The sequence below is a fragment of the Neoarius graeffei genome, chromosome 4 (assembly GCF_027579695.1).
Source record: "Neoarius graeffei isolate fNeoGra1 chromosome 4, fNeoGra1.pri, whole genome shotgun sequence".
NCBI lineage: Eukaryota > Metazoa > Chordata > Actinopteri > Siluriformes > Ariidae > Neoarius > Neoarius graeffei.
In genome coordinates, this window is record NC_083572.1 from 82,086,690 (window position 1) to 82,230,868 (window position 144,179).

The 144,179-nt window shown below is 42.3% G+C and overlaps 4 protein-coding genes across 7 annotated transcripts in view; 1 reads left to right on the forward strand and 3 right to left on the reverse strand.

The window, feature by feature from the left end:
- Positions 1 to 2,565, reverse strand: part of evi5b (ecotropic viral integration site 5b) — a 183,098-nt gene extending 180,533 nt beyond the window's left edge. For all 3 annotated transcript variants that reach the window (XM_060919831.1, XM_060919827.1, XM_060919826.1), the window contains exon 1: positions 2,503 to 2,565. In XM_060919831.1, coding sequence (XP_060775814.1) covers positions 2,503 to 2,505 — 3 coding nt within the window. In that variant the 5' untranslated portion in view covers positions 2,506 to 2,565. The remainder of the gene's footprint in view (positions 1 to 2,502) is intronic.
- A 10,506-nt stretch (positions 2,566 to 13,071) lies between these two features.
- rpl5b (ribosomal protein L5b) lies at positions 13,072 to 35,552 on the forward strand. Its single transcript, XM_060919836.1, has 8 exons — positions 13,072 to 13,180; positions 13,628 to 13,697; positions 13,791 to 13,906; positions 24,636 to 24,770; positions 30,448 to 30,650; positions 31,032 to 31,209; positions 31,338 to 31,426; positions 35,399 to 35,552. The coding sequence occupies exons 1-8, from the start codon at positions 13,178 to 13,180 to the stop codon at positions 35,493 to 35,495; spliced, it is 891 nt and encodes a 296-aa protein (XP_060775819.1). The 5' UTR covers positions 13,072 to 13,177; the 3' UTR covers positions 35,496 to 35,552.
- dipk1ab (divergent protein kinase domain 1Ab) lies at positions 35,399 to 113,963 on the reverse strand. 2 transcript variants are annotated; one of them, XM_060919834.1, is made up of 6 exons: positions 113,921 to 113,963; positions 113,729 to 113,812; positions 45,636 to 45,770; positions 45,343 to 45,450; positions 42,975 to 43,151; positions 35,399 to 38,142 (listed from the first exon to the last, which is right to left on the reverse strand). In XM_060919834.1, the coding sequence occupies exons 2-6, from the start codon at positions 113,780 to 113,782 to the stop codon at positions 37,327 to 37,329; spliced, it is 1,290 nt and encodes a 429-aa protein (XP_060775817.1). In that variant the 5' UTR covers positions 113,783 to 113,812; positions 113,921 to 113,963; the 3' UTR covers positions 35,399 to 37,326. The 2 variants fall into 2 exon arrangements, with proteins under 2 accessions (XP_060775817.1, XP_060775818.1); XM_060919835.1 differs by lacking the exons at positions 113,729 to 113,812; positions 113,921 to 113,963 and adding an exon at positions 103,436 to 103,784.
- Positions 113,964 to 121,678: 7,715 nt separating this feature from the next.
- The window catches only part of zbtb11 (zinc finger and BTB domain containing 11), a 25,282-nt gene continuing 2,781 nt past the window's right edge, over positions 121,679 to 144,179 (reverse strand). The window contains exons 2-10 of the mRNA XM_060919837.1: positions 142,735 to 142,958; positions 142,249 to 142,480; positions 141,123 to 142,117; positions 138,605 to 138,901; positions 134,759 to 135,155; positions 134,397 to 134,514; positions 134,117 to 134,275; positions 123,241 to 123,416; positions 121,679 to 122,561 (exon numbers count right to left, since the gene is read on the reverse strand). Coding sequence (XP_060775820.1) covers positions 122,035 to 122,561; positions 123,241 to 123,416; positions 134,117 to 134,275; positions 134,397 to 134,514; positions 134,759 to 135,155; positions 138,605 to 138,901; positions 141,123 to 142,117; positions 142,249 to 142,480; positions 142,735 to 142,958 — 3,125 coding nt within the window. The 3' untranslated portion in view covers positions 121,679 to 122,034. The remainder of the gene's footprint in view (positions 122,562 to 123,240; positions 123,417 to 134,116; positions 134,276 to 134,396; positions 134,515 to 134,758; positions 135,156 to 138,604; positions 138,902 to 141,122; positions 142,118 to 142,248; positions 142,481 to 142,734; positions 142,959 to 144,179) is intronic.

A 144,179-nucleotide genomic window follows, 5' to 3' on the forward strand; every position in this document is an offset into this window, starting at 1 on the left:
CTCCACCAAGTTTTAAATGCCCAAGACACACCAATGATGGACTGTTAATGTCATCACTGGTGACCTGTGGCCCTTGCTGGCTGTGGGATGAAGAACTTTTTCAGCAGTTTGTGCTACAGAAGCTCTTCTGTAAGATTGGACCATATGGGCTCTTCATGCCCCATGCAAATCAATGAGCCTTTGACACCTATAACCCTGTCTCCGGTTCACCGGTTGTCTTTCCTTGCATAGCCACTGCATACTGAGAACACCCCACAAGTTGTGCCATTTTGGAGATGCTTAGACCCAGTCATTTAGCCATCACAATTTGGTCCTTTTCAACGTCACTCAGATCCTTACACTTGTCCGTTTTTCCTGCTTCCAGCACATCAACTTCAAGAACTGGCTGTTCTCTTGCTGCCTAATATATCCCACCCCTTGACAGGTGTCACTGTAACAACATAATCAATGTTATTCATTTCACCTATCAGTGTAGACATGCACAGATCTTGAACTTTCTTTGGGTTGAAGGTTGGGTTTACTTAAATAAAAAAAAAATTTAACTTCAATACAATATAAAACTTTCATTAATACAGTATTATACATTGCTGTGGTCCTTATCTTTGCCTCACGCATAGTATTTCTCACTTTTCACATCCCAGTTCCATTAATGCACATCTTGCTATAATAGGTATAAACGTCAACAATGAATCAGGTGTGACATGTTACACTAAATCAATTTATTATCACTGCAACCTCACAGCTCTATGGTCCCCCTTTTGATCCTGAGCTCGGGTTACAGCCTATGAGGAGTTTTACATGTTCTTCCCATGTCTGTGTGTGTTTTCTCTGGGTTCTTTGGTTTTATCCCACCTCCAAAAACATACCAGTGGGTGAGTTAGTGACACTAAATTTTTACCTTTTCTTTTTTTTATCTTTTAAGCTCATTTAAAAATGTGGGTATTTTTTTCATTCATTCAGTTTCAGTAACTGCTTTATTCTGTTCAGGGTTGCAGTGGATCTGGAGCATATCATGAGAACACTGGGTGTGAAGCAAGAAAGGACACCACGTACATGTTTATTCTCACTTAGGGGAAATTTAGAACAAGGAAACAATCCACCGACTGGCATGTTTTTGGACAGTGGGAAGAAACCAGAGAACCTGGAGGAAACCCATGTTGATATGAAGAGAAAATGTGAAACTCCACACATACAGTGGCTTAAAATTACAAAAATTTAAGCATCCGCATAAGAGAAATCAGAACAACTGAGAAAAAGGAAAGAGTTCCTCAAATGAAAATGGTTATGCTAATTTTACTAAAAATGGACAAAAGTATATTGACAGAGATTAATAAGAGTAACATAATCTAACTTTTATATAGAATTTTCTAGAAATTACATAGAAAATGAGCTTTAGATCAATAAATCCTTTAAATGTTATGCTTCATGTTTTAATCTAAGTCCTGTTAGTGGGAAGCCATGGCCAAATGTTTAGAGGAAACAGCTTTGGGACCAAAAGGGCACTGGTTCAATTCCCTGAACCAGCAGGAGTGGGTCAAATGCCCTCGAGCAAGGCACCTAAACCCCCAACCGCTCTGGCAAGTGTGGTAACGTACCTTGTGTCTGATTAGCCAAAGAAAAACTGATGATGTAGTTATCAGTTTGGGCAAGAAACTTGCCCTAGTTAGAAAACATTTGGTGTTACAGTACAGTTTCAGGCTCTGCTTAGATCAGTGAGCAGCACAGTTTGGTAATTTTCTTTGCTCTAACTCAGCTATTAAACTTACATATTAATTGATGTCCTGCATCAAGTCTTAAAGACAGGAAATGACTCAACTATGCTGCAGTGTGGAACGAGACAATCACAGCCTGGCTCCTCCACACGACACACATAACAAGGAACCATGCAGTGTGTTTCACGAACACTTGCTTCACATTCAGCGAGGATGCACTTCAGAAGTTGTCCTTCATCAGCCTCAGCTTCAGCATCAGCTCTATGTCATACTTAACAGTTGTGTTGAGCCTGGGTTTGATTTATTTATTTTTTTAAAGCTTTGACCTCAGTACTACATTGAACTGACATTCAAAAATATTGCTATTATCCTTCTTTATACCTCATGCTTTACACTCTGGACCAAATATCAGCATGTAGTACAGCATGTTGACCATTTATATTGAAGCATTTTACAAAGTGTATCAAGACCAGGTTGTAAATAATAGAAAAATGGAATTAGAAAGTTGCTCTGTTTAAGGCATCAGAGTCTGTATACTAAGGTGATGAATACATAGTAGGGTACTAAGGTGAATCTTATATCCTAAACGATTAAGCATTACACCGCTGTAAGTAGTATTAAACACTACATAGAGTGGAATGTCACAGGAAAAACATTTCAAGTAAATCCTGAGACAGCCTGACTGCGTTTAGGCATGTTTCCTGTTATTTAGTTTCTGGACTAAAATCATAATAGTTCTACTTCATCTCATTTTTCAGAACTAGTAATAAAAATGAATAAAACAGCTTACCATCAGAAGGGAAACACTCCTGTAGATCTGTAGATCTTACAAGTCTGAGCACAGCGACAGTTCTAATTTAGTGGTGGTGACATAGGAAACCAACTTTTCTGGTTTTTCGTGGAAGTGTTGACGTTGATCTAATGGTAGTTATGATGTTAGACACACCCATGCTTTTCTAAAGAGGAATTAGTGACGTAGCCTTATGATACCGTGTTCTCATTTTGGTGGTTGCTATTTCAAGCTCAGAAATAGCTAAAGAGGAAGAGTTGTATGCATATCTGTCTATTCGAGGCTATATGCTTGGGTGTATAATGATTACGTAACCAAGATAAGCCAAGGATTAAAAAAATAACCAGAGAAAAACTACAACCCCAAATCAGAAAAATATGGGACTGTGTGTTGAAATTAAAACTGAAAACATCCATCCATTATCCATAACCACTTATCCTGTGCAGGGTCGCAGGCAAGCTGGAGCCTATCCCAGCTGACAAGGCCGAGAGACAGGGTACACCCTGGACAAGTCACCAGATCATCACAGGGCTGACACACAGAGACAAACAACCATTTATACTCATGTTCACACCTACGGTCAATTTGGAACCACCAGTTAGCCTAACCTGCATGTCTTTGGACTGTGGGGGAAACCGTAGCAAACCCACGCAGACATGGGGAGAACATGCAAACTCCGCACAGAAAGGCCCTCATCAGTCACTGGGCTCGAACCCAGAACCTTCTTGCTGTGAGGCAACAGTGCTAACCACTACACCGCTGTGCCGCCCAAAACTGAAAACATTGATTTGTAAATAATCTCTCATCTCATTATCTCTAGCCGCTTTATCCTTCTACAGGGTCGCAGGCAAGCTGGAGCCTATCCCAGCTGACTACGGGCGAAAGGCGGGGTACACCCTGGACAAGTCACCAGGTCATCACAGGGCTGACACATAGACACAGACAACCATTCACACTCACACCTATGGTCAATTTAGAGTCGCCAGTTAACTTAACCTGCATGTCTTTGGACTGTGGGGGAAACCGGAGCACCCGGAGGAAACCCACGCGGACACGGGGAGAACATGCAAACTCCGCACAGAAAGGCCCTCACCAGCCACGGGGCTCGAACCCAGACCTTCTTGCTGTGAGGCGACAGCGTTAACCACTACACCACCATGCTGCCCAAAACTGAAAACATTGATTTGTAAATAATCTTTGACCTTTATTGCACACAACATAGTACGACACCATATTATTTGATGTTTTACCTCATGAATTTTAATGTTTTGGGGTTTTGTTTTGTTTTTTTCAAAATAAACCCATTTCAATTTTGATTCTTGTAACACAAAAAAAAGTTGGGACAGTAAAGCATTTACCACGTTATAATGCTGCCATTCCTTCTCACAACACTTAAAAGATGTTTAGGGACTGAAGACACCAAGTGATGAAGCGTTTCAGGTGTTATTTTGCCCCATTCTTCCTGCAAACAGGTATTAAGGTGTGCAAGGCAGCATATGTTTCTCCAAAATCTCAGTGTACTTTTCTGCATTAATGCTGCCATCACAGAAGTGTAAGTTACAGTACCTTTGCCAAGGACACAGACACAACCCCATACCATGACAGACCCTGAACTTGTTGCTGGTAACAGTCTGGATGGTCCTTTTCGTTTATGGCCCAGAGCACACAGTGTCCATTTCTTCTATTAAGAAAAAAAAAGATCCAGAACACTGATTCATCTGACCACAATACATGTTTCCACTGTGTGATGGTCCATCCCAGATGCCTCCGAGCCCAGAGCGTTTGACGGTGCTTCTGGACAGAGTTAACATAAGGCTTCCTTTGTTGCACAGTCACTTTTTAACTGGCATTTGTGGATGTACTTCTGTATTGCAGTGCTTAACAAAGGTTTGCAATTCTCAGCCCATCTTTGCTCCTCAAAGACTAGGCCTTTCCTGGATACTGATTTTGTACTAAATCATGATTACAATCATCTGTTGACATCATCTGTTTCAAATCACATCATTATTTAATTGTTTACCTCCTTACTCGCCCTAAATTGCCCCCGTCCCAACTTTTGTTGGAATGTGTTGCAGGCCTGAAACACAGGAATAGATGTATATTAACAAATGAAATGAAGTTGACCAGAAAAAACATGAAATATCTTGGGTTCATACTGTCTGCAATGAAATACAAGTCAAAGTAAAGAAATCACTGCTTTCTTTATTTATTTGCATTTTCCATACCATCCCAACTTTTTCTGATTTGGGGTTATTGATCAAAATTACAATCTTCTATTTTAATATATTTGTCCATGCAAAAAATGGGTTCCCACAGATGTCTAATCTCAGTGTAGTATAAGAGATTTTGAGGAATTGCGCACAATACTGTTCAGGTCCTAATATTAGAATAACGGGCGGCACGGTGGTGTAGTGGTTAGCACGGTCGCCTCACAGCAAGAAGGTTCTGGGTTTGAACCCAGCGGCCGGCAAGGGCTTTTCTGTGTGGAGTTTGCATGTTCTCCCCGTGTCTGCGTGGGTTTCCTCCGGGTGCTCCAGTTTCCCCCACACTCCAAAGACATGCGGTTAGGTTAATATGGGACGGCCTTGGGCTGAGGTGCCCTTGAGCGAGGCACCAAACTCCCAACTGCTCCCCAGGTGCTGTTAGCGTGGCTGCCCATTGCTCTGGGTATATGTGTGTGCTCACTGCTTCAGATGGGTTAAATACAGAGAGGAAATTTCACAAGTGTGTGATGAATAAAGTTGTGCTTTCTTTCTTTTTTCTTTCTTTAATGAAGCATTGATCTAGCTGCTGATAAATATTTTCCACCCAGACTATATAATATTTATAATACACTGTTCTTCTGCAAATGTCATTAATTCTTAGTTTTCATTTTCATGTGTAATTCTGGAACATTAGCCCCTATTTAAGAATAATTATTAATATTTAATTACTATAATTATTATTTAAGGCGCTGCCGTGAACAACATTAACTTTTTTTTTTTTAATTGTTGTCTTTTTGTTGGTGGTGTAAGTGGTTAGCACTGTGGCCTCCCAACAAGAAGGTTCTGGGTTCAAGCCCAGTGGCCGACGGGGGCCTTTCTGTGTGGAGTTCGCATGTTCTCCTCGTGTCTGTGTGGGTTTCCTCTGGGTGCTCCGGTTTCCCCCACAGTCCAAAGACATGCAGGTTAGGTTAATTGGTGGCTCTAAATTGTCCATAGGGGTGAGTGTGAATGGTTGAGAGGAGAAAACCTCTATAATAATCCAGTAGAAGGCAACGGGAAACCACTACTGTAATGTTCCCTAGATACTTTGATGGCTGAAGCTGTCAGAGTGGCCACATCACTGTAGTGATATGGCTGTCTCTTTGTTTTGCTGTTATGTTTGTTCTTTCCCTTCATGAGAGCTCTGTTTTGCTCCTTTGTCTACATCTCTTTGTCATATGTTCCCTGTTCTGTTCCCTCAGTCACACCTTAGATCAGGAGCGTCAAACTCAAATTCTTTGCCAGGGCCACCTCAGTATTTTGTGAGCCTTTAAAGGGCCATAATCTACAACTATTCATTTTTAAACATGTTTTCTAAAAGTAGTATAGGACATTTCTGGAAAAGAGAAGTGCAGACATAAACTATTCAACTGTATCAACTATTAGGTTATATTTGTTAGACTGATTACTGATTAGAGCTTTATATATATATATATATATATATATATATATATATATATATATATATATATATATATATAAAATCTCATCTCTCATCTCATTATCTCTAGCCGCTGTATCCTGTTCTACAGGGTCGCAGGCAAGCTGGAGCCTATCCCAGCTGACTACGGGTGAAAGGTGGGGTACACCCTGGACAAGTCACCAGGTCATCACAGGGCTGATACATAGACACAGACAACCATTCACACTCACATTCACACCTACGCTCAATTTAGAGTCACCAGTTAACCTAACCTGCATGTCTTTGGACTGTGGGGGAAACCGGAGCACCCGGAGGAAACCCATGCGGACACTGGGAGAACATGCAAACTCCACACAGAAAGGCCCTCGTCGGCCACTGGGCTCGAACCCGGACCTTCTTGCTGTGAGGCAACAGCGCTAACCACTACACCACCCATATATATATATATATATATATATATATATATATATATATATATATATATATAACATGGAATTACCTGTGCTAATAACATACTGTACATGTCCTTCATCTCTCATCACACTTGTCTTTGTGCTCCATCAAATTTTATTGATTTTTTTCTACTATATAAGCCTGTTTCTACAGTGGTTGATCCATTTCAGGAGTTAGAATCAATCAATGAATCACACTAAAGTCCAACACTTAGACTCATAGGGTGTAAGGAGTTCATTTGGGACTTGAACCCCTCTGAAATATTTTTTTTGTCAGTTCTAAATGCTTACTTGTGAAGGTTAACATAACACACATTCAGTGTTGCTGATTATCCATGTAAAATAATATGTTTGCACAGTATTTACTTTGTAATAATCTGTAATGATCATCTTTAGAAAAGAAGAGTAGATCTTTTTTATTTTATTTATTTTTATTTGACATGAATTTCTGTCTAAATGTATCAGAATGTCTGAAAATATTCCAAAAGAAATTTATTTTTTTTAAATGTTACATTTGGCAACCCACAGGCATTTAGTTTGACACACATACATTAGATTGTACACTATATGGCCACAAGTATGTGGACACCGGACCATCACACTCACATGTGCATATTGAACATCCTATTACACAACTATGAACAATGATATGGATTTGCTCCTTCCTTTGCTGCTGTAACATCCTCCACTCTCCTGGGAAGGCTTTCTACTAGATATCAGAACATGGATATTGGATGGTTGTGGGGATTTGTGTTCATCAGCCATAACAGCGTTAGTGAGGTCAGGCTCTGATGTCAGGTGAGGAGGTCTGGTGCTTAGTGAGTGTTCCAGTTCATCGCAAAGGTGTTGAGTGGGGTTGAGGTCAGGATTCTGTGGAGGCCGTTTGAGTTCTTCCACTCCAACCTTGGCAAGCCATGAATTCATATAGCTCATTTTGTGCACGGGGCATTACCATGCTGGAATGGGTTTGATCATCTTCATTCCAGTGATGGGAGAATGTAAGGTTATGGCCTAATGGTTAAAGAAGCAGCTTTGGGACCAAAAGGTCACTGGTCCAATTCCTTGGGCCAGCAGGAATGGCTGAAGTGCCCTTGAGCAAGGCACCTAATCCTCAACTGCTCCCCAGGCAGCTCTGTTGTATGTTGCTCTGGATAAAAACATCTGCTGAACGCCTGGAATGTAAGGTTACAGCATAAAAAAACCTTCTGTACAATTCCGTGGCAACAGTTTGGGGAAGAATCACATATGGGTAAGGTGTGCACAAACTTCTGACCTTTTAGTGTATCTGGTGTTGGCTTTTTGAGGATGGTAATAACCCTTGCTATTGGTACATGAGCAGATGCTATGTAGTCGTGATGATGGGGAGGAGGTCTCGAGGTTAGAGAAACAGCTTTGGGAGCAAAAGGTCATTGGTTTGATTTCCTGGACCAGCAAGAATGGCTGAAATGTCCTTGAACAAGCTACCTAATCCCCAACTGCTCCCTAGTAAGGGTCCTGTTGTATGTTGCTCTGGATAAGAGTGTCTGCTAACTGCCTGTAATGTAGAGGGATGGTCTGGAGCATCCAGCAGGTAGGTGGTATAATTGCCGAACAAGATAATCTGCTGCAAAAACAGGAGAAAATGTATTATAGATAATAATGTAGTGTAGGAAGGAAATGAAAGCGTCTTTTTTTTCTTTTGTGAAACCTCCTGTGGAGGACGGCCCCATATGGACAGTCGAAAGTCACACTTGGAAGATTCTCTGCACACTTACAGTAATGCTTTTATGGCTGAGGACTACAATTGACTTGCTAACTTTAGGACTGCAGCTTTGCACTCAAGTTTCCATCAATTAAAAAGTTATAACGTCAACGAAATTGACTTCATGTTAAAACTGTTAATGTTATAGTCATGTTGTCTATTGTTGCCCAAATGAGGATGGATTCCCTTTTGAGTCTGGGTCCTCTCGAGGTTTCTTCCTCATGTCATCTGAGGGAGTTTTTCCTTGCCACCGTCGCCACAGGCTTGCTCACTGGGGATAGATTAGGAATAAAATTGAAGAGTTACAACATTGACGAAACTGACAAAGTTAAAACTGTTAATGTTATAATCATGTTGTCTGTTGTCACCCAGATGAGGATGGGTTCCCTTTTGAGTCTGGCTCCTCTCAAGGTTTCTTCCTCATGTCAGCTGAGGGAGTTTTTCCTTGCCACCGTCGCCACAGGCTCGCTCATTGGGGATAGATTAGGGATAGAATTAGCTCAGGTTTAAAGTCATTCAAATTCTTTAAAGCATATACGCAGAGCCATGGCCTCACTTTCGTTTATAAATGCCTTGAGACCTTAAGAATGGCACAGGAATAATTTTAAGTGTTAACAATAAATCTAATATAGTCATTTTTATGATTAAAGTGATTCATATAGGTAGCGGTCTGAGTGAATGACCTTGACGTCCGTAACGTCACAGCAGGAAGTCTATCGGTCTCATCTCCATTTCCGCTATACTAAAACACAGAGCTGACTGCAACTCCGATCCTCCATTTTGAGCTAATTTATCACCATGCAACGTAGATGTGTTGCTGGCCGGTGCAGCAACATGACAGAAGGTGGATTTACGTTGCATTCATAGCCCAAGAATGTTCAAACTGCAAAGATTTGGACGCATTTTGCCAGAAGTTCACGGACACATTGGGCACCTACGAAGTGTTCTCTCCTCTGCTCTGCACATTTTACTGAGGACTCGTACGAAACCTCTGATCTGTTGAGGAGCGTTGGCTATAAGCCTGTATTGAAAGAGGGTGCAGTACCAACAATTAAAGAAAAAGAAAACTACAAGAAAAGGAAAGTATTTATTTTATTTTATTTTTTTAAAAGGAAAGTGAGTTCAGTTGCACCAGTCCTCCCGGAGTGAGCCAAGGGTTGTTGCTAAAACCCGGGACGGAACAGGACGTGACATATCGCTCGGGCAGTGACTTCCCTGTAGTTGTTGCTAAAACCGGTGACATCCCGGTCCGTCCTGGGTTTTAGTAATTGCCTGAGCCGAGCAGTAATGGCGGAATACACCGTATGAAGAAAAGTGAATGAGTGGAGCAGCCGTCTTATTATTAAACTGGATATTGCTGCCATCTCGCCCTTACGTAGAAGAAGCGAATGAACGGAGAACCGAACGAACAACTGAAAGTCAGATTGTTTCAAAAACAATCAGCTGCAAGATCGGCCTTCAAGAAGCGAGAACACAGACTGGTAAGCTCCGACTCTCATTTGGATACAAAAACACGTTGTTTACCTGCATTTAGATTAATACATGTAACTTGTATTGTGTGTTTAAGTTACCGGTATAAGATTATTTAATTTGCTTCAGAATGTGATTGTCTCAGTTCATCTGATTATTTAATTAGCCTTTTATCAGTGAAAATGCATGTATGTACGATACATGTATGTTGCACAAGTTATAACACCTATCCTGTTGTAATGAGAGTCAACCCACAATCAGTGAAGTCAAATCAGTCTTAGTTGAGCAAGTCGGTAATGGTATTTCTTATTTTCACCATAAATTTTTATTTATATGACTTTGGTCTGAGGGCGGTACAGTGGTGTAGTGGTTAGCACTGTTGCCTCACAGCAAGAAGGTCCTGGGTTCGAGCCCAGTGGGTGACGAGGGCCTTTCTGTGTGGAGTTTGTATGTTCTCCCCATGTCTATGTGGGTTTCTCCGGGTGCTTCAGTTTCCCCAACAGTCCAAAGACATGCAGGTTAGGCTAATTGGTGGCTCTAAATTGACCGTAGGTGTGAATGTGAGTGTGAATGGTTGTTTGTCTCTATGTGTCAGCCCTGTGATGATCTGGCGACTTGTCCAGGGTGTACCCTGCCTCTCACCCACAGTCAGCTGGGATAGGCTCCAGCTTGCCTGTGACCCTGCACAGGATAAGCGGTTACGGATAATGGAAGAAGAAGAAACCTTTATTTTTCACATGCACACTTCAAGCACAGTGAAATTCATCCTCTGTATTTAACCCATCTGAAGCAGTGAGCACACACACCCAGAGCAGTGGGCAGCCACACTAGAGCGGCCGGGGAGCAGTCAGGGGTCAGGTACCTTGCTCAAGGGCACTTCAGCCCAAGGCCGCCCCAGTTTAACCTAACTGCATGTCTTTGGACTGTGGGGGAAACCAGAGCACCCGGAGGAAACCCACGCAGAACATGCAAACTCCACACAGAAAGGCCCTCGCTGGCTTCGAACCTGGAACCTTCTTGCTGTGAGGTGACAGTGCTAACCACTACACCACCGTGCCACCAAATGCTGATGGATGGACTTTGGTCTGTAGCTGTAAAAGGCCTCGACCTTAAAGTGCATATCACGGGTAAATTCAGGAGCAAGATCAATGTAATTCTCCTATTTTATATTAAACTTTGGTCAAATATCTGTAACATTCTGCATTCTCTGCAATTTTTTTTTTACCTTGTGCAATACCAGAAAAATTCAGTTGAAATCGAGCCATTTGAGGCGAATTGGTCCGCCTCTGAAAAAACTTGGCATTTGGATTTCCCGGCAAACATTGATTTTCGTGACGTCATCTGTGGGACGCCTCCCTCTGAATCCTACATCAGCACTGGTTTGTTTATGAGAACACGACCTGGTGGTTTTCTGCAAATTTCTTCAATGTTATCGCGTAATTGGGCGGCACGGTGGTGTAGTGGTTAGCGCTGTCGCCTCACAGCAAGAAGGTCCGGGTTCGAGCCCAGTGGCCGGCGAGGGCCTTTCTGTGCGGAGTTTGCATGTTCTCCCCGTGTCCGCGTGGGTTTCCTCCGGGTGCTCCGGTTTCCCCCACAGTCCAAAGACATGCAGGTTAGGTTAACTGATGACTCTAAATTGACCGTAGGTGTGAATGAGAGTGTGAATGGTTGTCTGTGTCTATGTATCAGCCCTGCGATGACCTGGCAACTTGTCCAGGGTGTACCCCGCCTTTCGCCCATAGTCAGCTGGGATAGACTCCAGCTTGCCTGCGACCCTATAATGAGATGAGATGAGATGTATCGTAGGAGGGTGTAGCAACACCAATCATGACAGGATTAGTACTCGTCATTTTCCAAAAGACCGGACAGTGAGAGAGAAATGGGAGCGCTTGGTCTACACAGGCTGTGCACTGAAACCGTAAAGCTCGTGCAGCCTGCTGGCGCTTCCGCAGATGACGTCACGAATCTGGCTCCAGACTCCTTTGGGATTTTTCCAGACGTGTTTTGTTATTTTATTTTTTTCTGCTGTAGACAGATGGCCTTGTGCAAAATTATCCTTCTGGATGAGTGTGTAAAGGGACATACTTTCATATAAAAAACCCAGGAAATTGGTCCAGAATATGCACTTTAACCGGTTCCTGCTGTGACATCATGCACTCAGGGCTGGCTGGCTCAGCGGGGCGGCTCAAATGCCAACTTTGCGGTCGATTTTAACTCATCTTATCATCTCTAGCCACTTTCTCCTTCTACAGGGTTGCAGGCAAGCTGGAGCATATCCCAGCTGACTACGGGCAAAAGGCGGGGTACACCCTGGACAAGTCACCAGGTCATCACAGGGCTGACACATAGACACAGACAACCATTCACACTCACATTCACACCTACGGTCAATTTAGAGTCACCAGTTAACCTAACCTGCATGTCTTTGGACTGTGGGGGAAACCAGAGCACCCGGATGAAACCCACGCGGACACGGGGAGAACATGCAAACTCCACACAGAAAGGACCTCGCCGGCCACGGGGCTCGAACCCAGACCTTCTTGCTGTGAGGCGACAGTGCTAACCACTACACCACCGTGCCACCCCTGATTTTAACTCTCAAAAATATCTCATCTCATCTCATTATCTCTAGCCGCTTTATCCTTCTACAGGGTCGCAGGCAAGCTGGAGCCTATCCCAGCTGACTACGGGTGAAAGGCAGGGTACACCCTGGACAAGTTGCCAGGTCATCACAGGGCTGACACATAGACACAGACAACCATTCACACCTACGGTCAATTTAGAGTCACCAGTTAACCTAACCTGCATGTCTTTGGACTGTGGGGGAAACCAGAGCACCCGGAGGAAACCCACGCGGACACGGGGAGAACATGCAAACTCCACACAGAAAGGCCCTCGCCGGCCACGGGGCTCGAACCCAGGACCTTCTTGCTGTGAGGCGACAGTGCTAACCACTACACCACCGTGCCGCCCCTGATTTTAACTCTCAAAAATATATTTTTTAAAATTCCCATTTATGCAGCATACAAGAGTCAAGGATGGAGATACTATCCACTCAGAAATTTATTAAAAAATAAAGGCTCTGGGTATCTGCTTTAAAGCTGCTTTGTGACAATGTAACTTAAACTTGACTTGACTTGAAACCTGAACAGTATTTCTCCAGCCCAATAGGTGGCGATGTATGACATTGGTATTGAATGAACTCTCCTTTCGCTTTCTCCGACCCTGCGCGTAGGGTATTTACTGCGCATGCGCAGGTCACGCTTCCTTTTTCCAGTGCAGCGGAGTCAATCCCAAACGGTATTTGACTCCTGGCTCCGGCTTCGGAGACTGAAAAGTCTGCAAAATGGTCAGTAAAAACACTCAATACCCTCCTCAAAAGATTCATCAGTTGTCGTATGCTTGTCCTAGAGCTTCTTGTTGTGAGAAAATGTCAAAAACATGGCGGATGGTGTTAGATTTTGTTTTTCTTCGAACCCCGGGGTTTCTTTCCTAACGTGGCCTGATGTGGCAGGTTTCCAGCCTTTTCAGAGCTGAGAAATACAACTCAGTGCTTAGTGCTGCATGCTAGTTTACAAACTGCACTTGTAATATACATATATTAGACAGAAATGTATGTATACATCATGGGGTTAGTTATGCAGAACAGCAGTTTCTGTCCCTGAAGGCTGTATGCTAACCCTGCTAACTCCTGTCCGCTGTGTTGTTGCTGTTGCTGCCATGTTAGAAGTTTTTAGCGGTGTGTAATGTTTTTCTGGAGATGCTCTGTATTCATATCGGGCTCATTTCTTCACAGGGATTTGTGAAAGTAGTGAAGAACAAGGCCTATTTCAAGAGGTACCAGGTGAAGTTCAGGAGGAGGAGAGGTGAGGGAGAGCTGGACACTGGCTCTGGATTGATGTTCGCAAAGAAACTTCAAAATCTTGTGTACGAATAACTCGCTTTGATTTTCTTTACAGAGGGAAAAACTGACTACTTTGCCCGCAAACGACTGGTTATCCAAGACAAGAACAAATACAACACACCCAAGTACAGGATGATCGTCCGCTTCTCCAACAGGGACATCGTCTGTCAGGTGAGTGTGTTTGTGTGTGAAGCCAGTATCTCACCGGGCTGCGAGAGAGTTTCAAAAGCGTCTTGAAACATTCGTGGGGCTTCTCAGTTTTCTCACATGAGTCGCAAAGTGTCGCTCCTTCGTCGCTGAAATTTTGAACATGTTTGAAAAATTCGTGTGACACAATTTCTCTCAAAAACAGCCATAAATGCGTTGCTGGTGTCACAAAGCTGTCGTGAACCCTTCTCAAGTCGGTTTCCGTGAGACAGGAAGTGCAAGTGTATTTCACTGGGCTGCGACAGCTTTTAACAAATCGCGAACGTCATTCGCGAGAGTTTCAAAAGCGTCTTGAAACATGCGCGGGGCTTCTCAATTTCCTCGCATGAGTCGCAAAGTGTCGCTCCTTCATCGCTGAAATTTTGAACGTGTTCGAAAAATTTGTGCAACACTGTTTCTCTCAAAATAGCTGCAAATGCGTCGCTGGTATCACAAAGCCGTCGTGAACCCTTCTCAAGTCGGTTTCCATGAGACAGGAAGTGCGAGTGTATCTCACTGGGCTGTGACAGCTTGTGACAAATTGTGAATGTCATTCGTGAGAGAGTTTCAAAAGCGTTGAAACATTTGCAGGGCTTCTTGATTTCCTCGCATGAGTCGCAAAGTGTCGCTCCTTCATCACTGAAATTTTGAACGTTTGAAAAATTTGCGTGACGCAATTTCTCTCAAATAGCTGTAAATGCGTTGCTGGTATCACAAAGCTGTTGTGAACCCTTCTCAAGTCGGTTTCCGTGAGACAGGAAGTGCAAGTGTATCTCACTGGGCTGCAACAGCTTGTGACAAATCGCGAACGTCATTGACGAGAGTGTTTCAAAAGCATTTTGAAACATTCACGGGGCTTCTCAATTTCCTCGCATGAGTCGCAAAGTGTCGCTCCTTCGTCGCTGAAATTTTGAACATGTTTGAAAAATTCGCGTGACACAATTTCTCTCAAAAATAGCCGCAAATGTGTCGCTGGTGTCGCAAAGCTGTCGTGAACCCTTCTCAAGTCAGTTTCCGTGAGACAGGAAGTGCGAGTGTATCTCACTGGGCTGCGACAGCCTGCGACTAGTTGGAGACACAATTGCGATAAAATCTGTGAATATCAATTTAGTGTGATTCCAAGTGAAAATTGTCGCTAATTTGCGTATTTTATCGCAATTGTTGTGTCTCCAGGCTGTTGCAGCCCAGTGAGATACTACCCTAAGGTATTGTGAACGTCATTCATGAGTGTTTCAAGACGCTTTTGAAACAATTCTTGGGGCTTCTCAATTTCCTCGCATGAGTCGCAAAGTGTCGCTCCTTCATCGCTGAAATTTTGAACATGTTCAAAAAATTCGCGTGACACAATTTCTCTCAAAAATAGCCGTAAATGTGTCGCTGGTGTCGCAAAGCCGTCACAAACCCTTCTCAAGTCAGTTTCCATGAGACAGGAAGTGCGAGTGTATCTCACTGGGCTGTGACAACCTGTGACTAGTTAGAGACACAATTGCGATAAAATCTGCGAATATCAATTCAGTGTGATTCTAAGTGAAAATTGTCACTAATTCGCGTATTTTATCGCAACTGTTGTGTCTCCAACTCGTTGCAGGCTGTCGCAGCCCAGTGAGTTACTACCCTAAGGTCCTGCTGAGAGTCTGTCAACCTGGTCAGGGTTTTATTCTTGGTCATGCGTGGCGTTCGGTCACTGTGGAAACGTCATGTATAGACAGTTTGCACTTGTCACGAATCTCTCATGATGCTCTCCGATTTTGTGTCCGCCATCTTTGCGGGCTGGTGACCGAGGAGAGTACGTTGGTAAGCTGTAATTTTGTACGGATATGGCGGAGTGTGAATTACACAGGCATCGTGAATTACCTGGTGTTAACTTTGTCACTGGGAAGCAGATGAAGGCATACAAAAGTTTAGCGCAAGTTTATTGTAAGGATTCCTGATGTGGGTAAATGTTACACAAACCAAAAAAAAAAACACCCCAACCTAATTATTGATGTCTTCTAAGGCAACATTTTACCAAGCTCAACTCCCTACATTGTATTGGGGCTTTGTGCTATGCATTTGTAACTGCAATATAAATTGGAGTAGTGCTTACATGTATGTCACATCTTATATTTGTCTATGGTTCACATAAACAGTAGAAATATAAGCTTAGCCTTTACGAAGTGATCTGCACATACCCGTACATGTTTGTAGCTGGTCTCTTGTGTCCGATCTGTTCAGATTTGCAAGCCGTTGTCTGTCATCTATGGGTTAGAGCTTCCATTTAGAGTCTTTCTTGCATTTTACTAGTGGGTAAACTAAATCTTAGAATTGTTTGAGCAGCCGATAACTGCTCAAATTTGCGGCATTTTGTATTGTTACTTGTTGCTACACGTGTGTTATTCCACAAAGATGGTGGACACGACTAAATCAGAAAGGGACATGTGACGTCATGTGAAAACGGTCTATACGTGGTGTTGAGTTAGATGTGGTCAGGAGGAATTTTATGATGCTTCATGCTGGGATCAGGTTTTATTTTATTTTTTCATGATGGTCAGTGCCAGATTAGGCAATCATAGTGTCATAAATTCTTGGTTATTAGACTGGCAGCACTACAAGTTTGACCCCAACAAATCATCGTTCGTGTCTGTGTTTTGAGGTGTGTGTCTAGAAACTATCATGGTTCCAGAAGGAACGTTAAAGTGTATGCAATGCCTCTAAGCCCCACTTTTTTTTTCCTTGTACAAAGCAACGATCATTATGTTGATTGACCGTGTGTTTTCGAGCCATAGCTGATCCAAAAGGCCATCAATTACCGGAAAAATCAATAAAATCTGCAGAGTTTCACAGAATCTGCCGAGACTGATCTGGAAGATCCCGAATGGGTGCGTGATGTCACACGTGTAACAAAGATCCAGGTATCAATTTCATTCATGTACGCAGCAGTGGTTAAATCAGTCTCGATATTGAATCACGTTTTGGAGAGAATTCTGAGAGTGATTGGGATCCTTATATGTCGGATGAAGGGGCAGGTGGTCATCAAGGATATTCCGGAGTAAATGGTTATCTTTTCAAGCCCCCAAGATGTGAAACTGCCAGTTCACTCAGTTCATGACAGTCCCACTCACTGCCAGAGAGAATTTGAAACACAGGTTGGTTTGTGGATTTTTATTCTAAGCTGTCCACTGCAAAATATAGGGAAAATATTTACAATAAATCTCAATAAATGTAATCTTTAAAGTGTACACTTATTCAGTGTGTCGGGGAAAGGTAGGAGACGGATGCAAGTGCAGAAGTACGTTTTATTAATAAGTGACAAACGGGCAAACAATCCAAAACTGTAGGCAAGATCATAAACGAGAAACAAGCAACGGGTCGGGCGAGGCACAGAGCATCACAGGCGCAGACCAAAAACTGAAACTAGGAACAGGGATCGGAAAGCCAGGAGATCAGCATGGAGAAAAAAGGCTCGGCAAAGTGTACAAACATCACGTAATACTTCGCGCCATGTGCGCGTTGACAGTCCTTTTATAGGCACACTGATGCGTCTTAATCACGTGCAGGTTTGTATAATTAACAGCGCGTGCGCGAGCATCGGCTTGGTGTGTGTACAGTCTAGATGTGCCAGAGTGTCCTTCTGGTGCGCGCGCCAAAGCACTCAGGACTGCCGCAGTGTAATTATTGAAAGAAAATATGAAGTGGGCAATAATGGGGGAATTGATGAACTGTCAATGTCAGATCAAATGTCCTTTATTAAATAAATGGGTTTTTTTTTTTTGCTCCAATAATTCTGATTGTGATTCTGTCTTGATTTGGGTAGATGCAGTGGCATGGTGCAGCAGCTGGAAAATTTAATTAGGTTTGTACAAATCATGTACATGTGCTAATATTATTTTATAGTAGAAATATGCAAATATTGGTGTCCATCATTTCGCGCCTTGACTAACACCAGTGTAAATATTCTAATCAGTCTCGATTATTAGTGGTTAATTGATAATTTAAAAAATAAATAAATGCATATTTACATGGGCTGTCATCAACTTGTCCACAGCGCTCCCCTTCTTGACGGTGTGTGTAAGTTTAGTTTGCACAAACCTCACCCACTGTTGCTTTAGTGTAATTTCTTGGAAATTCGTGAACTGAATATCCTATTGTATATGAATTTGAACATCCAAACACAACGCAGCACTTTCCCATCGTTATTTTTGTAAGATTCCAGCAACAATATCCAATTTCAGCGAGTAAACAAGCACGGAGTCAGGTGACCCGGACAGCCGGTGTTCCATGTGTGACGTCGTGAGGTTATCCCTGGGGCAAGACTGCCTTTTTCTGGGATCCGGAAGCCATGATTTATCGATAGTTTTGTGCTTGATGATAAAATAAATTTATTATTTTTTTCTCCCTGCTTTAATAATTCATTTTGGTCTTTACTAGTGATATTCATTTTAAAGCATTACAATAAGGCATTGCGTACACTTCAGTGGATTTTGTGAAGTTTGTTGCTCTTCTGCTGTCACACTATAGAGGCTTTGCACTGTCACCTGACCCCGATAGTAATGGTAACTATGCTGCCATGACAGGAGGCACGCTTGTAGTGCTTCATTCAGACGAGTTAGTTGTTATTGATTTGGTATGGGAAGGTTTTGCTGCGTTTTTAGATGTGCAAGTTGTTCTGAATGAAACGGACATGGAATTTTTTTTTTTATTCATCAAAATTATATAAATTGTATACTTGTGTATAAGAATGAGCACCTCGATGCACTTGGTGTGCTTGCAAGCCATTTTTCCCTTCCACGTTTTTAGAAACTTCTTATATAAAAAAATTTATATATTTTGCTTGGCCGCAATTGTGCTGTATTTCTTTTTTCGTGTATATACACTCGGTACAGCCTGGACTTCACTGATGGTCTATTTGTTTTTTTTTGTTTTTTAAAAGTCTAACACATTTAGCCTGTTTACACAGCTAAAGTTTTACAAATAATTTTAAAAACAGCGGTTGCTGGTGCTGAATTGGCTCATGTTCAACCAACCAGCGTACACTTGTCACTCTTGTGCTGGGAGAGTACTTGCCTTGAAATAGGAGCTCAAAAAGTCCCTCAAAATGGCGTTCTAAGAACTATGATCACTTGGTTCCTGCAGTTTGGACACATGGGGGGGCGGGTACATCCTCCAAATCATCTAAGAACTATGAGAAAGTTCCTCTGGGTCCTAAACGGCAAGTGTTTGGGCCTGGTGCTGGAAATTTGTCAGCCAAGACAAAATCAAATTGAATGTGTGTAGTTTGATCCCAGTATAAGCCACAGTGCTTTTTGACTCTTGAATCAGAAGGTGTTTAGCTTTCTGTAACACTAGTTCTGACAGTAGTGCTGACTGTAATTCAAAACACATGTTACATTAACATGCTCTTTCCAGTATGTCAGTGTTTTGTCTAGAAACTCTTCATGGATGGGGACTGGTATACCAGACCCTGCAGCTCATCTGAGCCTAATGGGAGGGAATTACAAGTGTTATTTGACGTGGGGTCTAATTGGTGATGTAACATTTTATGGAAGGAGTTTCCAGCATCAGTCAATATAGTTTTCACATGACGTCACAGAGTCGGGGATTCCCTAGTGGCGGCCATCTTGGGGGTCCAGTTTACCGTACAGGTCACTGAGCACGCATTGTAACGCGCGAGTACAAAGTCTTCAAAAGAACCCAAGCAGGCTATTTAAAGCTAGCAATGGTGCACACCTGTTGTATTCACGGCTGTCGTAATAGGTCAGATGATGAAGTCAAGCGGAGCTTTTATGGAATTCCCACTGTACGGGAGCACGAAGGCGAGCAAACAAACAGCATACAAAGGAGAAATCTATGGCTTGCAAGAATCAACTGCAAGGATTATCAGCCTTCCAAACACAGCAAAGTCTGCTCTGATCATTTTATAAGTGGTAAGTTGTTTAAATAAACAATCAATTGTGTTTAAGTTTGTTTTTGGAAACCAAAACATCATGTGAACAATCTCTGGAGAATGCCTAACTAGAACTGCTGAGTGTACGTTTACATTGTAATGTACACTTAATATCGCTCGTTTGTCACGTTTCTATTTGAAACTTGTCACTTCACTCACGCAAGGGTCATTTTTGAAAAACATTTTAGGTCTATTCTGTATGATTTGATTTGTGTTTGGGATGCAAACAGCGCGCCTTTTGGCGGATGCCGCCTGAATCGCATAGATCCGATTTTTTTTGGGGGGGGCGTTGGAGTGTCTGATTATAATTTCAAAGTAAATTCTGTATTAAAATTACTAAATAAGCAAATCCGTTACAGTCCATGAAACAGAAAGTAAAAGGATGAGAAAAAACAGTTTAAATCGGAAAGCTGCGCACATTTGCGCAGCCCGAGCGGTGTGCAGGACTGCTAAAAAAGCTTTCCGATTTAAACTGTTTTTTTCTCATCCTTATACTTCCTATGTTTCATGGACTGTAACAGATTTGCTTATTTAGTCATTTTAATACAGAATTTACTTTGAAATTATAATCAGACACTCCAACGCCCCCCCCCCCCCCCCCCCCCCCCCCAAAAAAAAAAACGGATCTGCGCGATTCAGGCGGCATCCGCCAAAAGGCGCGCTGTGAATATATAAAGTTGTATATATCAGACAGCCTTTAAAGTTTGAAGTCAGTTTCAGGCTTTGGCAGCCCTGCATAGTCACTTGAAAATGCATCTTTGTCCACTTCGTAGGGGTCAATTTCCCCAATCAAGGCCAGTTTGGCTGCATACCGTTGTTGAGATGTCGTCTAATGTATCTATATACTTCTGTTTGCTTGATTTTGCCGACATTGATCTTTATTTTAGAAAACTGACTATATAACTTCATAAATTCGTCCAAGATAACGTAGCCGGTAGTGGCGATGGTCCATTTTGTTTGCCCCGCAAGATGGTGGCTGGGGGGCCTTCCCCGGAATGCCGTGACGTCAGTGAAAACTATCTATAAGGTGCAAGTGAGGCTGGTGAGGGAATGCCTGTTTCAAGCTTTCATAAAAATAACAGGAGTAAACTTTGTTTTGCGGATATTCCACAGCATTAAATGTACACTATATGGGAAAAGTATTACGTTCTTGTTTATTTAAGAATTTTGAGGAGGAGTAAAACACTTTGGGATATGGTGTTATTGGAAAATCACCTTTGCATCAGGCTGCATCACATCACTCTTGTTGACTTGTTTTCCTGTAACTGCAGGCCTTCAAATTTTATTACTTGCTTGAATAAACGTTGCAGGTAAAAATAGCACATTGTGATTACACGCCTTGTGGGTTGGGAATAGGATTTGGGATCGGTTTCACAAACTGGTAAACTTGCAACGTGTTTTCATTACTTTTGACGAATGCACACGACGCACAATCGGAGGCTCTGAGATGTCAGTGATTTTTAAAGAACAGAATTTGTAGTCTAGCACGATTAACAAGGTTGTCTCAGCCCTGCTCAGGCCCTGTGCAGCTTGTTGCAGAAACGTGTACTGGGGTTTTGTTTTTTTGTTTGTTTTTTTTGGGTAGGACTCCATAATTGATAACTGGGTGTAAGTGGTTAGCATGGTCGCCTCACAGCAAAAAGGTTCTGGGTTCAAGCTCAGCGGGGGCCTTTCTGTGTGGAGTTTGCATGTTCTCCCCGTTTCCTTTGGGCGCTCCGGTTTCCCCCACAGTTCAAAGACACGTGGTTAGGTTAATATGGGACGGCCTTGGGCTGAAGTGCCCTTGAGCGAGGCACCTAACCCCCAACTGCTCCCCGGGCGCTGTTAGCATGGCTGCCCACTGCTCTGGGTATGTGTGTGCGCTCATTGCTCACGTGTGTTCACTGCTTCAGGTGGGTTAAATGCAGAGAGGAATTTCACAAGTGTGTGATGAGTAAAGTTCTTCTTGATCATTATGTTCAGGATTTTGGCTTCCTCTAGTTAGCAATACATTACAGTATCTATAATCTTGTACACGTATATTATGTATGTATGTATGTAGGTGAGCATAGCTAAAGTTGGCTAATATGTTAGCGTTGGAGGTGTTTGAGCCACGTGTTAAAACTCGTGCTTTGCATCCGTGTATTCTGTTTTGGTTTTATACCATGCAGGTTTGTGTGGGTTTACTGCGTGTGTTTCATTGCAGCGTTTAAAAGATGCACTTGATTTAATGCCTAGAGTAATCTGGTTTTGATTTAGAGGTTCAGGTACCTGCCCGTATACGGCCTTCAAATGTACATTAATATCAGTAATGTGCAATAAAATTAATTTGATCCTAAATTTGAGAATTGACTCTAGTTTTAGCCAGATGATCATTTTACTCCTCGTCATGATTGCTTGTTATATAACAACCTTTCTCAACAGGAAGTTGTTCAGCAGTTGGGTATTTGGCAGACATGATGCATGTTGGTGGTGTTTGTTTTATGTGGCTGGGGCAGATGTTTGAATCAGGCACTGGTACTTTCTGCAGTCAGTGTCTGGAAGTGTGGTGGGTTTTTTTTAAATTAATTTTTTTTTTTCTCCCCTCCCTCGGAAGAGTTGGGATTCACTCCTTAAATGCCTCATATGGGGGGGGGTATTTTGGGGGTAAGCATGGGGCAAATGAGAAGATATCAGATTTGGCGCAAAAAAAAAGCAAAAGCTTTTAGCTCATACTTTTTGTTCAAGACTCTTCCTGAGCAACTTTTTACAGATCTTAATTTTGCTTCTTTAAGCATTTCAAAGAAGGGCATGCCTTTTTTTTTTTTTTTTTTTTTTTTTCCCCCCCCTAAATTTCACGAGTTGGCTAAACTTTTAATACAGGCTTTCATCTAAACCGGGGAACAGGGGCGCTGCGCCCTCTTGCTCTCGGTGTGCGCCCTCTTACCGAAATGCCGATTGAACCCCAAGTCACACTTGGGGCATGCACTTATATGCTACTGCACAACATGCAATCTTTCTCAAAACGATCTTTTCTCCGTGAAAACATCCCAGCAACACCACATGACAATGTGTCTGATCATCAAATACGTTATAATTACTCCAAAAATATTCCAATCATAGTAGATACACCGCCAGACAGTGCAAAAACAATCCGAATTGGCGTTTTTTCCAGACTGAGGCGCCGTGTTTAGTTGTTTACTTGTCGCGGCTGCTCTCGTGAGATTTGACATAGGTTACATACAAGGTCAGCTGACTTGTAGAGCGAGATTTCTCGAGACTGAATGACCTTTCACCCAGCGGCGCGGGAGCTTTTGACAGAAATAGTTCGTGAGTTGTTTTTGTTGACACTTGGGCATTTAAAGATGTCATCCCGCGGCACGAAGCGGAAGAAAGCCAAAGACTGTCCGGGGCAGAAGATGATTACTACTTTCTTTTTCAGTGTTGACAGACCATTTGTTACAATTTCCCTCTCAGAATGTCTCATTGTAACCCCAATTTTTCAAAGGCTTCGCACGACGGAGGGGGGGACGGACAAGCGGCGCACCCCTCCTCGCTCCCTCGCCATGGTGAGCGCCCTCATACTACATTTTTCTAGAAAAAACCCTGTAATAGGCTAATTCAGTTTTCAATTAGGATTTAAGTTGTTTTAAAAGCAGCCTTCTCATATCCATCGAACTGTAAAAACATTAACTGTAGCATTGTGATTTTATTTAATTGGTCTCTGGGTTATTTTAACCTCTTTGTTGAGCAAGTGCCGAATTAACACTGGCATTATGTAACATGTAAATTGTGAATCATAGGCCAAACATAGCAACCTGTTTCTCCATTGTTCTTTACAAATACATCAGTAGTTATCAGTGAGCTAACCTGAAACTTGTCTTTGCTCAGTTTCGTATCCGATGTCTCTTTTTCCGAATGTGCCATTTCAAATGATGTGCATTTCGAGCAGTAGTCAAGGTTTTATCCCCCGCTGGCCAAAAGGCCCGAAGGGGGATTGTTGTGGCGATGTCTGTCTGTCCGTCCGTCCTAGGAAAGGGTACTCGCATTCTGAAATCAACTCCATTTTTGGAGGAATTTCACTAAACTTGATGAGGCATTGCTATACGTCGGTACTACACGTTGTAATTTTGTTAAATTTGGTCACGTTTTACCAGAGTTACAGCCCTTGATTAACAAAATTATAATCTGACAGTTTCATGAGTGTGAGAGAGGAGTTGATTTCGGAAGGAAAACAATTTTTATCCCCCGCTGGCTGAAAGGCCCGAAGGGGGATTGTTATGGCAATGTCCGTCTGTCCATCCTGGGAAGGGTACTCGCCTTCTGAAATCAACTCCTCTCACAGTTTTTGGAGGAATTTCACAAAACTTGACAGGATTCTGTGTGTTGGTGATGCGCATATTGCAGTTTCATTCAGTTCAGTTGCATTTTACCAGAGTTACAGCCCTTGATTACCAAACTTGTACTTTGACAATTTCATGAAGGTGTATTAACCACGTATAGCATAGATATAGTTGCCAGCGGGGGATATTGTGCTCTCGGAGCACTCTTGTTAACCCATGTACCTTACATTGTATAAGATCAACAACTATGCTGGGGTGTGGGTCCCTCCGCACAGAAATTCTAGCAAGACAAACTACATGAACTGTTTCCCCCTGCCTTTGAGCTATCATTGCTGCATGCTGAAGGGTCCCATCGTACAGAGGGCGAGAGAGATTGGCTGTATAACTACAACCTGTGGACACAGAACATTGAACTGTCTACAGTGTTAGGACGCCTTCAATTTTTGGTGCTGTGTACATATGAATTATTTTGAATTTGTTTTTGTTGCAGATCGCTTATGCCAAGATCGAAGGAGACATGATTGTGTGTGCAGCATACTCTCATGAGCTCCCCAAGTATGGAGTCACTGTGGGTCTGACAAACTACGCAGCAGCCTACTGCACTGGACTGCTCCTCGCCCGCAGGGTAAGATCCCCATGCACTGCTTACTACTCTTACAGTTAATTAGGCTTCTATCCTTTGTCCTTCAGATGTTGACCTTTAAACAGTATAAAACGGACCCACACAGATGTTTGCCTTAAAGGAGAACTGAAGGCAGACTTTTTTAATCAAAATTCTATTTCTCATTTTATTAACTATCGGAATGCATTTCTGTTTGAAATATGCTCTGTAATACATCAGTCCGTATGTCAAAGCAATAGCCGTAAATGAGATTCGCTGAGACCTGCGCGAGACTTCGTAGGACGGAAGTAAAACGTACAGCGGAAATCTAAGTCACCAACATCTGCCAACACTGTCAAAAGACATTTGCACCCTCTCTCGAATGCTGACGTAATCAAGCTGGAAGTTTTCCGTGTCCGAAATCGCTCCATACTCACTATCACTATATTTAATTTTTTTATACTTTATTTTATAATGTGACTCTCTTCGTGCAATAATTTATAATGCGCAATACCTCACTCCATAATGTGAAACACAACATGCATGCCTCAGGACTGTGCACCTTCCCCCCCTCCCTTTTTTTTTCCTCTCTACACACTGTTTGCACTGTTATTGGAGTTGCTTTTAATCTCCTTGTACATGGGTATAGTGACAATAAAGGACACAGGGACGCCATTTTGTAGTGCTGTCTGAAACCTTAGTGAGGATGTGGGAAATGCGCTCAGTATAATATGTATTTATTACAAAAATACATGCATGTATTTATTACTTTGAAAACCCACCAGCTGCCTGATCTGGCACGTTTTAATTGTGCGACAGTAATGACGTAAATACAAGCGCGACGGACTCGTCCTTATCCTGTTGTCTTTCCAACTCTTCTTTACTCCACGCTGGTTCGAAGTCGTATGGAATAATCTCTAGGGGTGTTCACACGGCAACTTTTACTCTGGTGTAGCACCGGGGCTGCCCCGGTAGAGCGTTCATACGGTACAAAGTTATACCGGTGTAGCCCCTGAAAGCTGCTTAAACCGGTGCAAATCTAACCCTGCTCGGGAGGTGGTTTAAGAAATTTACTCCGGAGTAAATGCTAGTTTGCGGGGCAGCACCGATTTATAAAATGGGATGTCTGAACGCTACAGGGGTAGACTCGCTATGCGTGAGGAGAGTTGATTACATACGGGCATTGTGTAATTTGCATCCTGGTATTTTGCGCTTCCAAAATGGCGAATATCAACAACAGAACTGCGTGTCTTCCAGTGTTGCCAGATTGGGCGGTTTTAAGTGCATTTTGGCAGATTTGAACATATTTTGGGCTGGAAAACATCAGCAGTATCTGGCAACGCTGGTGTCTTCATCCACGTTGTTTTCCCGGTGCTTGGTGATGCCATGACAACCGGGAAAAGGAAGTACATTTTCAAGCATGCGCACATTTCATTTCCGCATTACAGGGATGGCAATTTTCCGCCGAATGGTGGAAATCCGCTGTTTTGAATTTCAATTTTCTCATTTTTGTGGAACGTCTAAATCCATAGAGAAGTTTTAGGGGGGGGTTAGGTACCTAACTTTTATTGCTGCTACCGAGATTAGTGTCAAATCGTATCGAAACCACATGTCTCGCGAACAACGGAAGCTTCTATATCAAGTGTAACAATGAACAAGAGGGCTCTGATTGGTCCACTCTACATCCGCTGTACACGCACTTCCGCTTCCCTACTTTCCCGGTTTGGTTTGTTTTCACGACCGGCATTTTTAAAAACACGAGCGAAGATGGAGCAGCATGAAGAGCGGTTGATTGAGGAAGTACGGACATCTGTACGACTCCAGTTCTAGTCATTATAAAAAAAAAAAGTTCTAGTCATTATAAGTAACCGGAGGATAAACACTCCACTAACCACACCCACCAACTACTCCTAGCGACTTCGCGCCCCCTTGCGTTGTGCCGGTGAATAACATTAGATACTTACTTATTTTTATCATGTATTTTTCACACAATATACATGTAAAATGGCTAGAAAATAGGTAGAAGAGGCTAAAAAGGCTAAAGCTTCAGGGGGGCTCTGCCCCCCCTGAACCCCCCGTTCGGAGTTCATCTCATCTCATTATCTCTAGCCACTTTATCCTTCTACAGGGTCGCAGGCAAGCTGGAGCCTATCCCAGCTGACTATGGGCGAAAGGCGGGGTACACCCTGGACAAGTCGCCAGGTCATCGCAGGGCTGACACATAGACACAGACAACCATTCACATTCACACCTACGCTCAATTTAGAGTCACCAGTTAACCTAACCTGCATGTCTTTGGACTGTGGGGGAAACCAGAGCACCCGGAGGAAACCCACGCGGACACGGGGAGAACATGCAAACTCCGCACAGAAAGGCCCTTGCCGGCCCCGGGGCTCGAACCCAGGACCTTCTTGCTGTGAGGCGACAGCGCTAACCACTACACCACCGTGCCGCCCCGTTCGGAGTTTCAGCTGAAATAAAATTTTCCTGTTGCCATCCCTGGCATTATTACTATCGTATAGCACGGTTGCAAAAACTGCCGTGTGAACGCAAGTGGGGCTGCACCGGTGCTAACACGCTTCTCTCTAGTAAGCAGGTTTGTGACGTGTGAACGCTCCACAAAATTTACACCGGTGTAAGATATATCGCAACAAAATGCATCGGTGCAGCATCGATGCAAATATGTGCCGTGTGAACACCCCTTCTGTCACGTACGTGAGGGAGGCGGATGTATGTGCAGAAGTATACAGTTTAATAAAGTGCGGAATATATATATACAGTGAGACAGTGTATACACAGGCAAACAATCCAAAACGGCAGGCTAGATCAAAAACGAGAATACAGGCAAAAGGGTCGTCAAGGCGCAAACGGTACATCAAAGGCTAAGCAAGGACAAGAACGAGAAACGGGCGCAAGGATCGTGAAACAGGAAATCAAGACGACTGGTAGAAAGGCTTGGTAATGCGTACATGCGTATCGTAATACTTTGCGATGCAAACGCATCAGCACAGTCCTTAAATAGGCAAACACACTTCCTTAATTGAGCTCAGGTGCGCCTGGTTCACGGCGCGCCTTCAGGTGCACGCGCCGCAGCGCGCAGGACTGACACTCCATCACTGATGAAGCTGGCAAATCTCAAAATTAATCTAAAATGGAATGATCTGGCAATCTGGCTGCTGTGTAAACAGTTTTCAAAATGGCGGCGTTGACACTTCACATTTGAAGTCTCGCACAAGTCTTGTGAAGATCACATGGATAAGCGACGCCTGCCGCGGACCAAACGAACTATGTTCAATATGGCTAAAAACCGAAAAGGCTGATAAGTGTAATATAATATGCCACTACGAGTCACGATACAAGGTTAATAAAACCAAAAACGTAATTGAATACCACGTTAATTAAGAAATAAAGCAAGTTTAAAAATGACTTCAGTTCCCCTTTAAGTCCCATTACACAGATGTACAGTGTGCTAATGTCCCAGTTGCCACAGCAGTATTCTTAGAATTTTGACTTAAGCTCTTCACATCTAAAACCTTTCTACTTAGTTGAGTTTGTGTACAAAGGTGTGTGAACTAGGAATGGTAGTAACAAGGTATTACTGTGTACTGGGGTATTTAGAAATCCAGACGGCATGATTTTCAGTGGTCAAAAGTAGTTGCTCTTTTTGTTAAACTGATCCGGTGATGTAGTGCACAGCACATGCCAGAGGTCAGACTACTAGTGAGAAAGATGGCGATCGGTTCACTACATTTCCCGTCAACCCTAAAGGGTGATTTGTTGTGTTGTGCAACACCGTGGGAGTGATGTGATTTGTTGAAATAAACCAAGGATGATCTTTTTAACTCAAGGTGCTGTCACCATGTTTCTCTCGCATTCAACTTCCTCACTGGTGACCTTGTTGAGACTTGGATGATTCTGGAGTTTGCAGTGCATGATGAGCGTAGTTTCGCTCAGATTGGGTCACTCTGCGCTATAGGTCTCCTGCCTAATCACTTGGCGAAATAGGACTAGATACAGAATCATGAAAATATTGGGCCATTATTAAAAAATGTTCTGTTTCCGGTCCACCGGCCGGGTGAGTGCCGTTTGTGCGGTTGAATTTTTTTTTTTTTTAACGCCGGTTTTTCGACTTTTTTTTTTTTCGGGTTCGTAAATCTAAAATCGAACTTGACATTTACGCATTCCCGGGGCTTTCCACTAAGGCTCATACTAGCCAGCCATGACAAATAAGTAGCCAGCCGGGGGGAGTAAACACAAAATAAACTCCTGTGCACGCAGTTCCCAGGATTAAATGTATTTTCCACAGACCATTTATTTATTCACTTTACTCAAATACAAAGTAAAATGGCAGTAAATCTTTTTCTTTTCTTGCGTATTGCATCATGAGGCGTTCCTGGCTTGTAAATCTCTTATTTTCGGTGCATGACACATTCACGCAGCTGAGCATGCTATGAATTAACAACGACAACGGTCTGCAGTGGGGCGACACAAACACTCGGCGAACATTTCTCCATTTGTGTATGAAAATACACTCCAACTACTCAGTTTGGTTTCATTTACAACCAACGGTGTCTTTTGATGCCAGCACGTAACCGAACGAGAGAAGACTGGTTTACCGGAGACAAAATAAGCGTCATCTCCGCTTCTGTTCCCTCCGACACACTACTGCCTCCGCCGAGTGCACACGCACTCTGAACTGAATCAGCTCTGCGCATGCGCCGTGCGGCACAAAAAACCGGCAGCCACCATGAAGGAAGGAGATCCGGGGTTTTAAATTTTGCTTAAGTGTGAAATCGCAAAATGGTATTCTAGCGAACAACAAAATAGTAAAGATTCAGAAAAACAAATCATTCAGTGATCATTTTAATAGTGTAATTTCATCCGAACTCGGCCTAACGGTCGATTATAGAACTACAAAAAGTCCGTGTGTCGGACATTTTAAGTACCTTTGTAAAAGTTTTGCAAATGTTGCAGTCAGCATTTAAAATGCTAACTTAAAGTTTTTGTACAAGTTTCAGTTTATTAAACTGTCATTTTATTAAATGTCTGCTTTTGTAATAAAGTACTAAAAGAAAAAGCAAACAGCATTGCGATTTTCTTATCCATCCATATATATTAAAAAAAAAATCCCTCCCTCCCGACTGAATTTTTTTGCTCACCCGGTGGACAGGAAACGGATTTTTTTTTTTAAGGATGGCCTTGCTACGTTTTGATGACGTCTTCCAAATACAAAAGTAGTTTATTAGCCACGTGATTCTATTCATCTGCCCCACACATGCGGTCTGTTCAGCCGACTGATGCATCTGCAGCATCAGGGCCTCCAGCAAGATATGCTGAATCTATGGAAGAAGGGTGCTTATTTTCTGTCTCTTCCATATTCTATGGGCCATAAGTACTATATGCTGCAGCGACCTCTCTCTCTCTTGCCAGCAGCTCATCTTTCACTAGTGTGAACAGGACATGGCTTCCCTCACTGCTTATCCAGGACACGTACAAACTTGGTCTTGTGTACCAGCACAAGTGATTCTCCCCCCCGTGTCCAATCTGATTGGATCCATTCTGCAATTATCAAATCGCTTGACTTGTCAAGCAGTGATGTGTATTGCTCTTAGTCAATATAAGCGAACCTGTACAAGTTCTTCAAACTATTGGTGACTAAAAACGACCAACCTTGCTGCTCCCCCGTCTCCCTCTCCCTCAGCTGCTGAACAAATTTGGCTTGGATAAGGTGTATGAGGGCCAGGTGGAGATCACCGGAGACGAGTTCAATGTGGAGAGCATTGATGGACAGCCCAGCGCCTTTACCTGCTACCTGGATGCCGGCCTCGCCAGAACCACCACTGGCAACAAAGTGTTCGGAGCCCTGAAGGGAGCCGTAGACGGAGGACTGTCCATCCCTCACAGGTACGTGCTCTCTAACACACTCCTGTGACTTTGGGGTTTTTAGAACATGGTGTAATTCACAAGGCTCTTTTCTGAGACCTACTGCTGCTTGATGATGATGATTCCTTTCAAACTGAGCAAATTGTTGATGTAACTAGTTTCAAGACGGGACTGAAAGCAGCTTAAGGCGAAGGAAAGTTTATTCATTTTATGTGGTTTGAAATGACCTCGCACAATCATTTAAATGGAGCCATATGTGAGGTCTTGTTAGTTTTAGCAGAACGGCTCTGATGCTTAGACCTGCCTTTTTAAAGTCCTGTCCTTTTGCCCACTGAATAGCAATCAGTAAATACTGGCTTTGGTTCCTGTATCGGCTGTAACGTGTCTCCCTTTTCCTCCTAGCACTAAGCGATTCCCTGGCTATGATTCTGAAAGCAAAGAGTTCAACGCTGAGGTCCACCGCAAACACATTCTGGGCCTGAACGTGTCCGAGTACATGAGGCTCCTGATGGAGGAGGATGAGGAAGCTTACAAGAAACAGTTTGCTCGCTTCATCAAGAACGGCGTCACCGCTGACAGCGTAACTGTTTTTTCTTAAATTATAGCTGTAGTTGATATTCTTAAACACATCTTACTTTTCATAAACTTGAATATCGGGGATTTTAGCAAGGGAAAGTATTTAAAAAACATTTTTCCTTACTCTCCAAGATGGAGGAAATGTACAAGAAGGCCCATGCAGCCATCCGTGAAAACCCAGTGCATGAAAAGAAGCCCAAGAGGGAGGTCAAGAAGAAGAGGTGTGTACAGTTTGTTTGTTTATTTATTTATTTTTTGTACCTTATTGTTTTGGAACATTTGTATTGTAGACTTAGTAATTTGAGAGCGTTGCAGATCATCAGCTGCCATAGGACACTTTGATGGCGTATTCACACCTACGTTGTTTGATCCGGACCAAACAAACCAAATTTCCCTTGGTCCGGACCTTTTGGGTTGGTCTGAATACAAACCACCGAACTCTGGTCCGGACCAAACAAGCGGACCGAGACCGAGCTGCAAGGTCGGACTCGGTCCGGACCAAAGGAACCCTGGTGCGGATCTTTTGGAGGTGTGAAAGCAGACCGGACCTAATCCGACAGTTTTGCTTTTTTGTACCTCGGGAGCTTCTGTCGTTTGTCGAGCATTATGGGAAACAGAGTCTTGACACTCCACCGCAAAGTGCAAACACTGTTTCGGTTGTCAAGGGAACCTTACAAAGAGTCGTTCAGTCATTCAGACCAGTGGTAGGCTAGACTACAGAGTACAAAAAATGAGTAGGGGGCAAACGTGGGCCGAGGAAGAAACGCGTACCCTTGTGGATATCTGGGCAGATGTCCACATCTCTGAGCTTTTGGAGAGAACACACAAAAATGCTGACGTGTTTGCTGTATTCAGTGAGAAAGTGAAGGAGAAGGGGTTCACGCGCTCCCCAGAACAGCGCTTTGTGCGCGTGTCGTCTCTGACCAATAGCTGAACGACCTCAGGGCGCGTGGCTTTGTTGACAGATTTTGGTCCGCTTACTAAAATGTACAGTGTGAAAGCGAACCGCACCAAAATGAAAAAATAAAAAAAACCATTTGGTTCGGACCAAAGCAAGTGAACTATCGAACTATCCTGGTCTGAATACACCCCAAGAGTGCTGTCGATTCTTTATTTGTACACTTTTTTACATTTTAGAATGATGTCCATACAGGATGTCTGTGGATTATTAAAATGATGGGGGTGGTGTAATTTACACCACAGAGGTCTTAAATTTAATTTTAGCAATTTATTTGAAATATTTCAAGCTCACTTGAGAGGCTGCTATACTGATTGGCTACAGTTTTCTGTCCCTGCAACAAAGTGTGGTTGATTTCTGTTAACTAACAAATGCTATATACACATCAAAAATACATCAACCACTGACAGGCATGTCAGTATTCCTAACTTTACACAAAGTAAGTCTGCCTTGCTCCCCCTTATACTTCCTTCTCAAACTGCTAGTCAGAGTTTTAATCTTTTGATTTAAAGTGTATGTAATATTCATTTTTAAGGCATATGTCATTAGTAATGACCAAAATGAATAAAGCGGGGGGAAATAAATGTTATTTACCAGCTGGGAGGTCCATATCGTGAAATACCATGACCGAGGTCTTGTATTCAAGGCCGAGGTCACGGTATTTCACCATACGGACCGACCTTAAGCTGGTAAATAATATATTAATTTTTTTTCTTTACCAAATTCTAACAGAAAACGAGAGTGCCTGAAAGGGAAGGGAGAGCCGAGCCGTCATTTTGAATCCTCATTCACGGCTGTAATGCAAATTGCTTTCTCCTCAGTATACAAGTGCACTTCCATGGAAGGAAAAAACTACATTTTGCCGCCTATGTAGTCCCCTATTTATACAAATAGGAGTCATTCAGGATTTAGCCATGGTTTTGCTCGGTGTTGGCAAATTACAGGTTTTAGCTTTCTCCTAAAATGTTTTATTTCTTCGCTTTCGCTGTGAACACTTGTTATCGCTATCCATGCTGTAAAATTAATGCCATTTTCCTGAGAAATGCTGGCAAAAATTTATAAGATTTTGATAATCTTATAAATAAATCTTATAAAAAAAAAAAGATAAAAGTTGACAAAAAATGCTACGTTTGTTGTGAACGAGCGAGTCGCCAGAGGTCCGTACCGTAGTATATGGACCTGCTCGCCAGCCAATCAGAGCGCGGGATTTGGACTGCAAAAAAAAATGTATATAAATTTTGTCACGCACAAAACACTTTAAATCGCAGCTTCTGGATCCCAGAAAAAGGCAGCCTTGCCTCAGGGCTAATCTCGCATGATGTCACACGTGGAACCCCAGTTATCTAGGTCGTTCTGGTTCATGTGACTCCGTGCTTGTTTACTCACTGAAATTGGATAGTGTTGTAGGAATCTTACAAAAATAACGGTGTGAAAAAGTGCTGTGTTGTGTTTGGATGTTCAGATCAATATACAACAGGACATTCAGTTCACAAATTTCCAAGAAAAAAAAATAATCTAAAGCAGCAGTGGTTGAGGTTTGTGCAAACAAAGCGGGCAGATTGTGTCGCCTACTGATAAAGCGGATTCATCAATTGTCCGCCACCACAACGACCACATGGGAATTATTGGAGCAAAAAAGAAACCCATTTATTTACTAAATGACATTTGATCTGACATTTGGACAGTTTGTCGATTCTCCTATTAACACACACCGTGCACCAGACGCAGGATCATGAGCAACATTTATATGCTCGAAACATCCGATCTTCTGTCTGACGCACTTTAACAGGAAGAAAAATGCGTGCACGCAATCATTTAATTATTAACTTAAACATCTTAAATGCTCAGATTGCAATATTGCAAGTTAATTAAAAAAATTTTTTTTAAGTTCTGTTCAGGAAAACATGATGAAAGGTAACCACTGCATTCTGCACATCTATTTATCCATCTCCCGTGCACGCTACAGAGGAAGACTGTCGTTAACTGGCAGTTTCTCGTCTTGGGGGCTCAGAGAACCATTTACGCCGGAATATCCTTGATAATCACCTGCCCCTTCATCTGACACATAAGAATCCAAATCGCTATCAGAATTCTCTCCAAAACACGATTCAGTATCGAGACTGGTCTAACCACTGCTGTGCACAGGAACGAAATTGGTACCTGGATTGTTACATGCGTGATGTCACGCATCCCTTTGGGATCTTCCGGTTCAGTCTCGGCTGATTTGATTGATTTTTCTGTTAATTTATGGCCTTTTGGATCAGCTATGGCTCGAAAACACACAGCCAAGCAACGTAATGATTGTTGCTTTGTACAAGGAAAATGAAGTGGGGTTTAGAGGCATTATATTCACTTTAAATGAACCTACTTGTATTTGAGTTTTGTGTAATTGAGTCAGTGTTGTATGGTACTGTTGCATGTGTTATGTTGGATATCAGCAGTCATGCAGGGCTTTTTAATGAAATTAACCATTTGACTTTTTTCTTAATTTGAGTGAAATGAGCTGTTGTGCAGGTGAAGGTAGACGTCTAGATGTTTAATAATTCTCCTTGGTCACCAGACCATTTTTTTTATAGCATTATGACGACTTGTTGGCCTTTGACCTATCAGAACTACTTTTTTTTTTTTTTTGGTTTGCATGTTTTGATATTTAGCATGTATGAAACTAAATCAGTTGTTTGTTGTGTTTAGTGTAGCAGCATGCTGGGAGTTTATGGTAATTTAAATCCTGTGTTGGTTTTGTTGTTCAGTGTTAAGGTTGTGTTTATGCCTAGGTTATTTACAAGCATTTGGTCTGCTCTCCTATTGAGTGAGATCTTGGTGTCTAGTTTGCAGAGTAAACATGAGAAGTTGTAGTTTATGTATTATGATTTATTTGAGCATTGAAGAAATTGATTACTCATTGATGGGTTTTTAGACATCGTATAAGCATGTACAATCTTGGACGTGAGAAACAGGTCCACGTTTTTATACTTTTGGAACAACCATCACCTTCCCTGTTTTCAGCTGGGAAGAGTTTAGCTTTGAAAAGTTCCTCAAATGTGTTAAAACAAACAAAAAAAACCCAAAAAACCTTTGCTCTACCTTTCCTGAAAAGGGGGGAGAGGAAATCAACAAATCTTTCTGCTTTAATCACAGTGCAGGTATTTGGTCCTTGCTTCCAGACTGGTGCTGTGCATGTAGCACACAATTGGTGTCAATGGTTTGGTTTTGCTAACTTGAGTTTCTCTGACAGATGGAACCGTGCCAAGCTCACACTGGCCCAGAGGAAAGACCGCGTTGCTCAGAAGAAAGCCAGCTTTCTCCGCGCTCAGGCTGCAGAGGAGGATTAAAACCGCCTCACTATATGATTTTGCAGAATTTTGTTCTAATAAATCTATGAGAAAAGACTCCTTTTGTTTTGTACTGTATTAAAAGCAAACTTTTACCACTCAAGATCTGGCAATGTGTCAAATTGACATCTGCATTCCTGGAAATTTAGAATTTTTTTTGGGATGAAAGGTATGGAGATTTGGTTAAAGACCTTACAGTGCTCTCCACATTTATTGGCACCCCTTGTAAGGGTGGTTTCCACTGTTTGAAGTATCTTCATCTCACATGGGGGGGGGGTTAACTGATTTATTCAGAGAAAATCAAGAAATAAAACCAATTACTGTACAAGTCAATACTTCGTACAACCTCCCTTTGCCACTGAACCAGCACTCAGGTGGATTTATTCTAACCCTTTGTTTACAAATCTTCACAAAAATTACAGTGCCCTTTAGATGGGGTGCTAAACTTTTAAAACCTAATAGGTTTAGAACAATCCCATAATTCCCTGTGGAGAAGTTTTACAGGTCTGAAAATTTGCATTGTATTTGTATGGTTGTTAAAAGGCACAAAAAAACCCCTGTATTGTTGACCTACTAGTAAAGCCATGCCATTTAAGAATGGAGTGGTTGGTCGGGGGTTGAGGGAACTACAACTTATTAGGTGAAATATTTGGCCAAGTAGTGAGTTAAGAACTGAATTAACAGTAATTTGTCTTTATTTATGCTTCTTCAAACACATTTTTGGAAGAATACAGTGTTTTGTACAAGTTACAGGCAGTGACAATATGCAATTACTCCTGATTAAAAATATCGACCGGGAAGGCATTGTTTAGAAAATGTTTTAATCCCCTCCAGCTTTATTTTGTCTGCTTGTAATCCCTGATCTTTCCAACTAAAATCAGAACCATATTCCTACACATGCAAGTTTTGCAAATGATCACATGCTTCTAACTTGCATAAATATTGTACCTCATTCATGAAAGTAAAAATAGGTTACATTTTAACCTGCTTTCTACATGTAGCCAACTGGGATTGCTGAAAAAAATTTATTTTGCAACATTGCCTCTCTACAAAATTATATCTGGAATAAGTTTTCTTATAAAGCTTTCAAAATATCTCATCCCCATATAATACAGAAACTGGGAAGTTGCAATTTGATCGCATCACTGGCAGGATGTCTGTCTGCTGACCTGTTGTGTGCCTTCTACAGCAAGATTAGATGGGTACGAGAGTTCACAATTGTGCATTTGCTCTGGTGAATCACTGGCTTAATCTTTCAAACCTATTTTCCCCTCACATTGGTCTTCCCTACTGGATAATGAAAGCTAACACATGAAGACAACCGCTGTTATCGTCTCCACCTGCTGCTTATGCAACATGGACGGAATTATCATTCTTCCCACCCAGAGAGCATGACCAGTTATGGTCCTCTGGCCATGAATAGCTGCGGCATCATGACTTGATAAATCTCTTGAAGAAAAGGTTGAAACTGCAGATAGTTGTTCCACTTGGGAGCTGGTTCATTCATCTTTAGTAAGTGCTTTATGGAAATGGGTCGCTCTTCCATCACAGGGCAAAGTTCACATGTAGGGCAATTTAGCATAGCCAATCCACCTAGCAGCAGATTTTTTTTTTGGAGGTAGGAGGAAACCCACAAGGGCCCAGGGAGAACTCTCCACAGAGAAGAACTTGACTTCAGGATCAACCCTGGAGATGTGAGGCAGCAATGATGCCCACAATACCATCATACCTCGCTTGGGAGTTCAGAGTGTATCTAAGAAAAGTTTGGATTAGAAGGCTCAGAAACCTTTGTAGATGGATTCCTATCTAGACAACTACAGTAACTTTGCTTTCATTTGGAGTCCTTGGTGTGCGAAATCTTCTTCCACAGCAGTGTTTTCAGGTTGTTCAAGATGAGCGAGTGTTCCATCTCCATTTGTTCAGTGGCTCCTCTCAAGGCCATGCATGCATATAGCTGCTTTTCTAATTCTTCCTTCACGTCCAGTGGTGCTCCACGGAGCAGATAGTCCTTCAGTGCACCACACACTTTAGCCAGGTTCGGCTGCGTCACCTCAGTGGTGCAGCGGTGCTTTGTGAGGTCACAGGTGGTGTGGCAGTCTACTCCATATAGACAGTCGGTGTCGACTTCACACCGCCTCTCGCGCATAATTTTCTGGAAAGCAGCTTCAGGAACGATGCGTCTGGCATCCAGCACCTTCAGGTCATGGCGCTCAGTGTAGCCAAAGCACGCTGCGTTCACTTCACACATAAGGAAGCTGCCAAATGGCCCATGGAAGATGTCTTCCACCAGTTCCAAGAGGCCGATTGCAATTTTGGCCTTGCGAGGCCATGATGGTGCCACCCACTGATCCATGCTCCTGCGCAGGCCTGCTGGAAGCCATAACTCCACTACCCAGGGCAGGCTGAGGCCATAGAGTGGTGCATACGGCACCTTCTCCACTACATACAAGTCTCCGCAGAAGCCCAACAGCCTGGGAGTGTGTTCCCGTCCCTGAAGAACCACCGCCATCAAAAACTCATTCAGCTGCAGCAGAGCCCAGGCTGAGCGTGCTTCTGCCAGAGATATCTCACCATCCTTGTTGGCATCAGCGACACCAAGCACGAGCACCACCAAGTCGTGCAGGTTGGCCTGATCGCCCACCTTCTCCTAAAGGTAGGGTAACAGGTGCACTGTTAAGTGTGAATATTGATAATTGTAGAGAAAAAACAAAACAGTTTCATGAACACACTACTGAGCTGTGATACTAGATCACAGGTTCCCAACCCTGGTCCTAGAACACCCCCTGTCCTGTACAATTTAAATGTTTTCCTTGCTCCCAACACCTAATCCAACTAACCAAGGGTGGGTTTCCCAAAAGCCTCAATGCCAAGAGCATCTTAACTAGGAGTGTTCATTTTAAGCTACTCGCGTGACCATTTAACGATGATCTTTGTGCTACGATGCTTTTGGGAAACTCAGCACAGCTAATTAACAACCCCTCCTGAGGACAAGGTGTACTCCAGCACCAGGGTTGGGGAAACCATGCTAGATGGTAACGTGCCCTGTGTATATACACAAACACACTAGATAATAAGCCTTCTCAACTCAAGTCATGAGGATCCTCTACCCCCCTGCACAGTTTGAAGTGTTCACTACTCCCAACATGCCTGATCTAACTGCTCACAAATCAAGTTCTCCTTGCGTAGGTATGGGAGCGGTGACCGTAGGAAAATCTTCCCAGGACCAGAGTTGAGAACTGGTTTCTGTACATTTTGCTCATTCTATTTTCACTTAAGAAATGTGAAAATGAAAAACGAATCGCGTTTCGATTTTCATTTCAAAATCCAACAATGAAAAAACAAGTCATGTTTCGTCCTCCGTTCGGCCACTGCGTATATAAAATAAAAAAAAATAAAAAAAAATAAAAAAAGGACTTGATTTTGTCAGCCCTGTGATGACCTGGCGACTTGTCCAGGGTGTACCCCGCCTTTCGCCTGGAGTCAGCTGGGATAGGCTCCAGCTTGCCTGCGACCCTGTAGAAGGATAAAGCGGCTAGAGATAATGAGATGAGATGAGAGGACTTGATTTTCGTTTTCTCCTTCGTAAAACAGAAAAATAAGAGAAAAAAAAAATAGCCAGGTGTTTTTTTTTTCGTTTTCTGAAACCGGAAGCCATGGTCCGCCCACATGCACGAGCAGCTATGTTCCAATAATTAAAAACACCTGGCTGATGGGACTGGCAGCTGAAAACACATGGAGCGGTACGCCGTTTTCCAAAACAGAGTGTCACTCAAGGATATCTCATCTCATTATCTCTAGCCACTTTATCCTTCTACAGGGTCGCAGGCAAGCTGGAGCCTATCCCAGCTGACTACGGGCGAAAGGCGGGGTACACCCTGGACAAGTCGCCAGGTCATCACAGGGCTGACACATAGACACAGACAACCATTCACACTCACATTCACACCTACGCTCAATTTAGAGTCACCAGTTAACCTAACCTGCATGTCTTTGGACTGTGGGGGAAACCGGAGCACCCGGAGGAAACCCACGCGGACACGGGGAGAACATGCAAACTCCACACAGAAAGGCCCTCACCGGCCACGGGGCTCGAACCCAGGACCTTCTTGCTGTGAGGCGACAGCGCTAACCACTACACCACCGTGCCGCCCCCACTCAAGGATATGAGTGCAGAAAAACCAGGTTGCATATTTCAGGTGAAACTTGCTTAAAAAGTTTTACTAAAATCAATGCAGTTGTTGCAGCCGCTGTTATCTCGTAGAACGTTCAAAGCCATCATTAGCGAACAGCAAGTTCATTCCTCCCCAGGCTCTGTAAGCTATTGCTGTAACATCTGGGTCATTTAGCTGTAGATGGGACACACACAAACCCCACATCTGTTTTCAGAAAATGAAAAAAGGGGCCATTTGCTGTTTTCACGCTATTTTAGTTTCTATTTTACAAAGGATAAAACAAAAATCAAGTCCTTTTTAAATTTTCTAAATGCTTTGCTTTTTCTTATTTCTGTAAGGAAAATAGAATGGCCAAAACATACACAGACCAGAACCCCTGCGCTTGGGAATAATGTGACAAAGTTTAATCAGTTATTAATTGTAGTAGAAAGTGAAAACCATTCAGAATACTTCACGATTCAGCCTCACATTCTGTTCACGACTTGGCAATGGATGTCCTGCTAACATGGGCAGTCTCTTTCGATTTTATAGCGACAGAACTAATGAAATATGCAGTACAGTTATATATTATTGATGGTCTGCCTGGCGCTTTTATCCAAAGAGACTTATACTTGAGACAGGATAGAATGTTCCCAGGGTTCTAACTAGACCAAAATATCAGCGTAGTGGCACCAGGCATAATAGCCGGGGGGTTCGGAGGCCGCCATAGGCCCTCCTGAGAGCTCACGGGTTGTACATGTTCGGAGATGCATTCTAGTGCATTTCCTGGCACTTGCAGGCCTCCCTGAAAGTCACTCTTTTTTGGTAATATTAATGAGGTTTTGTGTGTGTTTGTTTTTTTGCCAAAAGTTGCTGATTGTTTTTGAAGACTTATTATAATTAATATTCAACAATTTTATGGAATAAGAATAAAACAACCAGTTGATGTTCACCAAGTGTCCCCTTTATTTTCAGCTTCAGCCATTCAATTACAATACATGACTATCCAGCAGTACCGTAGTCGAGTCACTAAACCTCGAGTCCAAGTCCAGTCTCAAGTCCCCAGCATTCAAGTCCGAGTCAAGTCATGGTCATTAAAAAAATATATATATTTGAGTCGAGTCCAACACTCCAACTGCACCATTTGACGGTGGCTGTTTCAGCGCTATTAAACATGAGTTTGTTCCTGAACATGACGTATGAACAGGTGAATGTGCGTTCTCTTTGTCAGGGAGGGAGTGCGAAGTATTCTGTCAGAGATGGTTGAGAGATGGATGTGAGTGCAGAAGGTGTGTTTATTAATGCAAGTGAAGACGGTAAACAATCCAGAATGGCAGGCAAAATTGTAAAATAGTGAAACGGACAATAGGTCAAGCGAGGTGCAAACAGGCTATCGTAGACTCAGCAGAATCAAAGACGAGAAACAGGAAATCAGGGAACCAAACAAGGAAACAAGGCTCAGTAACTTGTTAGCAATGCAACACAATACTTTCCAAAGTAAGTGTTTTCACAGTTTTTATATAGGTTTGCGCCTTAATCCTGTGTAGGCGCGAGTCGTTTACAGCGCACACACGAGTCCGCTTGGCAAGTGTGCTGTCCAGAGTGTGCCCGAGAGTCTATCTGATGCACGTGCGAAGGTGCACAAGTGTGACACTCTTGCACAAAAATTAACGTAGATATAAATATCTTAGGGCGGCACGGTGGTGTAGTGGTTAGCGCTGGCGCCTCACAGCAAGAAGGTTCCGAGTTCGAACCCAGCGGCCGACGAGGGCCTTTCTGTGCAGAGTTTGCATGTTCTCCCCGTGTCCGCGTGGGTTTCCTCCGGGTGCTCCGGTTTCCCCCACAGTCCAAAGACATGCAGGTTAGGTTAACTGGTGACTCTAAATTGACCGTAGGTGTGAATGTGAGTGTGAATGGTTGTCTGTGTCTATGTGTCAGCCCTGTGATGACCTGGCGACTTGTCCAGGGTGTACCCCGCCTCTCGCCCGTAGTCAGCTGGGATAGGCTCCAGCTTGCCTGCGACCCTGTAGAACAGGATAAAGCGGCTAGAGATAATGAGATGAGATGAGATAAATATCTTAGGGCGGCATGGTGGTGTAGTGGTTAGCACTGGCACCTCACAGCAAGAAGGTTCCGAGTTCGAACCCAGCGGCCGACGAGGGCCTTTCTGTGTGGAGTTTGCATGTTCTTGCCATGTCTGCACGGGTTTCCTCCCACAGTCCAAAGACATGCAGGTTAGGTTAATTGGTGGCTCTAAATTGTCTGTAGGTGTGAATGGTTGTGTGTGTCAGCCCTGCAATGAGCTGGTAACTTGTCCAGGGTGTACCCTGCCTCTCGCCCATGGTCAGCTGGGATAGGCTCCAGCTTGCCCCCTGCGACCTCGCACGGGATAAGTGGTTACAGATAAAACAAACAAAAAATCCGAGTCCTCGTCTCCAATTTACGAGTCCAAGTCATCAGTGCTCAAGTCCAAGTTGAGTCACAAGTCCTTAAAATTAGGGCATGAGTCGGATGCAAGTCTGAGTCCTGGACTCGAGTACTACAAGCCTGCTATCCAGATCTAACTCGGGGACTGGCAGGCATTACGTACATGGCACGCAAGTGCTTCTTAACACAGTTGGCACTTTACTGCGAACACAGCATAAGGAAGGAGGTAAACTGGACTAGCATGATCAGTGATGATGTCCACACGGAACTACTCGAGCAACTATGCGCTGGGCACTTACATAAACGGTGAGTGGAGTATGTCCAAATGTAGAATAGAACATTTGCATGGCGGCACGCTGTCACCCCTGCGTGGGGACGATAAGAGAAAATTAAACAAAGACCACATTTTCAAGATTGACAAGTCTTTTTATTAGTGTAGCGGCAACTTTTACAGGCATGTTAGCAATATTGTGGGCGTAGCGGTAAGGAAACATTCCGTCTATGCTGAAAAGGCCTAGTTAGAACCCTGGTTCCATATTTAATAAGCTTGATTTCATTGTCTTGAATTCCCCACCCACAAATATATCTCATCACAGCTACCAACGTAGGAGGGTAAGTGCTATCATGTGCTTCTACCGAGACGCACATGAAGCCACCATGTTTTTTTTTTCCAAACTATTGCTCAGGCAACGCTAAAGAGCAGCTAAATACACCAAGAGGAGAGCACCAACACATGGGCTCAGAGACGCCTTTGACTGGCTAATGTCTCTCTGATTGACAAAGGAGATACAGTATTAATGCCAGCCTTCCCATGCAGCGAGCAATGTTAATTATGCTCTTTTGGACTCTCTGGGAGTACTTGCGATTCCGCAGTTAGAATTTTAAAGTACTTTGCTCTCACCTTTAGATGGCTCAGGACCATCTCCCTGAACTTCTCCACAGATGTGCCTTTAGTGGGCCTATTAAAGGCTACCGACTCTCTGCGTGGTTCCAGCTCGCCTTCCAGGTCATAGTGAGGAACATCCTCCATGTGGCACTTAATGATGCCCTCCAAATCTCCCCAGCTACCGGAGTACACCTGAAATGTACACACAATAAATAAATCTCATCTCATTATCTCTAGCCGCTTTATCCTTCTACAGGGTCGCAGGCAAGCTGGAGCCTATCACAGCTGACTACGGGCGAAACGCGGGGTACATCCTGGACAAGTCGCCAGGTCATCACAGGGCTACAATAAATAAATGACCAAGTATAATATTTTTGTCTCATTTGTGTAACTGGGTTCTCTTTATCTACTTTTAGGACTTGTGTGAAATTCTGATGATGTTTTAGGTCATATTTATGCAGAAATATAGAAAATTTTAAAGGGTTCACAAACTTTCAAGCACCACTGTATATTCACACTCCGAGGCAATTTAGTAAAACCAATCCACCTACCGGCCTGTTTATAGACAGTGGAAGGAAACCAGAGAACCCGGTGCAAACCCACGCATCACCCATAAAGTCTTAAGTAAAAAATATTAACTTACTTGTCCACAAACTGCTCTCCTTCTCCCCACTGTTTTCAGCTGCCGGTTTCCTTCCTTTTTTTTCCCTTCTCTTTTTAACATACTGGCTTATTCACAGTTTTATGGGATGTGTAGGACAGCAAAGGAATTTTGCCAGATGAAGGCAAAATCAGAAGGCTGTATCCATCAGTTATCCATAACCGCTTATCCTGTACAGGGTCCCGGGCAAGCTGGAGCCTATCCCAGCTGACTACGGGCGAAAGGCGGGGTACACCCTGGACAAGTCGCCAGGTCATCACAGGGCTGACACATAGACACAGACAACCATTCACACTCACATTCACACCTACGGTCAATTTAGAGTCACCAGTTAACCTAACCTGCATGTCTTTGGACTGTGGGGGAAACCGGAGCACCCGGAGGAAACCCACGCGGACACGGGGAGAACATGCAAACTCCACACAGAAAGGCCCTCGCCGTCCACGGGGCTCGAACCCAGGACCTTCTTGCTGTGAGGCGACAATGCCACCCAGGCTGTATACAGTTTAAGTATAAATACGCAAGTAATTATAGGAAGTTGCGCGCTCCGATTGGTTGAGACATCCGGATTATTTCTTGATAATCACCTCAAGCGACTCGGCAAAACGGCAGCCAGTTGGTTCGTCACCGTAACTGAGGAAGAATTACAAATTATGAAAGAAAATGCTGCTCCTGAAAGCACTAAAGATGCTACGAATTTTGGTCTAAAACTATTCACCGGTAAGGTGGAATTGTGATTTATTTTATCCATTTCAAAACAAAAAGTATTTTATGAGAGGAGTTGGCATGGATAAAAGTGACAAGACTGCACACTTTACCATGTATGCTGCTTTTGAAGTTTGAAATAAATTATTTTTTAAATAAAATCACCTGTGTGTTTTTATACTAAAACAATTAACCACCGGGTGGCACGGTGGTGTAGTGGTTAGCGCTGTCGCCTCACAGCAAGAAGGTCCTGGGTTCGAGCCCCGGGGCCGGCGAGGGCCTTTCTGTGCGGAGTTTGCATGTTCTCCCCGTGTCCGTGTGGGTTTCCTCCGGGTGCTCCGGTTTCCCCCACAGTCCAAAGACATGCAGGTTAGGTTAACTGGTGACTCTAAATTGACCGTAGGTGTGAATGTGAGTGTGAATGGTTGTCTGTGTGTCAGCCCTGTGATGACCTGGTGACTTGTCCAGGGTGTACCCCGCCTTTCGCCCGTAGTCAGCTGGGATGGGCTCCAGCTTGCCTGCGACCCTGTAGAACAGGATAAAGCGGCTAGAGATAATGGATGGAATTAACCACCTCAGGCTCAGTGAATATCGGTGAATAATAACCTTGACGTCGGTGAATAACTGTTAAATATCCAAATATCTGGATCAGAATAAAATGATGCATCGGTGCCTTCCTGCTTTTAAATGCAGCCTTTCTAAGGCAGTAATAATTAAGTTTACAACGTATCAGTTGAACGATTCAAACTACAAGCACAAAGTAAACTTAAAGTGAACGTGTGCAAGTAGTAATTAGATTACACATACATGTGCACTATTGCACATACAATCCAAACTTTATTCCACCTGTAGTAGTCCATACTTTTTATGGTCACCTCTCTTTATCCTTTATATTACATTTTTATATTTTCTTTTTCGACTTCTATGCAAAGTAAATTCCATTTTAATGTAACTTCTGTTTTTGTGTCACTGGACATTGTTGTGTGCATGACCACTAACATTTGAATAGATTCTGACCTGGTTACTGGGTTTGGCAGACAGACATTTCCCAAAATACAGCGTCTCTTTCTCACACAAGCTGCTGCAGGCTGTACCATCGATCACCCCCTTCTGGAACTTATCACACTGAAATAAACACACACATCACTTCACATCAGAGCAACGCCACCGCTCTGCCTCGGTGCTGTATTTTCTGACAGGTTAAATTGTGTACAGTTGTGTTCCAGCAGATGGCTCCGTTGTCACAATGATCGCCTCTAGGAGGAACTCTTATATACTGGCCTTGGAGGTGAAATTGGGGCTGAACTCACAATAGTGTTTTTGCACTCATGTCCACGGCACAGCTCTGTATAGGAGGAGTACTCGACATAAACCACCCAGCTTCCTACAAACACAGCCAGCCAGGAAAAGAACAGGTACTTCATGTGCAAGTAGGAGAACCGAGTCTGGGCACAAAACAGAAAGAACAGAGATAGTCATATTAAACTGCAAATGTTCAATGAGGATGGTAAAGAAGAAAAAAAAAATCCAACTGTAAATGACTTGCATGTCAATCTTTTACAGTGGTGCTTGAAAGTTTGTGAACCCTTTAGAATTTTCTATATTTCTGCATAAATAGGACCTAAAACATCATCAGATTTTCACACAAGTCCTAAAAGTAGATAAAGAGAACCCAGTTAAACAAATAAGACAAAAAATATTATACTGTGTCATTTATTTATTTGAGGAAAATGATCCAATATTACATATCTGTGAGTGGCAAAAGTATGTGAACCTCTAGGATTAGCAGTTAATTTGAAGGTGAAATTAGAGTCAGGTGTTTTCAATCAATGGGATGACAATCAGGTGTGAGTGGGCACCCTGTTTTATTTAAAGAACAGGGATCTATCAAAGTCTGATCTTCACAACACATGCTTGTGGAAGTGTATCATGGCACGAACAAAGGAGATTTCTGAGGACCTCAGAAAAAGCATTGTTGATGCTCATCAGGCTGGAAAAGGTTACAAAACCCATCTCTAAAAAGAGTTCGGACTCCACCAATCCACAGTCAGACAGATTGTGTACAAATGGAGGAAATTCAAGACCATTGTTACCCTCCCCAAGAGTGGTTGACCAACAAAGATCACTCCAAAAGCAAGGCGTGTAATAGTCGGCGAGGTCACAAAGGACCCCAGGGTAACTTCTAAGCAACTGAAGGCCTCTCTCACATTGGCTAATGTTCACGAGTCCACCATCAAGAGAACACTGAACTATAATGGTGTGCATGGCAGGGTTGCAAGGAGAAAGCCACTGCTCTCCAAAAACAACATTACTGCTCGTCTGGAGTTTGCTAAAGATCACGTGGACAAGCCAGAAGGCTATTGGAAAAATGTTTTGTGGATGGAGGAGACCAAAATAGAACTTTTTGGTTTAAATGAGAAGCGTTATGTTTGGAGAAAGGAAAACACTGCATTCCAGCATAAGAACCTTATCCCATCTGTGAAACACGGTGGTGGTAGTATCATGGTTTGGGCCCGTTTTGCTGCATCTGGGCCAGGACGGCTTGCCATCATTGATGGAACAATGAATTCTGAATTATACCAGCGAATTCTAAAGGAAAATGTCAGGACATCTGTCCATGAACTGATGCTCAAGAGAAGGTGGGTCATGCAGCAAGATAACGACCCTAAGCACACAAGTCGTTCTACCAAAGAATGGTTAAAGAAGAATAAAGTTAATGTTTTGGAATGGCCAAGTCAAAGTCCTGACCTTAATCCAATCAAAATGCTGTGGAAGGACCTGAAGCGAGCAGTTCATGTGAGGAAACCCACCAACATCCCAGAGTTGAAGCTGTTCTTATGGAGGAATGGGCTAAAATTCCTCCAAGCCGGTGTACAGGACTGATCAACAGTTACCGGAAACGTTTAGTTGCAGTTATTGTTGCACAAGGGGGTCACACCAGATACTGACAGCAAAGGTTCACATACTTTTGCCCCTCACAGATATGTAATATTGGATCATTTTCCTCAATAAATTAATGACCAAGTATAATATTTTTGTCTCATTTGTTTAACTGGGTTCTCTTTATCTACTTTTAGGACTTGTGTGAAAATCTGATGATGTTTTAGGTCATATTTATGCAGAAATATAGAAAATTATAAAAAGGTTCACAAACTTTCAAGCACCACTGTATAAATCAACGCATGATTTTCAGTGGCATCCATTCTTCATTTTGTAATGTAATGACGTTGGAGTTGACTTTCGTTTAAACTTCTTTCGTTGAAATGTTGGTTTTCTTTCACTGTGGCTACCAGTTTCCTAAATTAACCACAATGCCCTTTAAATACATGCCAGTGAGATTATACATGACTTGCTCCCCTGTCTCTCACCACCTCGTCTGTACGCTCTGCTCAAACAGATAAAGTTCCAAAGCTTCAACCTTTCAGTTAATACCATCAACACCATCATCATGCTCATCATCTCATAATTTGCCACCAAGCAGAGCTGAGCTTGCTGCAATTCAGTGAAAATGTGTCAGACAGTAACTCTGAGATCAGCGTTTTCTGTCTCCACAATTTCTACAGTGAATGTCATTAATATGATGTGTAACGTTGCTGGAAAATTATGAGAGTAAAAAAAGAAGCTCTAGCAAAAACTGACTGCTATCACAAGTTTTGAAAATTATTTTTAAAAAATAAAAATAAAATCACCATTGTACTTTAATTGTGATTGCCAGACAACTTGTTATATGAATAACAAAAATACAGCACCAGAATCACTATACACAATCAGAAATATTTCAAGATTTAAAAAAAAAAAAAAAAAAAAAGACCCACAATCCTCCCCACAATTTAATTCAGGTTTCAGGGTGAACTTTTGCTTTAAAAAGTCCGTTCACTATTATTCTATCCACATTCACTGGATATGAGCAATCGCGAGCTGTGATTGGCTACTCTACTACTAGGCTATATCAGCTCATATACTGTGAGTAGAGAAAAACAAAATGGCGGAGTGTGTTGCTGAACCAACTGAGGGCGAAATAAACTCGAAAAAAAAATACAAAAAAATCCACTCCAAAATATGGAATGAAAAGTTTTTATTTTTCAATAATAATAATAATAATAATAATAAATAATAACAACAACAATAATAATAATTATTATTATTATTACCCCGCCTTTCGCCCATAGTCAGCTGGGATAGGCTCCAGCTTGCCTGCGACCCTGTAGAACAGGATAAAGCAGCTAAAGATAACGAGATGAGATGAGAACTTAATTAGCTGCATAAAGACACATACAGCATGTAGATAGTTAAATGCATAAATAATCAAGATATAATTGGGGGGAAGATAATTTTATATAGTCATATACTTGGGTACATTATTGCTATAGATAGAGAAAAAAAAAGACGACATTTTTAAATTCCAAGTCAATTTCTTAGGAAAAATTTTTTTTAAACAATTATGCAAAGAACAGCAGGTGCCCTGTACCCTACTGAAAGAAGGAAAACAGAGCCGAGATTCATTTGTTATTCTTTGACATCAAGTCCAGATTTGATTGTAAGGAAACCTGACAGATATGAAGTGTTAATCTGCTGTAAGCAGTGAGCCCGCAGTTTAACACTGCAATTTCATTTCTGTACTCTGTGCATCAAGAAGAAATGTTTTAGAGAGCGGAATGTGCACGAGAAGCTGGCGAGACAAAGCAGTGAACATTTAGATGCACATTCACCTGAAGACATCTCAGTCTTCAGTGACCTGACACATTCTTATCTGAAAAACCAGATCTGACGTTATCTCTTCTCCAGAACTGACAGGCAGAAAGAGAGCCTTGTAGTGCAGCACAATAGCTTCCAGCACTGATGACTATTATTAAGTATGTGCTGAAAGACAGCGAGTAAGAGAGAGCAGCTCCATTTATTTTCCTGACAGCAATCGAGACGCTTGGAGGAGTAAGAAGTAGGTCTCTGCCTGTTATTGTCTTAATCTGCAACACCTAGGAGTTCTGTCTGCACTATAAAACAGTTCTTGACGTAAAAGTAGCGATCTCGCCTGCAGCGATCGCAGGAAAAGTGAACAACCTAATAAAGGTGGTCGTGTCTTTTCCGACAGCATATTGAATCGACTGGATGACCGACACAGAACAAGTCATAATGAGGAGGTGAGACAGTTGAGCTGTTACCAACAGATGCGAAGGTGAGAACACTCAACAGGATGTGAAAGCAGAAGGCTGTATTCTTATTATAGTGCACCATATGCCACAGAAATCCAGGGCCTCAGTGATGCTAGCATTATTGCAATATTTATAAAGGGGAATAAATTATTAACATCAATGCCTTTCTGAACGGACACCGCTTTTCAGAAAGCTGCGAATATTAAAACCTGCCCTGTGCAATAAGGGAAAGCTGCACAATAAAGTACTTAAGATTGTAGTAGAATACACTCTCCGGCCACTTTAATAGGAACTTGTTCTTGATTCCAAGTTTCCTGTTCTTGGCTGCAGGAGTGGAACCCAATGTGGTCTTCTGCTGTTGCATGTTGAGATGCTTTTCTGCTCATCACAGTTGTAAAAAGTGATTATATATGAGTTACTATAGCCTTCCTGGCAGCTCGAACCAATCTAGCCATTTTCCTCTGACCTCTCTTATCAACAAGGCGTTTCCACCTACAGAACGGTCGCGCAATGTTTTTTGTTTTTCGCACCATTCTGTGTAAACTCTAGAGCAGTGGCGGCTGCTGCTTTTTAAAACAGGGGAAGCCCATTTTACGCATTCATCGTAAAACCTGTAGGCCGGATATCAAAGCATAGAAAGGTGTGCCCCATTAGCATAGTGAACTAGACAACCCTACCTAGTGGCAGAAAGTATTTTTGCTTGTACATTTCATGTTATAGTCTGGCTTGCCAGGCTAGTGCCTCATTATCCTTAATCAAAAATATCAAACATCCAAAAATCACTGGCTATTCAACGAAGAGCCTTGAACATCATACCCTGATATGCAACACAGAGTCTTTAACACAACACCCAGCTGTGCAACACATCCTTGAACATCTTCTGCAACACAGTCTGGCTGGAAATTCATAACCAGGTAGGCTATGCAACACACAGAACCTTGAATATTATACCCAGGTATAACCTATAAACACAGAGCCCACCATTCTCTTAACATTACTGAACAATATACACACTTCAGATTCATGAACATGAACACTATTTATACACAAATTCTGCCCTCCGCTCCTTTTCCAGAAAATGGTCTGTGACCCTGTCATACCAGCTGGTTGTGCTTTCCAGAGACTTCACCAATTTCTGTTAGCAGCTAGCACTGCAGATCCCAATAAGGCTCAAGCTAGCCTACAACCAGATTGAACTACAAATGAAATAAACGAGTGAATTCACGAATGATCAAACTGATAGAATGGATGAAAGTTAACGGAGCACAACGAGTAATGTTTACATTTATTTACAGAGTAATGTACAGAGACATCAATGAGAAGAAACGTTTATATGAAAAGAAATTCGGACAGCACTTTGGCACACGACTACACTTTCTCGACATCCGCTAGGGACTGACTGATCATACTTCCGTGTTCCTCGCCGAAGTACCGCCCTCCTCATGTCTTTCAAACACTACCTCCAATAATCCTTCATCAGCCCGGCTTCTTGTCCCTCCCACTGTCTCGTTTAGTCCCAGAGAAGCCCGGCTTCCCTGGAAGTGACGATTTTGTTGATTTTAACCAATAACAACTAGCCGAAATTGGCTGTTCAGAGCCGTCTCGTAGACTGCAACGGATACCCGGCTGCCAGTCAGTGCTGCCAGATACTGCTGACGTTTTCCATCCCAAAATATGTTCAAAACCCGCCAAAATGCACTTAAAACCGCCCAATCTGGCAACACTGCTGCCAGTCCATAGAGCCCATTGAAATAAGAAAGGTTACAGCCTGGCAGCAAAAGTGATTCTCGTAGCGAACTGCAAGTTCGTCAGACATCACTCAAATAAGTTACAGGATAGTTATGAACATAAATACAATCTTGGGCATATATTATGTTATGCAAGTTATTGTTTTAATGAGAATTCAACGTCGTAGACGCCGCAGTTTGGGGAGAGAATTTTAGGGGAAGCTCGGCTTCCCTTGTTGTCTCTGAGAAATCGCCCCTGCTCTAGAGACTGTTGTGTGTGAAAACCCCAGGAGATCAGCATTTTCTGAAATACTCAAACCAGTCCGTCAATCTGGCACCAACACCCATGCCATAGTGAAAGTCACACTTTGAGATCACAATTTTTCCCCGTTCTGATGTTTGAAGGGAACATTAACTGAAGATTTGTATCTGGATGATTTTATGCATTGTGCTGTTGTCAAAGGATTGGCTGATTAGAGAAGTTCATAAAACAGCAGATGGATGAGCATACATAATTATTTATTTAAAAAAAAAAACACAATGAAATGGGATCCATTCCGGGGTGTATTCCTGCCTCCGTGTCAGTGCTCCTGGAATAGCATCCAGATACACCATGACACTGAACCAGTGGTACAGAGGTTACTGAAAATGAATGAAAAGTTGCTCCTAATATCTTCAGCATGCAGTTGGTTAAGACGAAACTAGATAGAACTCGACGCCAACGGTGTCGATGGGGATGCCTCCGTCCGGCAGACTACACACCTTATTAAGTTGTGATTTGGGGATGGACATTTGACCTCACAGTAATCTTGACCTGGTGAAATTACTCGTAGTAGCCTTGGAGATGCTGTGTTCACAAGGTTTTCGAACAGACATTTGACCTCACAGTGACCTTGACCTTAGACCTTTTGATCTCAAAATCTAATGAGTTCATGTTTGTCCCAAAGCACACAAATGGTGAAAGTTTGGTGAAATTCCTTTCATTAGCCTTTGAGATATTACGTTCACAAGGTTTCGGGACGGACGCCCCGAAAACATAATGCCTCCTGCACCTTATGGCATTTAAAAAAAAAAAAAAAGATAATTGGTCTAATGGTTTCCATTAAACATTTGGTTATTCTTGCTTCAGTTACAGGTGTTATTTTAGGTCTTTCTTTTATAGGACAGATTGGAAGATGATCCAGGACAAACACAGGTCATCAAAACCCACATACAAGATTTGTCCAGAAAAAACAAACAAACAAAAACCCCACAACCCTTTTCAGACTTCGCAACTCACAACGACTTCCAACAAATGAAGAAATTCTCATGAGCAAATGTAACGACAGAACAAAACAAGTATGGTGGAAAACAGTTTGCTTACTTTACACATACTGCAACATTCAGGTTGTTTTCACGAGACATCAGCGTTCTACCCACGCTACAGGCTGCTGAGTCATAAATACTGAACATGTTTTTAAACTGGACTGTGAATAGATCAGAGGTGTTAAAATTTCACATCACAGGATAATGATAATCTCAGAAGATATTTATGGAGGACTAGCCTAAAATCAAGACATTTATGTTTTGTGATTTTCCTCTACTGTGGCCCAGTCAATATTTTGTGGTTTAAAAGAATAATTTTCCAGTTTAGGCAGCACGGTGTTGCAGTGGTTAGCACAGTCACCTCACAGCAACAAGATTCTGGGTTCGAACCCGCTGGTCGACTGGGGCCTTCCTGGGTGGAGTTTAAATGTTCTCCCTGTGCGGGTTTCCTCTGGGTGCTCTGATTTTCTCCCTACAGTCCAAAGACATGCGGATTAGGTCAACTGTCCACTCTAAAAATTGCCCATAGGTGTGAATGTGAATGGTTGTTTGTCTGTGTTAGCCCTGTGATAGACTGGCAACCTGCCTAAGGTGTATCCCGCCTCTCACCCGAAATCAGCTGAGATTGGCTCCAGCTCCAGCTTGACAAATGAGCCATATAGATAACGGATGGATGTTCCAGTTTTGTCTAAATAACCATCAATGCTGTAAATCAGTGTTTTCTTGTTTATGGCCTTTATGACTGCCTTTTTTGTTCAAGTTCAGATTCATTAGAGATGTTAATATCAAAGAAGTCTGAAAACCATCAAACACGGAGGCGTCGTGGCTCAGGTGGATAAGGCGCCATACCATGAATCCGGGGACCCGGGTTCGATTCCGACCCGAGGTCATTTCCCGATCCCTTCCCGTCTCTCTCTCCCGCTCATCTCCTGTCTCTACACTGTCCTATCCAATAAAAGGTGAAAAAAGCCCAAAAAATATCTTTAAAAAAAGAAAACCATCAAACACGTTTCAAATAACGAGTCACCTGTTAAAAGAATAAGTTCCTTTCAAAGTCCCTCCTGTGCTGGGACCTAGTCTTCCCAGACCATCTCCTGTCCTAGTACTAACCAGACACTTAAGGTACATTGGGTGGCACCAATCTCAATTTCTATAGCTTTTGGCCTCCACAGTGGGAGGGGGCTAGTCCTCTGGTAACTGCGAGAGTTTGACTCCCAACTTGCATCTGTATTGCGCCATGCCTCGCCAGATGGTAGTCGGTACTATTTATGATCTTTGGCATGACCCGACCGTCAGCAGAACTCGCAAATCTCCTGGTCAAGAGGGACACACTAACCACTAGGCCAGTAGTTCTCAAACCGAGGGGCACGTGGACACTGAGTAGGACGCGTGGTCACAGACCGCTCAGTGGCAAATGCAAGGGGCTGGTTTACAGTTGCACCAACAAATCATGAACGTCTTCGTCTTTTGTCCAGCCAATGAAAACGGAGAGTTATTATCTGAAATCTCAGCAAGGAACTTTTATAGACACACCTCAAGTACATAAGAGATCACAGACATCGGAAACACCACTGTGCAATCGAGTCGAGCTCATACCATTGCAGCTTTCATATCCATCGCAAGACACTTGCAGCTAAAAAAAAAAATGCAGACACACTTCCAATCTGTGCTTCAACAGGCAGTTCAGATGATAAAATTACATTAAGGTCACGTCCATTGAACACTCCGTTATTCAGGGTCCTCTGTCAGAAAATGGGTTCTGGGCATGAACAGCTGCTCTTGCACACAGAGGGAGAGTGTTACAGCGCTTGTATGAGCTGCGAGAGGAGGTGAAGTTGTTTTTGACCAAAAGCAATTCGGAACTGGCCAAGAACCTCCATGATTCCCTGTGGCCAGCTTCCTTGTCATATTTGGGCGACATATTTGACAGACTGAATAGTTTTTTGAATCCGTCTTTGCAAGGCCGAGATTCCAACGTGTTGGTCCTTGCTGATAGAGTGGATGCTTTCATCCAAAAACTTGTCCTCTGGCATGACCACATAATTGTTGGAAATTGGGACATGTTCCCTGTCCTCACAGACTTCATCACTGAGGCACATGGCAGTGATTTCGCCTCCATTTTTCAAATCAGCTGCAGATCACCTGTCTGGGCTTAAGCAGGAGTTAGTTTCTTATTTCAAGGAGGACTACCAGTCATTTTCATGGGTTTGGGACCCATTTGTTTGCACCGCAAATGATTTGTCACTGCAAATGCAAGAGCAGCTTATTGAGCTGAAGAGTGACAGCAGGCTGAAGCACCTTTTTAGCACCTGTTCTCTTACATCCTTCTGGGTAACACTGATGCAGGAGGACCCCCAGCTCTGGGACGTTGCTTTAAAAAATTCTCCTACCTTTCACGTCATCATACTTGTGTGAGGCAGGCTTTTCAAAACTGACCGCGCTCAAAACTAAGTACCACAATTGCGCACAGATTGAGGATGACCCGAGGCTGTGTTTAGCTAAAATTGAGCCGAGAATTCCAGAAATTTGCCAAACAAAGCAGGCTCATGTGACACACAGACATTCGTCAACACTACATCTGGTAGAGTTTGTTTGTTAGCAACTTTGCAGAAAAAACAAAACAAACAAAAAAAACCCCATACAGATGGATTTTCATGAAAATTTTACTAGATACGTGTCTTGGCCCAATGAAGAATTTAAAATTTTGGAGGTGATCCAGAACCGTGTCTGGATCCAGAAATTTTTAAAAGGATACAGGGCAAAATTGAACATTTTCAGTCTTGGACTGTTGTCGTCTAACATTGTAATAATACAATAATACACAATTAAAAAAACAGCCCAATAATAATAATAATAATAATAATAATAATAATGTATATGCAGATTGCATATGTTTGAGAACCCCTGCAATAAATCAGTGTTTTCTTGTTTATGGCCTTTATGACTGCCTTTTTTGTTCAAGTTCAGATTCATTAGAAATGTTAATATCAAAGAAGTCTGAAATCATCATTAAACCACAGGCACTCCGTATCAAAGACCACCAGTTTTCCTGTAGGACAAATCCATTAGAAAACCATCAAGCACATTTTGAATAACGAATCACCTGTTAAAAGAATAAGTTCCTTTCAAAGTCCCTCCTGTGCTGGGACCTGGTCTTCCCAGGCCACCTCCTGTCCTAGTACTAACCAGACCCTTAAGGTACATTGGGTGGCACCAATCTCCATTTCTATAGCCCTTGGCCTCCACAATGGGAAGGGGCTAGTCCTCTGGTAACTGCGAGAGTTTGACTCCTAACTCGCATTTGTACTGTGCCATAACTCGCCAGATGGTAGTAGGTACCATTTTTACAATGGTCTTTGGTATGACCCGACCGTCAGCAGAACTCGCAATCTCCTGTTCAAGAGGGACGCACTAACCACTAGGTCAACTCATGGTCATAAGGTCCTTTAGGCTGTAAAATAATCTTGGTGGTGCAGTGGGTACACAGCAAATTCCTCAGTGTTGAATTAACACTTTCAGAGTTAATTTGTGTCCAGTTGGACCTATATAAACACTCTGGGTGTTAATTCAACACTGGGGATTTTGCTGTGTAGCAGTGCTATTGCACAGCTCCATGGTTTGATCCTGAGCCCATGTTACTGTCTGCGTGGAGTTTCTTTACAACGTGCATTATACAATCCCAAATCAGAAAAAAGTTGGGACTGCGTGTTGAAATTAAAATTAAAACTGAAAACAGTGATTTGTAAATCATTTTTTGATCTGTATTGCACTCAAACAATACAACAGCACATTATTTGATGTTTTACCTCATGAACTTTGTTTTTTCAAAAGTAAAACCATTTCAATTTTGATTCTTGCAACACATTTCAAAAAAGTTGGGATGGTAAAGCATTTACGACTTTTTAATGTTGCCGTTCCTTCTCATAACACTTACAGTAAAAGACATTTAGGGACTGAAGACACCAAGTGATGAAGCGTTTCAGGTGTTATTTTGTCCCATTCTTCCTGCAAACAGGTCTTAAGGTGTGCAACAGTACAGGGTCGTCACGGTTATATTTTTAATTTCCAAGTTTGCCACACATTCTCTATTGTGGACAGAGGGGACAGGCACCCTCTTCTTCCACAGCCATGCCTTTGTAACATGTCCAGAATGTGGTTTTGAACTGTCTTGTTGAAATCTCCCTGGAAAAGATGTCGTCTTGAAGGCAGCATACATTGCTCCAAAACCTCAATCTATTTTTCTGCATTAATGCTGCCATCACAGAAGTGCAAGTTACCTTTGCCAAGGGCACTGACAACCCCATACCATGACCGACCCTGGCTTTTGGACTTGTTTACATACCTGAGGTAATTTTAAAAGCACTTACTTATGAAAGAATAAACCATAAATGCACAGCACAGTTGATTCTACACCCTGCTATTTGTTTTAAGCTCTTTGAATCAAAGTCCAGGGCAAACATTTGTTATTACAGCTGCATTAAAACGTTCGCTCACAAACCCCATCCTGGTAACAGTCTGGATGGTCCTTTTCATTTTTGGTCCAGAGCACACAGTGGCCATTTCTTTAAAAAAAAAAAAAAAAAACCCTGGAATACTGATTTGTTGGACCACAAAACCCATTTCCACTGTGTGATGGTCCATCCCACATGCCTCTGAGCCCAGAGAAGTTGACGCTGCTTGTGGACACAATTAGCATAAGGCTTCCTTTTTGCACAGTAAAAGTTTTAACTGTCATTTGTGGATATAATGCTGTATTGCAGTGCTTGACAAAAGGTTTGCCAAAGTAATCCCGAGCCCATGTGGTTATATCAGCTTTATGGCCCTTTTCCACTACCCTTTTTCAGCTCACTTCAGCTCGCTTCAGCTCACTTCAGCCCGACACGGCTCGCGTTTCGACTACCAAAAAACAGCACGACTCAGCTCGCTTCAGCCCTGCTTAGCCCCTAAAACTCGCACGGTTCTGGAGTGGGGCTGAAGCGAGCCAAAGCGAGCCGAGTGAGGCTGGGGGCGTGAGCAGACACTCCCCTGTGCACTGATTGGTGAGGAGGAGTGTCCTCACATGCCCACACACGCCCCGCGAGCACGCTGGGATCTGTAAACACCGTAAACCCGGAAGAAGAAGAATTACGAATTATGAGAATTTCTGAAGCCTTATGCGCCTCGCCTCATCTATACGCTCTTGCCAGTATCTGTTGGCGTTGTCGGTGACAACAAGCCACAGCACCAAGACCAGCAACACTAACGACTCCATGTCCTCCATGTTTATTGTTTACTATTCGGGTTGTGAGACTACCGCTTAAAAGCTCACTGATGTCACTGTTTGCGCCGCCTAACGACATCACGTGACGTCCACCCACTTTCGCTAACTCCACCCAATGTGTCCACCCACTTCCAGCCAGCACGGTTCAGCACGGTTGTAGTCGAAATGCAACTCCAACAGCCCCACTCAGCCCGACTCAGCACGGCACGGCTCAGCCGCGTTTGTAGTGGAAAAGCGGCAATAGATGTATGACGGTTCTTGATACGGTGCTGTCTGAGGGATCCGAGATCACAGATGTTCAGCTTAGGCTTGTGCCCTTGCCTTTTACACACAAATACCTCTAGATTCCTTGAATCGCTTAATGATATTACACTGTAAAAAGTGATTTTGGAGAGTGGTAAATATAATCTATGCAAACCAGATAAAATTTACTCGATTATTGCAGTCAGCCAAGAAATTATAAAAGTAATGGGTAAATTATACCTATGCTACCTATTCGTTAACAGTAACAACCGTTACATGGAAAAATACGGTAAAATATACCCCAAAGCTGTGAGTCCTGTGCTCCAAATTGCGCATGCGTCAGACCGCGCGTTTGAGTGAGCGGGACAGGGAACTCTCGGACTGCCATCTTCCTCTCTCCGGCTGTTAGTTTAGTGAGTTATAAAACAGGTTCATTTCTTGAAATGTTGTGTGAAGCTGTTGTACTGCACTTTATTTTGTGTTTTTTGATCATTTGGTGCATCATTGCTACATATAAACAAGGCGGTTCAGTTATTTGTTGTATAAATGCACCTGGACTGCAGATTTGGTCAGTCCAGAAACGACATTTAAAGCCGTTAGTTAGTGAGTTATAAAACAGGTTCATTGCTTGAAATGTTGTGTGAAGCTGTTGTACTGCACTTTATTCTGTGGGTTTTTTTTAATGATTTTATGGATTAAAAACATTGAGATGATGAACCATCTGAAAGTCTTTTTTTGGGGGTACATCTTACCTTCTCCGAATAAGTAATGGTTACTAAGACCCCGTCCACACGTAGCCGGGTATCCGCTAAATCGAAGATATTTTTCTACGTTTTGGCCGGTCATCCACATGAAAACACATCAAAAATGAATATTTAAAAAAAACTCTGGGCAAAGTGAAGATTTTTGAAAACTCCGTGTATGCCTTTTCGTGTAGACAGAGATAACCGGAGTTTTGCGTTTTAGAACGTCACAATCTGCGCCAAAAAAATGACAACAAATCTGCCCTGACGTCAAACGTGCGACCTTTGTTTACTGCAGAAGCCAGATTAAGCATGGACAAAGAGTAATGGATCGGAGTAGTGCCTTGAAAGCGTTAATTATTGTGCAGGTGCTATTTACATGTTTAATTTTAGAAGCCCAACTACTGCTCCAAAAACAGGGTCAATATGTCCACATATTTGCTTTGACAAGATTCCCAATCAACGTTTTCTTGCGTCTTTTGAAGTTTATACTCCAAAATTGTGTTTAGAAGCAATTCTGTCTCCGAGTCTGTCCAGACGAACGAGCTTGGCGCCATGTTTTATGTTTAGGCGGAAGTGACGCCAACAGAGGGCTATTCTGATGTGATTAGGGGGTAGGATTTGGGGAAATAATGCCATCTACAGGTTTGGAATGCTTATGAATGTGATTGAAAACGCAGATGTTCGGTTATGTGTGGAAGAGATTTTTTTCGAAGACGAGGTGGTGTGGATAAAACCTTTTTATAAACGGGGGGGGGGGGGGGGGGGAATGTTCGGTTTAAAAATACCCGGCTACGTGTGTACATGGCCTAAGTGATATTAATTACCTTTGATTAGTAATTATCAGGTATTACCTACTAGCAAACGAGATAATTTTACCCAATTTCAATGAGAAAGTAGCTGTTGAATAGATACATAAATGTGAGGTAAATTTTGCCCAATTTAATTTAAGACTAGGTTTTTCCTGAATACTGATTTTGTACTAAATCATGACTGCAATCGCCTGTTGACGTCACATTATTTAATTGTTTACCTCCTTACTCGCCCTAAATTGTCCCCATCCCAACTTTGCTTGGAATGTGTTGCAGGCCTGAAACACAGGAATGGATGTATATTAACAAATGAAATGAAGTTGACCAAATAAAACATGAAATATCTTGGGTTCATACTGTCCGAAATGAAATACTAGTCAAAGTAAATTTAGAAAACCACCGCTTTCTTTTTTAAATTTGCATTTTCCATCCCATCCCAACGTTTTCTGATTCGTATGTTTGAAGCAGCTTTCTAACGAAAGTATGAAGTGAGCTTTCTTAAGACATTTGGATGCAAAATATGAAAACCTGGCCATAAAACCAAACAAGGCAAGAATGTGTAGATTTTTTTTTAAAACACCCACACAACAACAAAAGTGGTAAATGAGTAAAATTGTTTTTAATTCAGTAAAACGATTTCAACAAGCAAAAGATTTGCTTAATGTTAACCTGCTTAACGTCTCCGGGGATATTTAAAGCAAATAATTTATGTTGAATTGGTTTAGCTGACCCCCCCCCCAAAAAGGGTTGGGACTCCCTGATCTCCAGATTAGTTTACATACCGGAGGCAATTTTAAAGCACTTACTTATGAAAGAATAAACCATAAATGCACAGCATAGTTGATTCTACGCCCTGCTATTTGTTTTAAGCTCTTTGAATCAAGTCCAGGGCAAACATTTGTTATTACAGCTGCATTAAAACGTCCGCTCACCGTAAATGATCTCAGTCTATACAAACATGAATCATCACAGATAACACATTAAATTATGCTTATGGTACAGGATTAGCAGACAAATCACAGACTTGAAGGAGTCTCTTTTATTCATTAGCTAATGATTATCTGTCCTGGGTTTGACAGTGATGGACATCTCCACTCTTGTTCTTTTTCCTTGTCCTGTCCTTATGCAAAGAGGTTGTAAATCAGGCCTCCAACTTCTTCAACATGGCGGTAACTTATCTGCAGAACAATCTTTTGAATGTTTTAATCAACCCTGTGCTTTCAGAGGATGTGATTTAATTCCCACGCCTTCATAACGAACTTACCTTGGAGACTCGAGTCTCTGGTTACGTTCCTGAATGATGCTCGAGTATTATAATCGAACATGCCAATGGGAAGTTGATCGATTTGCTTTTTAAGTAATGTAATAAATCTGACAACCAACACAGATTCATATTTCTTACTTAAAAAAAAAAAAATGAGGGAAAAAAAAACCCATGGTATTCTGCCAGATATGATTTATATTTGTTTAGAGCATCTGGCAGACGCCATTACACAAGTGTTTTGGAGTCTCTCTCAAAAACATATCTTCATGCTATTACAAATAAGACATGGTTGAAGAAAACCATTATATGATACTCGAAGAGCTGCATCTTCAATCTTTAGAGAGAGAGAGCGAGATCTCTGGCTGTTTGGACAGCTAGGGAAGGTTGATTCCAACACCTTGGTGCCAAAACAGAGACAAGTCTTGATGCAGGTCTTCCTTGGCACTTGATGGATGTAATTAGGAGGGTTGAGAATTAATACGCAGCATCTCGTCCTTCCTTGTTTCCTTCACTGGCAGAATAGATCCAGTAGTCAGATTCAGTCCGTCAGTCTGTTAATTTAATCTAATCTCCCTCCCTTTTTCTTCCCCTTGCAGCTCCACTAATGACAGGCCATTGCTTCCTGTCTCCCAAGAGCACTCAGAGATGCTAATGTAGCCATCGCTATTCCATCTTACGTTCCCATTCCCCTAAACCCCCATTAAGTGTCTTCTTGCTTCCCCCTCACTTTGCTCGCTCATTCTACACACTCACTCTCACTCACCTCACTCATTCTCTTTCTCTCTGATAGATACGGGTGGTCTGGCATCCTGTGCACCCTCATAACCCAGTGCACTTGTCACCACAGGATTAATGCGTGGGAGAGGCAGAGTGTTACAGAACTTTTCACCAGACAGTAAAGCATAATACCAAACCAAAAATGAATCCAGAGCTATCCATACCCTAGTGTAGTACATGCCCATGAAATTAGGAGGAGTTGTCCGGAAATGCAAGATTGGTGACATCATTTCCAACGTGACACGAGTGTCAACACAAATGGAAATACGTAAAATCACAATGACCACATTTCAACTGGGAAAAACAAACAAGTCACTCATGTCAAACCTCCCAAGTTGAAATTGTCAGGCCTTTCAGACCACCCCAATTTCTTGGGCCCAAACCATTAACTACTTTCACATTACCCATAATGCTTTGCACCTGGGGGGAGGGGGGGGGGGGGAGAGAGACACCGTAATATAAACAAACTAAAACATGGCGTCACACACTGACCGTAATCTTTTGAATTTAAATCTCCTTAAAACCTTCAAAGTAGTATCAAGACTAATTAAACCAAAGCTTAAAGAAATCTGCAAAGCCTTTTCTGTGGACTTCGAGAAATCAAAATCAGTAAAAAAAAGCGCTTGTAAATATCGTATCGAACGGTTTGAACATCTCAACTTTGGGTGACAGATAGCAGCCTTCTTTGTCTGTCAACATGGGTGTTCCAGCAATTACTTACCTGCAGAAGAGCTTCGAAAGAAAGATTGACACTGATCACAGAAGAAACCGCAGTGAAATTGTTTTTGCTGGGTGCTGGTTACGACAAGAAAGCTGTAAGAAAATACAAAAACACTGTGCACGGGAACACAAGCAAGGAATTCACTCAGTTGAGTAAGTGCTGTAAACACAGCAGAACTGCCAATTTTAAGTTGATTTTGATTTCCTTCACTTGGATTTTCCCCGAGCTCATATGCTACCAGATTACAACAATCTTTGGACTGTTAGAGGAAGTTGTTAGGACTACAGGGTCAAATACTACATTTGGTCTACCTACATAAACACTAAATTGTTTGTGTTTTGTTTTGGGACTTGATCCTTCAGTAAAGTCGTCCTTTTCAGTTCTTTGACTCATCCTTGTTTTTTGCACTTTTTATGACTAGAGACAGAGACCGAGGGGTTGTAGGCTTCATGACTCAGATCATCAGACCACTGAAGTGTGCAGAACACAGTCGCGTGATGTCTGTCGGTGTAAAACTGATGGCGAATTCTGTCTAACCCACGCTTTTTCGATGCGTAGCTTCTTTAGGTATTCTATAAAACTTTAAATCAGGAAAAGTCATCTTCCCTATGTGAATTCGAAGAAATGACTGAGGTTATCTGATTTAATAAACAAATAGCACCTGGTTATCCCCCAAGGTGCAAAGCATTATGGGTATGTGGAAGCAGAGAACAGGAGAAGCAATTAGCAAGAGGAACATGCAAGTTTAATTAAAAAACACCTTTCAGTTTATATTGAATTGCACCATTTATTCATTCGTTTTCAGTAACCATTTTCCTAGTCCTTGAACCTATTCCAGGAACATTGGGTGCAAGGCAGGACACCAGCCCATCACAGGGCTCCATTCACTCACATGCAAACACATTCACACTGAGGGGCAACTTAAAGAGGAGTCACCAATCCACTAGCATGATATTGAAGATGGAAAGAAACTGGAAAACCCAGTGGAACTCCACATGGACACATGGAGCACATGTGAAACTCCACACAGACAGTAATTCAAACTCCGGATCGAACCGTAACACCATAGTTATGAGGTGGCAACACCACCCGCTGCACAAATGTACTGCTCTACCACCCACTTTCAATTCGGTGAAAATCAGAAGGGGATGTGCTGAGGTTAAACGTGGATGTGTGTAATATGCTGGTCAATGTTATATTAAACATTACAACTGCCATTTTCACATTTGTATACAAATTTGCAACATTGTCAAGTCAAATAATGGAAAGATCTCTCCATTTGACCCAATATGCCATAAACAATAACAGCAGTAGCAGTCATGGAGAAGTTTCAAGGTCTGGTTCACTAAGTATTTTCATGACCAAGTGTTTTCCATTGTACTCCACGGCACTGCTATTAGATACTGTTATTGCGGTGTGTGTTGTCTGGTAGGAAAGCTTCTTCGTTTTTTTTTTTTCCTTTTAAAACAGTGGTTGTCTGTCTGAAGTAATGGCCTGTGAAGAGTTTGTGGTGACCATCCTTGAATAATCAATCGTGTACACCATTTCTAGTTTCACCCATATGGCTTTGTCCAACAAGGCCAACCGAATTCTACTTAGTTACAGAATGAATATCTTGGCAATGGAAGGAACAACAAATTGTGATATGACAGATTTGTTTAGATATCACGACATACCACACTGTCTGGTGAACATGAGCTATTAGTGTGAAGGTTTGGAAGAGGAGGAGTGCTCCATGTTCCAGCTCTGTTAATCTAAGAGATTCGCAGTGGCTTTCAAAATGTCAAAATAATTGAAAACAAAACAAAATCTACATTGCTTTGGAGACTGCACATAGCAATTGGACAGGATAGCAAACTACAACCCTGATTCCAAAAAAGTTGGGACAAAGTACAAATTGTAAATAAAAACGGAATGCAATGATGTGGAAGTTTCAAAATTCCATATTTTATTCAGAATAGAACATAGATGACATATCAAATGTTTAAACTGAGAAAATGTATCATTTAAAGAGAAAAATTAGGTGATTTTAAATTTCATGACAACACCACATCTCAAAAAACAGTTGGGACAAGGCCATGTTTACCACTGTGAGACATCCCCTTTTCTCTTTACAACAGTCTGTAAACGTCTGGGGACTGAGGAGACAAGTTGCTCAAGTTTAGGGATAGGAATGTTAACCCATTCTTGTCTAATGTAGGATTCTAGTTGCTCAACTGTCTTAGGTCTTTTTTGTCATATCTTCCGTTTTATGATGTGCCAAATGTTTTCTATGGGTGAAAGATCTGGACTGCAGGCTGGCCAGTTCAGTACCCGGACCCTTCTTCTACGCAGCCATGATGCTGTAATTGATGCAGTATGTGGTTTGGCATTGCCATGTTGGAAAATGCAAGGTCTTCCCTGAAAGAGACGTCGTCTGGATGGGAGCATATGTTGCTCTAGAACCCAGATATACCTTTCAGCATTGATGGTGTCTTTCCAGATGTGTAAGCTGCCCATGCCACACGCACTAATGCAACCCCATACCATCAGAGATGCAGGGTTCTGAACTGAGCACTGATAACAACTTGGGTCATCCTTCTCCTCTTTAGTCCGAATGACACGGCGTCCCTGATTTCCGTAAAGAACTTCAAATTTTGATTCGTCTGACCACAGAACAGTTTTCCACTTTGCCACAGTCCATTTTAAATGAGCCTTGGCCCAGAGAAGACGTCTGCGCTTCTGGATCATGTTTAGATACGGCTTCTTCTTTGAACTATAGAGTTTTAGCTGGCAACGGCGGATGGCACGGTGAATTGTGTTCACAGATAATGTTCTCTGGAAATATTCCTGAGCCCATTTTGTGATTTCCAATACAGAAGCATGCCTGCATGTGATGCAGTGCCGTCTAAGGGCCCAAAGATCACGGGCACCCAGTATGGTTTTCCGGCCTTGACCCTTCGCACAGAGATTCTTCCAGATTCTCTGAATATTTTGATGATATTATGCACTGTAGATGATGATTTGTTCAAACTCTTTGCAATTTTACACTGTCGAACTCCTGATATTGCTCCACCATTTGTCGGCGCAGAATTAGGGGGATTGGTGATCCTCTTCTTTACTTCTGAGAGCCACTGCCACTCCAAGATGCTCTTTTTATACCCAGTCATGTTAATGACCTATTGCCAATTGGCCTAATGAGTTGCAATTTGGTCCTCCAGCTGTTCCTTTTTTGTACCTTTAACTTTTCCAGCCTCTTATTGCCCCTGTCCCAACTTTGAGATGTGTTGCTGTCATGAAATTTCAAATGAGCCAATATTTGGCATGAAATTTCAAAATGTCTCACTTTCGACATTTGATATGTTGTCTATGTTCTATTGTGAATACATCAGTTTTTGAGATTTGTAAATTATCGCATTCCGTTTTTATTTACAATTGTACTTTGTCCCAACTTTTTTGGAATCGGGGTTGTACTATCCTGTGACATTTTGATGAAGTGCGTCCTTACCCTACATACAAGTACCTAAAATGTTCCAGCAAAGCCGAAAGTGCAACAATACTGAATCGGTTTGTGCTTGGCCTTGTTTGTCTAAAAGAACATGATCAAGGAAAAAAAACAAAAAAAAGTCATCTTTACTTATAAAGCACATTTAAAGACAAATGTGTGCTTCATAAAAAGTGTTGTGCAATAAATTCAAGTTCTTTTTATCCCATCAAATTAAATACAAATAATCTGAAGTAAATCAATAAATGAATTAAAAGATCAAAACCAATAAAAGACAAAACCAGGAGATGGAAAAACTTCACAACTCCTAAAAGTCGTCATGCTTTAAACTCTCATTGCTAAGTAGCAAAGAGAACACAAATGTTTAACAGTCATTTTTGTTAAACAGAGGTCAAGATTTTGGGATTTATGGCCACAGTTTCATAAGAGGTGAGGAAGCGGTCATTCCAGTTGAACTCTACACAATGTGGGCTTCTTCAACAGGATGGAATTATGTCCAGTAAACTGTTACTTTCACCCTTAACTTTTCCACATTGTGTAGTTTTACAACCTGGAACTGAAATTAACTTCATTGGGATTTTTACCATTTCTTTAGACAATATGGCAAACATTTGAAAGTGCAAAATATTTTATTGTGACAGAATGGCTAATTACACAAAACAACCCCCACTCAATACTAACTAGACCCACCTTAGAACTCAAGATATGCCTGGATCAACTTTGCACATCTGGGTCTTGCTGCACTGTATGGTCAAATATATGTGGACATCTGACCATCACACACTCACATGGGCCTTCTCCAAACTGTTGCCACAAAGTTAGCATTCTAATTTCCCTTTACTGGAACTAAGGGGCCCAAACATGGTTCATCCTGACAATGCCCCTGTGCACAAAGCATGATCCAAGAAGACATGGCATTCTAAGTTTGATGTGGAAGAACTTGAGTGGGATACACAGAGCCCTGACTTCCCCCACTGAACATTTTTGTTATGAACTGGAACACCAACTGCACACCAGGCCTTCACACTTGATATAAACCTTAATAATGCTTTTGTGGGTGAAGCAGCACAAATCCACACAACCACGTTCCAAAATCTAGTGGAACGCCTTCCCAGAAGAGTGGATATTGTTATAATATCAAAACGGGGAATCAACTACTGTATGTGTTAATGGCCATGGTTTTGGAATGGGTACACAAAGGTGGAATGGTCAGGTGTCCACATACTTTTCACCATCTCGTCTCGTCTCGTCTTCTTCCGCTTATCCAGGACCGGGTCGCGGAGGCAGCAGTCTAAGCATGGAAGCCCAAACTTCCCTTTCCCCAGACACCTCGGCCAGCTCCTCGGGAAGAACACCGAGGCGTTCCCAGGCCAGCCGAGAGACATAGTCCCTCCAGCGTGTCCTGGGTCTTCCCCGGGGCCTCCTCCCGGGGGGACATGCCTGGAACACCTCCCCAGGGAGGCGTCCAGGAGGCATCCGAAAAAGATGCCCGAGCCACCTCAGCTGGTTCCTCTCGATGTGGAGGAGCAGCGGCTCTACTCCGAGCTCCTCCCGAGTGACTGTGCTTCTCACCCTATCTCTAAGGGAGCGCCCAGCCACCCTGCGAAGGAAACTCATTTCAGCCGCTTGTATCCGCGATCTTGTTCTTTCTGTCATTACCCAAAGCTCATGACCATAGGTGAGAGTCGGAACGTAGATCGACCGGTAAATTTCACCATATAATGTATTTTTGCCTAGTCTTCTTGGCAAAATTACTTAAGCACCATCAAATTGGATGGAGACCACTCGTTAAGAGCAAATGGCAAGTCTTGCCACAGATTCTCAAATCAGATTAAGGTCTGGGCTTTGACTGGGCCATATGAACACATTCTTGCTTTTGAACTTGTAGATACAGTCCCTTTAAGAAACTACATTTCCCATCAGCCAACTTCCACGTTGACCTGTGTCACATCCTCCATGAAAGCATAAGCAGAGGTGGAAAAACTGGATTGACAAAGTAAAAGTCCTGCTTAGGTTTTCCTTCTGCCTGTGCTCTCAACACAGGTGATTTCACCAATTAGCTCATCAACCTGGCTTAGGGGATGTGGTAATTAGGATCAACTGGTTCATTGAATTGGCTGGAGCAAAAAATGTGGCAGGGTTTTTACTTTCTGCATCCAGGTTTTTCCACCTCTGAGCATAAGAAACCCGGGAACTCCTAGCTCCTCCTCTTTCCGTCCGGAGCAGCCGCCTGGACACAAGGAGGAATCGCTCGCTCCACCCGAGCAAACCAGAAAAAGACCTCTTTCTTGCAAGATCCACGATTTAGTGCGATTTCTTTCTTACCTTTGGCCAAGGTAGACTCCAGAGTCACACGATCTTTAACTCAATCGAGTTACAACCGGTTTTATTCGTATTAGAAGTGACGTCACGACTGCTGCCCAAGCAGTTTTAATTCAAAGTTAGGAAAGCGGCTGGACCCTTTCTTTCTTTAACTGAAGTGCTGCGTGCCTTGTTTGACCAGTTTTCCTTCCCACGAGCTACGAAGCGTCAGACCAAGAATTCTCTGCTTTCCACAAGCTCCTGTGAAACTCAGCCTCTCCTGTGCTTCATGGAGATCTCCACAACAGTGAAAGCTCCAAAAGTCTCGGGACATCTTCTCATAATCTCGCATAAGACTGGCATTTTTGGGCATAATCAAAAAACATAGTCTTAGGAATTAGCTTTTATTGAAGTAGTGTGAATTTACACTCAGGAATGGTTTAATTGTTACACTGTAAACACGCAGCGTGTTGAATTGATTTATTTTGTTTCAATCTCTCAATTGTTTAATAGACAGGCTGTGCATGCTTCTCTATTCCTCACTAACACTTTAATTTCCTTATCACACATCTTGACCTCATCAAGATTTCAGTGGATTTAGTAGTGTTATGAGCTAGCTTCCCTTTTGTCTTAGCTTAGCCACACGAGGCTAATCTAGGCCTACACAAACACGTGGCCTCTCACAAACACACCTTAGCTAGCATTCCTTTGTCTTAGCTTAGCCACACAAGGCTAATCTAGGCCTACCCAAACACGTGACACACACAAACACACCTTAGCTAGCAATCCATGCTAGCCTTCTGCTCAGGCCATAGGGCCTTTCACACACACACAGGCCACACACACAAGCACACATTAGCAACACGTGCTAATTCTTTGTTTTACTAAGCAACACGTGGTCAACTCCACCACGTGGACACAAAGCCTCACACCCACAAACACACCTTAGTTAGCAACAAAGGTAATCCTTTTTCTACTTCAATAACATTCCTTTGTCTTAGCTAGCATTCCTTTGTCTTAATTAGCACACAAAGCTAATCTTTTGTCTTCACACACACACACACACACACCTCACTGTTTGTATATATTTCAACTGCCATTATCCATTTTTTTATCTTTGTTATAATAAATTCATTTATTATTGAAACTGTGTGTTTATTTGTGTTCCAATATCTTTGAAGTCCCCAATCTCCAAGAATTCAAAGGTGCATATGATTTATGTAATATGATAAGTGATCATAATAATTTGGAATATACCATAATTTAGCTGTTTGATAATTTATTATTAAATAACAAAATTAATGGTATTAATTAATGAGACTGATTAAATGAGACTGATTACATGAGTGAATTAATGATATGAGACTGATTCAATGAGAATGATTCAATGGTATGATTCAAATGAGACTGATTCAAATTTAATTATTAACCTTCAGATTTAATGAGATTGATCACTCAATTACCCAAATGCACCTACAAACTACTCCAGTATATGTAGCTGTGGCAGAATTCTTAAAGTTATTGTCCTGTTGGAAAGTGAACCTCTGCCCCAGGCTCATTTCTCTTGCAGACTGCAAAAGGTTTTCTTCAAGGATTACCCATATTTGGTTCCATCCATGTTGCCTTCAGCTCTACCTAGCTTGCCAGCCCCTGCTGATAAACAGCTCAAGTGACACTTTAATTGCCACATGTGACCTCCATTCAACTAATTACAAAATGTTTGATGGCAGCTAGTTGCATCAGAGCTACAGCAGAGGTTTAACACCAATACAGGTTAATACTTCTGTAACCATAATTTTCACAAATGTTATTTACACGTTAAAGCATAATTATTATTTACAAGTTTACATTTTTTAAGTTTGTAAACCATTTTGCAGAGTATACAGATATCTGTCGTAATTTCGATATTATGGGTTATATTATGTAGATTCATACATATAAGCCAATTAAGCCCTTTTCAGTTCCAGATTGTAACAATACGAAATTAGATATACTGGAAGTCCTGAATCATGGTACCATACATGATTAGACCAAAACCCAAACTTGAGAGGTTAACCTCAATTAGCTTTAAGCCAGGGCGGCACGGTGGTGTAGTGGTTAGCGCTGTCGCCTCACAGCAAGAAGGTCTGGGTTCGAGCCCCGTGGCCGGCGAGGGCCTTTCTGTGCAGAGTTTGCATGTTCTCCCCATGTCTGCGTGGGCTTCCTCCGGGTGCTCCGGTTTCCCCCAAAGACATGCAGGTTAGGTTAACTGGTGACTAAATTGACCGTAGGTGTGAATGTGAGTGTGAATGGTTGTCTATGTGTCAGCCCTGTGATGACCTGGCGACTTGTCCAGGGTGTACCCCGCCTTTCGCCCGTAGTCAGCTGGGATTGGCTCCAGCTTGCCTGCGACCCTGTAGAACAGGATAAAGTGGCTAGAGATAATGAGATGAGATGAGCTTTAAGCCAATGGGGTTAAACTGATTGTTAACTGATTGTTCGCTGGTGTCTTGATGTGTTACCATGGCAGCGCTCACTTAATTAGAGGAATCAGTCTGCTGTACCATGTTGTGCTCTTGCTGGTCAGTGAATAAACTGAATCAAAAGTGCTTCTGTCCTGCTGCAGAGCATTTACAGCCTTTGTGACAGAGTCAATGTGTTTTTAAAAAAAAAAAAAAAAAAAAAAAACCCACACACACAACCCAACTTCAGTAGCTAACACATCGCATTGGCTCTGTGCATAACCAATGACTGTCGGAAGGTACAATCACAACCGCAGCAACAGAAGAAAACCACACTGTTGGGCAGGTTCAAGGTTTTTTCCTATTAATTTTTATAAAAGCCAGGGCCAAATAGAGCAAAGCAAAACATTTACAGTAGTGCTGGAGGTAAAGTATAAGTGAATTTGAGCCAAACACACTGTGTTTCTCTTTTGAAATGATGCTCTGCTGGTACATTTAAACAAAAATACACTCTAGAGAACAGTGAATTAACCTAGCACTAGGTTTCCAGTCTTTTACAGAAAGTGGCTCCAGACTTTGATTCAGAGGAAATGCACACACATTTTCAAGTTGTTCAGGAAGGTTATTAGTTAAAGTTTCAAATAATCTGGGCACTACAGGAACAGGGTATACAACGTCAAGGAGATCTGATACAGTAGATTTACAGTTGAGGAAAGAAACTACAGGTGACTTGAGTAAAAGTATATTAAATTCTATATTTGGCAGGTGATTTCTGATATTCTTACAATAATTTCTGTATTTAAACACTTTTCAAAATTTACAATTTATGTGAATGAGGCTTTGACTAATTAAATACGCATATAGTTCCAAAAATCTAGTTTTATGCTGTTAAAATTTATACATCACTGTGAAGACACTCAAGAAAAGAGTTTTACAGAAAGGAAATACCATTCCATCAACGATAAACAAAATACCACCCATCCATCGAACTGTAACCGCTTATCCTGTACAGGGTCGTGGGCAAGCTGGAGCCTATCCCAGTTGACTATGGGTGAGAGGCGGGGTACACCCTGGACAAGTCACCAAATCAATCATCGCAGGGCTGACACAGAGACAAAACCATTTCACACTCACGTTCACACCTACCGTCAATTTAGAGCCACTGATTAGCCTAACCTGCATGTCTTTGGACTGTAGGGGAAACCGGAGCACCCGGAGGAAACCCACGCAGACACGGGGAGAACATGCAAACTCCACACAGAAAGGCCCCCGTCGGCTGCTGGGCTTGAACCCAGAACCTTCTTGCAGTGAGGCGACAGTACTAACCACTACACCACCGTGCCGCCCAAATACCATGCGATGTTGTTAAAGTTTCAGTAAGAAAAGAAAATCTAAGGTAAATCAATAATAATCAACATTGTGGGAAATTACTCTGCAATATCCTTCTAAATAGGGACAAGAATGAACGTGTAAAATTTCATGAATGCACATCATTTAGATACAGGTATTTTTTGGTTCTGAGATTTAATAGTTTTAAAAATACAACATGGTTTGATATGTTTACACTCCAGTTAGTCAGATGTATAAGATTTATATAGGAAATTGACATACAACAGTGACAAACTGATTAATGAGGAAATGAGCATAAAAGAAAAAAAAAAATTGGGAAACTAGCATTTCAGGGATACATTAAGGCCAAGTTTACATTAGACCGTATCTGTCTTGTTTTCTTCGTGGATGCACTGTCCGTTTACATTAAAACGCCTGGAAACGCCGGGAAACGGGAATCTGCCAGGGTCCACGTATTCAATCTAGATCGTGTCTGGTCCGGTGCTGTGTAAACATTGAGAATACGCGGATACGCTGTGCTGAGCTCTAGCTGGCGTCGTCATTGGACAACGTCACTGTGACATCCACCTTCCTGATTCGCTGGCGTTGGTCATGTGACGCGACTGCTGAAAAACGGCGCGGACTTCCGCCTTGTATCACCTTTCATTAAAGAGTATAAAAGTATGAAAATACTGCAAATACTGATGCAAATACTGCCCATTGTGTAGTTATGATTGTCTTTAGGCTTGCCATCCTTCCACTTGCAAGTGGTAAGTGATATGCGCTGGGATCACACACACAGCGGCTCAGTCCCGAATCACTGCTCGTGCACTTCACTCGCGCGCTCTGTGAGCTGCGCAGGGCCGGAGTGCGCACCCTCCAGAGGGCACTCGCTGTTCAGGCAGGGCGGAGTGATTTGGAGCGCAGGATGCCTGCGGAGCCGAGCGTATCCGTGTATTGGTGTTGCTGTGTGCACGCGAATCGTGTATTGGTGTTGCTGTGTGCACACTAATCGTTTTAAAAACGTTAATCTGATGATCCGCTGATACGGTCTAATGTAAACCCCACCTAAGTGACTTCATTGTGCTAAATGGGCGGCGCTTTCTTTAAAAGTTGTTAAGTTTCAGATAATGCGTTGGGTACAAGGAGACAAAAACATTACTACTACAGCTTGAAGGAGGACGTTATAGATGCAATTTATCCAAAAATCTTTTTTTAAAAATTTAAATAAATAAATAAAAATGACGTCACCAAATTTGTTGTTTCTAACAGTAGTCTTACCTAATACTATTCTTTATTACTACTATTACTCATGCTGAAGTATGCTGCAAGCTTCTTGAAACAGCCTTCATGATATTAAAAAAAAAAAAATCTGAAAATAAGAAATGAAAGAAAACTTGAAAGAATATTTCCATACTGTTTTGATAAAAAGTATTAAATGGTAAATGTCAAATCTTACAAAACTCCGTCATCTTTTTTTTTTTCCCCCGAAAACGTAAGCAGATACAGCAATATACCAAAAACTGATGATCGGTTGCATGAATTTCATACCATTAATTTTTCCCTCCCATTTCATTTTCCCACTAGTGTATGCAAATATTTTTATGATTTTCACATGCAGTATCTCATCTCATTATCTCTAGCCGCTTTATCCTGTTCTACAGGGTCGCAAGCAAGCTGGAGCCTATCCCAGCTGACTACGGGCAAAAGGCGGGGTACACCCTGGACAAGTCACCAGGTCATCACAGGGCCGACACATAGACAGACAACCATTCACACTCACACCTACGGTCAATTTAGAGTCACCAGTTAACCTAACCTGCATGTCTTTGGACTGTGGGGGAAACCAGAGCACCCGGAGGAAACCCACGCGGACAACATACAAACTCTGCACAGAAAGGCCCTCGCCGGCCACGGGGCTTGAACCCGGACCTTCTTGCTGTGAGGCGACAGCGCTAACCACTACACCACCGTGCCGCCCACATGCAGTACATCTGATGAATAACATCACATTTTGCACGTATCATCTGACCACTATTTCTTATTAGATAAGCTAGTTCAATATCAGTCACAATTTTATTCATATTTAGTAATTGCTTTATCCTGGTCAGGGTTGTAGTGGACCAGGATCCTATGCAAAGAACACTAGGCACAAGGCAGGAGGAGAACTCACCCTGGATAAGATGCTAGTCCACTGCAGAGCACCATACACACACACACATGAATTCACACACTTCACTCATTCACACCTAGTGGCAATATACCATAGCTGTCTGCATGTAAACCTTGAGTGAACCAGAGAACCTGGAAGAGATCCACGCACCATTGGGAGAACATGCGAAACTCCAGACAAACAGTAACCCGAACTCCGGATTGACCCAAGGGTCACTGGAGCTGGAGAAAGGTGGAGGCACTGTGCCACCATGGTTTAATAAATTTATTTATTTATACCAGACACAAGTACAAGGTCCATATCAGCACACACACACACAAAAAAAAAAAAAAAAAAAAAAGACACTATATTGTCTCATACTCTGCCTTCTGAACATGAACAGAAGCAACAGCTCTCACCTTGGCCCCTGCTTTTAAAGTTCAGCATGTAAAGTATATCGCCTACTGGATTTAACGTTACTGGGCCATCCTGACACCCACAGGATAAACACTTATTTTTAGAGCATTGCCGCTTCCCCAGTTTTCTTATTCAGAGGTGTGAACAGTGCAGCTGGGTTCAACTTCAACATGTTCATCTTTAAGTCTTCAAGAATGTTTGCAGCCATGCATTTGCCTGTAATGGATCTGCCATGAAATCTCATGTGAAGATTATTTAAATAAAACAAATGATGGTGTTAAACTCCAAGGACATGCCATCATGGCGTAAATACTTCCCACTCTTTATCGATCTCTGAGTGGTCAATTGAACCAGCATCCATCTCCAGACCATTATAGGTGTAACATTACAAAATAGTGCACAAAAAAACAACCCAAAAACAACAGAGGCTACATGACCTGTTCCATTAATGTGAGGAGAAATTAACTTCATCCCTGCTAATGTGGACTGTTTACATTCAGGGTAGTGGTGTTCAACACTGAAGGAGAGATAATCATTAGTGTGTAATGACAGATTATTGATCTGAGGTGGTTCATTCTGCTTTTCATTAATACAAGCAAAAGAGAAAAAAAAGATAAAGCTATAACTGGGCATGGATACACCCAGACTTCATTGCATCTCAAAAGGCTTATACCAAATCACTTTTAATGAAACTGTGTGAAAGATTTAGAGGACGTTTACTTACACACTTTCTGTGGTTCTTTAGGATTTACTAATCATTACTTCGCCTGGGACGGAGTCCACCAGGGGGCGAGGTATTGTTTTCGGTGGGGTTTCTTTGTTGTTTTGTTATGATATTACAGGAAAACAGCTGGACCAATCTTCATGAAACTTTCAGGATAGATAGGCATTGGTCTCAAATAGAACCTCCAACATTTTGAGGGTCATCCAGTCAAGGTCACCAAAAAGATCAAAATCATTTTTTTTCACAATATCTTCCTTCATATTCATTCAGGTGTGTTCTGATTGGCTGAGAGCAGTACAGTGTGCGAATAAGAATCAGAACCATGTTTATTGGCCAAGTATGTTCACACACAAGGTCAAAATCAAGATCACCAAAAAGGTCAAAATTGTTTTTTCGCGATATCTTCCTTCATACTCATCATAAGTGCTACCGGGCGAGGTTTGTTTTGCCCGGCAAAACTTGTTTTTATTGTATTCCATCATCAGTATGACGAATATTATTATGGCCTTGCTTGGCAAACTATAATTCTACAGTGGCACTGAAAGATTTTATTTCTCTCCATTTACAACACATATCCCCCCGGTCAATTAACAAGAAAAAAAAACAGATTAAATAAGATATTAGAATGCACTACATTCAATATTAATTAATCAGTTTAGTTCAAGCATGATGGTTCATGCACTTACTACATTAGTGTGTGTAAATGTACAGGGTTAGCAACTTCATACTTATGAAATCCCATTTGCTCATTAGAATACCTGCAAGAGATTTTGTACAAAATCTGATTGGTTCCAGTCTCACAACATAGACTTCCAGTATTTCTTTCAAAGAAAGAGACAATTTACTCACGGCAAGTGAAAATTAAAAGTTTAAGCCAAGCACATTTCCCGAAGCAATGTTTTTGATCCTATTCAAATTCTCCTTTTGTCAGTGGATTTAAAATCAATTAAAAAAACCACAGTGGGGTAAAACTATAAAAAAAAATTAAGTCTTTTATTGAGGCCCCCATATTTTGCAATACTAGTATGCCATTGCCTATAAAACTGGCCAAACTCATAAATCCAGAGCATCACTGGATTCTGTTCGCCAACCAGTTGCAATCTTCAAGGTTCTGAAGCTTGTGGCCAGAAGAGTAAAAATGTCAGACAACTTGTGTCCTCTGAGCAGAGTCTGAAGCTGAAACAAGGCTAAACTGAATCTCCTATGTCATTATAAAGTTAATGGTGTCATATCACATCACATGATAAAAAGCAAAAGTCTGGATGAATGAAAAATAGTGTTAAACCACCAGGGTTAAAATATTAGGATTTCTAACATTTAGTAGAGGATAAAACAGGATGCAACCTACACTCTCAGAAAATAAAGTGCATTATTGTACCATTAGGGGTACAACGGCTTGTCACTGGGGCAGTACCCTCTAAGGTACTTCCTTATATACTGCTTGGGAACATACATGTACCTTTTTGGCCCTAAAAAGGTACACATGGTTACCTTGAGGTCCAGTAATGAGCCGTAGGGGGTACATCAGTGTAGACTGTATTTCTGGGGACAGAAATAGACAGTGTATGTACCAGAATGATACTCAGGTCAGGTAGGCCTTGACCCATCATCTGTGATGTTTAGGACTATCCAGGTCAGATGGATGATTACTAGCCAAAACATACTGCATACTATATTTTGTGTATATTTGAAATAAAAGATATATGATTACCCTAATGGTCTGATGTCTAATTTAACCAATAAACACATTCCTAAACCAAATACTTTTAAGGTTATATCTCCGTTTCATAACGGAGAATTTTGATTATTATGCCATTAACTGCAGAAAAGCTAACCAAGCCACTTGGGTTTCAGTATCAGGTCTTGATGATCTGATTAGTTCTGCAGTGCATCCAACACAGTATTTTTAGAGTGCTACAGGTGTTCAAATAGTAGGCTTGTGTGTTAAACACAGATGGTTAATAAGATGATGATGATTTAAGAAGGGCAACAGTATCAAAGAAACTATTAGCATTAATATACAACACAGGGGGCCACCAACTTTTTTTTCAGGTCAACTATCAGTTACTCTTAGCTATGTGCTGAAGAATTAGATCACATTACAATGCAACAAAGAGTAAAATACAGATTAAAAATGGAAAATATATACGGTATCAGTCAAAACGGGTGGCACGGTGGTGTAGTGGTTAGCGCCGTCGCCTCACAGCAAGAAAGTTCTGGGTTTGAACTCAGCAGCCAGCGAGGGCCTTTCTGTATGGAGTTTGCATGTTCTCCTCGTGTCTGCCTGGGTTTGCTCTGGGTGCTCCGGTTTCCGCAACAGTTCAAAAAGACATGTGGTTAAGTTAATATGGGACAGCCTTGGGCTGAGGTGCCCTAGAGCGAGGCACCAAACTCCCAACTGCTCCCCGGGCGCTGTTAGCATGGCTGCCCACTGCTCTGGGTATGTGTGCGCGCGCTCATTGCTCATGCGTGTGTTCACTGCTTCAGATGGGTTAAATGCAGAGAAAAATTTCACAAGTGTGTGATGAATAAAGTTGTGCTTTCTTTCTTTCTTTAAAAGTCTGGACACCCCTACTCATTCATAGGTTTTTCTGTATTGTGACCATTTTCTATATTGTAGAACAATACTGAAGGCATCAAAACTAACATGGAACATGTATGGAATTATGTAGTAAACAAACAAGTGTTAAAAGAAAGAAAATATATATGTTTTATATTTTAGAGTCTTCCAAGTCTTCAAATGTGTAATAATATAATTGCAATCTAACATGTCTAAACTGTCCAGTACGGATTTGTATTGTCGGTCATTAAGATAAGATAAGATAGCCTTTTATTATTCCACAAGGGGAAATTTACATTGTTACAGCAGCAAAAAAAAAGCAGCAAAATATGGAAAGAAAGATAAGGCAGTGAAGGAGTAGTGCAAAAAGTACCAAGTATACAAAAAAAGGTACATGTAAAAAGAAACTACAAATTGAAGATAAAATTAACAAGTTAGCAAATATAATTACATAATACATATAATTGCTGCTCAGTAATGGAGCAACATAATGTTATTGTAGATGGGACGAAGCTACACAATGAATCTTATTTTCAGAGACTCCTTTGTAATAGCACTCTGTTTATATGTCCTTTCAAAGACTTTCTTTTTTCCCCATCCACCTGTTCATTAGGGCTGCAGACTTGTAAAATTAACTTGTCTAGTGTGATTAGGCATGTCTTAATAATCGGTTAAACTTCATCAAATATTGCACCCGGAGGTACAGTTCCAGTCAAGTGTGGACACGCCTACTTATTCATAGGCGTTTCCATATTTTGACTATTTTCTAACATTGTAGAACAATACTGAAGACATCAAAACTATGAAATAGCATGTATGGAATTATTTGGGAAACAAGGTATTTAGGCGGCACGGTGGTGTAGTGGTTAGCGCTGTCGCCTCACAGCAAGAAGGTCCGGGTTCGAGCCCCGGGGCCAGCGAGGGCCTTTCTGTGCGGAGTTTGCATGTTCTCCCCGTGTCCACGTGGGTTTCCTCCGGGTGCTCCGGTTTCCCCCACAGTCCAAAGACATGCAGGTTAGGTTAACTGGTGACTCTAAATTGAGCGTAGGTGTGAATGTGAGTGTGAATGGTTGTCTGTGTCTATGTGTCAGCCCTGTGATGACCTGGCGACTTGTCCAGGGTGTACCCCGCCTTTTGCCCGTAGTCAGCTGGGATAGGCTCCAGCTTGCCTGCGACCCTGTAGAACAGGATAAAGCGGCTAGAGATAATGAGATGAGATGTTGATAAATGTGAGCTTCAACAAAATGACAAGAGCACCTCTCTGAGTGTCACGTTTACGTAAAAAAAAAAAAAGTGTCCCGGTTTCAGACTAGGGAAATCTGGCCACAGTTAATGAGATGAGATGAACAAGGTATTTAAAAAAAAAAAAAGGGTGTTTGATATTTTAGATTCTTCAGTGCAACCATTGTTTACCTCAATGACGCTTTGCATACTATTGGCTTTGCATACTCTTAACCAGCTTCATGAGGTAGTCACCTGGAATGCTTCTGTTAACAAGTGTGCCTTATCAAAAGTTAATTAATGCAACTTCTTGCCTTCTTGAAGCTAGGCGGCCTTGCGATTTCATAAAAATTGGTGAAATTTAGTTAGTTCCCTCTGAAATTTGGTCTTTGTGATACATGTTTATTTTTGTAATATCGCAAAGAAAAGAAAAGGGAAAAAAAAGAAACCAAAAAAAACCCCAGGCCATTCTGTGGCTGGGAAGAAGTTGTTTAATTTGAGGGGATTCCTGAGCAAATAATGTGCATGAAATCGCTTGCTTCGTGCAGTCAAGCAGACAGAGGAAGTCCGTGTGCGCATGCGCAGGTTTACCTTCTTTTGGGATTTAGGGCAGCTGGCATCCAGTGTTGCATTACTGCCATCTACAGGTTTACCTTTGACCTTTACATCATCTTGTTGCTAAACAAACAGCTGATCACACTGAGGTGCTCGCTGACCACCGTTATTTATTAGTTTGGTCCTGCATTTCCTTTCCTTCGCAACATAACGTCTTATTTTTTCGTGGCCCGATTTCCATCAAATCATGTGCTCCGATTGGCTCGCGAGCGGTCCGGAATCCTACAATACAGACCCCGGTTACGGACCTTTGGCGACTTGCTCATTCACAACATAGTAGCAATTTTTTGTCAACATTTATTTTCACATTTCTCAGTATAGGGCGGCACGGTGGTGTAGTTGTTAGTGCGGTCGCCTCACAGCAAGAAGGTCCGGGTTCGAGCCCCGGGGCCGGCGAGGGCCTTTCTGTGTGGAGTTTGCATGTTCTCCCCGTGTCTGCGTGGGTTTCCTCCGGGTGCTCCGGTTTCCCCCACAGTCCAAAGACATGCAGGTTAGGTTAACTGGTGACTCTAAATTGACCGTAGGTGTGAATGTGAGTGTGAATGGTTGTCTGTGTCTATGTGTCAGCCCTGTGATGACCTGGCGACTTGTCCAGGGTGTACCCCGCCTTTCGCCCGTAGTCAGCTGGGATAGGCTCCAGCTCGCCTGTGACCCTGTAGAACAGGATAAAGCGGCTAGAGATAATGAGATGAGATTTCTCAGTATAATAGCATTAATTTTACAGCATGGATAGTGATAACAACAGTGTTCACAGCGAAAGCGAGTTTTACTATCCTGATGAAGACGAAATAAAAGAAAACATTTCAGGAGAAAGCCGAAAACCTGTAACTGTTGCTAACGCCAAACAAGAACATGGCTGAATCCTGAATGACTCAATTTTGTATACAACCCTGATTCCAAAAAAGTTGGGAGAAAGTACAAATTGTAAATAAAAACGGAATGCAATGATGTGGAAGTTTCAAAATTCCATATTTTATTCAGAATAGAACATAGATGACATATCAAATGTTTAAACTGAGAAAATGTATCATTTAAAGAGAAAAATTAGGTGATTTTAAATTTCATGACAACAACACATCTCAAAAAAGTTGGGACAAGGCCATGTTTACCACTGTGAGACATCCCCTTTTCTCTTTACAACAGTCTGTAAACGTCTGGGGACTGAGGAGACAAGCTGCTCAAGTTTAGGGATAGGAATGTTAACCCATTCTTGTCTAATGTAGGATTCTAGTTGCTCAACTGCCTTAGGTCTTTTTTGTCGTATCTTCCATTTTATGATGCGCCAAATGTTTTCTATGGGTGAAAGATCTGGACTGCAGGCTGGCCAGTTCAGTACCCGGACCCTTCTTCTACACAGCCATGATGCTGTAATTGATGCAGTATGTGGTTTGGCATTGTCATGTTGGAAAATGCAAGGTCTTCCCTGAAAGAGACGTCATCTGGATGGGAGCATATGTTGCTCTAGAACCTGGATATACCTTTCAGCATTGATGGTGTCTTTCCAGATGTGTAAGCTGCCCATGCCACACGCACTAATGCAACCCCATACCATCAGAGATGCAGGCTTCTGAACTGAGCGCTGATAACAACTTGGGTCGTCCTTCTCCTCTTTAGTCCGAATGACACGGCGTCCCTGATTTCCATAAAGAACTTCAAATTTTGATTCGTCTGACCACAGAACAGTTTTCCACTTTGCCACAGTCCATTTTAAATGAGCCTTGGCCCAGAGAAGACGTTTGCGCTTCTGGATCATGTTTAGATACGGCTTCTTCTTTGAACTATAGAGTTTTAGCTGGCAACGGCGGATGGCACGGTGAATTGTGTTCACAGATGATGTTCTCTGGAAATATTCCTGAGCCCATTTTGTGATTTCCAATACAGAAGCATGCCTGTATGTGATGCAGTGCCGTCTAAGGGCCCGAAGATCACGGGCACCCAGTATGGTTTTCCGGCCTTGACCCTTACGCACAGAGATTCTTCCAGATTCTCTGAATCTTTTGATGATATTATGCACTGTAGATGATGATATGTTCAAACTCTTTGCAATTTTACACTGTCAAACTCCTTTCTGATATTGCTCCACTATTTGTCGGCGCAGAATTAGGGGGATTGGCGATCCTCTTCCCATCTTTACTTCTGAGAGCCGCTGCCACTCCAAGATGCTCTTTTTATGCCCAGTCATGTTAATGACCTATTGCCAATTGACCTAATGAGTTGCAATTTGGTCCTCCAGCTGTTCCTTTTTTGTACCTTTAACTTTTCCAGCCTCTTATTGCCCCTGTCCCAACTTTTTTGAGATGTGTTGTTGTCATGAAATTTCAAATGAGCTAATATTTGGCATGAAATTTCAAAATGTCTCACTTTCGACATTTGATATGTTGTCTATGTTCTATTGTGAATACAATATCAGTTTTTGAGATTTGTAAATTATTGCATTCCGTTTTTATTTACAATTTGTACTTTGTCCCAACTTTTTTGGAATCGGGGTTGTAAATAGGGGACTACATAGGAGGCAAAATGTAGGGTTTTTTTCCCTGCCGTGGAAGTGCACTTGTATACCGAGGAGGAAGCCATTTGCATTACAGCCGTGAATGAGGATTCAAAATGGCGGCTCGGCTCGGTTTTCCCTTTCGGGCGCTCTCGTTTTCTGTTAGAATTTGGTGAAGAAAAAAAAAATTTAATTTACCAGCTTAAGGTCGGTCCGTATGGTGAAACACCGTGACCTCGGCCTTGAAAGTACTGACCGAAGTCTTCTGGGCCGAGGTCAGTATTCAAGACCTCGGTCACGGTATTTCACGATACGGACCTCCCAGCTGGTAAATAACATTTCTTCTCACTTTGTTACCGTAGTCGGTCTTTCACGTTTCATTCATGTCCTCCATTTTTCTCTCCTGTTTCAAATTTGTATCCCACAATGCCTTGCGCAAACGGGGAAAGCCCACCATGTGATACATGATGTAGTATCTTGAATTGGGTCATGGTCAAGCAGGCAAAAATAGCGGAGAATTTAGGGCCACACGGCCCTACATTCATGAACTGTTCTATTAAAAAAATAAAATAAAATAATAATAATAATAATAATAATAAAATTGGAAGTCTCTGATTCGAATTCAGTACCTTTTGGTCCACTAAACAAAAATAATTTGGTGTCAGGGGAAATTCCTTTTTATGACCTAAACTTGAAAAATCTGAAAGGCAGTGCAGCTTTAATGCGTTCGAGATCAATCAGCAAATAATAAAAATACAGTAAATAGCTCCATTCCACAACTGTAGTAATCCATATTATGTCAAGAACCTCTCAATTAAGTAAAGAGAAATGACAGCCATCATTACTTTAAGACATGAAGTGTCTTAATAAAAATAAAGAAAAACCGCTGAATGAGGAGGTGTCTAAACTTTTGACTGGTACTGTATGAAAAAAAAAAAAATACTAAATGATATTGTCTGTAAATGACAAGGATGCAAACATTAAAATAAAATTCATATAGGAACCCAATTTCCAGTTTTAGTTTAAAGTAAAGAAAAGGTTTATGGTTTAAAGGATAAACTGACCAAGTACTCATCTGCTATGCCTACAGCTTATTTTAAGCTAGGTAATCATTTTACGTACTTTAGAAAAATGAATCCTTGAGATAAGCAATATTTCCAGTTAAGATACTTTATGCTCCGATTAAGGTCCTTTGTACAAAAACATTTTATATGGACTTCCATAGTTCTTTCTGTATTAACATCCCAAACTATGAATTTGTCCATTAGTTATATTCTGGCTGCACCATGGAGACTAGGCATGTTCTTTTATTCAAAATATGTCCGAATTTCACGTTTTAAATACAAGGACTTGTATTCTCGCATGTTAAAAAGCCACATGGCACGGAGAAGGAAGTAATCTTTGAAGAGATCTGTACACATCATTTAAGCAACAATATTTGCTGATTTGCAAGCTAAAATGGCTTGTTTGGGTTGACAGCAACACAAGAGGACCAACATCCTGATAAAATCTAAGACACACTGTGCACCGAGACTGTAATCTACCCCCCTGTGGGCCACAAGTCACAAGCTTTTCCACGCAGCTCTCTTGATGACTAGCCTGGGATTTCAGAAATGCGTCAGAGCATCACATTGCAGGTATGTCCCATCTAGCACGTCTGTTGCTTTTCCTTTTCATTCTCAATGTCTTCTGCTACCGGGCGAGATATGAAAAGAAAGTAGTATTGCATTCATGCTCGCTTTTGCTGCCTTCTTATCAGCCATACATAATTCATGTTCATAAAGCGATTCCTCTGTGCCCTCTCCCTAATGGCCCCCTCTTCACCAGAATGATGAACAGCCGAACAATAGCCAACAAAAGAGGAATGATGGAGGAAAAGAGAGACAACAGAAGAGAAAGCCCAAAACAGTGGGGAGCAGAAATACAGTATGGTGGGATTTCTTTCTATAAATATAAAAAGGAGACCTAGGGGTTCTCCAGGGTGTGCTAAGGTCCATATATTTCTAAGAAACTGAGAAAGATAACTGCTGCTTGTGCTACATTTTAGCAAAACACAAATGGTGGAGAGGAAATAACAAGAATCAGACTCTTAGCTCTGCAGTGAAGCTTGACCCTTTGCATCATACATAATCTGAATGGTTCAATTTGCCATTAGAAGTGGAGTGAGGTCATATTTCCTTTGGGAAGGAGATGTACGGTATGGGACATGCTCTTATCTTGCGCTGTGAAATGTAATGACTCAATTTGCTTTCCAGATGGCTGCTTGGCAAATAATTGTGGTTGCAAAAGGCTGTGCATACAACTCCTAGGCAAAAATGACAAGCAACATCCTTGGCTTCCCAGAGAGGCTGTACTATCTTGTGCTTGAAGCAAAAAAACACAAGTAATTGTGCACAAGATAAACAATTATTCTCTGCTCTCATGTACAAAACATTTAAGATAGAATGTGAAGATTTACCACCAAGATTGCCAGATCTGTGTGACAAAACTAGTACAACAGCCATTCAAATCGACACTACGTGGACACCTGACAGTCACAGCTACAGTACCAGTCAAAAGTTTCATATATTATATAGAATCATATCGTTGCAGTCACAAGTTTACAATTTGGACACACCTACTCATTCATAGGGTTTTTTTTCCCCCCTGCATTTTGACTATTTTCTACATTGTAAACCAATACGGAAGACGTCAAAACTATGTGGTGAACAAAAAGTGTTTAAAAAAATAATAATAAAACAACGTTTCATATTTTAGCTTCCGGGGCGGCACGGTGGTGTAGTGGTTAGCGCTGTTGCCTCACAGCAAGAAGGTCCGGGTTCGAGCCCCGTGGCCGGCGAGGGCCTTTCTGTGTGGAGTTTGCATGTTCTCCCCATGTCTGCGTGGGTTTCCTCCGGGTGCTCCGGTTTCCCCCACAGTCCAAAGACATGCAGGTTAGGTTAACTGGTGACTCTAAATTGACCGTAGGTGTGAATGTGAGTGTGAATGGTTGTCTGTGTCTATGTGTCAGCCCTGTGATGACCTGGCGACTTGTCCAGGGTGTACCCCGCCTTTCACCCGTAGTCAGCTGGGATAGGCTCCAGCTTGCCAGCGACCCTGTAGAACAGGATAAAGCGGCTAGAGATAATGAGTTGAGTTTTTAGCTTCTTCAAAAGTAGCCACCGTTTATCTTGACACTTCGCACACTATTGGCATTACCTTAACCAGCTTCATGAAGTAGTCACCTGGAATGCTTTTCAGTTAACTGGTGTGCTTCGTCAAAAGTTAATTAGTGCAATTTCTTGCTGTCTTAATGCGTTTGAGATCAAACAGTATTTAGTAAATAATAAAAACACAGTAAATAGCTCTATTCCACAATTGTAGTAATCCATATTGTCAAGAACCGCTCAACTAAGTAAAGAGAAACTTCAATCACTATTTTAAGACACGGAGTGTTTTCTTAATTAATAAAAATAAAAAAAAACAAAAAAAACCCCACTGAATTAGAAGGTGTGTTCAAACTTTTGACTGGTACTGTATATGCAGATCTTCCCTAAACTGTTGCCACAAAGTTTGAAGCACACAACTGTATAGAATGTATCGTATTTGTGCACTGTAGCATTACAATTTCCCAAGAGGCCCAAACATGTTCCAGCAAGACAATGCCTCTGTGCACAAAGTAAGGTCCATGGTTTGCCAAGGTTGGAATGGAAGAAGTCGAGCACAGAGTCTGGACCTCAACCCCACCTTTGGGATGAACTGAAATGCCAAATGTGCACCAAGCCTCCATGTCCAAACATCAGTACCTGACCCCACTAATGCCGTCATGACTGAAAGAGCAAATCCCCACAGCTACACGCCAAAATTGAGTGGAAAGCCTTCCCAGAAGAGTGAAGGTTATTACAACAGCAAAAAGGGGAACTAAATCTGGACCGGGATGTTCAAAAGGCACATATGGACGTAATGGTTTGGCATCCACATACTTTTGGCCATATACTGTAGCTGAAAAGCAACCCAGTGGTCCTGTCTAATCCCACTGCAAATTGTATTGCCATATTTATACTGAAACATCATGCAATATGTTTTAAGTAGTATTAGTAGAATGCATATGAAATAAAAATATAGTAGACATCTTTGACTGTATTCATTGTGCATCCTGCGATTGGTATACTTGTTCGTACAGGTATTCTTTCTTTAGGACAGTATACAGTATGTAATACAATTCTTAGGACCTTGATAAAAGAGATGTTTAGGAACACTGCAAGGTTTATAATTTCACCTCAATTACCGCAGGCCATATTGAGAGCTGGTGACCAGAGTACAAAATTGGGCTTCTCTGAGATTGCTGGATTTTTCTTGACTAGACATGTCCAACGCAGGATTTTTTAATAGTGTCTAATTCACCGGTTTTAAAAACACAAGCACTTACCTTTAAGCTCGAAAAGAAAAAGAACTGAACCACAGAAAATGCAGACCATGATCATTTTTTTCCTGTGTGGTCAAAAATGTAATATGATGCAACCAAAAAAGCCAGAGGCAATTTAAAACTGAAAATTATATGAATAAGAAGACGACAAGCATTCAAATATGAATAAGCAGCCAAGGGTCTAGTATATTACCAATTTTGTCAGTACTGTTTAATTCGATGTGCTCCACTATGAAAGAAAATATGTCTAAAGGTTTTAAAGGATAAGCTGACCAAGTACTCCTCTTACAACCCACTATGTTAATTTGTGATTTTATCCATAAAACAGATCAGTCTTAAGATAAGCAATGTACAGTTGTGGTCAGAAGTTTGCATACAGTGACATGAATGCCATCTTGGATATGAAGGTCATGACAATATTTGGGCTTTCAGTCATTTCTTTGAACTGTTCTTTTTCTGTGGCAGAACGATTGTACAGCATACATCTTTAATTTAAAAACAACCTAGAATTTGGTGCACAAGTTTTAATTTTCTTTGGGTTTTCTGAAATCAACACAGGGTCAAAATGATACATACAGGGTCAAAAATTTACATATGCTCACTTAGATTATTAATTCAGAGGTGCTGAAACTTCCAAAACGCCTCTCATCTTGCCAAGGCCGAGGCCTCTTAACTTCCAGTTAGTGATCATGATTGACTACAGCTGGTAGCTTCTCTGTGCCTTCATAAAAAGGGTTTGTTTACAGCACTCATTGGATTGACCAACACACAGTAAAATGGGAAAGACCAAGGGGCTCAGTGCAGATCTGAGAAAGAGGATCGCAGATATACACAACTCCGGAATGTCTCTTGGAGCCATTTCTAAACAACTGCAAATTCCAAGGTCAGTTCAAACAATTGTATGCAAGTTATTGTGAGGTGTAGTCACTTTGCCAAGCCATTTTGCGTTAAGAAAACCCAAACGGTCACCCTCAGCTGAAAGGAAATTGGTTTGGATGGTCAGGAACAACCTGGGAACCACCATGGCACAGCCCTGCCATGAGTTGGAAGCTGATGGATCACCATCTACAGTTCAGCTCAACATGGACTAAGAAGCTGCCATCCAAGAAATAACCCCTTGCTCCAAAATTGACACCTTCAAGCTTAACAAAAAAGTTTGAAGCTGACCACACGGACAAAGAAAAAGCTTTCTGGAGGATAGCTGTATGGTCAGATGAGACAAAGATTGAGTTCTTTGGCCACAATGACCACCATGTACAGAGGGGCACTGTACCAGCTGGTGGTGGTGGTAGGATCATCATGCTCTGGGGCTATTTTGCTGCCAGTGGAACTGGTTCATTGCACAAAGTGGATGGAATAATGAAGGAGGAGGACTACCTCAGAATTCTTCAGCATAAACCATCAGAAACTTGAACATGGCTTAAGAGTTGCAAGAGGACAATGAACCCAAACACGCATCAGAGCTGGTTGTGGAGGATAAAGCAGGCCAACATTAAGCTTAAAACAAGTCCTGACTTCAACTCTATTGGAAATATATGGACCATGCTTATACGGTAAGTCGATTCCATGCCAAGTGGGGAAAAAAAAACAAAAACAAAAAAAAAACAACTCACCACACACACACACACACACCACAAATTTAATTGAACTCTACCAATTCTACCATGAAGAGTTGTGAAATATCCAACCAGAATTCTGCCAGAAGCTTGTTCATGGTAAACAAAAATGTTTGATCAAGGTGAATCTTGTGAAGAGACATTTTACCCAAATACGAAGTGTGCTGTATGTATATTTTTGACCCTGTATGTGTAATTTTGACCCTGTGTTGATTTCAGAAAACTGAAACTTGTGCACCAAATTGTAGTGTTTTTTTTTATTAAAGATGTATGCTGTACAATCAGTCACAGAAAAAGAACAGTTCAAAGAAATGACTGAAAACCCAAATATTGCCATGACATTCATATCCAAGATGACGTCACTGTATGTAAACTTCTGACCACAACTGTATGATTAAGAAGCTGTTTACACCAGTGTTCTCTGTGTGTTAAAAAAAAAAAAAGTTGAATTTATAGGGATATTGTTAATTTAAATGGCATTCCAAATATATAGTTATTTACAGCACAAAACATTTTTTGGCAAACCCCAACCTGTACATGCAATTTCCATCCATCCATCCATTATCTGTAGCAGCTTATCCTGTCCTACAGGGTTGCAGGCAAGCTGGAGCCTATCCCAGCTGACTACGGGCGAAAGGTGGGGTACACCCTGGACAAGTCGCCAGGTTATCACAGGGCTGACACATAGACACAGACAACCATTCACACTCACATTCACACCTACGATCAATTTAGAGTCACCAGTTAACCTAACCTGCATGTCTTTGGACTGTGGGGGAAACCGGAGCACCCGGAGGAAACCCACGCGGACACGGGGAGAACATGCAAACTCCACACAGAAAGGCCCTCGCCGGCCACGGGGCTCGAACCCAGGACCTTCTTGCTGTGAGGCAACAGCGCTAACCACTACATCACCATGCTGCCCTACGTGCAATTTCTGTTGTCTGAATAGTGCTTAAAGCTGCATTAGGTAAGATTTGTGTGTGTGTGTGTGTGTGTGGGGGGGGGGGTGTCTCTAGCAGTTAAATGGGAGAAGTTGAATAAGATTTGAATGACTTCTTTACTCATTGAACACATCCCCATTTCCACCCATGTACACAAAGCTCCACCCCAAAACTTGTCAGTTAAACTATAGCTAGCATGTTAATTAGAGTAACCATTAACAAAGACTTTCAAGTTCACTCAAACATATAACTTTGCTTTCAAGCTGTTGAAACTCTGAACATGTAAATGTCTTCTCATAATGATTTATGAGGATGTGGCAGGGCGTTGGGAATTGAGAAGCAGCCAAACCACACGTGAACAAAACCTTCCGAACGAGGAACCAGGTTTCCAAACTGTATTTGTTTTTTCCTCAACTTTGTAATATACTTGCTCTGAGACAATGGTTTAAACTTATTTTTGATCATTTCTACATAATTTTTCACATTCTTACTAGTAAGAAACGGAAAATATTTACTATTGCACCTTTAAATCGGTGGTTAGTGAAGTCTAGCACTTGAATACTGAAGCCCACAATTTCAGACAAAAGACAAGGAAAACCTGCAGCGGCAAGTCCAAAGTATCCCAATTCCATGGGAAACCTGCAAACTTGGCAACCCCATCTCTCAGCATATCTGTGCTTCTTTCTCCTCGCAGGGGATGAGCTCGCTAATGGAGATGTCACACAGGCAGCCTGATTAATCTCGTCTCAGACAACCAGCAATCATCTGATCCAGCCTCCCACTGGCAAACACGACAGCATCCACTACAAAGTGGAACCTAGCATGGTTTTCAAACTTCCTGCACAATCCTTATAGATCCACATATTCACAACAAGCATCCCAATATACACCACATTCATTTCTTTCCAGATATCAGCATGAAATGCTGTTATGATTGCTATCTTGCTGAGATTTGGTTCTGCTAAAGCTACAGGCAAGAACAGCTTTACATATCTGCATTACGTCTGAACAGGCATTGAATTGTTTATCCGCTCTGTGCTTTTTAAGATTACGTATTTGCATTTTAGATGCAGTAGAACATTTCAAACTGCCCTCTCTGTGTAACCTCATTTAGTTTGTGACACAGTTCCCTGTGCGCCAAAAGCTCAGTTCTCAATTCTCATGGGTGCAGGAAGAGAGAGGCTGGACGCCTGGCAAAGACAGCATCCCAAAGCAGTGTTAAAATAAGGCTCCCATTTTTAGAGAGTGGCCCCGAACTAATAAGAGACTAGGATGAGGAGGGTGTTAACCAACCTAAAACTCAACACAAAAGTAAAGTCTGAATAATAGGCGCATTCCTCTGCATAGAAAAAAAAAAAAAAAAAGCACTGTGGTCGAAAGTACTGCAAAGCCTCGGACATTTTTATAGAACATGGACTATTAAAATGATATAATATGTGAACATCGAAGCAGACAATACAAATTGAAGTCATTTTGCTGTTTCTAGCCATTTCCTCCATAAGCTTGCTTTTTGCTGCTAGGTGCCAAAAGCTTATTTCAGCTCAACGACAAAAATGCTGAGCTGCTGCTGCCAACATTTCCTCTAAGCAGAACATAATCAACTTTATGCAGCGCTATAAATTCATTCTGTGCATTTTGTGTCATGGTGCATCAACAAGGAGTGGCATTCTGTGCATAACTTCAAGAATGTCGCTGTCAGCTGTAATAAGAACTCTAAAATAAGCCAAAAAGTGTTTATAGATCCTTGGGTTGAGAAAACCCTTTGAGATCTGGACTCCTCTGTTTGAGGGAGGATGCACCTACCTCCTGATTTGTGCTCTGAAGTCCCCTGTCCTTCCTACATGGCTGACTGCTGATGGTAATTTATTTCTCTGGTCCAAAGTCATTTAAACAGAGACCTGAACGTCCCTAGAGGTGAACTGAAAGGTTAAGAGAAATGTGAATATAAAACGGTCACAGAAGAGTTCATTTCGTCTCGGTGGAAAACAACAATGGCAACTAAAGACTGAAACAGAATCAAGATTGCGGTTCTATTTTACATACAGCCATCTTTCTGTACATCATTACAGTCAATCCATTGTAAACCCTACCCCCCCCCCAAATAAATAAATAAATAAATAAATAATAATAATAATAACAACAACAACAACACATAAGGGCGGCACGGTGGTGTAGTGGTTAGCGCTGTCGCCTCACAGCAAGAAGGTCCGGGTTCGAGCCCCGTGGCCGGCGAGGGCCTTTCTGTGCGGAGTTTGCATGTTCTCCCCGTGGGTTTCCTCCGGGTGCTCCGGTTTCCCCCACAGTCCAAAGACATGCAGGTTAGGTTAACTGGTGACTCTAAATTGACCGTAGGTGTGAATGTGAATGGTTGTCTGTGTCCATGTGTCAGCCCTGTGATGACCTGGCGACTTGTCCAGGGTGTACCCCGCCTCTCGCCCGTAGCCAGCTGGGATAGGCTCCAGCTTGCCTGCGACCCTGTAGAACAGGATAAAGCAGCTAGAGATGATGAGATGAGATAACGCATAAGTATAGTGTATATTCCTACTGAATACACCGACATTGATTGTAAACATCACGGAAAATCCCGACGTAGGCCAGAAGTAAATATGTACTGACGGCAATATACAGCGATGGCTGGACATATTAGCTAATCTCACAACAGATGATCAATTAGGGTTGAACAATATATTATGAGGTCTCATCTATTGCATATTAAGAATATGAGGTAAACTATAAAAAAAAAAAAAAAACACCGCAAGTATTTCAAGCCCTAAATGCTCTTGTGCTTCATGCTGCATTTCTCCAGCATGAACAGAAAGTAACCCTTTCATTAAAACCAAAAAACACTAAAGCTACGGTTTTGTCATTTGTCCTTTAGTGCAATTTGTACTTTGATTGGACAATGTGTGCTTAGCCTAACTACTTTTAGTTTCTCCTCCAAAAGCATCTTGAGGGAAAAATGATGATAGATAAGCGAGTTCATTTGTGTGCATTATTACCCACGACTGACAAGGCACACGTGAAGTAGAATCACTGCCAATGGCATGTTACAGATGTGTCAGCAATGGCATGGACTGAAGAAAAGGAAATAAAATCTACTGGGTGGTTCACTCCTGACATGACAGTCACTGAATCTACCCTCTGGGCTATGTAGAATCAGCCCCAGCCTCACTTCATACTGTTCTACACACACACACACCATACTAAAACCAGTGACAGGTGAAGTGAATAACATCATCTCGTTACAGTGGCACTTGTCAAGGGGTGGAATATATTAGACAGCAAGTGAACAGTCAGTTCTTGAAGTTGATGTGCTGGAAGCAGGAAAAATGGGCAAGTGTAAGGATCTGAGCAACTTTGACAAGGGCCAAATTGTGATGGCTAGATGACTGGGTCAGAGCATCTCCAAAATGCAAGTATTGTGGGGCGTTCCTGGTATGCAGTGGCCAGTACCTACCAAAAGTGGTCCTAGACAGGACAACTGGTGCACTAGTAACAGGCACCCAAGGCTCATTGATGCATGTGGGGTGCAAAGGCTAGCCTGTCTTCACTGTGGGAAGAAGGCAAGCCAACGGAGGCAGTGTGATGCTCTGAGCAATGTTCTTCTGGGAAACCTTGGGTCCTGGCATTCATGTGAATGCTACTCTGACATGTACCACCTACCTAAACATTGTTGCAGACCAAGTACACCCCTGCATAGCAATGTTATTCCGTAATGGCAGTGGCCTCTTTCAACAGGTTAATGCACCCTGCCATGCTGGACAAACTGTTGGACAAATGGTTTGGGAACAAGACAGAGTTCAAGGTATTGACTTGGTCTCTAAACTCCCCAGATCTCAATCTGATCAAGCATCTGTGGGATGTGCTGGACAAACAAGTCTGATTCATGACTTAAAGGATCTGTTGCTAACGTGGTGGTTTTAACGTTACAGCTGATCTGTGTATGTACAAGACTAAAATATAGTAATTAATCTGATACTTGGAAACTTAAAATCATGTAATTTCATTACATTTGAAGCCATATTCACTTTACGGAATTTCTTTAACTATGCTGAGGATTGTATAGTACTGTTTGTATCGGTTGTATGTTGTACATTGAATTCTCTTGCTCTAATTTACCAAGTCAGATTCCTGTGTATTGGGTAGATTTGTGGAATAAACAGATTTTGATCCACAACCTCCCCCAGACATCATCCGAGCAGGCTGAAAGGCAGTGAAGGCTTTTTTAGCTTCTACCTTACTCCCATTAAGAGTAAAGTAGGCCAGGAAAAGCCCATTCCCCTGAAACTGCTGTCTCTTTCATTGACTTTGAGACATCACTGCTCACACACTGGGTCATGATGTAAATTTAAAGATAAGAGAAAATGAAAACCAACATGCCTCGGGCGGCCCAAGGCTGACGTGCTGAAAGAACTGTGCTCTCCGACTCATCTGACAAAGATGGAGATCGGTGCAGCAAACATTATCAAAAAAGAACTGTTTTTTTCCCTTTGTTTGTCACAGAATACAATAATGTCACAGAATAATGGGCCACAATCTCTTCTGAACTGATCTGAACCAGTGCCCTACTTCCTCTGAAGACTCAACACTGTAGGGGTTGAAAGAAACGGCCATCTGATCACAATGTACCCCCTTTCAAACCACGATCAGATAAGAGCTTACCTATGCTGGTGCCAGATCTTGACACACTTCTACTACTGTGGCTCCTCACACTCCAATTCATCCTGATGCTCTACTTCTACTTGGAGCTTTCTGCCCTTGTGCTTAAACCTCTGCTGCTGTAGACGGTCCCACATGGATGCCCTGAAAATCTGCACTTGCCAAAAACATGAAATCGCATAATCTGCTTAAAGTAATACTCTGCTCAGATAAACCAGCAGGTTTGCTACAGGTATGCAAGGGGTCTCAAGGACTCAATAGCAATAGCTGTGCAGGTAAACTGGTCCTCAATGAGAAAGTACTGTATAGAACAACACATTTTAACTTAAGCTTAAAGCAGAACCTTTATTTTTAAATAAATTTCTGAGTGGATAGTATCTACATCCTTGACTCTTGTATGCTGCATAAATGGGAATAGTTAAAATCGACCGCAAAGTTGGCACTGGAGCTGCCCCGCTGAGCCAGCCAGCCCTGAGTGCGTGATGTCACAGCAGGAACCGGTTTTAAGGCCAAGGCCTTTGACAGCTATAGACCAGACCAAAGTCATATAAATAAAAATTTATGGTGAAAGTAAGAGATACCGTTACCGACTTGCTCAACTAAAACTCATTTGACTTCACTGATTGTGGGTTGACTCTCATTAAAACAGGATAGGTGTTATAACTTATGCAACATACATGTACATGCATGCATTTTCACTGATAAAACGTAAAAGGCTAATTAAATAAATCAGATGAACTAAGACAATCACATTCTGAAGCAAATTAAAATTCTTATACCGGTAACTTAAAAACACACAATACAAGTTACATGTATTAATCTAAAATGCAGGTAAACAACGTGGTTTTTTTTTTTATCCAAATGAGAGTCGGAGCTTACCCGTCTGTGTTCTCGCTTCTTGAAGGCTGATCGTTTTGAAACAATCTGACTTTCAGTTGTTTGTTCAGTTCTCCGTTCATTCACTTCTACGCAAGGGCGAGATGGCAACAATATCCAGTTTAGAAATAAAACGGCTGGTCCGCTCATTCACTTTTTCATACTGTGTATTCCGCCATTATTGCTGGGCTCAGGCAATTACTAAAACCTGGGATGGAACGGGATGTCACCGGTTTTAATAACAACTGCCCGAGCAATGTTTCCCATCGCGTTCTGTCCCGGGTTTTAGCAACAACCCTCGGCTCACTCCAGGAAGACTGGTGCAACTGAACTCACCTTCCTTTTAAAAAATAAAATAAATGCTTTCCTTTTCCTTTAATTATTGGTACTGCACCCCCTTTCAATACGGGCTTATATATCTTGTGGGGCAAACAAAATGGACCATCGCCATTACCGGCTACGTTATCATCTCGGACGAATTTATGAAGTTATATAGTCAGTTTTCTAAAATAAAGATCAATGTCGGCAAAATCAAGCAAACAGAAGTATATAGATACATTAGACGACATCTCATGACAACGGTATGCAGCCAAACTGGCCTTGATTGGGGGAATTGACCCCTACGAAGTGGACAAAGATGCATTTTCAAGTGACTATGCAGGGCTGCCAAAGCCTGAAACTGCCAAAGCCTGCTCCAAAGCCTGAAACTGACTTCATCAAACTTTAAAGGCTGTCTGATATATACAACTTTATATATTCACAGCGCACCTTTTGTCAGATGCCGCCTTTTTCACGGCTGAATCATGCAGATCCGATTTTTTTTGGGGGGGGGGGGGCGTTGGAGTGTCTGATTATAATTTCAAAGTAAATTCTGTATTAAAATTACTAAATAAGCAAATCTGTTACAGTCCATGAAACAGGAAGTATAAGGATGAGAAAAAAAAAACAGTTTAAATTGGAAAGCTGCGCACATTTGCGCAGTCCTGCACACTGCTCGGGCTGCGCAAATGTGCGCAGCTTTCCGATTTAAACTGTTTTTTTTTTTTTTTTTTCCTCATCCTTATACTTCCTGTTTCATGGACTGTAACGGATTTGCTTATTTAGTAATTTTAATACAGAATTTACTTTGAAATTATAATCAGACACTCCAACGCCCCCCCCCCAAAAAAATATATATATCAGATCTGCGCGATTCAGGCGGCATCCGCCAAAAGGCGAGCTGTTTGCATCCCAAACACAAATCAAATCATACAGAATAGACCTAAAATGTTTTTCAAAAATGACCCTTGAGTGAGTGAAGTGACAAAGTGTCAAATAGAAACGTGACAAACAAGCAATATTAAGTGTACATTACAATGTAAACGTACACTCCGCAGTTCCAGTTAGGCATTCTCCAGAGATTGTTCACATGATGTTTTGGTTTCCAAAAACAAACTTAAACACAATTGATTGTTTATTTAAACAACTTACCACTTATAAAATGATCAGAGCAGACTTTGCTGTGTTTGGAAGGCTGATAATCCTTGCGGTTGATTCTCGCAAGCCATAGATTTCTCCTTTGTATGCTGAGTTTCTTTGTTTGCTCGCCTTCGTGCTCCCGTACAGTGGGAATTCCATAAAAGCTCCGCTTGACTTCATCATCTGACCTATTACGACAGCCGTGAATACAACAGGTGTGCACCATTGCTAGCTTTAAATAGCCTGCTTGGGTTCTTTTGAAGACTTTGTACTCGCGCGTTACAATGTGTGCTCAGTCACCCGTACGGTAAGCTTGACCCACAAGATGGCCGCCACTAGGGAATCCCCGACTCTGTGACGTCATGTGAAAACTATCTATAGCCGACACTCCTCGACCGATCAGAGGTCTCATATGAGCCTTCAGTAAAATGTGCAGAGCAGAGGAGAGAACACTTCGTAGGCGCCCAATGCGTCCGTGAACTTCTCCCAAAACACATCCAAATCTTTGCAGTTTGAACATTCTTGGGCCACAAATGCAAAGTAAATCCACCTTCTGTCATGTTGCCGTACTGGCCAGCAACACATCTACGTGGCATGGTGATAAATTAGCTCAAAGTGGAGGATCAGAGTTGCAGTCAGCTCTGTGTTTTAGTATAGTGGAAATGGCAAGGAGACTGATAGACTTCCTGCTGTGACGTTACGGACGTAAAAGGTCATTCACTCAGACCACTACCTATATGAATCATTTTAATCGTAAAAATGACTAGATTAGATTTATTGTTAACGCTTAAAACTATTCCTGTGCCATTCTTGAGGTCTCAAGGCATTTATAAACAAAGTGAGGCCATGGCTCTGTGGATATGCTTTAATTTGTAAGGCTCATATTTCCATACAAATGAAAGTCTAAGTAACGTGCTGTATTATATCTAATACATGTTTGGATACTATACAGGAAACTGCCAGCTCTGTACAAAGAAGAAAAAAAAAAAAAAAAAAAAGTTACTGATGCCCAATTACTGTTAGCAATACAAATTGAACTCTAAAAAAACCAAAACACACATCACAGGATATTTCAAAAGCCAGGATATCTGGATAATCCACTTTTACTTCCACTCCAACAAAAATCAGCACAAGATCAATACTGTAGTTGTGGAAAGAATTTTAAAGAGCAACTTCTGTGGCCTATATTCCTGTTGTCTTTCCCCCCTTGGGCAAACCGCTGTTGTGTAATCAGCTGCCAAACACTACAATAACCATGGGTCAACCTCAAAAAGATTATCTTTCTGACAAAATATAGTCAGGTATTAAGCAAATAATAGTAACCATGAGTCATTCTTTATGCAGTCACTCTCAATGTGGGGTCTGTTAACCCCCAGGAGTACATGAAACAATTAACAATTTTCTACACATAACCACACAGCTGATTAAATTTTGTTTTTGTTTAATTATTGTACAACCCCAATTCCAAAAAAAAGGTAGGATGCTGTGTAAAACATGAATAAAAACAGAATGTGAAATTTGCAAATCATGGAAACCCTATATTTCATTGAAAAATAGTACAAAGACAACATATCAAATGTTGAAAATGATAAATTTTATTGGTTTGGTTTTTTGAAAAATATATGCTCATTTTGAATTTGATGTCAGCAACACGTTTCAGAAAAGTTGGGACAGGGGCATGTTTACCACTGTGTTGCATCACCTCTGCTTTTAACAACACTCTGTAAACGTTTGGGAACTGAGGAGACCAACTGCTGTAGTTTTGAAAGAGAAGTGTTGTCACATTCTTACCCGATATACAATTTCAGTTGCTCAACAGTGCGGGGTTTCATTCGTCATATTTTGTGCTTCATAATGCGCCAACTGTTTTAAACGGGAGAGAGATCTGGACTGCAGGCAGGCCAGTTTAGCACCTGGACTCTTACTACGGAGCCATGCAGTTTTAATATGTACAGAAAGCGGTTTGGCATTGTCTTTCTGAAAGAAGGAAGGCCTTCCCTGGAAAAGATTTTGTCTGGATGGCAGCATATTGCTCTGAAACGTGTATCTATCATTCAGCATTAATGATGCTTTCCCAGATGTACAAGCTACCCATGTCATGTGCACTAATGCACCCTCATACCGTCACAGATGCTGGCTTTTGAACTGAGCACTGATAAGCCGGATGGTCCCTCTCCTCTTTAACCTGGAGGATGTGGTGTCCATGATTTTTAAAAAGAATTTCTACTTTTGATTCATCAGACCTCAGGACACTTTCCACTTCAACTCAGTCCATTATAAAAGAACTCGGGCCCAGAGAAGGTGGTGGCGTTTCTTGATGTTTATATTTAGTTTTAACTTGCATTTGTGGATGCAGTAATGAACTGTTTTCACAGATGATAGTTTTCTGAAGTGCTACTGAGCCCATACAGTGCTCTCCACGACAGACACGTGTCTGCATTTAACACCGTGTCGTCTGAGGGCCTGAAGATCACAGGCATCCAGCGTCAGTTTTCAGCCTTGTCTCTTGCACACAGAGATTTCTCCAGATTCTCTGAATCTTTTAATGATATTATGTACCATAGATGATATGATCCCCAAATTCTTTGCAATTTTACATTGAGGAACGTTATTCTTAAATTGTTGCACTGTTTGCCCACGCAGTCTTTCACAGAGCGGTGAACCCCGCCCCATCTTTACTTCTGAGAGACTCCGCCTCTCTGGAATGCTCCGTTTATACCCAATCATGTTACTGACCTGTTGCCAATTAACCAAATTAGGGTTGGTTTGGGGTTTTTTCACATTACACAACTTTCAGTCTTTTGTTGCTCCTGTCCCAATCTTTTGAAACGTGTTGCTGACATCAAATTCATAAATGAGCATATATTTTTCAAAAAACCAAACCAATAAAATTTATAATTTCCAACATTTGATATGTTGTCTTTGTACTATTTTCAATGAAGTATGGGGTTTCCATGATTTGCAAATTGTCACATTTTGTTTTTATTTATGTTTTACACAGCATCCCAACTTTTTTGGAATTGGGGTTGTAGTTTGGAGTCTTGTAGACGGGCCACTTAAACAGTATTGGTTCATCTAAAGCTCACCAACTCAAAAATTATAAAAACAAGGAGTGAATGTGTACTTGAATGTTAATGCAATTTTAACAAAACTATGAAAAGCGCTGTTAATGTGACAATTTTTTTTGTTGCTGTTTTTTAAAAAGTTAAACCTTTAATGGGTTTGGGATTTGCAAGTAGAAAGTATGAGGGAGGAAAAAAGCCTGCTTATAGCTCCAGTAAATAAACGCAGTGGTACATTTGTGTTCAGAATATTAACGTGTTAAGAGGATCTGCAGATTTTTTTTTCCACTGGAAGAGATCCCTGACTGCTAAAAGTTAAAAAAAAAAAAAAAAACCTGGTTTACACAACACATAATGACAAAGTATACGTTTTCCAAAAGCAAATTAAAAATAAACTTTGGAAAACAGCATGAGCAAAACCCCATAAACCCCACAGATCTGTGTTCAGCAGCTTTAAAAAAGTCAATACATCTCCTGTGTTTGTAATTTTTCTCTACTGCAGTAGAAATTATTTGTAAAAATTAAATCTTTTCTGACATATTTGTCATTTATAGTGAGACCTAGTCTGAGTTTTACTGATTTCTAGACAAGAGGGTTCTTTAAAGAATTTGTTAATCAAATCAGCTGTGCCTCTAGTGTATGGTGACCTTGTGGGACATGCCTTACTCGCTTACAACGCTTCTTGGAAGATATGCTGATGAAGGAGCAGTGTTTAAAATGTAGCATCCGACGTGATCAAAATAAGACAGACAATGTGACGCATAAAAATTATTTTACTGCCCTGCTCAGCCTGAACAGCTACCCGCACAGGCTGAGCTGGTCAAACCAGCAGACCACCATTGTCAGGTGACAAGTGCTGGTAGAAAGGAAACGGTTTCTAAATTTCCACTGCCAATGTTAAATCATTGACAAGTTATTTTTTTAAGACAATAACAATGGTAAGGCAATTATACATGGATTCATCAATTTAGTCAAGTAATAAGGAGGCTGGAGGAAATGACCACCTCAGCCTGAGCTCTGGCAGCTGGTACAGTAATTGGCCAGACGAAGCTGGATTTTTCAGCAGGGTGGCGTTTCTCTTTAACTCACACAGACTCCATTCAGTTCCCCTAATGTCAACTACTTAGGGACTTTGTTGTTAAAGTTGGAAAATTTGTAGACCCCTTTTGCAACTGTAATAAAAAAAAAAAAAAAAAAAAAAAAAGAGCCTAGCAACAAATCTAGTAACTCTCTCGAACTCACTACGGCTCGCCAACTTGCATCATAGCTGCTGTTATAGCAGTTTAGAAAGCAGGATCACTCGACTCACCATCAGTGTGTAATGTAACATCTGGGTTATGCTTATAAACAATCACCATCGTCCTCCCACAACCAATCACTGATCACCACTGTTTATCCCACCTTCTCAGCTCCTTGTTCTTTATTTCAAACTCTCTCTTATAAAATGTAATAATATCGCCAATAAAATCACTAAAACGAGTAAATGATAGAACAAAAAATCATCATCTATTATTTTCTATTCTGATAAAACTATTCTAAGTGAAAACTGGCCTTGTGATAGACTGGTGATCTGCCCATGGTATACCCCTCTTCTCACCCAAAGTCAGCTGGGATTAGCTCCAGCTTCCAACGTGAGCCTGACGTGGAAGCGATAGGGTAGTTCTTCAGTAATGGGATTACATTCACAGCAAAATGTGGTAACTTTTTTAGTTGCAGTACTCAGGATAATGGTATTAAATTAAAAAATTCATACTGTATGGGGTATCTTTTAAGCCTAAAAAAAAAAAAGTGTAGAAAAATTGGCTATGTTTAACTCTGAACGCAAACTTATGAGGAAAGAAAAAAAAAAAAGTCAGTAACGGAATTATGTCAGAAAAAAACTGAACTTTTGTTTCTTAAAATTCAAACCAAGATTTCTCTGAAGCGATATTGCTATCACTGGGGTGATGATTTTTAAATATGGTTTTCAGTACATTTTGCCTTGGATTCCATACTTTAGCAAGATCACTGAGCTGACAAGTTAAGGCTCAAGTTAATAATTTTGGCCTCTCTGCTGAAGAATTGCCCAATACAGATAATGGATGGATGGATGGATGGATGGATGGATGGATGGACGAACATCTTCCTTCTTTATGTACCCTTATTTGTAATTGCATATGCCATTGATCATGATGAATAACAAATACACAAATTAGTCTCTGACATCACCTACCAACTTCTAGAGGTTTTTTTTTTTAAACTAGCTTTAGCTACTTTCCCTTGAAGAGTTGACAACGCTGATTAGTTCAATCTGACTATAACTTTGGTCTATTGTTCTGAATTGATTTAATCCTGCCACAGAATAAATGAATTATTAGCAGTTAGTGTGCAGTATAAACATGCCCGACTCAGTAAACTGGATGGACTGGCTTGTAGAAAAAACAAAATAGGCAGCTTGCTGATCATATAAATTCAGTTTGTCATTGCAGTACATGATTTAAGACCAACGTCAACTCACAGTTTGTTTAAAAACACTTGGGTAAAGGAACATTAGCCTACTTTAGATTCAGATATGATCAGAATCTAAAGAAGATTCTCCGCAAGGGAGTATACTAGGTTCCGCAAGGGAGTATACTAGGTCCTTTGCTGTTTGTCCTGTATGTTAATGATATATCTAATGGTTCTAAACTATTGAAATTTATTTTCAAATTTAGGTTCAAAATCACTTTATTGTCCCCTAATGGGGCAATTTGTTGTGCAGTATGTCAGACTCAGACTCTGTAGATGATTTACTGGAAATTTTTAATTTAAATATGACCCAAATTATGGCTCCATTCAAAATCAAAAGAGTCAATGATAAGCAGAAAGCACCATGGAAGCAATACCCAGCTGTTAAACTGTTAGAGAGAGAATGTAGAAAGACTGAAAGAAAATGGCGCAAAACTAAACTTCACATCCATTATCAAATCCATAAAGAGATGCTTTGTAAATATAATTATGAAATTCGTAAAGCAAGACAGTCTTTCTTCTCCAACATCAACAGGAATATGAACAATGCCCGTGTGCTATTTTCAACAGTAGAGAAGCTAACAAATACCCCACCACAATTAGCACCTGAACTTCTCTCAGTTAATAAATGCAATGAGTTTGCATCCTTCTTCAAAGGTAAAATTGATAAAATACGACATAATATTGCTCATAATATATCTCAGTTGCAAATAATTGAAAAACTGCAATCACCAGTGACACAGACAGATAACTTCAACACAATGTCAGAATTTTGTTTAATTGATTATGAGACTCTTGAAAAAACTGTACAAAATCTCAGTTCCTCAACATCTGAATTGGACATTCTGCCCACCAACTTTTTTAAGTCTGTTCTACATCTTATAATTACAGATGTGCTTCAAATCATAAATACATCCCTAGAGACTGGCATTGTTCCTGTGTCCTTGAAAAAAGCCGTTGTAAAGCCCCTACTTAAAAAGAATAATCTGGATGCTTCAGTATTAAATAACTACAGGCCAATATCAAATCTACCATTCATCGGGAAAATCCTTGAAAAAAAATTGTCTTCAATCAATTAACTGCCTTCTTGATATCAAACAGCTGTTTTGATAACTTTCAATCAGGATTTCGTGCCAATCATAGCACTGAAACAGCGCTGATTAAAGTTATAAATGACATACGTCTTAATACTGATGCAGGCAAAACATCGGTCCTGGTATTACTGGACCTCAGTGCAGCTTTTGATACTGTTGATCACAACATACTGCTATATCGACTTGAACATTGGGTTGGGTTGACTGGTAAAGTTATCAATTGGTTAAAATCATACTTAAAAAGATAGAAGCTTCTTTGTTACCATGGGAAATTGTACCTCAACGTCAATGTCCTTGACCTGTGTTGTCCCCCAGGGGTCGATTCTTGGACCATTACTATTCAACCTTTACATGCTCCCACTTGGGCAAATTATCAAGAACAATTCAATTTTATATCACTGCTATGCAGATGACACCCAAATTTATCTTGCTCTATCACCTAATGATTATGCCCCCCTTGAATGTCTCTACCAGTGTATCGATCAAATCAACAACTGGATGTCACAAAATTTTCTTCAGCTGAACACAGATAAAACAGAAGTAATTCTATTTGGAAAAAAAGATGAAAGACTCAGGATTACCACTATTCTTGACACAAAGGGGATTAAAACAAAAGAAATGGTTAAAAATCTTGGTGTTTTCATTGACAGCGAGCTAAACTTTGACAGTCACATGAAAGCAATCACTAAAACGGCATTTTATCACCTAAAAAACATTTCCAAACTAAGAGGACTTATGTCAAAAAATGATCTGGAAAAACTTACAGTATACATACCTTCATCTCTAGTAGGGTTGATTACTGCAATGGCCTTTTCACAGGCCTGCCAAAAAAAAAACCATCAAACGACTTCAGCTGGTTCAAAATGCAGCAGCTAGGGTTCTCACACGAACAAAAAGAACAGAGCACATTACTCCAATTTTAAGGTCCCTTCACTGGCTTCCAGTAAGCTACAGAATTGACTTTAAAGCATTGCTGCTGGTGTACAAATCTCTAAATGGTACAGGGCCCAATTACCTCTCTGATATGTTGCAGCGGCCTAACCCAATCAGATCTACCAGATCGCAGCAGAAAAATTTACTGGTAAAACCTGTTGTTAAAACAAAGTATGGTGAAGCAGCTTTTAGCTACTATGCAGTACAGCTATGGAACCAACTCCCAGAGGACATCAAAAATGCTCCTGCTGTTGGCAGCTTCAAATCTAGGTTAAAGACCAAGCTGTTTTCAGATGCTTTCTGCTAAATTATTAATATTGCCATCTCTACATGTTTTAAACTCTACTTTTACAGTCTCTCCATGTTTTAAATTTTACTTAACTTTTATTCTGCTGTTTTTTTTTTAAATTGAACTCTCATTTTATTATTTTATTTCTACTATTGTTTAATTATTTTTCTTCCCCATTTATTTTATGTAATTTTATTTTCTATTGTTTACTGTTTTGCTTTTACTTCTGTAAAGCACATTGAACTGCCACTGTGTATGAAATGTGCTATATAAATAAACTTGCCTTGCAGTAGATAGTATACAGCTCTCACACACACACACACACACACACACACACAAAAAAAAAAAAAAAAAATCAGTAATAATAAAAACAAAAAGAATCCAAAAGTATTTTATTTGCTGATGACACAAATAATGCCCCTCCTAGAACTGCCACCTTATTGTGGTGGAGGGGTTTGTGTGCTTGAATGATCCTAGGAGCTATGTTGTCAGGGGCATTATGCCCCTGTCAGGGTTTCCCAAGGCAGACAGGTCCTAGGTGACAGGCCAGACCAAGAGCAGTTCACCAAAAACCCCTATGGAGAGGAAAAAAAAAAAAAAAAACAAGGACCGTCACGTCGCCTGGTATGACACAGCCGGGGCCCCACCCTGGAGCCAGGCCCGGGGTTGGGGCTCATATGCGAGCGCTTGGTGGCCGGGCCTTTGCCCATGGGGCCCGGCCAGGCTCAGCCCGAAGAGGTGACGTGGGCCCGACCTCCTGTGGGTTCACCACCCACAGAGGTAGCAGTAGGGGATTGGTGCAATGTGGATTGGGTGGCAGTCGAAGGCAGGGGCCTCGACGACCTGATCCCCGGACACAGCGGCTGGCTGTTGGGACATGGAATGTCACTTTGCTGGGGGGGAAAGAGCCTGAGCTTGTGCGGGAGGTTGAGAGGTACCGGCTAGAGATAGTCGGGCTCACCTCCACGCACAGCTTGGGCTCTGGAACCCAGCTCCTCGAGAAGGGCTGGACTTTCCACTTCTCTGGAGTCGCCCGTGGTGAGCGGCGGCGGGCTGGTGTGGGCTTGCTTATAGCTCCCCAGCTCAGCCGCCATGTGTTGGAGTTTACCCCAGTGAACGAGAGGGTCGCCTCTCTGCGCCTTCGGATTGGGGAGAGGGCTCTTGCTGTTGTTTGTGCCTACGGGCCAAATAGCAGTATAGAGTATCCGGCCTTCTTGGAGTCCCTGGGAGAGGTACTGAGGGGTGCTCAGACTGGGGACTCCATTGTGCTACTGGGGGACTTCAATGCTCACGTGGGCGACGACAGTGACACCTGGAGGGGCGTGGTTGGGAGGAACGGCCTCCCCGATCTGAACCCGAGTGGTGTTTTGTTATTGGACTTCTGTGCTAGTAACGGTTTGTCCATAACGAACACCATGTTCGAGCATAGGGATGTCCATAAGTGCACGTGGCACCAGGACACCTTAGGTCGGAGGTCGATGATCGACTTTGTAGTCGTTTCATCTGATCTCCGGCCCTATGTCTTGGACACTCGGGTGAAGAGAGGGGCTGAGCTGTCAACTGATCACCACCTGGTGGTGAGTTGGATCCGCTGGCGGAGGAGGAAGCTGGACAGACCTGGCAGGCCCAAACGTATGGTGAGGGTCTGCTGGGAACGTCTGGCCGAGCACTCTGTTGGGGAGGTCTTTAACTCCCACCTCCGGGAGAGCTTTTCCCAGCTTCCGAGGGGGACATTGAGTCTGAGTGGACCATGTTCTCTACCTCCATTGTGGATGCAGCTGTTTGGAGCTGTGACCGCAAGGTCTCCGGTGCCTGTCGTGGCAGCAATCCCCGAACCCGGTGGTGGACACCAGAAGTAAGGGATGCCGTCAAGCTGAAGAAGGAGTCCTATCGGGCCATGTTGACCTCCGGGACTCCTGAGGCAGCTGACGGGTATCGGCAGGCCAGGTGTGCTGCAGCTCGGGCAGTTGCGGAGGCAAAAACTCGGAACTGGTAGGAGTTCAGGGAGGCCATGGAGAAGGACTATCGGTCAGCCTCGAAGAAATTCTGGCAAACCGTCCGGCGCCTCAGGAGGGGGAAGCAGTACTCTGCCAAACACTGTTTACAGTGCGGGTGGGGAGCTGTTGACCTTGACTGGGGACATTGTCGGGCGGTGGAAGGAATACTTTGAGGATCTCCTCAATCCCACCATCATGCCTTCCACTGAGGAGACTGAGGCTGATGACTCAGAGGTGGACTCGTCCATTACCCAAGCCGAAGTCACTGAGGTGGTTTGCAAGCTCCTCGGTGGCAAGGCACCGGGGGTGGATGAGATCCGCCCTGAGTATCTCAAGTCTCTGGATGTTGTGGGGCTGTCTTGGTTGACACGCCTCTGCAACATCGCGTGGCGGTCGGGGACAGTGCTTCTGGAGTGGCAGACTGGGGTGGTGGTCCCTCTTTTTAAGAAAGGGGACCGGAGAGTGTGCTCCAATTATAGGGGAATCACACTTCTCAGCCTCCCAGGGAAGGTTTACTCCAGGGTACTGGAGAGGAGAATTCGACCAATAGTCGAACCTCGGATCCAGGAGGAACAATGCGGTTTTCGTCCTGGTCGCGGAACACTGGACCAGCTCTATACCCTTCATAGGGTGCTCGAGGGTTCATGGGAGTTTGCCCAACCAGTCCACATGTGTTTTGTGGATCTGGAGAAGGCATTCGACCATGTCCCCCGTGGTATTCTGTGGGGGGTGCTTCAGGAGTATGGGGTTCGGGGTTCTTTGCTAAGGGCTGTCCGGTCCCTGTACAAACGGAGCAGGAGTCTGGTTCGCATTGCCGGCAGTAAGTCAGACCTGTTCTCAGTGCATGTTGGACTCCGGCAGGGCTGCCCTTTGTCACCGGTTCTGTTCATAATTTTTATGGACAGAATTTCTAGGCGCAGCCAGGGGCCGGAAGGAATCCTGTTTGGGAACCACAGGATTTCATCTCTGCTTTTTGCGGATGATGTTGTCCTGTTGGTTTCTTCAAACCAGGACCTTCAGCATGCACTGGGGCGGTTTGCAGTCGAGTGTGAAGCGGCTGGGATGAGAATCAGCACCTCCAAGTCCGAGGCCATGGTTCTCGACCAGAAAAGGGTGGCTTGCCCTCTCCAGGTTGGTGGAGAAGTCCTGCCTCAAGTGGAGGAGTTTAAGTATCTTGGGATCTTGTTCACGAGTGAGGGAAGGATGGAGCGTGAGATCGACAGGCGGATCGGTGCAGCCTCCGCAGTGATGCGGTCACTTTACCGGTCCGTCATGGTGAAGAAGGAGCTGAGCCAAAAGGCGAAGCTCTCAATTTACCGGTCGATCTACGTTCCGACTCTCACCTATGGTCATGAGCTTTGGGTAATGACCGAAAGAACAAGATCGCAGATACAAGCGGCCGAAATGAGTTTCCTTCGCAGGGTGGCTGGGCGCTCCCTTAGAGATAGGGTGAGAAGCACAGTCACTCGGGAGGAGCTTGGAGTAGAGCCGCTGCTCCTCCACATCGAGAAGAATCAGCTGAGGTGGCTCGGGCATCTTTTTCGGATGCCTCCTGGACGCCTCCCTGGGGAGGTGTTCCAGGCATGTCCCCCCGGGAAGAGGCCCCGGGGAAGACCCAGGACACGCTGGAGGGACTATGTCTCTCGGCTGGCCTGGGAACGCCTCGGTGTTCTTCCCGAGGAGCTGGCCGAGGTGTCTGGGGAAAGGGAAGTTTGGGCTTCCATGCTTAGACTGCTGCCTCCGCGACCCGGCCCCGGATAAGCGGAAGAAGACGAGACGAGAGATGACACAAATATTTTCTATTCATGCAAGAATATTGAACATCTGGCTGATATACTTAAGAGCTTAATAAAGTCTCACATTGGCTTACTGCTAATAAACTGTCAATCAATATAAAGAAAACAAAATGTTATATTCAGAGCTAGACAAAAAAAGACTTGACAATTTGAATTTCATGATTAGGATTAATAATAAGTTAATATCTAGCAGCCAAAGCATAAAATTCTTATGAAAATCTAAGTTGGAAAGAGCATATCAGCACAGTATCTAGTAAAATATCTAGAACTATAGGAATACATTTCTAAAGCCAAATTTTACTTGTCACAATCATCACTGTTTAAACTTTATTATTCATTAGTCTACTCTTATTCGTATTATGGCAACATAGTATGCGGCTCTACTTATAAAACAAATCTCAATAGACTGACTGTTTTGCAAAAGCGTGTTGTACAAATTATCACTAAATCCTCATACGAAGCACATACTGGTCCTTTATTTTATAGATATAAAATTTGTTAAATTTGAATAACATTCACTCTTTACAAGTAGGACTAGTCATGTACTCTGTTCATTTTAATACTATACCAGAAACATTTAAAATTATTTTTTTGTAAAAATTTTCAAATTCATCAATATGCTACTAGATACTCAAGCGATTACAGAGTTAAGCTTTGCAGAACTAATATCCACAAATTTACTATTGCTGCTAATGGGCCTAAGTTATGGAATTCCCTCCCGAAGGAACTTAAATCTGAGTCAACTATTATTAAATAAAAAAAAAAAAAAAAAAAACTTGAAGCAATATTTACTCGGTTTAGCAAACCCCTAGGAAGTTTGTATTTAAAGTGTCAAATGTTATTGAAATTGTTGTTTTACCGTTTACAGTTTCATTAACAATTGTTAGTTATCTGAGGATTACTTATTTTCGGCATCTTTCCTTACATTAGGAAAGATGCCGAAAATAAGTAATCCTCAGAAAAATATAAGGAAAGGACCAGCTATGATGTCTGGATTGGAGACCGTACCCTTAACGAAGAGACAAGAGGCAAAGTTGGAAGTGGCGGAGTTGAGGATGTTAAGGTTTGCGATGGGAGTGACGAGGTTGGACAGGATAAGGAACGAGCACATCAGAGGGACAGAACATGTGAAGAGCTTGGGAATGAAGCTAAGAGAGATGAGACCAAGATGGTCCTGAGAAGAGATGCAGAGCATGTTGGAAGGAGAATATTGAGGATGGAGCTGCCAGGCACACGAAAACGAGGAAGGCCAAAGAGGAGATACATGGATGTGGTGCAAGAGGACATGAAAGTGGCAGGTGTGGTAGAGAAGGATGCGGAAGACAGGGAGCAATGGAGACGAAAGATCTGTTGTGGCGACCCCTAATCGGGAGCAGACAAAAGAAGAAGTTGCAACTAATCTTATGTCTCGAATATAATTTGAGACAGTACAAAAGTATAAGCCTGTGGCTTCTTTTTGAATACTGTCTCACCATTAGAGATGCATTGCATTTTAATTACATTTAATTTTAATTAAAGTTGTACATTTTGTTAATTATGCCTTAGATATCGGGGGCGGCACGGTGGTGTAGTGGTTAGCACTGTCGCCTCACAGCAAGAAGGCCCTGGGTTCGAGCCCAGTGGCTGACGAGGGCCTTTCGGTGCGGAGTTTGCATGTTCTCCCCGTGTCTACGTGGGTTTCGTCCAGGTGTTCCGGTTTCCCCCGCAGTCCAAAAGCATGCAGGTTAGGTTAATTGGTGGCTCTAAATTGACCGTAGGTGTGAATGTGAGTTGTCTGTGTTAGCCCTGCGATGACCTGGCAACTTGTCCAGGGTGTATCCTGCCTCTCGCCCATAGTCAGCTGGGATAGGCTCCAGCTTACCCCCCACGACCCTGTAGAACAGGATAAAGCGGCTACAGATAATGGATGGATGGATGCCTTACACTCTATTGCCAAAAGTATTTGCTCACCCATCCAAATTATTGGAATCAGGTGTTCCAATCACTTCCATGGCCACAGGTGTATAAAATCAAGTACCTAGGCATGCAGACTGTTTTTACAGTTTGGAGCTGGCCCCTTCCTCTTCCAACATGACTGTGCACCAGTGCACAAAGCAAGGTCCATAAAGACATGGATGACAGAGTCTGGTGTGGATGAACTTGACTGGCCTGCACAGAGTCCTGACCTGCACAGAGTCCTGACCTCAACCCGATAGAACACCTTTGGGATGAATTAGAGCGGAGACTGAGAGCCAGGCCTTCTCGTCCAACATCAGTGTGTGACCTGTGGTTGGTAGAAGAGAGCAACTGGACTTGCTTGAAGATTCTTGAAAACGTTTCACCTCCCATTCGAAAGGCTTCCTCAGTTCTGTCTGACTAATAAGGAGTATCAAGTATTCATCCTGTCATGGATCATCGTAGAATCCGAATCAGAATTCTGATGGCTGCATTGTAGGTGGCTGATAAAAGATGTCTTAGACACCCACCTCTGTTCAGTGATGGTCGCTCCAGGTTGACAAAAATGAACGATACTCTCTGGCTAAGATGTCTGCCAGTTTTCTGGAAGTCCGCTCATACTCCCGCACCAGTCAAAGGGATCTCATCCCAAAGTGCGTAGAAACATGTCTGTGAAGATTCTCAGTCATCCAGGTACATAGTAATCTGTGGTTGGTAGAAGAGAGCAACTGGACTGGTGCGGGAGTATGAGAGGACTTCCAGAACACTGGCAGACATCTTAGCCAGAGAGGATCGTTCATTTTTGTCAACCTGGAACGACCATCACTGAACAGAGGTGGGTGTCTAAGACATCTTTTATCAGCCACCTACAATGCAGCCATCAGAATTCTGATTCGGATTCTATGATGATCCATGAGAGGATAAATACTTGATACTCCCTATTAGTCAGACAGAACTGAGGAAGCCTTTCAAATGAGAGGTGAAACGTTTTCAAGAATCTTCAAGCAAGTCCAGTTGCTCTCTTCTACCAACCACAGATTACCATGTACCTGGATGACTGAGAATCTTCACAGACATCAGTGTGACCTCACAAATGTGCTTCTAGAAGAATGGTCAAAAATTCCCATAAACACACTCCTAAACCTTGTGGACAGCCTTCCCAGAAGAGTTGAAGCTGTTCTAGCTGCAAAGGGTGGACCAACGTCATATTGAACCCTATGGATTAGGAATGGGATGTCACTTAAGCTCATATGTGAGTCAACGCAGGTGAGCGAATAGTTTTGGCAATATAGTGTATCATGGTAATGTGTAAATAATGTAATGTATCTACACTACTGTTCAAAAGTTTGGGGTCACCCAGACAATTTTGTGTTTTCCATGAAAAGTCACACTTTTATTTACCACCATAAGTTGTAAAATGAACAGAAAATATAGTCAAGACATTTTTCTGGCCATTTTGAGCATTTAATCAACCCCACAAATGTGATGCTCCAGAAACTCAATCTGCTCAAAGGAAGGTCAGTTTTATAGCTTCTCTAAAGAGCTCAACTGTTTTCAGCTGTGCTAACATGATTGTACAAGGGTTTTCTAATCCTCCATTAGCCTTCTGAGGCAATGAGCAAACACATTGTACCATTAGAACACTGGAGTGAGAGTTGCTGGAAATGGGCCTCTATACACCTATGTAGATATTGCACCAAAAACCAGACATTTAGTAGAATTTAGCTAGAATAGTCATTTACCACATTAGCAATGTATAGAGTGTATTTCTGATTAGTTTAAAGTGATCTTCATTGAAAAGAACAGTGCTTTTCTTTCAAAAATAAGGACATTTCAAGGTGACCAGACGTCCCGGTTTTACCGGGACAGTCCTGATTTTACCGGGACAGTCCCGATTTGGGGTTGTGTGTCCCGAGTCCCGACAAAAGTCTGTCGGGACACGGATATATCCTGGTTTTCGCCACTCGCGACGTTTGCGACTGAGCAGCGTGGGAATCATTAGCGGAGAAATGTCTGCATTTACTATTTTGATGAATTGACAGGAATCGCAAACTTTCCTGGTTACTGCCCCCTAGCCCTGTGGCATGGGTGTTTATTTAGCCACATTATTCCAGACAACAGAACGTGTTGCCATGCAACAATAAAATAAACATTAACTGGCGCGAATGTTCTTTGTCTAGCAGTTAGCAGCAGCAATGCCGCAGCAATTATGCCGAAAAGAAAATGTACCTTTTCCAAAGATTTACAGGGCACCTACCCCTTCCTCCGAGAGGTGCAGAACAATGCGCACGAAGCCAAATGCGCATGTAGGCTAATGCATTTTGTTTAGGGTGGGTGGATTGACAGTCGCCTTAGCTTTGTTCCTGTATTTTGTTCTTGTACTGAGTTGGGTAGCCTATGTTGCAAATGCTGTGCGCTCCTGTGGGGGCTTTCCTCGGGCTGTCGCCCCTCTCCTCCTTTATTGCTGTTTTGTTTGAGTGTATATTCTCAAATCACTTGTCTCTTTTTTGTTTCTGTTTAACATACCATTCTGACAGTTTGGCCATATTGCTGTGTTGAACAGCTTGTTGCACCTTCCATTAGTGTTCACTTTTGTACACATCATCTTGTTTTATTCATTCAGTTGTGGGGAATGGTTAGTAAGGTTGATTCTGACCTAGGCTATATTGAGGTCACATATCTACTTTTTAAATTCATGCTATAGTGCATACAATTTTAGAGCTATAGCCTACATGTGCATATGCATTCTTCTTGGTGTTCTCACAAACAGGTGAAATAAATCAGTTTAAATTTGGCCTATGGACATAGCCTGGCCTATTCTCAGCCATTACAAAATCTGTTGTCTGACCATAATTTAACTGATCTGTATACCACTATGCTACTAGATAACAAAATGCCCGTTTGTTTTATTTCATGTGAGATGTTGATAAATGTGGGCGGCACGGTGGTGTAGTGGTTAGCGCTGTCGCCTCACAGCAAGAAGGTCCGGGTTCGAGCCCCGTGGCCGGCGAGGGCCTTTCTGTGTGGAGTTTGCATGTTCTCCCCGTGTCTGCGTGGGTTTCCTCCGGGTGCTCCGGTTTCCCCCACAGTCCAAAGACATGCAGGTTAGGTTGACCGGTGACTCTAAATTGACCGTAGGTGTGGATGTGAGTGTGAATGGTTGTCTGTGTGTCAGCCCTGTGATGACCTGGCGACTTGTCCAGGGTGTACCCCGCCTTTCGCCCGTAGTCAGCTGGGATAGGCTCCAGCTTGCCTGCGACCCTGTAGAACAGGATAAAGCGGCTAGAGATAATGAGATGAGATGTTGATAAATGTGAGCTTCAACAAAATGACAAGAGCACCTCTCTGAGTGTCACGTTTACGTAAAAAAAAGGTGTCCCGGTTTCAGACTAGGGAAATCTGGTCACCCTAAAGTGACCCCAAACTTTTGAACGGTAGTGTACATTGGTTGTAAATTTAATTAAATTCATTCATTCAATCTTAAAAAAAAAAAAAAAGTGTCAGTTTGACGGTTCATTCATTTCACTGGTGTTGCCCTTGAATGTTATAGAGGAAATTACTGGATGCTATAAACACAGTGTGAAAACTGAGGTTTGTTGTTGTACATCCATGGCTCAGTATTGATAGACTCTGCAGCAGGTCATTAAAAAGAGCTGTTAATGAAGCTGTCACTAGTCAATAACAATAAACAAGCTACAGTAACGCGGTGGGCTATTTTAAGCTTCTATTGGACTCATTTTCCCACACCATTTTAAACTAATAAGGCAAAACAGGAATATTGATAAACAGCTAGCTAGCTATAGAACCGGTATTATCCATCAGCGCTGTTGCTACAGCAACGGCGCATGCGCAGAGTAATAGGACGTGCTTTAAAAAACACATTTATAATTCACCCGTATTATACAGATAATAATAAATAATAATAATAAAAATAAACCCACATACAAAACGGTTATGAGAGATAAGATGAGTCGTGGCACGGAGGAACAGGGAGCTGAGGAAAGTTTTGACACAAGAAGATAAACCTGTCCTAAACACAGAGTAAAAATGGTGCAGACGGAATTGTAATCCCTTCAGGTTCAGCTAGCAACACTGTGGAGACACTGAACAGCCCCTACCTGGATGTAGACAGGCTTCCTCAGCCAAATCCACGGAATCACATTCCTCGCCATGACTTAAACAGCTCATCTCACAATACTAACCTGATACAAAAACAAAACCCATATGCAAATTGCTGTTCATCACAGAAAGCCGAAGAGCTTCAAATAGACATACAGGTGGATTAGTGAAAGTACGAGCAGCCGACTTACTGAACTGGAGCTCCTCATCACGCAGAAACACACTCTCTCTCTCTCTCTCTCTGTGTGTGTTTCACATTTTACCGCTAGATGAAGCTAAATACCCTGAGCAAGGCTTCACCAAACCAAAGTGAGCTGTTAAAACCAGCCCAGGGCATGTGGTCCTGCTCAGCCACTGAGCAAACATGTTACAGTAACCTGCTGGGATCATGTTACCCCTGCATTAGCCTAGAACTCATTTAGCTCAGACATGAAGTTTATTATTAACACTCAGGTAGTTCATCAGGCACATTCAGGGGCAGCTGCTAACAGATTAGACAAGGGATGTGAAAAATAATAAGAATGCAAGGTTTTGTTTTCAGCATCCACCTCAGGTGGTTTGCTGTTGTTGTCTTCAAGTGGGTTATTTTGGACTTTTGAAGGAATGATGCTGGGCTGGTTTCCTTCTAGCCCAGACTGTAGGAAGAGCAGAAACTAAAGGCAGTATCTGTAGCCGCTTATCCTGTACAGCAGGGGTGTTCAGTCTTATCCACAAAGGGCCAGTGTGGCTACAGACTTTCATTCCAACCAAGTGGGAGCTACACCTGATTACACTTGTTTAATCAGTTCATCTTGGTCTTCAACCAACTATCAAGGGTGACTCCTATTTGGCTGGAACGAAAGCCTGTAGCCACACTGGCCCCTCATGGATAAGATTGAAGACCCCTGCTGTACAGGGTCGCAGGCAAGCTGGATCCTATCCCAGCTGACTATGGGCGAGACAAGTCGCAGGGCTGACACATAGACACAAACAACCATTCACACCTACGGTCAATTTAGAGCCACCGAACCTGCTTGTCTTTGGACTGTGGGGGAAGCCGGAGCACACCCATGCAGACATGGGGAGAACATGCAAACTCCACAGAGAAACGCCCTTGCCGGCCGCTGGGCTCGAACCCAGGACCTTCTTGCTGTGCAGCGACAGTGCTAATCACTATACCACTGTGCCACCAGAGCAGAAACTAAAAGCAGATAAACTGTGCATGTTACTGGGAACAGTGGTTAGCACTGTCACCTCACAGCAAGAAGGTTCTGGGTTTGAATCTCATGGCTGATGGGAGCTTTTCTGTGTGGAGTTTGCATGTTCTCCCTGTGTCTGCATGGGTTTCCTCCGATTTCCCTCACAGTCCAAAGGCATGCAGGTTAGGCTAATTGGTGACTCTAAATTGACCATAGGTGTGAATGGTTGTTTGTGTCTATGTGTCAGCCCTGCGATGACCTGGCAACTTATCCAGGGTGTACCCCGCCTCTCACCCATAGTCAGCTGGGATAGACTCCAGCTTGCCTGCGACCCTGTAGGACAGGATAAGAGGCTACAGATGATGGATGGATGGATGGATGGAATGACTGGGACCACCTGCAATGCCTTCACTGACCTCCAGGGGGCCATGGACCACTGGTTGAAAATTCCAGTCGTAAAGCATAATAGACTTTATTAATAAATAATAATAAAAGTCATGAATGCAGCTGTGTGTAATAAGTTTGCCCCATATCACTGATGAGCCCTTGTGGATGTATAGCTTTGCTCAGCCATAATAGTTTCACTGTCAAGCTACAGATAGATATTATATTTAAGCCCTCCTATCTAATATCATGACGAGCCATGACTGAACACATTTACCCTATGGGTCACTTTGTAGATATACACTTACTGATTGAAGGCCATTTGTTGCTATTTTGGTTTTGTCAGCACCTTATGAAGCAATGAAACTGCTGATGGTCCCATATGGACATTTGCATGTCTCAAGAAAAATGTTCACACTGAGGACTCACTTGGATGCTGTAAACTTGTACCAAAGAACTGCTGCTGTAATCAGGATGGCCCCATATGGACAGTCAAAAGATGCACTTCAAAGGTGGCTCTGGACACTTAGTTTTGCTATGATGGCAGAGAACTACGAGTGCCATGATAACTTTAGGGCTGCAGTTGTCATGAACAATCTTGCATTCAAGTCTCTATCAACGAACAGTTGATAACTTCAACAAAATAGACTTCATGCTAAAACTATAATGAATTTCCTGGTTACACAGTTGTACTTTGTAACTATATAGGACGCAGTTATAGAAGCAAGTTATTTATAATCATGTTATCTGTTATCACCCAGATGAGGATGGGTTCCCTTTTGAGTCTGGTTCCTCTCAAGGTTTCTTCATCACGTCGTCTCAGGGAGTTTTTCCCTTTTCCCTTACCACCGCTGCCACAGGCTTGCTCATCAGGGATAAATAAATTTATTAGGGATAAAATTAGCTCATATGTTTAAAGTCTTTATTTTTCTGTCAAGCTGCTTTGCGACAATGTTATTAAAAGTGCTATACAAATAAACTGACTTGATACACTGACAATATTGGTCCATGTGACTGACAAGTGTTTCATGCGCTTGTTAGACTGATTGTTTAAAAAATCAATACCTCTGAATATCTACTTTTGGTCTGAACCCTGGGTTTTGCCTGTGACCAACATGAAGACCACAGAGCTGTCTATGGAAGAACAGACAGCCATTCTGAAGCTGAGAAAAGAGGGGGAAATAATCAGTGCCATTGCACAAGCACTGGGCACAACTAATACAAACTTGTAATGTCCTGAAAAAGAAATAAACTACTGGTGTACTAACAACCAGCCATCAAAGAGTTCAGCCAAGAAACACAATAGTAGCTGATGACAAATATTGTGAGAGCTGTGAAGAAAAAACCTCAAAACAACAGTCAGTGACATCAGCAACAACCTCCACAGGGCAGAGGTGAAGGTACTATAATCCATTGTTCAAAGAAGACTTCAAGAGCAGAAATATAGCGGCCATACAAGATGCAAACCACTCATCATCAGTAGTAAGAATTGAAAGGCCAGTTTGGAATTCGCAAAGAAATACAGAGATGAGCCACAAAAGTTCTGGAACCAAGATTAACCTCTACTAAAGTTATAGAAAGGCCAAAGTGTGGACAAAGAAAGGATCCAAAACATACAAGCTCATTGAGCATGGTGGAGGCAATGACATGGCTTGGATGGCTGCTTTTACTGGGTAGGGGTTCCCTTTGCTCTCAAAACAGGCTTCATGGCATGGTTTCCACAAGATGTTGGAAAAATTCCTTTAAGGTTTTCTGGTCCATACTTGCATCATGCAATTCTGGCAGATTTTTCAGGGGCATGTTCATGCTGCAAATCACACAATCACATCCCAAAAGTGTTCTGTTGGATTCAGATTCGGTGGCTCTGAAGGCCACTGAAGAACAATAAACTCACTGTCATGTTCACAAAAGCAGTTTGAGAAAACTTTTGCTTTGTTACATGGTGCATTATCATGCTGGAAGTAGCCATTAGAGGATTGGAAAATTGTAGCCATTAAAGGGATGCACATGGTCAGCTACAATACCCAAATACACTGTGGCATTCAAACAATGATTGGTTGGTAATAATGTGCCCAAAGCACGTCAAGAAAACATTCCCCACACATTACACCACCTCCACCAGCCTGGACTATTGACACAAGGCAGTTTGCGTCCATGGATTCCTGCTGCTGGTGCCAAATTCTGACTCTACTGTCTGTGCCTCAGCAGAAATTGAGCTTCATCAGATCAGGCTATGTTTTTCCAGTCTTTAACGTTCTTGTTTTGATGAGCCTGTGCCAGTGGAACCCGATGTGGTCTTGCTGTTGTAGCCCATCTGCCTCAAGGTTCGATGTGTTGCACATTCTGAGATGGTTTTCTTTTTATTACCACAATTGTACAGAGTGGTTAGAGGAGTTACTGTAGCCTTTCTGTCAGCTTGAACCAGTCTGGCCATTTTCTGTTTACCTCTTATCAATAAGGCCTTTCTGTCCGCAGAAATGCTGCACACTGGATGTCTATACAGGGTCCAAAGAAAGTGCTCAGCGCATATATATGCAAATATCAGGAAATGATAGCTGAAATTCTCATCTAACATCCTGGACCTTGCCATTCCAGTACTTACTGAGGGATTTGCAGTAGGTGTACCTGATTTAAAAAGAACAATGGTGTATATATATACACTGAGTGCAGAATTATTAGGCAAGTGAGTATTTTGACCACAACATCCTTTTAATGCATGTTGTCCCACTCCAAGCTGTTTAGGCTTGAAAGCCTACTACCAATTAAGTACATCAGGTGCTGTGCATCTGTGTAATGAGAGGGGGTGTGGTCTAATGACATCAACACCCTATATCACGTGTGCATAATTATTAGGCAACCTCTTTTCCTCTGGCAAAATGGGTCAGAAGAGAGATCTGACAGACTTTGAAAAGTATAAAATTGTGAGATGTCTTGCAGACGGATGCAGCACTCTTGAAATTGCGAAGATGTTGAAACGTGATCACCGAACAATCAAGCGTTTCATTGCAAATAGTCAACAGGGTCGAAAGAAGCGTGTGGGGAAAAAAAAGGCGCAAAATAACTGCACATGATCTGCGGAAAATCAAGCGTGAAGCTAACAAGCAGCCATTAGCATCCAGTTCTGCCATATTCCAGAGTTGCAACATTCCTGGAGTGTCAAAGAGTACAAGGTGTGCAATACTGAGGGACATGGCCAAGGTAAGGAAGGCTGAAAAACGACCACCACTGAGTAAGGCACACAAGATAAAACGTCAAGACTGGGCCAAGAAATATCTTAAGACTGATTTTTCTAAGGTGCTGTGGTCTGATGAGATGAGAGTGACTCTTGATGGGCCAGATGAATGGGCCTGTGGCTGGATCAGTAATGGGCACAGAGCTCCACTCCGACTCGGACGCCAGCAAGGTGGAGGTGGAGTACTGCTATGGGCTGGTATCATCAAAGACGAGCTTGTTGGACCTTTTCGAGTTGAGGATGGACTCAAACTCAACTCCCAGACCTACTGCCAGTTCCTGGAAGAAACCTTCTTCAAGCAGTGGTATAGGAAAAAGTCAGCATCTTTCAAGAAGAACATGATTTTCATGCAGGATAACGCTCCATCTCGTGCGTCCAAATACTCCACTGCGTGGCTAGCCAGTAAAGGCCTGAAAGGTGAAAAAATAATGACATGGCCCCCTTGTTCACCTGACCTAAACCCCATAGAGAACCTGTGGTCCATTATAAAACGTGAGGTCTACAAAGAGGGAAAACAGTACACTTCTCTGAACAGCATCTGGGAGGCCGTGGTTGCTGCTACACACAATTTTGGTCGTGAACAGATAAAGAAATTGACAGAATCTATGGATGGAAGGCTTTTGAGTGTCCTCATGAAGAAGGGTGGCTATATTGGTCACTGATTTGTTTTTGTTTTGTGTTTGAATGTCAGATATGTTTATTTGCAAATCTGGAGTTGTCATATCAGTGTACCTGGTGAAAATAAATAAGTGAAATGGCTACATATTTGGTTTTTATTAAGTTGCCTAATAATTCTGCACAGTGAAAGTTACCTGAACACATACATATTCTCCTAAAATGGCCAAAACTAAAAACACCCCACTCTAACTTCCATACATATTCAGCTTTGATATTTATGAGTCTTTTTGTTTGATTGAGAACATAGTTGTTGTTCAATAATAAAACTAATCCTCAAAAATACAACTTGCCTAATAATTCTGCACTCCGTGTGTATATATATATATATATATATATATATACACTCACAATATATATATATATATATATTTTTTTTTTCTCACACACACCAATCAGCCATAAAATTAAAAACACTGACAGGTAAAGTTAATTATATTGATTATGCTATTACAATAGATGTAAAATACCCAGCCAATGGGGTTGTACAAAACAGTGCATAATTAGTGCCGGTCCCAAGCCCGGATAGATTAGGGAGGGTTGTCAGGAAGGGCATCCGGTGTAAAACCTATACCAAAGTAAATAGGCAGAACAGATCTACTGTGATGACCCTGAACGAATGGGAACAGCCGAAAGAGGAAGATGATGCTGTTACAATGGCACCTGTCAAGAGGTGGGCTATATTAGGCATCAAGAGAACAGTCAGTTCTTGAAGTTGATGTGTTGGAAGCAGGAAAAATGGGCAAGTGTAAGGATCTGAGCGACTTTGACAAGGACCAAATTGTGATGGCGAGATGACTGGGTCTGAGCATCTCCAAAATGGCACATCTTGTGGGGTGTTCCCGGTATGCAGTGGTTAATACCGAACAAAAGTGGCCCAAGGCAGGACAACTGGTGAACCGGTGACAGGGTCATGGGTGTTGAAAGCCAGCCCATATGGTCCAATCCCACAGAAGAGCTACTGTAGCACAAACTGCTGAAAAAGTTATGCTGGCTAAAACAAAGGTATCTGCATTCATTTTTTCAGCTGTGTGCGCTACAGTAGTTCTGTGGGATCGGACCATATGGGCTAGCCTTTGTGGCCCATGCGAATCAAGGAGCCATTGCTTCCAACACATCAACTTCAAGAACTGTACTTTTGTTGCCTAATATAACCCACCCCTTGACAGGTGCCACTATAATGAGATGATGTTATTCACTTCACCTGTCTGTGGTTTTAATGTTATGGCTGATCAGTGTGTATAAAGTGACCACAAAGTGCATTTTAATCCACTAGCAACTTTATATGATGTCAGAACGCAAAGGCACACTATCCATAATGAGCAACACTTAAATATCACCCTTGACAATCTATTCATTGTTACAAAACAGCTCCAAACCATGGCTCTGCGTTAAATATTTCTATAATTACCAAGTTAGTTAAAACCTACGATTTTAACAGCAGTGATGGAAAGTGATGGCTGGCCATTTGGTTTGTTTAATTACTCTGCACTTTTTCACCCATGGTCCTGAAAGCAAAACCTTACGTATTTTAAATCTTCTTTAAAAGAAAAAAAACCTCAGAAGGGCATCATGCACCACATTTCTAAAGGTACTCTGATCACATACACTACCGAAGTGTGTATTTTTTAATTTTATAAACATTGCCATATATTGTGAATCTACTGCAAAATGTTTTTAAGTTGTGTACGTATGACTTCCAGAAAGGCCACAAAAGACTCCAGACCCATGGCTATTTTCCCAGTGTGTTACCTGAACATCTGATTGATCAAGTGGAATGCAAGAGTAGAAGGCTGGCAGAATTTTAAACAAGTCAGTAGTAATTACTCCATTTCTAGAACACCTTATCAAATTAATACATACATACAAACAACTTAAAGGACTAAATGCTTAAAGGAACAGTCCACCGTACTTCCATAATGAAATATGTTCTTTTACACATACTCTTACACCTTCTGCACGCTTCGACAGCGCATTGATACCTTCTCAATGCGCTGTTGAAGCGCACAGAAGGTGTTGGTACACCTGCCATTATAGTGCGGACTTTCCATAGCATAGAAAATCACCACGTTTCAACTTGTGTAACTGAACTTTGTTTCATGTCACTGGTCATATAAACCTATGTAAACAGGAAAAACGCAGAAGAGTTTGGTCGCATCTAACTACAGCCCCAAAAAATACCATTGGCCATGCTGAGCCTAGCTACATTGCTAACAGGAGTGACAGCGCGTCTGACTGACTGGGAGGTCGCGCAAAGCTCGGAGAGGTACGGAGCAGCTCGTCTCAATTCAGAGAAGAACATATTTCATTATGGAAGTACGGTGGACTGTTCCTTTAAAATAAAATAAGGGCTGTTAAACCACAACCACTGTATGTATTATTTGTTTGGGTTGTTCATTACTTGTGTTTTATGCCCATTAGTAAATTTACTGCTTATACAATACTAGAAGACAATGTATTTATTGTATTTTAATATACATTTAACAGGATTACACCAAAGGGAAAAACACTATTTGGTTGTGTGGTATAAACTATGTAACGCACTTTATTTTACATTAGTAGCATTTCATCGAGACTGCATTTTATTTTCACAATATGTACAATATACAAGTCATTTAGACATGCTCCCACATACACACTGCTGGGTAAAGCACACACACATGCACACCAACTGAGGAAGACCTTCAAAAAGTTCAAGTTATACTATACAACAAAAATAAAGGTGTCACTTTATTGACCCTATCTGTGCCAGGGACACGTTTCCTTTTTTATTATTTGAATCACGATTTAGACACAACTCGACTGTAATTGCTTTCCTTTTCAGCCTGTGTGTCTTTCACTCCACCTCTGCTACATGAGCCACTTCCACCTCCATGGTCTGGATGATTTCCGAGGCCTCCTCCTCCTCCGCCTTTGCACCAGCCTGATGTGCCAGGACATAGTTCACCACTTGCATGATGCTCTGGTCTGAGAGCGTGGTGACTGTGCCCTCGTTCATGGCCTGCATGGCCTCCACCGTCTCTTCTGTGATGAGCACAGTTTCAATCTCCTCGGTGGTGGAGGGTGCTTCCGCTGGGCACAGCTCAGGGGGCAGCTCGGGGCTCAGAATGCTGACAGCGTGCTCCACCTGAGTGCCTTGATTATGAAACTGTAGCGTGTCTTTCTCCAGCATGATCTTACCTGGCAACTGATCGCCATGGTATTTGGAGATGTGTTTTCTCAATGTGCGGGCGTCGATGTGGGCCTCCTGGCAGAGTGGACACACGTAGGGGCGCTCGCCTGTGTGTGTGCGCACATGGCGCTTCAGTGAGCGGGCATCGGCCCATGCTACACCACATGTCAGACACTCGAACGGTTTTACACCTATATAGAGAGAGGAGAGGATTGAACAAGGGAGCATTACATTATTATAATGCCACACAATGTTTTAAAATCCAAGGCCTTGGTGAACAAGTTAGTTTGGAACTGTTATCAAATTTAAAAAATAAAAAATAAATAAAAATTGTGAATCAGCTGTAAACTTCAAACGGGAGATGAAAGGAAAGTTAATTTAATGCCGCGGTCTCAAAAAATAATTGTGAAATATCTACACAGAAATCCTCGTAATTAACATAAACATCCATTATTTAAAAGTTCCTGTGTGACAAGACTGATATGCCATCTTGTCAGAAAATTTAACTGGGACCCCCCCCCCAACATACATTTTCTCAAAGAGAACAAATTGGATCTCCACGTTATCAATCTTTTTTAATTATTGAATCCTTTGAAGAGACTGTGTTCAAGACTAAAGTGCAAAAACTGTCCCTGTTTCTGCTGCACTTTTTGCATAATGAACATTCAAGTACAGGCCACGAAACACCAGGGGGAGGGCATATGCAGAGTTGGAGCATTTCTATTATGCATATTCATAAAATCATTCAACAAATCACTTCATTGCAGTGAATGTGCAGGTGCTTCTGTACATCTTCATTGTCTTTTTTTTTTTTTGCTTAAGTGGCACATCAAGTAAGCTACTGTTTTGCATGTGTCTGCATGAGTTCACCTTGATGGTTGTTCATGTGGCGGCGGTACTCTCGGAGCTGAGTGAACTTCCTGCCGCAGTGTTCACACTCCCTTTCCAGGTTCTGCTTCACTCTACCCTTCTTTCCATGGGTGGCCTTCTTCACATGCCGTCTGAACAGAGCCTTCTCAAAGAACTCCTTCCCACAGATATTACACCTAATCAAGAACAAAGATTGATTGAGAGCCAATATAGGAATCAAGATACTAAAGATCTCAGATTAGGGTTGAGATTAACCATGGAGTCTGTGGTTAGTGAAGCGTTTCCCCTCCTGTATACCAACTTTGAAACCTCAAAAAAAAAAATTTCCCCCCACACATTTTAAACTTGGCTGAACTTATACATGTTCATTATAAGAGTAAGAGTATGCATACTCCATCTCCCCAACACACTCCAGAACTGTGATGGGGGATGCGTCATACACTGTGGGTCAGTGAACCTGCTTACGCATGTACAGTGGGGTCCAAAAGTCTGAGATCACTCGTGAAAATGCTTGTATTTTGCATTCTTTTCTAATTTAATACAACATTTTAAAAAATATTATTGACATCAGCTTCAGTGAAAAGCAGAATCTCCGAAATACTTCCATGAATTTCAGAGTTTTAGTTATTTGGCATGCCCCCCACTTTTTCTGCTTTAATCAGTGTTTCTCAACCACTGGGCCTCAGCCCATTAGTGGGCTGCAAAGCGCCATCTAGTGGGCTGCAATTTTTTTTTCCAAGTTGAAGCTAATTTTTAGTAGGGTACAATAGCTGGGTTTCAGTCACGTGACTTTTCTTAGCAGTTTTAGCGGAAGTGAAATTGGTGGTCTAAACGGCTGCCGTAGTGCAAACGACTAGCGATAACTTATCAGAGTACGCTCGTTATCTAGAAGCCACTGCTCGCTTTAGATCTATTCAGGAGCTTGCTATGTGCAGTGGAATCGACCCCTACAGTCTGGGAAAGAAGGATTTATCGTACGATCTCGAAAACTACCCTTCAGTCGAGTTCCCCGACATCTCAAACTATCTGGTGTTGCAGACGTCCTTCTACACCGCAAAACAGATGAAAGTGTGGAAGGGTATGGAGGCTTACAACTTTTTTGTATGTGGCTGGGTAAAGGACCTCGCTATCAAGTCGCTGCCGAATGAATCCTGTATTGTTTTTGCCCGTGTAAGAATTTTTTTTAAAGGTTTTCATTCGCATCTTTACAACGAAGCACTGCAAGTTGAAGTGGAAACAAACAGTTCGCTTGATTCTCACTTGTGTTGGCTCTTACCTCTCAGGTAAATCATTCACAAAGATCATCAGAAACCCCTTTAAAGACCTGGATCTTAGTTAAACAAGACGGAGAAGTGATCACGGCGCATTGTAACTGTACAGCCGGGGAAGAATTTTGTCGCGACCTTCATGCATATGAACTTTGTGAGGAGTAAACTAATGGCCCTTTTCCACTACCCTTTTTCAGCTCACTTCAGCCCGACACGGCTCGCGTTTCGACTACCAAAAACCAGCACGACTCAGCTCGCTTCAGCCCTGCTTAGCCCCTAAAACTCGCACGGTTTTGGAGTGGGGCTGAAGCGAGCCAAAGCGAGCCGAGTGAGGCTGGGGGCGTGAGCAGACACTCCCCTGTGCACTGATTGGTGAGGAGGAGTGTCCTCACATGCCCACACACGCCCCGCGAGCACGCTGGGATCTGTAAACACTGCAAACCCGGAAGGAGAATAATTACGAATTACGAGAATTTCTGAAGCCTTATGCGCCTCGCCTCATCTATACGCTCTTGCCAGTATCTGTTGGCGTTGTCGGTGACAACAAGCCACAGCACCAAGACCAGCAACACTAACGACTTCATGTTTATTGTTTACTATTCGGGTCGTGAGACTACCGCTTAAAAGCTCACTGATGCCACTGTTTGCGCTGCTTAACGACATCACCTGACGTCCACCCACTTTCGCTAACTCCACCCAATGTGTCCACCCACTTCCAGCCAGCACGGTTCAGCGCGGTTGTAGTTGAAATGCAACTCCAACAGCCTCACTCAGCTCGACTCAGCACGGCACGGCTCAGCCGCGTTTGTAGTGGAAAAGCGGCATAATGGCCCTTTTCCACTACCCTTTTTCAGCTCACTTCAGCTCACTTCAGCCCGACACGGCTCGCGTTTCGACTACCAAAAACCAGCACGACTCAGCTCGTTTCAGCCCTGCTTAGCCCCTAAAACTCGCACCGTTTTGGAGTGGGGCTGAAGCGAGCCAAACCGTGCCGAGTGAGGCTGGGGGCGTGAGCAGACACTCCCCTGTGCACTGATTGGTGAGGAGGAGTGTCCTCACATGCCCACACACGCCCCGCGAGCGCGCTGGGATCTGTAAACACCGCAAACCCGGAAGGAGAATAATTACGAATTACGAGAATTTCTGAAGCCTTATGCGTCTCGCCTCATCTATACGCTCTTGCCAGTATCTGTCCGCGTTGTCGGTGACAACAAGCCACAGCACCAAGACCAGCAACACTAACGACTCCATGTCCTCCATGTTTATTGTTTACTATTCGGGTCGTGAGACTACCGCTTAAAAGCTCACTGATGTCACTGTTTGCGCTGCTTAACGACATCACCTGACGTCCACCCACTTTCGCTAACTCCACCCAATGTGTCCACCCACTTCCAGCCAGCACGGTTCAGTGCGGTTGTAGTAGAAATGCAACTCCAACAGCCCCACTCAGCTCGACTCAGCCCGACTCAGCCGCGTTTGTAGTGGAAAAGCGGCAAAAGAAACAGCTGGGGACTTTAGCGCTTCGTGACTAAAAAAAGTACCGTAAAATAACGACACATAGCAAGAAAAGTACTTGGAAAACACTAAGGACAGAGCTGGGAGGGAGATACAAACCTTTCACCAAGCGATCACTGCAAACTCCAGTATGCTTCGACTCGGCTCCCTTCGAGTTCAGCGAGAGGTTCAAAAGCCACCTTTCTCGACGTCTTTGTGAAATCTTGTGTTCGTTCACCCTTTATTAGTTCACAGGGAACCCTGAAGAAATTTATCAGTTTTATGGTTTGATCAGTTCGAACAACCTAAAAAAACAACGCAAGCGTAAGGCACTCTTTATGCGAGCAATGCACCTTCTCCATACAAACGCTTTGTTAACTGAGCTTTGGTAGACCACCAGCTAAAGTTTTGAATAACTAATGAGGCGGATGTGACGTCATGTGAAACCCAGCAATTGCTGGGTTGCATCCAATGTCACAGCCGCCTCATTCGATATGCAAGACATGAAGTGGTAGTCAGCTAAGCTCACCGTTTACAAAGTGTTACTATCACTGGGGCTCCTTGCTAGTCGTTAAAAAGCCTTACGCTTGAGTTTTGGACTGCTCGAATTGAACTAACCTTGAAACTGATAAAAGGGTTTCTTGTGAAGTGATAGAGTGAAATAGCAAAGGATTTTACCAAAAGATGATGAGAAAGATGGCTCTTGAACCTTTCGCTGTGATGGAAGGAAGCGGAGTTGGAGAGCGCTCGAGTTTGCAGTGATCACATCGTGAAAGGTTTGTAAATTCCTCAGATTTATTTTTTTTGGATTCGCAAATTACTTTTCTCACCATTTTCAGCTATTTTGTAACGTTTCCATGTTCAGAAGACACTTAAGTCCATGTGTTTTTGTTTACTGTTGTTGATTGTGGTCACCATATTGTAAACTAACATGTATATAATACCTATAAATACCCAGGTCTTTAAAAGCGTTTCTGTGGATCTTTGTGAACGATTTACCTGGAAGAGAACAGAGCATGGACGATTGAGAATCGAGTGGGTGGGGTTTGTTTACACCCGATACTAAAACTTGTAACGTCCTAGCAAACGTCATGAAGAAATGTACAAAAAGCCCAGAAGTTCCAACTTACCCAGGCATAAATGATACAGGATTTATATCTTATAGTGTTAACCCAGCCACATCTAAAAAGTTGTACTCCTCCATGCTCTTCCAGGTTTTCATCCGTTTGTCCGTGTAGAACGATGTCTGCAGCACCAGGTAGTTTGAGATGTCAAGGAATTCAACGGATGGATAATTTTCCAACTCGTAGGAAAAATCCTTCTTTACTGGCGTGTAAGGCTCTAATCCCATTGAGTGGCTTCTATATCTACTTCTTTTGAGTTCTAATAACTTGCTTATTTGCTGAACACAAAAACATGGCAATAAGTTCTTGTGTTAATGGACCAGACTCCACTTTTGGAGTCTGGCCCCGACTTATTACAAGTGATTAGGTGGGTCATAAACTGAAAAGGTTGAGAACCCCTGCTTTAACAGGGTGTCTGCAGGCTTGAACAAGTTCAATTTAAGACTTAAGACCTTTTTAAGACCATAGCAGGTTAAATTTAAGACTTATACCGCACAAAAAAAAAAAAAAGAAAATTGGGAGAGCCTGAATTACTTTCGAAATAACAAAATTTATTATCATTCACCAATGAACTCATTACATCCCTAGGGTGCGCTCTTGCATTAATGAGGAACTAAGTTGCAGTGGAGCCAAAGACATCCCGCAAATCACTTGAGGATGAGGCATTCAATTCCGTACGGCAGGGGTGGGCAATTATTTTTTCCATGGGGCCACATGAGAAACAGAAAATTTTGTGGCGGGTCGGACCAAAAGGCTGAACTAAATTCTGCATAATATTAATTGTATTGCTTTATATAAAGCAATAAATAACATTGTTCTTACAAACTGCTAAGACTGGTAAGAGTATGGAAAAAACGAGGTTGCCGTACAAAAAAAAAGTCATTTATTCAATCAAATTTCCCAAAACAATGGTTAACAAAATGTGAACGTTTGTACCATTTTTTTTCAGTCACATTCACCCCGAAACACAATAAAGACATCACAATATTGTCTTTCTACTCCAAATATCAAGCAAGATACATCATATTATAATAATGATGCCCACATTTGTAGTCTAATCACCTCATTTGGTGCTTTTCGCCGGAGATCGGCTCCGGCGCCTGCTGGTGACGTCACATGATGTGATTGGCTGGACCGTTTGAAGGATGACGTACAGGTTTGTGGTTGGTCTGGACAAATTACGGAAGTAGTTATCGCGCGATTAGGTTTCGTGGGATTTCATGTCATGTTCATGTCGCGCACATTGTGTTTTTGTTGAACACAACTTCAAAATAAAAGCACTGCACATTCAGTCCATGCATGAGGTAAAATTAGAAAATACGTTTATTTTGTCATTTCTCATTAACCTTACGCGGGCCGGTCAGAATGAACCCGCGGGCCGGATGCGGCCCGCGGGCCGTAAAATGCCCAGGTCTGCCGTACGGTTTGTGTGTTGTAGTGTTACAGTTTGCATGGAGTTAGCTGATACACCGTCTCGAGATGTGCTTGGACCTGACAACGGTGAACAAAATTGAGTGATGGCATGCGATTGTTGCAGACTTTTATGGGCAGCCTGGTGCTTCTCCGCTTTCGCGTGCGATTCCGGTGCCTTTACACCCAGGGTGCTGAGTTTGAGTGTTCTTTTGCACAATGTGCAGTACGCCTCAAACGGATTGTTTGGTACACGTTTTAACCAGTCTACGGAATCATTGCGTTCAAGCCAGCAGTCGTTAAACTTGCATTTGCCCATTTTGCTACAAACCGTGACAATAGGGCTGTGCGATATGGGAAAAAATGAATATCCCGATACATTTTCTCCATTTCACGATATACGATATATATCTTGATATATTTAAATCTCCTCTAAAGGACCCCATGAAATCTAACTTTTACTCTTTACTGTTTTCACTACAATCCCTGCAGATTAAATAACATTCTTGGTTAACTTTACAGGTGGTTTTCAACAACACATTTTAAGTTGTCATGTTGGTGATTAATCACAATTGAATTGAAATAAGACTATTTTTATTCAACAAAGATGTGGCACAAACTGCAAAAACAATCTTGAAAATTGCAACAAAGGGGCAATACAATACAGAGCTGCTCAGAGCTCAAATCAATAAAGTGCAAGCTCAACACTGAGAAAGACATTTAGCCTAAATAAGAAAAGTGCTCTTTCATTAAATTATTTAAAAAAAAAATAGATCTCCAAGCTGTTAACCTGACTACTGAGAACCACTGGAACATTCACAATAGAGAGATTGAGGGAGAGAAGAGGGAGATCTGCAAAACATCATTTTTCTCTTTGCACACTTTTGATCTGAATGTTTTCTGGCTCTGCCTCTCAGATGTGTATAATTCCGGTATTGCCTTCTCTGTAAAATGTCTGCGACCAGGCAACTCATATTTGGGATCGAGTGTGTTTAGTAATTTTTGGAAGCCTGGTTTTTCCACTATACTAATTGTGATCACGTCTTCGGCAATGACGTTAGTGATTGCATCCGTTATAGCTCTCCATCTCTGACTCGTTTACTCATATGGGGTGGCTTTGGAGAACGAGGCCGCTATGGTCATTTGTTTCGCTCGTGGGGGGGTTTTAGCTCGTGGGAAAGTAGTTGGGAGTTTAAGAGACTCTTCATACTGTACCGGGTGAGTTTTAGGTGATGGAACATATTTGTCGTGCTGCTGCCTTTCGTGATGACAGGTTTTTTTTGCACACTTTACAAACTGGCATTTGCTGTTCCACGTCCTCCTCGCGATATCCAAAAAAATGCCAGATGACTGACCCCTTACTAGTTCTTTTAGGAACCAATTCGTCCGCTTCCATTTTTAATTTGTCGCTGAAATTGACAGAGCTTACAAGGTAGCCTATGCAGCACCAGCGATTGCACGAACTGAGTCAGCGCTGTAAACCGAAACTAGAAAATCTTCGCAGTGTTGCCAGATACTGCTGACATTTTCCAGCCCAAAATATGTTCAAAACCCGCTAAAACGCACTTAAAACCGCCGAATCTGGCAACACAACCGAAACTAGAAAATCTTCCCAGAAGTTCCTTTCAGCACCGAGATGCTAACCAATCCCGGGTGATATCTAGGTGCTGAAAGGAACTTCCGGGAAGATTTACCGAGGTCTTAAATTACCCAAATGAGATTTTAGACCAACAGTGCAAAATATCTCTGTATTTTAGACTTTTTTAGGCCTAAAATTGAAAATGTGTAATTTTAGACTTTTTTAGACTCCGCGGACACCCTGTTTAATGACAGCGTGCACTTTGAACTGACATGGACTCCACAAGTTTGTGCAAAACCTTTTGATCCATTTTAGATTAAATTCATCAGTGTGTCATCTGAACACATGCTTCAATAAAAGAGATTAAGCATAAGGAAAATCTTTTGTATCAAAGCAGTTAACATGGTGAAATCACAAATTTTCTTACATTTAAATAAGGACCTAGAAATAGGGCATAATATTGAATATGTAATAGGTTGAACATTTACTTTTTGTTTTAAATATTTCAAGATTCTAAAACCTTCTGTTTATTTCCAGATTTAAATGCAAAAAAATCCCAGCTTTTCAATCTGGTCTCAGACTTTTGGACCCCACTGTACAACCCTGATTCCAAAAAAGTTGGGACAAAGTACAAATTGTAAATAAAAACGGAATGCAATAATTTACAAATCTCAAAAACTGATATTGTATTCACAATAGAACATAGACAACATATCAAATGTCGAAAGTGAGACATTTTGAAATTTCATGCCAAATATTGGCTCATTTGAAATTTCATGACAGCAACACATCTCAAAAAAGTTGGGACAGGGGCACTAAGAGGCTGGAAAAGTTAAAGGTACAAAAAAGGAACAGCTGGAGGACCAAACTGCAACTCATTAGGTCAATTGGCAATAGGTCATTAACATGACTGGGTATAAAAAGAGCATCTTGGAGTGGCAGCGGCTCTCAGAAGTAAAGATGGGAAGAGGATCACCAATCCCCCTAATTCTGCGCCAACAAATAGTGGAGCAATATCAGAAAGGAGTTCGACAGTGTAAAATTGCAAAGAGTTTGAACAGATTATCATCTACAGTGCATATCATCATCAAAAGATTCAGAGAATCTGGAAGAATCTCTGTGCGTAAGGGTCAAGGCCGGGAAACCATACTGGGTGCCTGTGATCTTCGGGCCCTTAGACGGCACTGCATCACATACAGGCATGCCTCTGTATTGGAAATCACAAAATGGGCTCAGGAATATTTCCAGAGAACATCATCTGTGAACACAATTCATCGTGCCATCCGCCGTTGCCAGCTAAAACTCTATAGTTCAAAGAAGAAGCCGTATCTAAACACGATCCAGAAGCGCAGACGTCTTCTCTGGGCCAAGGCTCATTTAAAATGGACTGTGGCAAAGTGGAAAACTGTTCTGTGGTCAGACGAATCAAAATGTGAAGTTCTTTATGGAAATCAGGGACGCCGTGTCATTCGGACTAAAGAGGAGAAGGACGACCCAAGTTGTTATCAGCGCTCAGTTCAGAAGCCTGCATCTCTGATGGTATGGGGTTGCATTAGTGCGTGTGGCATGGGCAGCTTACACATCTGGAAAGACACCATCAATGCTGAAAGGTATATCCAGGTTCTAGAGCAACATATGCTCCCATCCATAAGACGTCTCTTTCAGGGAAGACCTTGCATTTTCCAGCATGACAATGCCAAACCACATACTGCATCAATTACAGCATCATGGCTGCGTAGAAGAAGGGTCCGGGTACTGAACTGGCCAGCCTGCAGTCCAGATCTTTCACCCATAGAAAACATTTGGCGCATCATAAAACGGAAGATACAACAAAAAAAGACCTAAGACAGTTGAGCAACTAGAATCCTACATTAGACAAGAATGGGTTAACATTCCTATCCCTAAACTTGAGCAACTTGTCTCCTCAGTCCCCAGACGTTTACAGACTGTTGTAAAGAGAAAAGGGGATGTCTCACAATGGGAAACATGGCCTTGTCCCAACTTTTTTGAGATGTGTTGTTGTCATGAAATTTAAAATCACCTCATTTTTCTCTTTAAATTATTACATTTTCTCAGTTTAAACATTTGATATGTCATCTATGTTCTATTCTGAATAAAATATGGAATTTTGAAACTTCCACATCATTGCATTCTGTTTTTATTTACAATTTGTACTTTGTCCCAACTTTTTTGGAATTGGGGTTGTATGTGCATGAATGACGTGACAGAATATATGAAGCTGCTGTGAGGCGACAGTGCTAACCACTACGCCACCGTGCCGCCACTATATAGTGAGTAGAGAGCGATTTCAGACACGGGTAGTCCAAAGACACGCGTGCCCTCTTAATATGAATGTCCCCTTCATCCAGAAGGGTAATTTTGCACAAGGCCATCTGTCTACAGCAGAAAAAAATAAAATAACAAAACGCGTCTTGAAAATCTTAAGGGAATCTGGAGCCAGAGTCGTTACGTCACCAGCGGAAGCGCCAGTAGACTGTGAGAGCTTGCACAGTTTCAGTGCACAGCCTGTGTAGACCAAATTTAGCAGCTAGCGATTTTGCATTGAAATATGGAATTGTCACCTGAGCGCAATGTGGGAAACGATGAGTACTAATCCCATCAAGATTGGTGTTGCTACACCCTCCTACGATACATCTGTTAACCATTTTAATAATGTGATAACGTTGAAGAAATTTGCAGAAAACCACCAGGTCGTTTTCTCAAACCAACCAGCGCTGACGTAGGATTCAGAGGGAGGCGTCCCGCACATGACGTCACGAAAATCAATGTTTCCCGGGAAATCCAAATGGCAAGTTTTTTCAGAGGTGGACCAATTCGCCTCAAATGGCTTGATTTCAACTGAATTTTTCTGGTATTGAGCAAGGTAAAAAAATTGCACAAAATGTGAGATATTTGACCAAAGTTTAATATAAAATAGGAGAATTACATTGATCTTGCTCCTGAATTTACCCGTGATATGCACTTTAAAAATGACTTCAGTTCTCCTTTAAAAGCATCAAATGCCGCTTTTCCACTACCAACGCGGCTGAGTCGGGCTGAGCCGTGCTGAGTCGGGCTGAGCGGGGCTGTTGGAGTTGCATTTCGACTACAACCACGCTGAACCGTGCTGGCTGGAAGTGGGTGGACACATTGGGCGGAGTTAGCGAAAGTGGGTGGACGTCACGTGATGTCGTTAGGCGGCGCAAACAGTGACATCAGTGACCTTTTAAGCGGTAGTCTCACGACCCGGATAGTAAACAATAGACATGGAGTTGTTAGTGTTGCTGGTCTTGGTGCTGTGGCTTGTTGTCACCGACAACGCCAACAGATACTGGCAAGAGCGTATAGATGAGGCGAGGCGCATAAGACTTCAGAAATTCTCGTAATTCGTAATTCTTCTTCTTCCGGGTTTACAGATCCCAGCGTGCTCGCGGGGCGTGTGGGCATGTGAGGACACTCCTCCTCACCAATCAGTGCACAGGGGAGTGTCTCCTCACGCCCCTAGCCCCACTCGGCTCGCTTTGGCTCGCTTCAGCCCTACTCCAAAACCGTGTGAGTTTTGGGGGCTGAGTAGGGCTGAAGCGAGCTGAGTCGTGCTGTTCTGAGGTAGTCGAAATGCGAGCCGTGTCGGGCTGAAGCGAGCTGAAAAAGGGTAGTGGAAAAGGGCCAAAAGAAGTCCATGGCATGCAGGCTTCTAGTGGTGCATCATTTTATATATAATTTATTAAACTACATTAAATGCTAACATAACATTTGCATCAAAGCAAGGCACAATCTGTTGCGCAGTGTGTCACTTTCGTTACTTTAAATAATGGTCCCAATCCCTGAAGTGTAGTGAAAATTAAAACTAATCAATAATTCACGAGCCACATGCTTCAAGATTATAACTGGCCTTGCTTTAACGGACGAGTGTGTTCAGCTATCCTGTAACGTGAGATTGTCAGGTAAAAATTGCAGTGGCTGACTTCATGTGTCAATTATAGCATGATTTCTACTCTTACCTGTAAGGCTCTGCAACGGTATGCGATTTAACATGAGAATACCAGTCCTTTTTCCAGCTGTAGCTTTTCCCACACACCTGGCACTGGAAGGGTTTGACACCCAGGTGCTTATTCATGTGCTGCTGCAAGTCCTTCGCCTCGTAAAAGCTCTTATCACAGCTGTAGAGTGGGGACAACATAAAACCACCACGCAAAAGTACGTGTGTATCAAAATGCTTAGATCACGCTTATCTGTAGATGTGCACATAGAGAAGCGTGTGTGTAAGTAACAGAAACTCACTGGGAACACTGGAAGGAACGGGTTTCTGGTTTGGGTTGATGTTTTTTCATGTGTTTGCTCAATCCAGATGCCCGGGGAAATGATGCGTCACATGTCTGGCAAAAATATTTTGATTCACCTATTTAAAATAAATAAATACATAACTTGTGAGGTTACTGAAATCATTCAAGCATATTACATGACTGACATTTATAAACAAACTAACTGGTTTTCAAACATGGTCAAATCACCCTACAACGTTCATTATGGGTCTAATGTGGTTGTATATTCAGAAATCTATATTAAAATGCAGTTCTCAGTATACAGTAAGTGTACTTTTTCCTATTCAGCTTTGAGAATGTGCGATTGTGTACTAGGCTTGCCTGTATGAACGTTGATGTGCTCGTTCAGGCTCCTCTTGCTGACGAAGGACTTGTCACACATGGTGCAGTGGAAGCGCCTGGTGGCGTCATGCAGAGCTCGGTGCATCTTTAGGCTGTGCTTGGTGGCAAAGCTCTTCCCGCAGACCCTGCACGAGTGTGGCCGCACACCTGTATGGTTCAGCATGTGGATGCGCAGAGAGTACAGCTTAGGCAGCGTCTTGCCACAAATGTCGCACACAAACTCGCGCTTGGTGCGACCTTTGGCCTGACCCTCGAACCTATCGGAGACCTCATCAACTGCTCCTCGAGCTAAAGATGATCTCTGGGTCTTCTGATGCTTGTGACGAGCCAAGTGGGCACGGAGAGAGACGGGATACTGGAACTCTTTATTACACAGCTGGAACAAGATCAACATTCTTTAATACCATTGGATTTACACACATACAAAAGTCATGGAACAGCAGTGACTTCCCGATTTGATGTTACAATGATATTTGCTTGCCAGATCAATAAGCATTGCGATTGTCTTTATGTAATAAGATTGAGGTAATATTTCTGCCATATTAACTCGTACCTCAACACTGAATCATGGAGCAGAACCCTGCATTTTCCTACTACCCTGTACAGATGCAAGTCCTTGCCAATAAAATATGCAGTCAATCAAAGATGATGGGCTTGAATTTGCACGTTAATAAGCTCTGCAGCAGTTTAACTTTGGCTGAACCTGAGCGAAACGTGGATGCTCTCCATGCTCATATGAAGTTCTCTGTTGACTTTGTGAAAATCCAAAAACGAGTCCAGGCTTTTAATATGAACTCAATAGGTGCTCTATAAACATGGGGATGTGTTTATTCAGCCATATTTGTTTTTGATCATCAGCAGCAATGTGCTTTTAGACTGAGCACTGAAGGGAGATCGTACTGTATCAGCCTAGCGGTAGCGTAATTAAACGCCCACAGAAAACCTCCCTTTATATCGCCACTGAACTTAGGGGAGAGGGAAGGAGGAAAAAAAAAATTATATGAGTGATTCCACGCTTATGGGTACTGAAATGGGGACATGAACTTATTCACCTAAAACCATTTCTTTTTTTACCATCAGGTCACAAAACATGTAATCTTTAATGAATGATATGTTAAAAAATAACTTTAAATTTTCTGAGATGTAATAAAAACATATTTATATGCCAAAGTCAAGCCTATGAGTTCCAAAATGATGTCTGTTACATTACTTCTGTTACGATTGTCCATCTCGCGTCTGTTACAAATTAATTACAATCTAGCTCTATACCATGTTAATCTTATTGAAAGAATGTGTATGTTTATTCTCCTACACATGTTTATTAATTATATTTGCTAAAACATCACCTTCCTATGTTTCAAAAAGTAATTCTACATTGTTAAAATTGAGAATATATGTCCACAACACTTCTGTTACGTTCTGACTTTGGCATATAAATATGTTTTTATTACATCTCAGAAAATTAAAGTTATCTTTTAACATATTCATTAAAGATTACATGTTTTGTGACCTGATGGTAAAAAAAGAAATGGTTTTAGGTGAATTTTTAAAAATATGTCCCCATTTCAGTACCCATAAGTGTGGAATCACTCATATATATCTTATGTAACCATCCAACACACCCTATTCAAAAACCAACGTGTACCACAATCAATTCTGTAATATACATACAGTACCAATCAAAAATGTGGACACGCCTACAGTACTCGTTTACAGTTTCTGTATTTTGACTACTTTCTACATTGTAGAACAATACTGAAGACATCAAAAGTATGAAATAAACACGCGGAACATATATGGAATTATGTGGAAAACAAAATACATTGCATATTTTAGATTCTTCAAAGTAGCCACCGTTTACCTTGATGACGCTTTACACACTATTGTCATTATCTTAACCAGCTTCATGAGGTAGTCACCTGGAATGCTTTTCAATTAACAGGTGTGCCTCGTCAAAAGTTAATTAGTGCAATTTCTTGCCTTAACGCGTCCGAGATCAAATAGTAAATAATAAACAGTCAAAAAATCAAATCAAAGTCCTTCCCACGCCATGTGGCGCATAGGGTGGCGCCGATCTCCGTTTCCGTAGCCCTCGGCTTCTCGCCTATTATGGCCCTTTTCCACTACCCTTTTTCAGCTCACTTCAGCTCGCTTCAGCCCGACACGGCTCGCGTTTCGACTACCAAAAACCAGCACGACTCCGCTCGCTTCAGCCCTGCTTAGCCCCTAAAACTCGCACCGTTTTGGAGTGGGGCTGAAGCGAGCCAAAGCGAGCCGACTGAGGCTGGAGGCGTGAGCAGACACTCCCCTGTGCACTGATTGGTGAGGAGGCGTGTCCTCACATGCCCACACACGCCCCGCGAGCGCGCTGGGATCTGTAAACACCGCAAACCCGGAAGAATAATAATTATGAATTACGAGAATTTCTGAAGCCTTATGCGCCTCGCCTCATCTATACGCTCTTGCCAGTATCTGTTGGCGTTGTCGGTGACAACAAGCCACAGCACCAAGACCAGCAACACTAACGACTCCATGTCCTCCATGTTTATTGTTTACTCTCCGGGTCGTGAGACTACCGCTTAAAAGCTCACTGAATCAGTGACATACAGAGCATCGTGGACGAGTTCGCGGAGCGCAAGGCTCGTCGTATGCCCTTCAAATAATGCGCGCAGTAGGCTATTGATGTTTTATTATGAGCCATGTACAGTATGTCGCCTAATGTTTTTTTGTTTCTGAGTTACATGTTCGTTTGAAGGACTTAATGTATAAAATAACAGTTGCACCCCGTAGTGTTGAAATTGGTAAACACAGTGCATTCAGTGAGGTTTGCACCGCCCTCCTTTTATTTCTGACTCTTCCTGTCACCACTCTGAGCGCTCATTCGTATGCCCTTCAAATAATGTGCGCAGTATAGGCTATTGATGTTTTATTATGAGCCATGTACAGTATCCTAATGTTTTTTGTTTCTGAGTTACATGTTCGTTTGAAGGACTTGATGTACTAAATAACATAGTTGCACCCGGTAGTGTTGAAATTGGTAAACACCGCAGTTGCGGACATTTTGTAGCCTAAAATGATGTTATGATAAGCTTTAATAAAGGGCCCGGTCATTTGCCCCGCCCCCGGCCCGGCTCTGACTTGTTCCACCACTGTCACTGATGTCACTGTTTGCGCTGCTTAACGACATCACATGACGTCCACCCACTTTCGCTAACTCCACCCAATGTGTCCACCCACTTCCAGCCAGCACGGTTCAGCGCGGTTGTAGTCGAAATGCAACTCCAACAGCCCCACTCAGCTCGACTCAGCTCGACTCGGCACGGCACGGCTCAGCCGCGTTTGTAGTGGAAAAGCGGCATTACATAGCTCGGGTTAGTGGGGGGCTGGTCCTCTGGTAACCATGAGAGTTTGACTCCCCACTCGCATCTGTATTGCAACGTGCCTTGCCAGACGGCAGTAGGTACCATTTTTACGATGGTCTATGGTATGACCTGACTGTGAGTAGAACTCACGATCTCCTGATCGAGAGGCGGACACGCTAACCACTAGGCCAACTCGCAGTAAACAGCTCTATTCCAAAACTGTAGTAATCCATATTATGTCAAGAATCACTCAACTAAGTAAAGAGAAATGACATCCATCATTACTTTAAGGCAAAGGGTCTTAATGAATAGGAAAAAAGAAGTTACTGAATTAGAAGGGGTGTTCAAACTTTTGACTGGTACGGTATATGACACAAACACATTAAACAAGAAAAATGATGAACAATCATGTACAGACTCAACCAGGCACAAAATAACCCATCGTAACAGAGCATATACTTACAGTGCACTTAACGCTGCGTGACTTGTCATGTTTCAGCATGTGCATGATCAGTGTGTAACGTCTCTGAAACACCATGCCGCACTCGCTACACGTGTGTTCTCCATCCACTGCTCCCTCCGATTTCTCTCGTGCTGCGCCTTCTTCTACAGACGTCATTTCAGGTCCCACTACCTCTGTTCCCTCAGACAGTGCCTTCAAACTATCAGAGGCAGACTGAGGCTCAGTCTCAGAAGAGTCAGCTGATGGTCTCTTTAGCGACTGGGACACACGGCCTCGTTTTACCAGTCTCAGAGGTGTCTGAGAACAAAAATAAAATATATTACATTTTTTGCACGTGTATATATGTTGACCTACACCTACCGGGCATTTTATCTATAAAAATATATTTGATTCCACTCTCCAAAATAATATCTGGTCAGCAATGGTCGTACGATTGTTCCTTTCCACCAGTGCCTAGCAAAAGATGGGCTACCAACAGAAGCAGTTTACGTCCATGAATAGACCCCTTCGCAGTAAACGTCATTCATACGCAAGAGGAAATTGCGCGCGCAGCCTGGACCCAAAAAAGCACCTGAAGAAAGCACCATCAAAAATGCGCGGGTTTGCAGCGCCCACTTCATCACAGGTAAGATCAGGCTATTTATTAAATCTTTCTTTTTTATTCTTTCTAGTCTTCGTTTATTGATGTAGCAAAATACTTTGGTGACGTTTGTCTGATTAGCTGGGTCATAGTTACACAATGTAATGAATATTGTTAGCATGTTAACTTAGCTTTGCATGCAATTTTGTTTGTAGGAGAGGTCTCGCTTGACTCAAGCAGTCCAGATTTTGTGCCATCATAACACAATCATATGCGTGTAAAGACTTGTAGGCACGAAGTTTTTCGTGGGTGTACACTGAAGTCTTGTCAATAAGGTACGAGTATATATCTGGCCATTGTATACCAGGGAACTTACTAACATCGTCCGTCCACTCTTTAATTAAATACGGATCCGGTAGGCGATGTCCACGTGTTAGAGTTAACTTATTTATGTAGCATTCTCGATCTTGTAACGACAATTGTTTTGCATAATCTGACAGCTCATAATGCCGGTCTATGGGCAGCGCCATTGTCGCATCCTGGCAACGGTCGGTTTGTTTACAAACATGCGAAGGGGTCTATACATACATGGTAGATGTAACTAAAACTGGCCAACAGGTGTAGGTTTTATGTTGTGAGTGTACCTACAGTGGCCTTAAGAATTACCGGCACCTTTCATGAAAAAAAAAAAATTACAGACACAAATATGGCATGCAAGTAGTATTTTGAGCTCAAACACATACAGTTTTATTTAAACGTTAATACTTTAAAGGGGAACTGAAGGCAAATTTATCATCAAAATTCTCTCATTTTATAAAATGTAGGAATGCATTTCTGACAGCTATTTTGTCACTACTATAGCAAGTTATACTACATAGCATATTTCAAACACTCATATCAGTCCATATGTCAAAGCAATAGCCGTAAACGAGATTCGCTGAGACCTGTGCGAGACATTATAGGACGGAAGTAAAACGTACAGCGGAAATCAAAGTGACCGACATCTGCCAAAAGACGCGCGCCCTCTTTCGAATGCTGACGTAATCAAGCCGGAAGTTTTCCGTGTCTGAAATCGCTCCATACTCACTATATAGCGGGGACGCCATTTTGTAGTGCTGTCCGAAACCTTAGTGAGGATTATGTGGGAAATGCGCTCAGTATAATATGTATTTATCACAAAAATACATGCATGTATTTATTATTTTGAAAACCCACCAGCCGCCTGATCTGGCACGTTTTAATTGTGCGCCAGTAATGACGTAAATACCAGCGCGACGGACTCGTCCTTATCCTGTCGTCTTTCCAACTCTTCTCTACTCCACGTTGGTCGAAGTCATATGGAATAACCTCCATCACTGATGAAGCTGGCAAATCTCGAAATTAATCTAAATTGGAATGCTATGGTGATTTGGCCGCTGTGTAAACAATTTTCAAAATGGCGGCGCTGACACTTCACGTTTGAAGTCTCGCACAAGTCTCGTGAAGCTTGGGCAGATAAGTGACGCCTGCCGTGGACCAAACGAACTACATTTGACATGGCTAAAAACCGAAAAGGCTGATAAGTGTAATATAATATGCCAATACGAGTCACGATATAAGGTTAATAAAACCGAAAACATAATTGAATAACACTTAATTAAGAAATAAAGCAAGTTTAAAAATGACTCAAGTTCCCCTTTAAAGAGGGAAGGACCACTCATTTTTATGAAGGGTGCCAATCATTTTGGAGGGCAGTGACTGTATATAATAAGCGATATTACTCTAAACAGTTTCTACATGGTGGAAAAGTAACAATCTTAATATAGCATATTCTAATTTACAACACATTACTTGTTCACGTCCAAAAGAACAGCCATTTATACTTAGGTACTTCATGCAAGTTGCATCATTTCCAACTTCATATTTATATACTGCCATCGATTTAGCCTGCATTCATACCTTATCAGTGTTTGACACCTCCTCCTTTTCCTCAAATCCCATATGCAGACGAACGTATCCTCCTTCTCTCATTGACCGCTTCCTCAGGAACCTCTTATTAGGGTCAACACTCTCTTGTTCCTCCTTCTTCTCGTCCTCTCTCCCTGTTGCACCACCCTCTGCTACCTCGGTCAGTACTGGTTCCTGCTTTACCTTTGGGGGCCTCCCTGGCCGCCTTTTCTGGGGTGGCGGTTGTTGTGCAGTCACCACTTGCTGGGGAAGAGACTCTAAAGCCTGAACCACTGGTTCCTCTTGAAGAGCTGGTGCTGATGCAGTTAGATGAACCTTCTTAGGAGGAGCCATCTTGCCTGGTTCTATGCTAATAACGTAGGCACCAGACTCCATGCTCCCTGCTCCCGGCGTTTCCTCTACCTGAGGCTCATCCACTGTCCAGCACGCCTGAACCACAGCGAGGGATTCACTTGAGCCTGCTTGTCCAGAATGAGTGACCACAGTCATGGTTTCACCTGCTTCGGACTGGCCATTATGGGCTACAATAGAGATCGATTCAGGCAAGTCAGCCTGCCCACCGTGCGTCACTACGGTCATAGTCTCACCAGCCACTGTTGCCCCAGCAAGCAAAGCCAGAGATTCGGCTGTTCCTTCTTCACCTGCGATAACAGTGATGGAGTGTTCAGCTTCAGACTCTCCAGAGCGTGTCACCACTGCCTGGCCATCACTCTCCATGGCCACCACATAGGTTCCAGAGTCAGAAGGAGCCACTGGCTGAGCAGGCAGAGTTTCCCTGGCTATCACCGTGTGCACATCTCCTTGCTGATAGACCATTAGCTTCTGCTCCTCCACTTTTTTGTGCACTGACTCGCAAATCTGAAGTACCTCAGGCATGAGGAGATGCCGTGCAAGCATGGCCACCTCTGCCATAACGCAAAAGTTGAATGTCAGCTCTGAAGTATAGGCAAACTCCAACAAAGGCAGGAAGCTCGCCTTGCTAAAGCCTGACAGGCGTAGACACCCAAAAAAAGCACATACAAACAATACGAGTTATATTCCTGCACCAACACAATTCTCTTCTATTTAATACATGACTTTTTCAAGTGAGGTAAGTGTTTATATCAGATGCCGTTACCAGAGAGGTCCACAACAGCTTCATGGCTGGCCACAGCACCCTTCTCAACAAAGAGCTCATAGAAGTATTCACTACAGGACGCCAAGACAGCTTTGTGTGCCCGATACTCTTCAGACTCAATGAGCAAGGTAATGTCACAAAACTGGTTATTTAAACGCTGCTGATTCAGCTTATCCAACATGGTCTGGCCATGTTTAGGCAGGAACTGCTTTACAACACCCTTACTGTCCACCTACAGGACAAAAAACAAACAAACAACATCTTCACTATTGTGCATGTCCATCTGTGTGGCTACACGGCAGGGAAAGTTCATTTTTATGTACTGCATTTAGCCCCATCAGCTATTAGACTTGTACTGGAAATAACTGACAACAAAACATCACCACACCACCCTGTCATTGTTTTCCTGTCAAAGCACAACCCACCATGTTTTATTCTTTTATTTCATTCCCACTAATCTCAACTCGACACAAATGATGTACTTACAAAAACCAGCTCGTGTTTGTCAGCACTGGCACCCTTTGACTTCATCTGAAAGGCGGCATGCAGTTCCTCAAGATCTTCCTCTTCCTCGTCTTCTTCATCCTCCTCCTCCTTTCGTCTACCTGGACCACGGGGGCCGGATCCATTCTCAGCATTGCCTTTCGCACGTTCTGGCTTCTGCTGGCACCCACAGTCCCTGATACAGTCCTTTACCTGCTTTAGGATTCCTAGAACATGGACATCACAATAGATGCCAAACTTCAGTCTCTTATCAACATCAGCTTATCTGCACAGGAGAAACAACATGAGGCTGGAAGATATCTTCACAGGTTTCAGTGTAAGAAATACATATGACAATAATACCCATTATGTTCTTCCAATACCCTGCTGAAAAAAATCCAGCTTGCTCTGATCAGCTACTTGCTGCCAAAACATGGGCCAAGCTGGCAGACTACCTTCATCAGTTGGTAAACTATTAATGATCATAGCTTACCAGCTGATGAAGATATGAACAATGAAGGTTTGTTACAGAAGAAAGAAAAAAAAATACGGAGGACAGGAGGGACATTATCCACCATGGTGACCCCTAACTGGAACAGCCGAACAAAGAAGAGGAAGATGATGAGGAAGGTTCATGATTTTCTAACTGCCTTACTGTTATGTTATTCTCTTAAAAAGGCTCGTTTATGATGCAGCAAAGATAATTCAGAAACTCTTTCCTTTCCACCAGCACTTACCTGTTCTACCAGCTCAGTGTGCATTTTCGCAGCTGAGAGCTGGTCAGCTTAAACGGGACCTTTCTGCAGGATATTAAACACCTCATATTTTATTTAATGATAACATGATAAGCATGATCAAAGGAGGGGCGGCACATTGGTGTAGTGGTTAGCACTGTCGCCTCACAGCAAGAAGGTTCTGGGTTCGAGCCCAGTGGCCGACAGGGGCCTTTCTGTGTGGAGTTTGCATGTTCTCCCCGTGTCTACATGGGTTTCCCCCACAGTCCAAAGACATGCAGGTTAGGTTAACTGGTGACTCTAAATTGGCCGTAGGTGTGAATGTGAGTGTGAATGGTTGTCTGTGTCTATGTGTCAGCCCTGTGATGACCTGGCGACTTGTCCAGGGTGTACCCCGCCTCTTGCCCGTAGTCAGCTGGGATAGGCTCCAGCTTGCCCACGACCCTATACAGGATAAGCGGCTACAGATAATGGATGGATAACGTGATAAGCATGATCAAAGGAGGGGCGGCACAGTGGTGTAGTGGTTAGCACTGCCGCCTCACAGCAAGAAGGTTCTGGGCTCGAGCCCAGTGGCCGACGGGGCCTTTCTGTGTGGAGTTTGCATGTTCTCCCTCACAATCCAAAGACATGCAAGTTAATCGGTGGCTCTAAATTGACCGTAGGTGTGAATGTGAGTGTGAATGGTTGGTTGTTTCTATGTGTCAGCCCTGC

What these genes read in the sequence shown, in the direction of transcription:
- rpl5b (XM_060919836.1), top strand. An exon ending in GACTGCTCCTCGCCCGCAGG is followed by an intron (nt 24,771 to 30,447) that starts GTAAGATCCCCA and finishes CCTCTCCCTCAG; the next exon opens with CTGCTGAACAAATTTGGCTT. An exon ending in ACGGCGTCACCGCTGACAGC is followed by an intron (nt 31,210 to 31,337) that starts GTAACTGTTTTT and finishes TTACTCTCCAAG; the next exon opens with ATGGAGGAAATGTACAAGAA.
- dipk1ab (XM_060919834.1), bottom strand. Translation starts at nt 113,782, where the DNA reads ATGGCGAGGAATGTGATTCCGTGGATTTGGCTGAGGAAGCCTGTCTAC. An exon ending in GGAAGCCTGTCTACATCCAG is followed by an intron (nt 45,771 to 113,728) that starts GTAGGGGCTGTT and finishes TTTTGTGCCCAG; the next exon opens with ACTCGGTTCTCCTACTTGCA. An exon ending in TGGTCCTGAGCCATCTAAAG is followed by an intron (nt 38,143 to 42,974) that starts GTGAGAGCAAAG and finishes CCCTACCTTTAG; the next exon opens with GAGAAGGTGGGCGATCAGGC.